General features: G+C 55.0%; 27 protein-coding genes and 1 non-coding gene across 28 annotated transcripts; 11 read left to right on the top strand and 17 right to left on the bottom strand.

The window, feature by feature from the left end:
• Positions 1-33,887: 33,887 nt before the first annotated feature.
• BZA05DRAFT_142626 (ankyrin repeat-containing domain protein) lies at positions 33,888-34,736 on the bottom strand. The gene has a single exon (XM_051478916.1). The coding sequence runs from the start codon at positions 34,503-34,505 to the stop codon at positions 34,005-34,007; it is 501 nt and encodes a 166-aa protein (XP_051336572.1). The 5' UTR covers positions 34,506-34,736; the 3' UTR covers positions 33,888-34,004.
• A 2,021-nt stretch (positions 34,737-36,757) lies between these two features.
• BZA05DRAFT_142611 (uncharacterized protein) lies at positions 36,758-37,351 on the bottom strand. Its single transcript, XM_051478915.1, has one exon. The coding sequence runs from the start codon at positions 37,193-37,195 to the stop codon at positions 36,866-36,868; it is 330 nt and encodes a 109-aa protein (XP_051336571.1). The 5' UTR covers positions 37,196-37,351; the 3' UTR covers positions 36,758-36,865.
• Positions 37,352-38,834: 1,483 nt separating this feature from the next.
• On the bottom strand, positions 38,835-41,859 carry BZA05DRAFT_407364 (uncharacterized protein). Its single transcript, XM_051484628.1, has 7 exons — positions 41,665-41,859; positions 41,522-41,548; positions 41,259-41,443; positions 40,838-41,180; positions 40,703-40,783; positions 40,223-40,648; positions 38,835-40,169 (listed from the first exon to the last, which is right to left on the bottom strand). Exons 1-7 carry the CDS (start codon positions 41,704-41,706, stop codon positions 39,063-39,065), a joined length of 2,211 nt encoding a protein of 736 aa, XP_051336570.1. The 5' UTR covers positions 41,707-41,859; the 3' UTR covers positions 38,835-39,062.
• A 155-nt stretch (positions 41,860-42,014) lies between these two features.
• BZA05DRAFT_407362 (uncharacterized protein) lies at positions 42,015-43,351 on the bottom strand. Its single transcript, XM_051484627.1, has 2 exons — positions 43,211-43,351; positions 42,015-43,130 (listed from the first exon to the last, which is right to left on the bottom strand). Exons 1-2 carry the CDS (start codon positions 43,229-43,231, stop codon positions 42,393-42,395), a joined length of 759 nt encoding a protein of 252 aa, XP_051336569.1. The 5' UTR covers positions 43,232-43,351; the 3' UTR covers positions 42,015-42,392.
• Positions 43,352-48,866: 5,515 nt separating this feature from the next.
• Positions 48,867-48,939, top strand: BZA05DRAFT_t254. Its single transcript has one exon. It is a non-coding gene; the product is annotated as a tRNA-Cys (tRNA).
• Positions 48,940-49,529: 590 nt separating this feature from the next.
• BZA05DRAFT_447668 (heat shock protein 70 family) lies at positions 49,530-52,034 on the bottom strand (the record flags this gene model as incomplete). Its single annotated transcript, XM_051487175.1, has 8 exons — positions 49,530-49,564; positions 49,625-49,710; positions 49,785-49,894; positions 49,962-50,257; positions 50,337-51,050; positions 51,116-51,531; positions 51,588-51,786; positions 51,842-52,034. 8 exons carry the CDS (start codon positions 52,032-52,034, stop codon positions 49,530-49,532), a joined length of 2,049 nt encoding a protein of 682 aa, XP_051336568.1.
• Positions 52,035-54,801: 2,767 nt separating this feature from the next.
• On the bottom strand, positions 54,802-55,554 carry BZA05DRAFT_142493 (uncharacterized protein). Its single transcript, XM_051478914.1, has 2 exons — positions 55,328-55,554; positions 54,802-55,234 (listed from the first exon to the last, which is right to left on the bottom strand). Exons 1-2 carry the CDS (start codon positions 55,454-55,456, stop codon positions 55,013-55,015), a joined length of 351 nt encoding a protein of 116 aa, XP_051336567.1. The 5' UTR covers positions 55,457-55,554; the 3' UTR covers positions 54,802-55,012.
• Positions 55,555-63,371: 7,817 nt separating this feature from the next.
• On the top strand, positions 63,372-64,901 carry BZA05DRAFT_142466 (uncharacterized protein). The gene is made up of 2 exons (XM_051478913.1): positions 63,372-63,566; positions 63,631-64,901. The coding sequence occupies exon 2, from the start codon at positions 63,657-63,659 to the stop codon at positions 64,650-64,652; it is 996 nt and encodes a 331-aa protein (XP_051336566.1). The 5' UTR covers positions 63,372-63,566; positions 63,631-63,656; the 3' UTR covers positions 64,653-64,901.
• A 7,241-nt stretch (positions 64,902-72,142) lies between these two features.
• Positions 72,143-72,586, bottom strand: BZA05DRAFT_407346 (uncharacterized protein). The gene has a single exon (XM_051484626.1). It carries the CDS (start codon positions 72,516-72,518, stop codon positions 72,180-72,182), a length of 339 nt encoding a protein of 112 aa, XP_051336565.1. The 5' UTR covers positions 72,519-72,586; the 3' UTR covers positions 72,143-72,179.
• Positions 72,587-73,933: 1,347 nt separating this feature from the next.
• BZA05DRAFT_142419 (uncharacterized protein) lies at positions 73,934-76,656 on the bottom strand. The gene is made up of 2 exons (XM_051478912.1): positions 76,036-76,656; positions 73,934-75,955 (listed from the first exon to the last, which is right to left on the bottom strand). The coding sequence occupies exons 1-2, from the start codon at positions 76,591-76,593 to the stop codon at positions 74,255-74,257; spliced, it is 2,259 nt and encodes a 752-aa protein (XP_051336564.1). The 5' UTR covers positions 76,594-76,656; the 3' UTR covers positions 73,934-74,254.
• A 310-nt stretch (positions 76,657-76,966) lies between these two features.
• Positions 76,967-78,995, bottom strand: BZA05DRAFT_407343 (putative coatomer subunit delta). Its single transcript, XM_051484625.1, has 3 exons — positions 78,856-78,995; positions 77,261-78,748; positions 76,967-77,210 (listed from the first exon to the last, which is right to left on the bottom strand). Exons 1-3 carry the CDS (start codon positions 78,856-78,858, stop codon positions 77,121-77,123), a joined length of 1,581 nt encoding a protein of 526 aa, XP_051336563.1. The 5' UTR covers positions 78,859-78,995; the 3' UTR covers positions 76,967-77,120.
• Positions 78,996-79,357: 362 nt separating this feature from the next.
• Positions 79,358-81,284, bottom strand: BZA05DRAFT_342095 (Hsp70 protein-domain-containing protein; the record flags this gene model as incomplete). Its single annotated transcript, XM_051481019.1, has 4 exons — positions 79,358-80,035; positions 80,105-80,876; positions 80,953-81,116; positions 81,195-81,284. The coding sequence occupies 4 exons, from the start codon at positions 81,282-81,284 to the stop codon at positions 79,358-79,360; spliced, it is 1,704 nt and encodes a 567-aa protein (XP_051336562.1).
• A 2,023-nt stretch (positions 81,285-83,307) lies between these two features.
• Positions 83,308-88,650, bottom strand: BZA05DRAFT_357759 (uncharacterized protein). Its single transcript, XM_051481438.1, has 5 exons — positions 88,126-88,650; positions 87,682-88,003; positions 87,553-87,621; positions 87,209-87,476; positions 83,308-87,137 (listed from the first exon to the last, which is right to left on the bottom strand). The coding sequence occupies exons 1-5, from the start codon at positions 88,414-88,416 to the stop codon at positions 83,486-83,488; spliced, it is 4,602 nt and encodes a 1,533-aa protein (XP_051336561.1). The 5' UTR covers positions 88,417-88,650; the 3' UTR covers positions 83,308-83,485.
• A 4,609-nt stretch (positions 88,651-93,259) lies between these two features.
• Positions 93,260-97,856, top strand: BZA05DRAFT_421178 (raptor N-terminal caspase like domain-containing protein; the record flags this gene model as incomplete). The annotated part of the gene is made up of 4 exons (XM_051485683.1): positions 93,260-93,739; positions 93,821-97,174; positions 97,229-97,566; positions 97,637-97,856. 4 exons carry the CDS (start codon positions 93,260-93,262, stop codon positions 97,854-97,856), a joined length of 4,392 nt encoding a protein of 1,463 aa, XP_051336560.1.
• Positions 97,857-98,293: 437 nt separating this feature from the next.
• On the top strand, positions 98,294-99,675 carry BZA05DRAFT_377799 (uncharacterized protein; the record flags this gene model as incomplete). Its single annotated transcript, XM_051481843.1, has 1 exon — positions 98,294-99,675. The coding sequence occupies exon 1, from the start codon at positions 98,479-98,481 to the stop codon at positions 99,673-99,675; it is 1,197 nt and encodes a 398-aa protein (XP_051336559.1). The 5' UTR covers positions 98,294-98,478.
• An 82-nt stretch (positions 99,676-99,757) lies between these two features.
• BZA05DRAFT_407329 (ketopantoate reductase PanE/ApbA C terminal-domain-containing protein) lies at positions 99,758-101,010 on the bottom strand. Its single transcript, XM_051484624.1, has one exon. It carries the CDS (start codon positions 100,936-100,938, stop codon positions 99,793-99,795), a length of 1,146 nt encoding a protein of 381 aa, XP_051336558.1. The 5' UTR covers positions 100,939-101,010; the 3' UTR covers positions 99,758-99,792.
• Positions 101,011-101,123: 113 nt separating this feature from the next.
• Positions 101,124-101,933, top strand: BZA05DRAFT_426930 (uncharacterized protein; the record flags this gene model as incomplete). Its single annotated transcript, XM_051486033.1, has 2 exons — positions 101,124-101,801; positions 101,832-101,933. 2 exons carry the CDS (start codon positions 101,124-101,126, stop codon positions 101,931-101,933), a joined length of 780 nt encoding a protein of 259 aa, XP_051336557.1.
• Positions 101,934-102,030: 97 nt separating this feature from the next.
• On the top strand, positions 102,031-102,787 carry BZA05DRAFT_142285 (uncharacterized protein). Its single transcript, XM_051478911.1, has one exon. The coding sequence runs from the start codon at positions 102,128-102,130 to the stop codon at positions 102,581-102,583; it is 456 nt and encodes a 151-aa protein (XP_051336556.1). The 5' UTR covers positions 102,031-102,127; the 3' UTR covers positions 102,584-102,787.
• A 57-nt stretch (positions 102,788-102,844) lies between these two features.
• BZA05DRAFT_458658 (uncharacterized protein) lies at positions 102,845-106,111 on the top strand (the record flags this gene model as incomplete). Its single annotated transcript, XM_051487615.1, has 3 exons — positions 102,845-102,853; positions 103,004-105,488; positions 105,543-106,111. The coding sequence occupies 3 exons, from the start codon at positions 102,845-102,847 to the stop codon at positions 105,683-105,685; spliced, it is 2,637 nt and encodes an 878-aa protein (XP_051336555.1). The 3' UTR covers positions 105,686-106,111.
• BZA05DRAFT_407322 (uncharacterized protein) lies at positions 105,656-106,220 on the top strand. The gene has a single exon (XM_051484623.1). The coding sequence runs from the start codon at positions 105,746-105,748 to the stop codon at positions 106,097-106,099; it is 354 nt and encodes a 117-aa protein (XP_051336554.1). The 5' UTR covers positions 105,656-105,745; the 3' UTR covers positions 106,100-106,220.
• A 76-nt stretch (positions 106,221-106,296) lies between these two features.
• BZA05DRAFT_142163 (NMD3 family-domain-containing protein) lies at positions 106,297-108,339 on the top strand. Its single transcript, XM_051478909.1, has 2 exons — positions 106,297-106,846; positions 106,910-108,339. The coding sequence occupies exons 1-2, from the start codon at positions 106,472-106,474 to the stop codon at positions 108,113-108,115; spliced, it is 1,581 nt and encodes a 526-aa protein (XP_051336553.1). The 5' UTR covers positions 106,297-106,471; the 3' UTR covers positions 108,116-108,339.
• Position 108,340: 1 nt separating this feature from the next.
• BZA05DRAFT_142164 (HotDog domain-containing protein) lies at positions 108,341-109,522 on the top strand. The gene has a single exon (XM_051478910.1). The coding sequence runs from the start codon at positions 108,821-108,823 to the stop codon at positions 109,361-109,363; it is 543 nt and encodes a 180-aa protein (XP_051336552.1). The 5' UTR covers positions 108,341-108,820; the 3' UTR covers positions 109,364-109,522.
• A 137-nt stretch (positions 109,523-109,659) lies between these two features.
• BZA05DRAFT_421172 (uncharacterized protein) lies at positions 109,660-110,882 on the bottom strand (the record flags this gene model as incomplete). Its single annotated transcript, XM_051485682.1, has 2 exons — positions 109,660-110,498; positions 110,552-110,882. The coding sequence occupies 2 exons, from the start codon at positions 110,880-110,882 to the stop codon at positions 109,660-109,662; spliced, it is 1,170 nt and encodes a 389-aa protein (XP_051336551.1).
• A 3,389-nt stretch (positions 110,883-114,271) lies between these two features.
• BZA05DRAFT_476328 (putative DEAD/DEAH box helicase) lies at positions 114,272-118,939 on the bottom strand. The gene is made up of 5 exons (XM_051488244.1): positions 118,688-118,939; positions 118,571-118,619; positions 116,232-118,518; positions 114,908-116,182; positions 114,272-114,851 (listed from the first exon to the last, which is right to left on the bottom strand). Exons 1-5 carry the CDS (start codon positions 118,837-118,839, stop codon positions 114,601-114,603), a joined length of 4,014 nt encoding a protein of 1,337 aa, XP_051336550.1. The 5' UTR covers positions 118,840-118,939; the 3' UTR covers positions 114,272-114,600.
• A 1,411-nt stretch (positions 118,940-120,350) lies between these two features.
• BZA05DRAFT_421170 (uncharacterized protein) lies at positions 120,351-122,187 on the bottom strand (the record flags this gene model as incomplete). The annotated part of the gene is made up of 6 exons (XM_051485681.1): positions 120,351-121,339; positions 121,401-121,691; positions 121,747-121,848; positions 121,911-121,916; positions 121,988-122,041; positions 122,157-122,187. The coding sequence occupies 6 exons, from the start codon at positions 122,185-122,187 to the stop codon at positions 120,351-120,353; spliced, it is 1,473 nt and encodes a 490-aa protein (XP_051336549.1).
• A 964-nt stretch (positions 122,188-123,151) lies between these two features.
• On the top strand, positions 123,152-124,532 carry BZA05DRAFT_407309 (uncharacterized protein). The gene is made up of 4 exons (XM_051484622.1): positions 123,152-123,455; positions 123,545-123,661; positions 123,739-123,879; positions 123,947-124,532. The coding sequence occupies exons 1-4, from the start codon at positions 123,332-123,334 to the stop codon at positions 124,270-124,272; spliced, it is 708 nt and encodes a 235-aa protein (XP_051336548.1). The 5' UTR covers positions 123,152-123,331; the 3' UTR covers positions 124,273-124,532.
• Positions 124,533-125,935: 1,403 nt separating this feature from the next.
• Positions 125,936-129,160, bottom strand: BZA05DRAFT_142061 (uncharacterized protein). Its single transcript, XM_051478907.1, has 3 exons — positions 128,023-129,160; positions 126,956-127,962; positions 125,936-126,894 (listed from the first exon to the last, which is right to left on the bottom strand). The coding sequence occupies exons 1-3, from the start codon at positions 128,969-128,971 to the stop codon at positions 126,340-126,342; spliced, it is 2,511 nt and encodes an 836-aa protein (XP_051336547.1). The 5' UTR covers positions 128,972-129,160; the 3' UTR covers positions 125,936-126,339.
• Positions 129,161-129,731: 571 nt separating this feature from the next.
• Positions 129,732-130,708, bottom strand: BZA05DRAFT_142055 (uncharacterized protein). Its single transcript, XM_051478906.1, has 2 exons — positions 130,263-130,708; positions 129,732-130,207 (listed from the first exon to the last, which is right to left on the bottom strand). Exons 1-2 carry the CDS (start codon positions 130,562-130,564, stop codon positions 130,021-130,023), a joined length of 489 nt encoding a protein of 162 aa, XP_051336546.1. The 5' UTR covers positions 130,565-130,708; the 3' UTR covers positions 129,732-130,020.
• Between the last annotated feature and the right edge of the window lie 3,745 nt (positions 130,709-134,453).

Raw genomic sequence — 134,453 nt, 5'->3', positions numbered from 1 at the left:
CGGCGACATCACACACGTCGCCACCACTACCCTGTCAATCCAAGAGCACCACGAAGAACTCCCCATGTTCGTCACCAAGCTGGGGCACTACCCAATCGTACTCGGAATTCCCTGGATGGACCTACACGACGTGGCCATCCGATTCAGCTCCCGCACCCTCACCGTTGGTTCCAAATATTGCACTCCACACTGCAACACGGTACCTACAGTAGCCCACGGTATCACCACGGACCCACCAGAACTACCCTACGCTGTCGCACCAAACGTAGCTCTGGAAGAGCCAGCAGAAAGCGCGGGGGCCGGCGACATTGTGGCCCGATGCATTACGTCTCCCCAGATCAAAGAGCACCAGCAGGACGCTAACCAGAGAAAACCCACGGTCAGAATCTCGGCCCTCCGAATAAAGCCTTTCCAGCAGATGGCGGAAAAGGAGAACCTCACCATCTTCGCCACGACCCTGACGGAGATTGATGAAGCTCTATCCGAAGAGAAACTAAGCTCAACCGCCCACATTCCCCCCGAATACCACAAATTTCTCCACCTCTTCTCTGAGAGGTTGGCGCAGAAGCTACCACCCCACCGGCAATACGACCACAAGATCCCACTAAAAGAAGGATTTGTGCCCCCTTACGGACCCCTCTATTCGCTCTTGAAAACCTAGTTGATCGCACTCAAGGAATGGCTTGACGACAATCTGAGCAAGGGATTCATCCGTGCCTCCTCATCACCAGCGGCATCACCGATCCTGTTTGTCAAAAAATCGGACGGCTCTCTGCCACTGTGTGTGGACTATCGAGGCCTGAACGAAGGAACCATCAAGAACCGCTACCCACTTCCCCTTTTCAGGAAACCCTGATGCGACTATCCGGTGCAAAGTATTTCACAACACTGGACATCCGCGGTGCTTACAAACTGGTACGAATGCCAGAAGGGGAGGAATGGAAAACGGCCTTCCGGACCCGCTACGGACTTTTCGAATCGTTGGTAATGCCCTTCGGGCTAACAAATGCGCCAGCCGACTTCCAAGCCCTGATCAACGACGTTTTACAACCGTTCCTGGACGACTTCTGTACCGCCTTCCTAGACGACGTCTTCATCTACAGCGAGTCACTGGAAGAACACTGAAAACAGGTCACCAAGGTGTTACGCGCCTTTTCATCGGCAGGACTGCACTTGTACCCGCAACAATGCCACTTCCACCAGACGGAGGTCAAATACCTGGGCCTGATCATAACCACGGAGGGGATTAAGATGGATCCTGCCAAAGTCTCTTGCGTACTCGAATGGGAGAAACCGACGACAGTAACGGATGTGCAGTGTTTCTTGGGCTTTGCGAACTTCTACCGACACTTTATTCAGGACTACTCCAAGGTGGTATTTCCCCTGACGGCGATGACAAAAAAGGAAAATGGGAGTTACGTCCCCTTCGAATGAAGTATTGACCAACAGCAAGCCTTCGACACTCTCAAAACTACCTTCACTACCGCCCCGATACTCCGACATTTCGACTACGACCGGGAAATAGTGGTGGAAACTGATGCCTCGGATTAGGTATCGGCCGGTATCCTCTCCCAGTACGACGACGATGGAATCTTGCACCCGGTTGCCGTTTATTCAAAGAAAAACTCCCCGGCAGAATGCAATTACGAAATCTACGACGAGGAATTGTTGGCAATCGTTCGGGCCTTTTAGGAATGGAGACCGCACCTTGAAGGGGCCGCGCATCCGATCCAAGTCCTGAGCGACCACAAGAACTTGGAATACTTCATGTCAACCAAGTTGTTCAACTGCCGGCAAGCACAATGGTCGGAATTCCTGTCCCGTTTCAACTTCAAAATTGTCTACCGACCAGGGAAAGCAGGAGGAAAACCGGATGCCTTGACCAGGAGGTCAGGAGACCTCCCTAAGGAGGGGGATGAAAGACTGCTGGCGAACCAACAAGCAGTCCTCAAACCCCAGAACCTGCAGGAAGAACTGAGATTGTCAGCGACCAACCCATCGGAAGTACCCCGTCCGGCACTCTCTACCCTGATAACCGTAGCATACCAGGTAGACCCAGCGCCGAACAAGATCCTCCAACTACTAAGAAACGGGACACGCCACTCGAAAGACATCTCGCTTGCCGACTGCAACGAAGCCAACGGACAACTGCGTTATCGCGATTGCCTCTACGTCCCCGAACACGACTGTGACACCCTGGTCGCAGTCGGCCCGGCTTCAGAGTCCGGCTGCTTACCAACGGGAGTTCAGGAAAGATAGTTAGATAGATCGGGGAACAGGAGGGGATTTTTTAGATTAGTCGTAGCTAGTCAGAGACGAGATAGGAAGGAAGGAAGCAAACGGAACCAGAGTCTAGGTGGGATCAGAGGCGCAGCGATACGCACGAAAAGTCCGATACAGTCATCCTTGACTTGAGGCAGGCGAATCGCGGAACAAGCGCAGAGGAAACTCTGATCGGAGAAAAACCACTATGACGAGTGTTGCCCCTCTTCTCGCGTCTTAAGCAAATAAGAGCCGTGCCGAAAGGCGCAGCCGTTGCCCAGCGGGGAGATAGCTGAAACCGGACTATGCTCGGGTAAGGATTGGTGCGCCATACCTGCCTAGTTTGTATAAACTATCCTGAAGGCTTACGACGACTCTGATGACATGGCGGAGAAAGTCTCCGCACCAAGTGCAGAGATTTCATGCCAGGGGTTCCATCCGGCAACAAACTACGGCAACGGCTGGCACGTGACTCGATCACATCACCCAACTATATAGACTTCCGACGACACGACGAAAGATTCATCATCAGAATCAGCGACCAGAAAACCATCGACACTACCCCTTGAGATTATTCCGCTTGTGAAAGAAAGAATACTAACTATCTTCATTCTTATCCTATTCTATCAATCGACTCCGACGACCAAAATCGTTCCAGTCTCACAACGACCCACTCCGGCTGCGCCTTATCCAGGACCACCACGGCTCACCGGCTATGGGTCACCCTGGAAGAGCAAAGACCTTGGAACCCCTGGTCCGGAACTACTACTGGCCCCAGATGCGGAAGGATGTTGACCGGTCCGTCAGGAACTGCGACACTTGCAGACGGACCAAGTCAACCCAACATGCACCCTATGGCGTCCTCCGCCCGCTCCCTGTACCTGAGAAACCCTAGCAACACATCTCCGTCGATTTCGTAACCGGACTGCCGCCCTCGAAAGGATTCGACGCCATATGTGTCTTCGTGGACCGGCTCACCAAGCAAGGACACCTACTCCCTTGCAACACGACCATCACCTCGGAGGGACTGGCGGAACTGTTCTGCGACCGGATCTTCAGATACCACGGGCTACCCGACACCATTGTCTCGGACCGAGGCCCCCAGTTCGCGTCACGATTCTGGAAACACCTGTGCGCCTGCCTGAAGATCGACGCACGGCTCTCCACCGCGTTCCACCATCAGACCGACGACCAAACAGAAAGGATGAACGCAATCATGGAACAACAACTCCGAGCATACGTGAGCTACCTGCAGGACGACTGGGTTGACTACCTATTCTTGGCAGAGTTCGCTGGCAACAACCAGGCATCCGACACCACCACCCTGTCCCCGTTCTTTGCTAACCTAGGGTACCACCCCCGTTGTGACTTCGAGCTTGACATCCGAACCGACACGAACGAAGAACGAGAGGCACAGACAGCGGCAGAGCGACTCCAGCAGATCCACGACGTTTCCCGCAGCAAGATGCGCTATGCCCAGGCACGGCAGCAGGACAACACGGACCAGCACCGAACCCCCGCACCGGCCTTCCATCCTGGGGACTTGGTATGGGTGGACGGCCAAAACTGGAGGACCGAGCGACCGAGCCGGAAACTGGAAAACAAGCACCACGGACCCTATCGGATTACCAGAGCCATCGGAACCCACGCATACGAACTAGACATCCCCAAAACCATCCAGGAGCACCGCACCTTCCCAGTGTCCCTCCTCCACGCATCCGCCGACGACCCCCTCCCTGGCCAGATCCTGCCGCCACCATTGCCGGTAATCATGAACGACCAGGAAGAATGGGAGGTGGAGGAAGTGCTGGACAGCCAAACGCTGAGGGGGAGACTCCAGTACCTGGTCAAGTGTAGGGGTTTCGCAGCACCGACGTGGGAACCCGAGGAGAACCTGGCAGACGTACAAGCGGTGGACGACTTCCACCAACGGTACCCGATGAAGCCTGGACCAGTCCAACTTGCTCTCGTGGGAACTCGAGCCTTAGGAGGGGCTACTGTCACGGCTCACAACGGAACGTTCGAGGAAGAGTCGAAAAAGGGGTTGGAAGGTAGCGCAGGGCTGCGCAGGCGGCTGCGCAGGCGGCAATGCAGGAATGAGGCCTCAAGTCAAGCATGACTGGATCGGACTTTTCGTGCGTATCGCAGCGCCTCTGATCCCACCTAGACTCTGGTTCCATTTCCTTCCTTCCTTCCTATCTCGTCTCTGACTAGCTACGACTAATCTAAAGGTTCCCTCCTGTTCCCCGATCTATCTAACTCTTTTTCCCGAACTTCCGTTGGTAAGAAGCTGGACCTTGAAGTCGGGCCGACTGCGACCAGGGTGTGACACCATCTCCCCTCTCCGACGCTTTCGTCCCGAAGTGTGCGGAGTTCTATCTAGTCTTTGTACGGTGAATGCAGTCCTCCAACCCCTGCATCCTACTATCGCTCGACTCAAGAGAAAAACCCAGTGGGAAAAAACTCTCAGTCTTCTGTGAGCCGATAGTCCCTCGGTGCGTCCGGATTCTTGCGGTGGAATTCCCGCAGTTTCTCCCGACCACCTACTGAAAAGTTGTCGAAATGCTCATGAATCCAATCCCGTTTGGTGGTATAGTTGAGCCATTTCACGGGGGTAGCGTACGCGCTGTCCTTTCTTGGTGCTACCCATAACCTCCTCGACATCGTATTCCTCATTGCTCTCGACGTCATCCGCTTCCTTGAGTATTTTCGACGGGTCGAGGGGATCTCGGTTGCCTGCTCGGTAGGGTTCGACCAGCGAGACATGGAAGACATTGTGTATCTTCCATTTCCGCGGTAACGTGAGCTTGACGGCAAGGGGGGAAACGATCTTGTAGATTTGGAACGGGCCATGATTTTTGTGGTCCAGTTTCCTCGAGGGGCGGCGGGTTTGTATATTCCGTCCGCTGAGCATTACCAGGTCTCCTACCTGATAAGCGGGGGCCTCTTGGTGACGTCGGTCGGCGTAGCGGCGCATGCGTTCCTGTGTTTGCTCAAGGGACTTGATGGTCTCCTCGTGCACAGTCTGCATACAGTGCGCATAGACCGTGCTGGCGGGTTTGATGGGGTCCGTCGCAGTAAGTCCGCTAGCTGTTGGGTGCAATCCGTAGTTCGCGTAGAACGGTGAGAATCCAGTAGCCGTGGTGACCGAGTTGTTGTAGGCAAACTCAGCCATGGTGAGGAGGCTGACCCAGTGGTCTTGGTCTTTGTTGACGAACGAGCGGAGGTATGCTTCGATCGCCTGGTTGTGTGATACCCCGATAGGTATCGGAGGTCACCACGGTCGCAAGAGATGTGATTAGATAGTTCGGGTGATTAGAATAGAGTTGCGAGCCGAAAGGATAGTTAGAAGCGATCAAAGACAAGACAGGAAGGAGGGAGCAAACGGATTCCACAGTCTAGACAGTGATCGAAGTTGCGGGAGATCGGGATAACAGTCCAGAGGACTTTGAGATCTCCGTTCATAGGGCCCCGCAGTAGGAACTCCGATCCAGGGAAAAGCTGTTATGACGAGAGAATCGAACATGGACCGATGGGGGCAGACAACTTCGAGCGAAGAACTCTGCCGGCGCATGAGGGAGATAATTGCTCGGAAGCTCCGATCTATCTTGGGCGCGTGGTGTTTACCACCTGCCTAGTTGAGAAGACTATCCGAAAAGAGCTGACAACGACTCAAGGCTAGGCCGCGGAACTCCGATGCAAAGGAAGCAACGGAGTTACGTTAGGCCGCACTCTAGAGGAATCACGTGCTGACGATCGGAACAACTATAAGTCGAACCGAGCGGGCAACCGAACCAAAAAACCACAATCATCGCACCGAACAAACCATCGAAGAAACACCCTTAAGATTATTCCGTTGTGAATTATCGAAATCCCTGACTTTTATTCTATACTCGATATTACCATAGACTCCGATGATGCAAACTCGTTCCAGTCTCACAGGATGAGGCGTTCTGTTTGCCCGTCTGTTTGGGGGTGAAACGCTGTAGACATCCTTGCCTTGATGCGTAAAAGCTTCATAAATTCCTTCCACGTATCCGACGTGAAGCGGGAATCTCTGTCCGATACAATATCCGAGGGTAGGCCGTGGAAGCGCCAGATTTCGCGGGCAAAGATTTTCGCGAGGTCGCTGGCTGTCTTGCCGTCCTTTCGTAGGGGAATGAAATGAGCCATCTTGGTGAATCGGTCGATGACTACCCAGAGTTGGTCGCATTCCTCAGACACGGGTAGATCGGTTATGAAGTCCATAGCGATGGATTGCCATGGAGCGTAAGGCAGTTCGAGGGGGTTTAGGAGTCCATAGGGTTGGTGTCGCGCTGTCTTGTTTTTTTGACATTCAGGACAGCCACGCACGAAGTCGATGATGGCTTCGTCCATTTTTGGCCACCAAAAGTTGCGTCGAATCAACTCGATCGTCTTGTCCTTGCCCATATGGCCGGCGACTTTGGTATCGTGCTCTGACTCCAGGATCTGCTGGATCAGGCCTTTGTTGTTCGGTATCCACAAGTTCTCCTTCCGGTACACACATCCATCTTCCACCCTCAGTATCCCGGCCTTTTGGCTCATCCGTTCAGAGTCTCTGCTCCGAACGGCATCCTCCTTGACCTTGCGGTCGTTCGGCATGGAATTCCCACGTGCCGCTACCTCCTTACCCTTTCCGGTATTCGGCTCCTGTTCCTCAGAAGCCGCTTCACCAACGCTTTTGAGAGCTTTCTCCCACTCAGCGTCACATCCTCCCTTCTCGCGCACCAACTCCAAAAACTCCAAAGACCATTTCCGTGTTGGGGTAGAGGTTAGCCGTACCGACGAGATCAGAAACGAGGGTACCGTGTCCAGCCGTGCTGATCGAAGAGACATTGTTCTTTCCTGCAAAGTGTTTTCCGTGCAGGATCGTCGTGATTGGTTGATCCTCACCCCCCCCTTTTTCAGGGCGGTATTCCGGGCGCCGGGAAAGAGCATCAGGTTTTCCATTCTGGTTTCCGGGTCGGTAGTAGATCTTGAAATCGATGCCGGCGAGCTCCTGTGCCCATCGTGCCTGGCGTCGATTGAGTACTTCTGTGGTTGTGAAGTACTCGAGGTTCTGGTGGTCGCTAAAGACTTGCACTTGGTGCTGTGCGCCTTCGAGGTATCGTCTCCAGTGGTTGAAAGCGTCGACAATGGCGAGTAGCTCTTTGTCGTGTATTGCGTAGTTGATTTCCGCGGGAGAGAATTTCCTCGAATGGTAGGCGACAGGGTGCAGTCTTCCTTCTTCATCCTTCTGGGATAGGACGGCACCGAGGGCAAAACCCGATGCGTCTGTTTCAACGATAACTGGTTCGTTGGGTTGGAAGTGGGCCAGTGTGAGACTGGAACCAGTTCGGGCCGTCGGAGTCTATTGTATTATCGAGTGTAGAATAAAAGTCAGGGATTTCGATAATTCACAACGGAATAATCTTAAGGGTGTTTCTCTGATGGTTTGTTCGGTGCGATGATTGTAGTTTGGTTTGGTTGCCCGCTCGGTTCGACTTGTAGTCGTTCCGATCCGCAGCACGTGATTTCTCTAAATTGCTGCCTAACGTAGCTCCGTTGCTTCCTTTGCATCGGAGTTCCGCGGCCTAGCCTCGAGTCGTAGTCAGCTCTCTTCAGATAGTCTTCTCGACTAGGCAGGTGGTAAACACCACGCGCCCAAGATAGATCAGAGTTTCCGAGCAATTATCTCCCTCATGCGCCGGCAGAGTTCTTCGCTCGAAGTTGTCTGCCCCCATCGGTCGATGTTCGATTCTCTCGTCATAACAGTTTTCCCTGGATCCAAGTTCCTATTGCGGGGCCCTATGAACGGAGATCTGAAAGTCCTCTGGACTGTTATCGCGATTTCCCGCATCTCCGATCACTGTCTAGACTCTGAACTCCGTTTGCTCCCTCCTTCCTATCTTGTCCTCGATCGCTTCTAACTATCCTTTTGGCTCGCAACTCTATTCTAATCACCCAGACTATCTAATCACATCTTTCGCGACCGTCGTGACCTCCGATACCTATCGGGGTGTCACAGCCAGTATCGGAGCGGTAGTGAAGCGTTTCTTCAGATCGTCAAAGGCTTTCTGCATCTTGGGCGTCCATTGCCAATCTTTCTTATCACCTTTCGTAGACTCCGTCAACGGGCGTGCGACCCTCGAGTAGTCCTTGATAAAGCGGCGATAGAAGTTAGCGAAGCCCAGAAAGGATTGAACGTCTCGCAGGGACCGGGGTACTTCCCACTCAAGCACACTTTCCACTTTGTCCCCTGCAATCTTGATTCCTTCTCGGCCGACTATGTAGCCTAGGAATTCCACCTCATGCTTCCTCCACTCGCATTTTTCCGCTGATACGGCCAGTTTGTTAGCCGTCAGACGTCGCAGGACTTCTTTGACTATTTCATCATGCTCCGCCCTGGTAGAGGCGTAGATGAGAAGGTCGTCAATATAGGCAACGAGGCCGACATCAATCATATCCCGGGAGATATGATTAATCATGTCCTGGAAGGTAGCAGGTGCGTTGGACAGCCCAAACGGCATAATGAGAAATTCGTAGAGGCCATAACGTGTTCGGAATGCTGTCTTCCACTCGTCCCCTTCTTTGATGTGTCCCAGGTGATACCCATTCTTCAGGTCAATCTTGGTGAAGAACTGTGCTCCACGTGTAACGGCACGGTCGGGCAAGGCTCCAGGTAGCGAAGTCGGGCTGGGGACCGGGTTCTAAGTTCGGTAGAGGCAACACGGGTTCAGGGGACAAGGTGAGGCAGGGCTCAGTGCAGACGGCAACTGAGAACAGAGGCAGGGACAAAGACTACGGCGCAGACGGCAGCCGAGGCAAGGACAGAGGTAACAATGGTTGAATTAACAAGTTGTTGCGTGAAGAACTAAATACAGAGGGGCAACGGCCCGTTTATATAGAAAATCTTTCACTTCTTCCCGCAACCTGACAATGACCGTGGGCGTGTGCCAGACCTTGAAAAATCCACCTTGCCGGTACCCCACTTCCGTGACTCATACCGTGCGCAGCCGCGCTACGCCTGCTTCCTGCACACAGCCCCAATCTCCTGCGACTCATTACTGCGCTATCCTTGCTCCCTGCACACAGCCCCCAATCCTCTGCGACTCATCCTTGCACTGCCAGTGCACTGTGTGAGACTGGGACGGGTTTGTGTCGTCGGAGTCTATGGTAATATCGAGGATAGAATAAAAGTCAGGGATTTCGATAATTCACAACGGAATAATCTTGAGGCTGTTTGTTCGATGATTTGTTCGGTGCGATGATTGTAGTTTGGTTCGGTTGCTTGCTCGGTTCGACTTATAGTCGTCCCGATCCTCAGCACGTGATTCCTTTATAGTGCGGCCTAACGTAGCTCCGTTGCTCCCTTTGCATCGGAGTTCCGCGGCCTAGCCTTGAGTCGTCGTCAGCTCTCTTCAGATAGTCTTCTCGACTAGGCAGGTGGTAAGCACCACGCGCCCAAGATAGATTGGAGTTCCCGAGCAATTATCTCCCTCATGCGCCGGCAGAGTTCTTCGCTCGAAGTTCTCTGCCCCCATCGGTCGATGTTCGATTCTCTCGTCATAACAGTTTTTCCCTGGATTGGTGTTCCTACTGCGGGGCCCTATGAACGGAGATCTCAAAGTCCTCTGGACTGTTATCCCGATCACCCGCATCTCCGATCACTGTCTAGACTCTGGAATCCGTTTGCTCCCTCCTTCCTATCTTGTCCTTGATGGCTTCTAACTATCCTTTCGGCTCGCAACTCTATTCTAATTACCCGAACTATCTAATCACATCTCTTGCGACCGTCGTGTCCTCCGATAGCTACGGGGTGTCACACACTGCCTCTGAACTGCCCCCCAACTCTCCCGATCCTTGTGCCGACCCTCCCTTCGTTATTCCATCGCGAGCCGTGACACTATGTCTTGTAGCGGTTCGCCGGTGGCGCGAGCGATCATGTTGAGCGATCGGAAGGAGGTCATGTAAGCCTGGATGTCTCCTTTGTATTCGAGGGCCCACATCCTTCTTAATGCGTTCGCTCCTTCCTGCGTTTCGCGGTACGCCTCCTTGAGTGCCTCTTGATACGTCTGCCACCTATCTTCCAAGTGTAGCTGCCTCAGGCTTTCACGACGGGCCTGATGCCATTCTGCCGCTGTTCCTTCCAGTCGGGATCCCACCCACGCTATCTTCTGCTGCTCATTTGTCTCTGGGTGGAACTCAAGATATTCTTCGACTGAGTCCCACCATGGACGGAAGGTTGTCCTTTGCTTGCCATCGAACGGCTTGGGCTCTTTCATTTGAAGTTTGATGGCCCTCATGTTTGATGCGGAGACGGCAGCAGCGATGATCCGAGCGAAGCGACTCTCTTTGTCTTCATTGTCTTCTCTTGGTAGCGGAGCGTTTCGGTGACGGGGCGGCGAACGACGCGGCAAGGGGATGGAATCGTCATCATCCGATGGTTCCTCATCCGAGGGATCACCTCCAAGGTTAGTCACCGGACGTCTTGGGGGGGGAGGAGGAGGGGACATTCCTGCACCTGCCAGAGTTTCCCTTGTTGCTGATCTTTCTGCCCGCGATCCTCCTCTTGGGGTGGTGTTTACCCACTCTGGGGCCTTTTCCTTCGCCTTCCCTGTCCTTACCTCTACAGCCTTCAATTTTTTCTCCGCTCGAGCGATTTTTTCCTTTATTCGCTGTTGCTGTTTGTAGAGGTATTCAACCTTCTCTTCCTATTTCCCTGCCCATATTTCCACGTTGCGGTTATACACCGCTTGCTCCCTTCGTTGTTCGACTTGCGCCGTTTCGAGGGTCACGATGGCGTCTTGTAGCCGAGCATTTGCAACGCTTTGCAGCTTGCGGTTGTCTTCGTCTTTCTAGTTATGTTCTCGAATGTGACACCCTGGTCGCAGTCGGCCCGACTTCAGGGATCGGCTTCTTACCAACGGAAGTCCGGGAAAAATAGTTGGATAGATCGGGGAGCAGGAGGAAACCTTTAGATTAGTCGTAGCTAGTCAGAGACGAGATAGGAAGCAAGGAAGCAAACAGAACCAGAGTCTAGGTGGGATCAGAGGCGCAGCGATAGGCACGAAAAGTCCGATACAGTCATGCTCGACTTGAGGCAGGCGAATCGCGAACAAGCGCAGAGAAAACTCTGATCGGAGAAAAACCACTATGACGAGTGTTGCCCCTCTTCTCGCGTCTTAAGCAAATAAGAGCCGTGCCGAAAGGCGCAGCCGTTGCCCAGCGAAAAGATAGCTGAAACCGGACTATGCTCGTGTAAGGATTGGTGCGCCATACCTGCCTAGTTTGTATAAACTATCCTGAAGGCTTACGACAACTCTGATGACATGGCGGGGAAAGTCTCCGCACCAAGTGCAGAGATTTCACGCCAGGGTTTCCATCCGGCAACAAGCTACGGCAATGGCTGGCACGTGACTCGGCCACATCACCCGGCTATATAGACTTCCGACGACACGGCGAAAGATTCATCATCAGAATCAGCAACCAGAAAACCATCGACACTAACCCTTAAGATTATTCCGCTTGTGAAAGAATACTATCTATTTTCATTCTAAAACTGTTCTATCAATCGACTCCGACGACCGAAATCGTTCCAGTCTCACATCGAATGACTGCCCGTACGTCGCTGCTCAGGGAGTGCGCCGCGTTCGCTACCGTTGACAGCTCGGTTCGAAGCCATTCTGTATTCATTTCGGCATTGTGAGCGTAGAGGTTGTACACATACTTGACCCCATCGCAGAGTTGTTCGTAGTTACTTCTGATTTCCTGAATTCGGGAGTCCTCTTCTTGGAACTTCTGATCGCATGCTTGGTAAAGTTGGCGCAGGTCTCTTTGTGCCGTTTGGTATTGGTGGTTCATCAGCCTGAGCCAGGCTGCCGGGTTTCGTACTTCGACGGTTTCGGATGCTTGCGGGATGCTAACGAGCGCATTGCTCAGGGTCTGAGGAAGTTCGAGGCGGAGCATGTCGAGGTTTGAGGAGGACATTTCGATAGAAATCGGTGACTGTAACCTTAAGATTATAGTGTGAGACTGGAACGAGTTTGTGTCGTCGGAGTCTATGGTATTATCGACTTTAGAATAAAAGTCAGGGATTTCGATAATTCACAACGGAATAATCTCAAGGGTGTTTCTTCGATGGTTTGTTCGGTGCGATGATTGTGGTTTGGTTCGGTTGCCTGCTCGGTTTGACTTATAGTCGTCCCGATCCTCAGCACGTGATTCCTCTAGAGTGCGGCCTAACGTAGCTCCGTTGCTTCCTTTGCATCGGAGTTCCGCGGCCTAGCCTTGAGTCGTCGTCAGCTCTCTTCGGATAGTCTTCTCGACTAGGCAGGTGGTAAACACCACGCGCCCAAGATAGATCGGAGTTTCCGAGCAATTATCTCCCTCATGCGCCGGCAGAGTTCTTAGCTTGAAGTTCTCTGCCCCCATAGGTCAATGTTCGATTTCTCTCGTCATAACAGTTTTTCCCTGGATCGGAGTTCCTACAGCGGGGCCCTATGAACGGAGATCTCAAAGTCCTCTGGACTGTTATCCCGATCACCTGCATCTCCGATCACTGTCTAGACTCTGGAATCCGGTTGCTCACTCCTTCCTATCTTGTCCTTGATCGCTTCCAACTATCCTTTCGGCTCGCAACTCTATTCTAATCACCCGAACTATCTAATCACATCTGGTGCGACCGTCGTGACCTCCGGTACCTATCGGGGTGTCACAGAACCCGCCTTGCCTCTGCCGAAGCTAGAACCCGATCCCCAGCCCGACTTCGCTACCTGGAGCCTTGCCCGACCGTGCCGTTACAGTGTGTGGATTACAGGGGCCTGAACGAAGGAACAATCAAGAACAGGTACCCACTCCCACTCCTCCAAGAAACTCTGATGCGGCTATCCGGGGCAAAATACTTCACCACCCTGGATATCCGCGGTGCCTACAACCTTGTGCGGATGGCGGAAGGAGAAGAGTAGAAAACTGCCTTCCGGACACGCTATGGGCTCTTCAAATCCCTCGTCCTGCCCTTCGGCCTCACCAACGCCCCTGCCGACTTCCAAGCTCTGATCAACGATGTGCTACGCCCGATCCTCGACGACTTCTGTACCGCATTCATCGATGACGTCTTCATTTACAGCGGATCCTTAGATGAACACCGGAAACATGTCAGGAAAGTACTTCAGGCCTTATCTGCAGCCGGTCTACATCTCAAACCCGAAAAATGTCATTTCCACCAGACGGAAGTCAAGTATTTGGCACTGATCATTACAACAAACGGGATCAAGATGGACCCAGGGAAAGTCTCCTGCATACTGGAATGGGAGGAGCCGAGTACCGTCACCGATGTGCAATGCTTTCTGGGATTTGCGAACTTCTACCGGCGATTCATCCAAGACTATTCCAAGGTGGTATCCCCATTGACAGCATTGACCAAGAAGGAGGATGGAAAGTATGTTCCCTTCGTGCGGGGACTGGAACAGCAGAAAGCATTCGACGAACTAAAAACAGCATTCACCTCGGCCCCGATCGTCCGGCACTTCGACTACGATCGGCAGATAGTAGTGGAAACTGACGCCTCCGACTACGTCTCTGCCGGAGTCCTATCTCAGTACGACGACGAGGGAATCCTGCACCCAGTGGCATTCTATTCCAAGAAACACTCCCCGGCAGAATGCAACTACGAGATCTACGACAAAGAGCTCCTTGCAATCATCCGCGCCTTTGAGGAGTGGAGACCACATCTGGAGGGCGCTCCTCACCCCATCCAAGTCCTAAGCAACCACAAGAATCTGGAGTATTTCATGACAACGAAACTACTCAACCGACGACAAGCGCGATGGTCAAAGTTCCTTTCCCGTTTCCATTTCAAGATTGTCTACCGACCAGGCAAAGCGGGAAGAAAACCGGATGCACTGACCAGGAGGTCAGGAGACCTCCCTAAAGAAGGGGATGAAAGACTGCTCGCCAACCAGCAGGCAGTCCTGAAACCTGACAACCTACCGGAAGAGCTCCGGTTGGCAGCAACCAACACACCCGAACAAGATCGTCTCCTCCTCACGTCACTGATAACAGAAGGCTACGACATAGACCCCGTCCCGGCTCGAATCCTCGAGCTACTCCGAAATGGTACACGCCACTCGAAGGAGATCTCCTTGGCCGAATGCCGCGAAGTCAACGGGCAACTGATCTACCGAGACTGCCTCTATGTTCCAGAGTAAGACCGACTTCGACTACGACTGATCCAGGACCACCACGGCCCACCAACCATGGGGCACCCAGGGCGCGCGAAAACCCTGGAACTACTTCCTCGGAGGTACTACTGGCCACAGATGCGAAAGGACGTTGACCAGTTTGTCTGAAACTGTCACACCTGCCGACGAACCAAGGCCACCCGGCACGCACCCTATGGTGTCCTGCGCCCCCTCCCAGTACCCGAGAAGCCATGGCAACACATCTCAGTCGACTTTGTCACTGGCGTACCGGCCTCAAAGGGGTTTGACGACATCTGTGTTTTTGTTGACTGACTGACCAAGCAACGTCATCTCCTACCATGTACCACGACCATCACCTCGGAAGGACTGGCCGAGCTGTTCTGCGACCCGATCTTCAGGTACCACGGGTTGCCAGAAACCATCGTCCCGGATAGGGGTCCCCAATTTGCCTCGAGATTCTGGAAGCACCTATGCTCATGCCTCAAGATCGAGCCACGCCTGTCGACTGCCTGCCACCCCCAGACTGACGGCCAAACCGAACGGATGAACGCCGTCATGGAACAGCACCTCCGCGTGTACGTCAGCTACCTCCAGGATGACTGGGTCAACTACCTGTTCTTGGCCGAATTCGCTGGCAACAACCAGGTCTCCGACACGACTACCCTGTCCCCATTCTTTGCAAACCTAGGATACCACCCACGGTGTGACTTTGAGCTGGATATCCGTGTCAACTTCAAGGAGAAACATCAAGCTCGGAGTGCAGCGGAACGGTTGCATCAAATCCGCGACAGCGTCCGCAGCCAAATGCGGTATACTCAGGCACGGCAACAGGACGACTCCGACTGACACCGAACCCCTGCACCAGCCTTCCTACCGGGCGACATTGTATGGGTGGATGGTCGGAACTGGCGCACCGAGAAACCCAGTCGCAAGCTGTAAAACAAATACCATGGTCCCTACCGTATGATTCGGACAATTGGAACCCACGCCTACGAATTGGACATTCCAGACAACGTTCAGAAGCAGCGAACATTTCCTGTATCCCTCCTTTATGCCTCCGCTGACAATCACTTCCCTGGACAAATTCCACCGCCACCACTTCCGGTAATCGTGGACGACCAAGAAGAATGGGAGGTTGAAGAGGTTCTCGACAGCGGGAACCTCAGGGGCAAGCAAACTCCAGTACCCGGTGAAATGGAGAGGCTACGCGGCACCAACATGGGAACCAGAGGAGAAGCTTACCGAAATACAAGCTGTGGACGAGTTCCATGGACGACACCCCATGCAGCCTGGACCAGTCGAACTTGCTCTCGTGGGAACTCGAGCCTTAGGAGGGACTACTGTCACGGCTTGCGACGGAATGATGAAGGTAGGGTCGGTGCTTGAATAGGGAGAGTTGGGAGGCAGTGCACAGGCAATGCACCGGCAGTGCAAGGATAAGTGGCAGAGGATTGGGGGCTGTGTGCAGGGAGCAGGGATAGCGTAGTAATGAGTCGCAGGGGATTAGGGCTGTGTGCAGGAAGCAGGGGTGTTGCGGCTGCGCAGGGTATGAGTCATGGAAGCGGGGGTACTGGCAAGGTGGATTTCTCAGGGTCTGGCACACGCCCACGGACCTTGTCAGGTTGCAGGAAGAAGTGGAGGATCTTCTATATGAACGGACGGTTGCCCCTCTGTATTTGGTTCTTCACGCAACAACTTGTTGATTCAATCACTGTTACCTCTGTCCTTGCCTCGGCTGCCGTCTGCGCCGTAGTCCTTGTCCCTGCCCCCGTTGTGACACCCTGGTCGCAGTCGGCCCGACTTCAGGGTCCGGCTTCTTACCAACGGGAGTTCGGGAAAAATAGTTAGATAGATCGGGGAACAGGAGGGAACCTTTAGATTAGTCGTAGCTAGTCAGAGACGAGATAGGAAGGAAGGAAGCAAACGGGACCAGAGTCTAGGTGGGATCGGAGGCGCAGCGATACGCACGAAAAGTCCGATACAGTCATGCTTGACTTGAAGCAGGCGAATCGCGGAACACGCGCAGAGAAAACTCTGATCGGAGAAAAACCACTATGACGAGTGTTGCCCCTCTTCTCGCGTCTCAAGCAAATAAGAGCCGTGCCGAAAGGCGCAGCTGTTGCCCAGCGAAGAGATAGCTGAAACCGGACTATGCTCGGGTAAGGATTGGTGCGCCATACCTGCCTAGTTTGTATAAACTATCTTGAAGGCTTACGACGACTCTGATGACATGGCAGAGAAAGTCTCCGCACCAAGTGCAGAGATTTCACGCCAGGGTTCCATCCGGCAACAAGCTACGGCAACGGCTGGCACGTGACTCGACCAAATCACCTAACTATATTGACTTCCGACGACACGGCGACAGATTCATCATCAGAATCAGCAACCAGAAAACCATCGACACTACCCCTTAAGATTATTCCGCTTGTGAAAGAAAGAATACTATCTATCTTCATTCTTATCCTATTCTATCAATCGACTCCGACGACCGAAATCGTTCCAGTCTCACACTGTAATCTTAAGAAAAATCGATCCTTTTCTAAAGAATTACCACCTACGAAATGGCATCCCCCTCCAGGCCGATTGCCGCACCCTCCTCCAACGTGGATATGCTCCGGCTGGAGTGCCCACGATCCCTACAAGAGGTCATCAATGATACCTCTATTGATGACTCAACCGTAGAAGTTCGCAGCCCCGCAGACTGGGTCCGGATGATGATCAACCTCCATCGCACGGCGCAAAGGGACCTCCGATCCCTCTACGTCGCCTGTGACAAAACATTCGACCACGGGAACCGCCGAATGCGAGAAATCGAACAAAACTACAAGGCACTCTATCGCGGTTGCCAGTACCTGTTCGACCTCCAGAACTCAGACGCAACGGTCCAACAAGAATGGTTGCGCAGGGAGCTATCCGCAATAGCGAACGCGGCGCAGGCCTTCTTAGCGATGTGTAATAAAGTACACTGGGAAAGTACTATACCACTCGACCAAAAGGTATTTTGATGGCTGAAGGCCATCATCCCAGTAGCTACTTAAGGCCAGGATTTCTGAACTGTGACACGATGTCTGGGACATGATCACTGAAAAAACGAACGATGCCACACGGCGAATCTTCATCCAGGAAGAAGCGAATGCACGCACGAAAGACGCGATGGTATTCCTCCAGACGGCAGATCTCGAACGCCAACGGGAGCAGGCCCAGTACCAACAAAACCTGGAAAGATGGGCAGCACAGGAGCAAGCGGAGACGGCTTGGCTCGCGTCAGAACAGAAGAAACTCGCAGACGCATTAGCCAAAACAAAAAGGGCAACCCGAGAAGTCTCCCTTCGCAGCCGGGCACCCCGCGACGCTACACCCCCGTGGGCCCACAGGAGCCCGCGAAGATCTGAGTCAACGGACTCTTATCCACCACCTCAGAGTAGTGGCACCGGACGTGGAGGAGCACCCCCAATCCCCCCGAGACCTCCAGTACTTCCCCCAGGTGGGCCGCCATCGGACGACGACCCGATGGACGAAGACAGCAGGCATTCATCAAGCGCACCTCCGCGCCGACCGAGGGAGACTCGCGCATCTCGCGAACCCAACGAGACCGACGAACGCCGCTTCGCTAGAGTTCTCTCGGAAGCATTCAGAGCTTCCCAAGAAGGAGTGCAAAAGCTCCGTCTCAGCAATTCAAAGAGCTTTTACGGGAAGCCTACCACCCCCTTCCGCACTTGGTGGGACGCGGTGGAAGAATACCTTGACTTCTATCCGCGGACCGAGGACCGCCAGCGCATCGTGTGGATAGGCACATTGCTTATTTGACACCCCGATAGGTATCGGAGGTCACGACGGTCGCAAAGAGATGTGATTATATAGTTCGGGTGATTGGAATAGAGGTGCGAGCTGAAAGGATAGTTAGAAGCGATCGAGGACAAGATAGGAAGGAGGGAGCAAACGGATTCCAGAGTCTGGACAGTGATCGGAGATGCGGGAGATCGGGATAACAGTCCAGAGGACTTTGAGATCTCCGTTCATAGGGCCCCGCAGTAGGAACTCCAATCCAGGGAAAAACTGTTATGACGAGAGAATCGATCATCGACCGATGGGGGCAGACAACTTCGAGCGAAGAACTCTGCCGGCGCATGAGGGAGATAATTGCTCGGGAACTCCAATCTATCTTGGGCGCGTGGTGCTTACCACCTGCCTAGTCGAGAAGACTATCCGAAGAGAGCTGACGACGACTCAAGGCTAGGCCGCGGAACTCCGATGCAAAGGGAGCAACGGAGCTACGTTAGGCCGCACTCTAGAGGAATCACGTGCTGAGGATCGGGACGACTATAAGTCGAACCGATCGGGCAACCGAAGCAAACAACAATCATCGCACCGACCAAACCATCGAACAAACACCCTTAAGATTATTCCGTTGTGAATTATCGAAATCCCTGACTTTTATTCTACACTCGATATTACCCTAGACTCCGACGACACAAACTCATTCCAGTCTCACACTATAATCTTAAAGGTTACAGTCACCGATTTCTATCGAAATGTCCTCCTCAAACCTCGACATGCTCCGCCTCGAACTTCCTCAGACCCTGAGCAACGCGCTCGTTAGCATTCCTCAAGCATCCGAAACTGTCGAAGTGCAAAACTCGGCAGCCTGGCTCAGGTTGATGAACCACCAATACCAAACGGCACAAAGAGACCTGCGCCAACTTTACCAAGCATGCGATCAGAAGTTCCAAGAAGAGGACTCCCGAATTCAGGAAATCAGAAGTAACTACGAACAACTCTGCGATGGGGTCAAGTATGTGTACAACCTCCACGCTCACAATGCCGAAATGAATACAGAATGGCTTCGAACCGAGCTGTCAACGTTAGCGAACGCGGCGCACGCCCTGAGCAGCGGCGTATGGGCACTCATTCGAGAACATAACCAGAAAGACGAAGACAACCGCGAGCTGCAAAGCGTTGCAAACGCTCGGCTACAAGACACCATTGTGTTCCTCGAAACCGCGCAAGTCGAACAACGCAGGGAGCAAGCGGTGTACAACCGCAACGTGGAAATATGGGCGGGGAAACAGGAAGAGAAGGCAGAATACCTCTACAATGAGCAACAGCGAATCAAGGAAAAAATCGCTCGAGCGGAGAAAAAATTGAAGGCTGTGGAGGTAAGGACAGGAAAGGCGAAGGAAAAGGCGCCAGAGTGGGTAAACTCCACCCCAAGAGGAGGATCGCGGGCAGAAAGATCAGCAACAAGGGAAACTCTGGCAGGTGCAGGAATGTCCCCTCCTCCTCCCCCCCCAAGACGTCCAGTGACTAACCTTGGAGGTGATCCCTCGGATGAGGAACCATCAGATGATGACGATTCCATCCCCTTGCCGCGTCGTTCGCCGCCCCGTCACCGAAACGCTCCGCTACCAAGAGATGACGGCGAAGACGAAGAGAGTTGCTTCGCTCGGATCATCGCCGCTGCCGTCTCCGCATCGAACCCAAGGGCCATCAAGCTAAAGATGAAAGAGCCCAAGCCGTTCGATGGCAAGCAAAGGACAGCCTTCCGTCCATGGTGGGACTCAGTTGAAGAACATCTTGAGTTCCACCCAGAGACAAACGAGCAGCAGAAGATAGCGTGGGTAAGATCGCGACTGGAAGGAACAGCGGCAGAATGGCATCAGGCCCGTCGAAAAAGCCTGAGGCAGCTACACTTGGAGGATACGTGGCAGGCGTACCAAGAGGCACTCAAGGAGGCGTACCGCGACACGCAGGAAGGAGCGAACGCATTAAGAAGGATGTGGGCCCTCGAATACAAAGGAGACATCCAGGCTTACATGACCTCCTTCCGATCGCTCAACATGATCGCTCGCGCCACCGGCGAACCGTTACAAGACATAGTCAACCAGGCCATGACCACCGACATCGTCGACATGTGCTTCAACCAGCACACCGAACCCTACGAAGACGATGAAGACTTCCTGGAAACGGTGCTCAGGGCTGGCAACTATGTGGAACGGCGGGATGCGCTGAAGAAGGCAAGGGCAATGAGGAAAGGGGGATCGGGTAGCCAAGGTTCCGGCGGCGACCGGAAGGGACCTGGCAACGGCCGGCAGGGCCAAGGAAAGGGCAGAGACCCCGGGGGCCGCAAGGAAAGTGGGGACTCCCCGGAGGGCCGAAAGGCCAAGGAAGCAACAGGGGTCAGGAAGGGAAGGACAAGGGAAGGGGACATCTACGCAGGAGCAAAGGAGGCTCTGGTAGGGGTTCCCCAGAAGGAGATCGATGCCCACAAAGCATCCAAGTGCGACTGTTGGCGTTGCGGACGAGACGGCCACCGGACCTTCCAATGCTACGCCAGAAAAACAGTCGCGGGTACCGAACTCCCCGAGAGTCTAAAGGTGTCATCCGTGACAAAGAGAAAGCGGGACACCCAGGATGCCGAACCCACTCGACCGAGGTCCAAGCAACACAAGGCTGCGGCGGTTGTGGTGGAGGATGAAGCAATGACGGAGGCCCCTCCATTCTGGGAAAGGAATGAGAGTGAGCCGGAGGATTTTTGAGCAGCCCCAGCACTCCGCAGACTGGACGGCCAAGTGTATATGTTTGCGGAACGAAGAGACCACGGCCTCAGGATATCGACAGCGAATCCAGAGATAAGCGAAGACGAAGAGACCAACCTATTCCTACGAGTCCAACCGCGCCGAGCGCTTCAGGGTGTGAGCCCCCAAAACCTGTCAGCGGACCACGACCAATCATAGAAATGATGCTCCTCTGGTCTGAACACAAGCGACGACGGATCCGAGTACTCCTTGACACAGGATGTGCCATTCCGATCATCAAACGAAGCCTTGCACGAGAACTTGGGTTGCCACTCATTCAACGACCCAAGCCGGTGGAAATCAAGGACTTCCACGGAACCATAGTGGAAGGAGCCGGGGAATATTATACAATGCCGATGCTCCTTCAACACCGGAGGCACTACACCAACGAAACCTTCGAAGTGGCTCCCTTGGACGACTGCGATGCCTACCTCCCGTATTGGTGGATGGCTAAGCATGAACCGACAGGGTTGTGGGAGAATGAAGCACAGAAAATTCGCTTCACCAGTGCCCGTTGCAAGGAACAATGTACCTTGCATCAAGCAACCAGCTTTCCGATGGAACTTGACACGTCTGTCATTCACAATTCGGAGGCTCGCATTATTGGATACGTCTCAGCTGGCCCGGAATCAGATCCACCCATGAATCTGCTTCCGGAGAAGTTCAGACGATATGCCAACATCATGAGCAAGGAAGCAGCCGATAAGCTTCCCGACCACAAGTCCTACGACCACGCAATCGATCTCAAGGAAGGAGAGACTCCTCCATGGGGTCCTATCTATGCGCTGTCAGAGAAAGAACTTGAGGCCCTCAGGGAGTGGCTCAAGGAGATGCTCCAGACAGGCAAGATTCGAAGATCCAAATCACCAGCCGGGGCGCCGATATTATTTGTACCAAAGGCGCACGGCAGGGGTCTCAGATTGTGTGTCGACTATCGCGGTATCAACAAGATTACCGTAGCCAATCGCTACCCACTCCCGATCATGGCAGAGTTGCAAGACCGAGTCAGGGGTGCGAAAGTCTTCACCAAGATTGATCTGAAGAATGGCTATCACCTTATCCGCATCAAGGAAGGTGACGAGTGGAAGACGGCTTTCCGCTGTCGATACGGACTGTTTGAGTTTTTGGTCATGCCGTTTGGGCTGACCAACGCTCCAGCGACGTTTCAGGACATGATTAACCACATATTTCGGGATATGTTGGACCTGGGACTGGTCGCGTACATCGATGACCTCCTCATCTATGCGAAGACGCACGAGGAGCACGACAAGATAGTCATCGAGGTACTAAGGAGGTTGGAAGAAAATGAGTTGGCAATCTCACCAGAGAAGTGTGTCTGGTCGACAGGGAGAGTCGAGTTCCTAGGATACGTGATATCCCAAGATGGAATTGAGATGGCTAAGGACAAGGTGGAATCTGTGCTCTCGTGAGAGGCGCCGCGGTCCCTCAAGGAAGTACAAGCCTTTCTTGGGTTCGCCAATTTTTACAGGCGCTTCATCAAGGATTTCTCAAAGATCACGAGACCCTTGACCGAGAGCACAAAAGAAAAAGGGAAAGATTGGAGATGGACAGAGGAGGTGGAACTGGCCTTCGAGGAGCTGAAGTCCAGATTCACCACGGCACCGATTCCCGGGCACTTCAACCCAGAATTACCTGTCGTGGTGGAATCCGACGCTTCGGACTTCGCGTTGGGCGCGGTCCTGTCTCAAAGGGCAGAAGATGGGAAGTTACACCCGGTTGCGTTCCACTCAAGAAAGTTTACCCCAGCCGAAATCAACTTCGAGATTCACGATAAGGAACTACTCGCGATAGTAGACTCTTTCAAACGCTGGCGGCAATACCTCGAGGGAGCAAAACACCAGATTCAGGTGTACAGCGACCACCAGAACCTGGAGTACTTCACAACCACGAAAGTACTCAATCGACGGCAGGCGAGATGGGCACAAGAACTCGCTGGCATCGACTTCAAAGTCTACTACCGGCCCAGCAGCCAGAACGCCAAGCCTGACGCATTATCCAGGCGCCCGGAGTACCGCCCTGAAAAAGGGGGGGGTGAAGATCAGCCGATTACGACGATCCTGCATAAATCACACTTTGCAGGCGACGATTCGAGAGTTTCATCAATCAGCACCGGAGGCGAAAGCACCGTGTTCCTGGCTTCGTCAACTCGGCTACAATCAATCCGCGTACCAAAGTGGAATGAAGAATTTCTGGGTTGGGTCAGGAAGGCAGGAAAGGAAGATGCTGGGTATCAGGAGGCTCTGAGTAGCATCAAGGACACGAACGAGGACGCGGCTCAGAAGGACACTGAGTCGGAGGGCCGAAAGGCCTGGGAACTGGCCGCCGAGAGTAGGGACTCCGGAAGGATGGATCGAAAGGCCAGGATTTTGAGGATGGAAGAGGGGTGCCTGTATAGGAAAGAAAGGCTATGGGTACCAGACGACAAGGAACTCGTCAGACACATCCTCGAGTCGGAACACGATACGAAAGTCGCGGAGCATATGGGCCAGGAGAAGACTATCGAACTTATCCGACGCAATTTCTGGTGGCCAAAGATGGACGAGCAGATTATAGACTTCGTCCGGAGTTGCGCGCAGTGTGTGACACCCTGGTCGCAGTCGGCCCGGCTTCAGGGTCTGGCTGCTTACCAACGGGAGTTCAGGAAAAATAGTTAGATAGATCGGGGAACAGGAGGGAACCTTTTAGATTAGTCGTAGCTAGTCAGAGACGAGATAGGAAGGAAGGAAACAAACGGAACCAGAGTCTAGGTGGCATCGGAGGCGCAGCGATACGCACGAAAAGTCCGATACAGTCATGCTTGACTTGAGGCAGGCGAATCGCGAAACAAGCGCAGAGAAAACTCTGATCGGAGAAAAACCACCATGACGAGTGTTGCCCCTCTTCTCGCGTCTTAAGCAAATAAGAGCCGTGCCGAAAGGCGCAGCCGTTGCCCAGCGAAAAGATAGCTGAAACCGGACTATGCCCGGGTAAGGATTGGTGCGCCATACCTGCCTAGTTTGTATAAACTATCTTGAAGGCTTACGACGACTCTGATGACATGGCGGAGAAAGTCTCCGCACCAAGTGCAGAGATTTCACGCCAGGGGTTCCATCCGGCAACAAACTACGGCAACGGCTGGCACGTGACTCGATCACATCACCCAACTATATAGACTTCCGACGACACGACGAAAGATTCATCATCAGAATCAGCGACCAGAAAACCATCGCCACTACCTCTTAAGATTATTCCGTTGTGAAAGAAAGAATACTATCTATTTTCATTCTTATCCTATTCTATCAATCGACTCCGACGACCGAAATCGTTCCAGTCTCACAGTATAATCTTAAGAAAAATCGATCCTTTTCTAAAGAATTACCACCTACGAAATGGCATCCCCCTCCAGACCGATTGCCGCACCCTCTTCCAACGTGGATATGCTCCGACTAGAGCGCCCACGATCCCTACAAGAGGTCATCAATGATACCTCTATCGATGACTCAACCGTCGAAGTTCGTAGCCCCGCAGACTGGGTCCGGATGATGATCAACCTCCATCGCACGGCGCAAAGAGACCTCCGATCGCTCTACGTCGCCTGTGACAAAACCTTCGACCACGGGAACCGCCGAATGCGAGAAATCGAACAAAACTACGAGGCACTCTATCGCGGTTGCCAGTACCTGTTTGACCTCCAGAACTCAGATGCAACGGTCCAACAAGAATGGTTGCGCACGGAGCTATCCGCAATCGCGAACGCGGCGCAGACCTTCAGTAGCGATGTCTGGGACATGATCACCGAAAAAACGAACGACGCCACACGGCGAATTTTCATCCAGGAAGAAGCGAATGCACGCATGAAAGACGCGATGGTATTCCTCCAGACGGCAGATCTCGAACGCCAACGGGAGCAGGCCCAGTACCAACAAAACCTGGAAAGATGGGCAGCACAGCAGGAAGCGGAGACGGCTCGGCTCGCGTCAGAACAGAAAAAACTCGCAGACGCATTAGCCAAAACAAAAAGGGCAACCCGAGAAGTCTCCCTTCGGGGCCAGGCACCCCGCGACGCTACACCCCCGTGGGCCCAAAGGAGCCCGCGAAGATCTGAGTCAACGGACTCTTATCCACCACCTCAGAGTAGTGGCACCGGAAGTGGAGGAGCACCCCCAATCCCCCCGAGACCTCCAGTACTTCCCCCAGGTGGGCCGCCATCGGACGACGACCCGATGGACGAAGACAACAGGCATTCGTCAAGCCCTCCTCCGCGCCGACCGAGGGAGACTCGCGCATCTCCCGAACCTAACGAGACCGACGAACGCCGCTTCGCTAGAGTTCTCTCGGAAGCGTTCAGAACTTCCCAAGAAGGAGTGCAAAAGCTACGTCTCAGCAATCCAAAGAGCTTTGACGGGAAGCCTACCACCCCCTTCCGCCCTTGGTGGGACGCGGTGGAAGAATACCTCGCCTTCTATCCGCAGACCGAGGACCGCCAGCGCATCTTGTGAATAGGCACATTGCTTACCCATGAGGCACTGGAATGGCACCAGGCACGGCGAAGGACCTTGCGACGTCGGGACACCTGGCAAGCGTACGCAGACGCTATTCAGGAAGAATACCTGGACCCCCGTGAGGCAGGAGAGGCATTGGACAAGATGTGGGCCCTTCGTTACAAGGGAGATATCAAATCATACCTCACCTCATTCAGAGCGTTGAATCTCCACGCTCAAGTCACCGGAGAGGCCTTGCAGGACATGATCGATAAAGCCACGCCTGCTGATATCATCGATATGCGCTTTGCCCAGAATGCGGGAATCTTCCGGGAAGACGAGCCGTTCCTACACGCGACCTACGAAGCAGGACGGCACGTGGAGCGCAAGAAGGCGCTGCTGAAATCAAAGGAGAGGGGTGGATCGGGTGGCCAGAGTTCGAGTGGTAGCTCGAAGGAATCTGGCAAGGGGCTGAAAAGCCAGGGAAAGAAAAAGGAGGACCACCGGCCGAAGGGAGATTCGAGCCGAGGTGGTCAGTCCGGTTCACGGACGGGTAAAGAGGAGGGGATCTAGCATGGGATGAAGGCAGCATTGGATGGGGTCCCTCAGCAGGAGATAGACGCCCACAAGAAGTCCGGTGGCTGCATGAGATGTGGAAGAGAAGGACACCGAGCCCTTGCCTGCTATGCAGCGAAGACGGTCGGTAACACCCAACTTCCACCAGCCCCACGAAAGGTCGCAGGCGCAAACAAGCGAAAGCGCAGCGCAATTGACTAGTCGGAACCACCAAAATCCAAGGCGCCCAAAACCGCTGCAGTGGATATCAGGGACGAGGCCATGAGAGATGCCCCTCCCGTCTGGGCGTAAGGTTGGAACGAGGAGCAGGATTTTTGTTAGGTCAAGGCAGGCCGCAGCCTAAGACCACGGTGTATATATGCGGCACATCCAGAAACCGGCCGGGTCCCGAACCCTCAAAAAACGAACGGGATAAGCGAAGACGGACAACCCCTACGTCCGCGCCCAAGCCAAGAAACGGAAACCGTCCGATAGTGGAGATGATGTTACACTGGGGCAACAAACAACAAAGCCAAATCCGAGTGTTACTAGACACCGGCTGTTCTACCCCCCTCCTGGACTCCTCCCTATCGTCGCGGTTAAAGATTCCCCGGCAGAAGCACGAACAAGCCGTCAGCTTGCGTGGCTTTACCGGCGAACCCATCAAAGAAGGCGGCCAATATTATACAATGCCCCTTCTCCTCCATCACCGGAACCACTACTCCCAAGAAGTCTTCGAGATGACCTCCCTCGAACCGGGAGTGGACGCGTGTGACACCCTGGTCGCAGTCGGCCCCCACTTCAGGGTTCGGCTTCTTACCAACGGGAGTTCGGGTAAAATAGTTAGATAAGGCCGGGAACAGGAGGGAACCTTCAGATTAGTCGTAGCTAGTCAGAAACGAGATAGGAAGGAAGGAAGCAAACTGGACCAGAGTCTAGGTGGGATCAGAGGCGCAGCGATACGCACGAAAAGTCCGATACAGTCATGCTTGACTTGAGGCAGGCGAATCACGAAACAAGCGCAGAGAAAACTCTGATCGGAGAAAAACCACTATGACGAGTGTTGCCCCTCTTCTCGCGTCTTAAGCAAATAAGAGCCGTGCCGAAAGGCGCAGCCGTTGCCCAGCGAAAAGATAGCTGAAACCGGACTATGCCCGGGTAAGGATTGGTGCGCCATACCTGCCTAGTTTGTATAAACTATCTTGAAGGCTTACGACGACTCTGATGACATGGCGGAGAAAGTCTCTGCACCAAGTGCAGAGATTTCACGCCAGGGGTTCCATCCGGCAACAAACTACGGCAACGGCTGGCACGTGACTCGATCACATCATCCAACTATATAGACTTCCGACGATACGACGAAAGATTCATCATCAGAATCAGCGACCAGAAAACCATCGCCACTACCCCTTAAGATTATTCCGTTGTGAAAGAAAGAATACTATCTATTTTCATTCTTATCCTATTCTATCAATCGACTCCGACGACCGAAATCGTTCCAGTCTCACAGTATAATCTTAAGAAAAATCGATCCTTTTCTAAAGAATTACCACCTACGAAATGGCATCCCCCTCCAGACCGATTGCCGCACCCTCTTCCAACGTGGATATGCTCCGACTAGAGCGCCCACGATCCCTACAAGAGGTCATCAATGATACCTCTATCGATGACTCAACCGTCGAAGTTCGTAGCCCCGCAGACTGGGTCCGGATGATGATCAACCTCCATCGCACGGCGCAAAGAGACCTCCGATCGCTCTACGTCGCCTGTGACAAAACCTTCGACCACGGGAACCGCCGAATGCGAGAAATCGAACAAAACTACGAGGCACTCTATCGCGGTTGCCAGTACCTGTTCGACCTCCAGAACTCAGACGCAACGGTCCAACAAGAATGGTTGCGCACGGAGCTATCCGCAATCGCAAACGCGACACAGGCCTTCAGTAGCGATGTCTGGGACATGATCACCGAAAAAACGAACGATACCACACGGCGAATCTTCATCCAGGAAGAAGCGAATGCACGCATGAAAGACGCGATGGTATTCCTTCAGACGGCAGATCTGGAACGCCAACGGGAGCAGGCCCAGTACCGACAAAACCTGGAAAGATGGGCAGCACAGCAGGAAGCGGAGACGGCTCGCCTCGCGTCAGAACAAAAGAAACTCGCAGACGCATTAGCCAAAACAAAAAGGGCAACCCGAGAAGTCTCCCTTCGCGGCCGGGCACCCCGCGACGCTACACCCCCGTGGGCCCACAGGAGCCCGCGAAGATCTGAGTCAACGGACTCTTATCCACCACCTCAGAGTAGTGGCACCGGACGTGGAGGAGCACCCCCAATCCCCCCGAGACCTCCAGTACTTCCCCCAGGTGGGCCGCCATCGGACGACGACCCGATGGACGAAGACAACAGGCATTCGTCAAGCCCTCCTCCGTGCCGACCGAGGGAGACTCGTGCATCTCCCGAGCCTAACGAGACCGACGAACGTCGCTTCGCTAGAGTTGTCTCGGAAGCTTTCAGAGCTTCCCAAGAAGGAGTGCAAAAGCTACGTCTCAGCAATCCAAAGAGCTTTGACGGGATGCCTACCACCCCGTTCCGCCCTTGGTGGGACGCGGTGGAAGAATACCTCGACTTCTATCCGCGGACCGAGGACCGCCAGCGCATCTTGTGAATAAACGAACGGGATAAGCGAAGACGGATAACCCCTACGTCCGCGCCCAAGCCAAAAAACGGAAACCGACCGATAGTGGAGATGATGTTACACTGGGGCAACAAACAACAAAGCCGAATCCGAGTGTTACTAGACACCGGCTGTTCTACCCCCCTCCTGGACTCCTCCCTATCGTCGCGGTTAAAGATTCCCCGGCAGAAGCACGAACAAGCCGTCAGCTTGCGTGGCTTTACCAGCGAACCCATCAAAGAAGGCGGCCAATATTATACAATGCCCCTTCTCCTCCATCACCGGAACCACTACTCCCAAGAAGTCTTCGAGATGACCTCCCTCGAATCGGGAGTCGACGCGTTCCTCCCCTACTGGTGGATAGCCAAGCACACCCCACAAGGTGCTTGGGACACCCCCGAACTCCGCTTCAACAGCCCCTCCTGTTTGAAGAACTGCACCAAGCACGCAGCAACGGAGTTTCCCCTAAGCTATGACCCGGAGATTGCAATGATCCGGACGCTAGGGTAATAGGATACGTCGCGGCCGTTGAGCTGGCGACGGACCCCTTGGAACCGATACCAGAAGAATTCCGCGGCTTTCTTGATATCATGGGAAAAGAAGCCGCAGATGCACTTCCGGAACACCGCTCCTACGACCACGAGATCCGGCTCAAGGAAGATACCACAACTCCTTGGGGTCCAATCTATGCCCTCTCGGAAGCAGAGCTCTAAGCCCTCCGAGAATGGTTGAAGGACATGCTACGGACCGGGAAGATACGTCGGTCCACCTCCAGCGCGGGAGCCCCCATTCTCTTCGTCCCGAAGGCCCATGGACGTGGTCTTCGCCTTTGCGTCGACTATCGAGGACTCAACCGCGTCACTATCGCCAATCGATACCCACTCCCACTCATGTCTGAACTACAAGACAGGATCCGTGGAGCACAGTTCTTCACCAAGATTGACCTGAAGAATGAGTATCACCTGGTACGCATCAAAGAAGGGGACGAGTGGAAGACAGCATTCCAAACACGTTATGGCCTCTACGAATTTCTCGTTAGGCCGTTTGGACTGTCCAACGCACCTGCTACCTTCCAGGACATGATTAATCATATCTTCCGGGATATGATTGATCTCGGCCTCGTTGCCTATATTGACGACCTTCTCATCTACGCCTCTACCACGGCGGAGCATGATGAAATAGTCAAAGACGTCCTGCGACGTCTGATGGCTAACAAACTGGCCGTATCAGCGGAAAAATGCGAGTGGAGGAAGCATGAGGTGGAATTCCTCGGCTACATAGTCAGCCGAGAAGGAATCAAGATGGCAGGGGACAAAGTGGAAAGTGTGCTTGAGTGGGAAGTACCCCGGTCCCTGCGAGACGTTCAATCCTTTCTGGGCTTCGCTAACTTCTATCGCCGCTTTATCAAGGACTACTCGAGGGTCGCGCGCCCGTTGACGGAGTCTACGAAAGGTGATAAGAAGGATTGGCAATGGACGCCCGAGATGCAGAAATGCTTTGACGATCTGAAGAAACGCTTCACTACCGCTCCGATACTGGCCCACTTTTAACCCAATGAACCAGTTATCGTTGAAACAGACGCATCGGATTTTGCCCTTGGTGCCGTCCTATCCCAGAAGTATGAAGAAGGAAGACTGCACCCTGTCGCCTACCATTCAAGGAAATTCTCTCCCGCGGAAATCAACTACGAAATCCACGACAAAGAGCTACTCGCCATTGTCGACGCTTTCAAGCACTGGAGACGATACCTCGAAGGGGCACAGCACCAAGTGCAACTCTTTAGCGACCACCAGAACCTCGAGTACTTCACAACCACAAAAGTACTCAATCGACGCCAGGCACGATGGGCACAGGAGATCGCCGGCATCGATTTCAAGATCTACTACCGACCCGGAAACCAGAATGGAAAACCTGATGCTCTTTCCCGGCGCCCGGAATACCGCCCTGAAAAAGGGGGGGGTGAGGATCAACCAATCACGACGATCCTGCACGGAAAACACTTTGCAGGAAAGAACAATGTCTCTTCGATCAGCACGGCTGGACACGGTACCTCGTTTCTGATCTCGTCGGTACGGCTAACCTCTACCCCAACACGGAAATGGTCTTTGGAGTTTTTGGAGTTGGTGCGCGAGAAGGGAGGATGTGACGCTGAGTGGGAGAAAGCTCTCAAAAGCGTTGGTGAAGCGGCTTCTGAGGAACAGGAGCCGAATACCGGAAAGGGTAAGGAGGTAGCGGCACGTGGGAATTCCATGCCGAACGACCGCAAGGTCAAGGAGGATGCCGTTCGGAGCAGAGACTCTGAACGGATGAGCCGAAAGGCCGGGATACTGAGGGTGGAAGATGGATGTGTGTACCGGAAGGAGAACTTGTGGATACCGAACAACAAAGGCCTGATCCAGCAGATCCTGGAGTCAGAGCACGATACCAAAGTCGCCGGCCATATGGGCCAGGACAAGACGATCGAGTTGATTCGACGCAACTTTTGGTGGCCAAAAATGGACGAAGCCATCATCGACTTCGTGCGTGGCTGTCCTGAATGTCAAAAAAACAAGACAGCGCGACACCAACCCTATGGACTCCTAAACCCCCTCGAACTGCCTTACGCTCCATGGCAATCCATCGCTATGGACTTCATAACCGATCTACCCGAGTCCGAGGAGTGCGACCAACTCTGGGTAGTCATCGACCGATTCACCAAGATGGCTCATTTCATTCCCCTACGAAAGGACGGCAAGACAGCCAGCGACCTCGCGAAAATCTTTGCCCGCGAAATCTGGCGCTTCCACGGCCTACCCTCGGATATTGTATCGGACAGAGATTCCCGCTTCACGTCGGATACGTGGAAGGAATTTATGAAGCTTTTAGGCATCAAGGCAAGGATGTCTACGGCGTTTCACCCCCAAACAGACGGGCAAACAGAACGCCTCAACCAGACGATTGAAGCATACCTCCGCTCCTTCGTCAACAAAGACCAAGACGACTGGGTTAGCCTCCTCCCCATGGCTGAGTTTGCCTACAACAACTCGGTCACCACGGCTACTGGATTCTCGCCGTTCTACGCGAACTACGGATTCCACCCAACAGCTAGCGGACCTGCTGCGACGAACCCCCTCAACCCCGCCAGCACGGTCTATGCGCACTGGATGCAGACTGTGCACGAGGAGACCATCAAGTCGCTTGAACAAGCACAGGAACGCATGCGCCGCTACGCCGACCAACGTCGCCAAGAGGCCCCCGCTTATCAGGTAGGAGACCTGGTAATGCTCAGCGGACGGAATATACAAACCCGCCGCCCTTCGAGGAAACTGGACCACAAAAATCATGGCCCGTTCCAAATCGAGAAGATCGTTTCCCCCCTCGCCGTCAAGCTCACGCTACCGCGAAAATGGAAGATACACAATGTCTTCCATGTCTCGCTTGTCGAACCCTACCGAGCAGGCAACCGAGATCCCTCCGACCCGTCGAAAATACTCCGGGAAGCGGATGACGTCGAGAGCAATGAGGAATACGATGTCGAGGAAGTTATGGGTAGCACCCAGAAAGGACGGCACGTACTCTACCCCGTGAGATGGCTCAACTATCCCAGCAAACGGGATTGGACTCATGAGCCTTTTGACAACTTTTCAGTAGGTGGTCCGGAGAAACTGCGGGGATTCCACCGCAAGAATCCGGACGCCCCGAGGGACTATCGGCTCACAGTAGACTGAGAGTTTTTTTTCCCACTGGGTTTTTCTCCTGAGTCGAGCGATAGTGGGATGCAGGGGTTGGAAGACTGCATTCACCGTACAAAGACTAGATAGAACTCCGCACGCTTCGGGACGAAAGCGTCGGAGAGGGGAGATGGTGTGATACCCTGGTCGCAGTCGGCCCGGCTTCAGGGTCCGGCTTCTTACCAACGGGAGTTCGGGAAAAATAGTTAGATAGATCGGGGAACAGGAGGGAACCTTTTAGATTAGTCGTAGCTAGTCAGAGACGAGATAGGAAGGAAGGAAGCAAACGGGACCAGAGTCTAGGTGGGATCAGAGGCGCAGCGATACGCACGAAAAGTCCGATACAGTCATGCTTGACTTGAGGCAGGCAAATTGCGAAACAAGCGCAGAGAAAACTCTGATTGGAGACAAACCACTATGACGAGTGTTGCCCCTCTTCTCGCGTCTTAAGCAAATAAGAGCCGTGCCGAAAGGCGCAGCCGTTGCCCAGCGAAGAGATAGCTGAAACTGGACTATGCTCGGGTAAGGATTGGTGCGCCATACCTGCCTAGTTTGTATAAACCATCCTGAAGGCTTACGACGACTCGGATGACATGGCGGAGAAAGTCTCCGCACCAAGTGCGGAGATTTCACGCCAGGGTTTTCAATCCGGCAGCAAGCTACGGCAACGGCTGGCACGTGACTCGACCAAATCACCCAACTATATAGACTTCCGACGACACGGCGAAAGATTCATCATCAGAATCAGCAACCAGAAAACCATCGACACTACCCCTTAAGATTATTCCGTTTGTGAAAGAAAGAATACTATCTATTTTCATTCTTATCCTATTCTATCAATCGACTCCTACGACCGAAATCGTTCCAGTCTCACACATACCCTGCGCAGCCGCAACACCCCTGCTTCCTGCACACAGCCCCAATCCCCTGCCACTCATTACTGCGCTATCCCTGCTCCCTGCACACAGCCCCCAATCCTCTGCGACTCATCCTTGCACTGCCGGTGCAATGCCTGTGCACTGCCTCCCAACTCTCCCGATCCTTGCGCCGACCCTCCCTTCGTCATTCCGTCGCGAGCCGTGACACAGTCGGAGTTGAAGCTTCGCAGACACACGAGCGTCAACAGGAAGGTCTGAGCTTAACTCTTCAGCATATGTCTCGTTTACGATTGCGTTTTCACATTCGTTATCGTTGCTGGACTCCGAGTTGTGATCAGTGGGAGATATGACGTGGTAAGGCTAGTTGCTTGAAAGACAGACGTGCCCGCTGGTCGAATTCCCAACCTCCACCAGGAGAATGGGTGATATGGACGGGGCACCGGTGTGCCGCCACGGCGGCGAAGGAAATCCACCGAGTGCTGATACATGGTCGTGGGGAACTTTACTGACATACTGATATATATGCATCATTTTTTATACAAAGATTGGAATTTCTCTCGTGTTTTTCTTTCTCTTCTCTTCAGTCAGTCAGTCAATACAAGAAGACTCCAGTTGCAACTCTCACTCATGCCTTCTCACTCACACACTCTCTCTTCTATCGTCACAATTCAAGACTTCCGCCCACTCCCCAGACAACAACAAGTCCAAGAGATCTGTCGCTCCTCCTCGCCCGCTCAACATCGCTAATTCCTTTCCCGCCGTCGCTCCTCCGTACTAGTGACAGTCGGAGCAGTGACGACTGTAGTAGTGGCGACGGGTACCTCACATTGGCTGACCTCACTCCACCACGGAGATGTACTAGCGGCGCAAGCTCGTGCCGGTTGAATTTGGCGAATTGCCGCGCCGTCTGGCCGTCCTTATATGTGGCACGCACATCCGCACCGCGATCCAGCATCAACGACATTACCCTATCCCACCCACATTGGGCAGCCATGTGAAGCGGCGGTGAACCGGTCGCGTCCTCGGCCTGGATGTCAGCGCCATGGTCGAGTAATATCAGCGCCATCTGATACCATCCGCACTGGGCCGCACTATGCAGCGCAGTCCGGCCTCTGGTATCCTGGGCCTGTATGTCCGCACCGTGGTCAAACAGCAGCAACATCACTCCATCCTGCTGATTCCGGACGACGAGGTGAAGCTGCGGCGAACCGTCGTCATCCTTGGCGTCAATGATGGCACCACGACTAAGTAATACCACGATCGTCTCTTATTAGTCTTCCTCAGTCGTGACATGGAGCGCAGTGCGACCTCTCTTATCCTTGGCGTTGATGTACGCTCCGCGGTCAAGCAGCATAGAAATGATTCCATCCGATCCTTTACGAGCAGCGAGGTGAAGCGGCGTGGAACCGTTGGCATCCCTTGCCCCGATATGGAAGCCGTGTTCGAGTAGCATCTGCGCCCTAAGTCGCCATCCGCACTGGATTGCGATATGCAGCACAGTCTGACCGTCCTTGTCTTTGGCCTGGACATCTGCTCCACATTCAAGCAGCAGCGGCAACATTAGCTCTCACCCAGTATTGGCAGCGAGATGCAGCAGCGGCGAGCCGGTATCTTCCTTGGCCTCGATGTTGGCACCTTGGGCGAGTAGCATCCGTACCCCGGTTCCCCATCCGCACTGGATCGCGATATGCAGCACAGTTCGCCCGTCGTTATCTCTGGCTTCGACATCAGCGCCCTGCTCAAGTAGCAACGGTGGCGTTTCCTCGCACCGACTCCGGACAGCAAGGTGGAGCAGCGGCGAACCGCTCTCGTCCGTGCCCCCGATATTGGCGCCATGGTCGAGTAGCGTCTTCACCCCGTTGTTCCATCCGGACTGGACCGCGATTTGCAACGCGGTACGGCCATCCTCCGTCTTTGCCTGCGTGGTTGCTCCAAAAGCTAGCAGCTTATTCGCAATTCCATGCGAGTTCGTGTTTGTCACGACGATATGCAGGGCCGTCAGACCGTCGTTATCCTTGGCATCAACTTCACCACCACGAGTGAGCAGCAGCTGTGTTGTATCGCTGTACGAATATAGGGCCGCATAGTGCGGCGCCGTGCCGCCATCGTTGGCCCTAGCATTGATGTTGGCACCATGATCAAGCAACAACTGCACTGTAGGTGTATGCCCGTGCCAGGCGGCGGTGTGCAGCGCTGTCTGATCCCGATTGTCCTTGGCTTCGATGTCGGCGCCGCGGTCAAGCAGCAGCAGCATAGTGTCGTTGTAAGAATACAGGACCGCGTGATGCAGCGCAGTCAAACCGTTGTTGGCCCCGGCATTGATGTCAGCACCGCGATCAAGCAGCAGCTGCACTATTTCATTCCCGTCGTGGGTCAAGGAGTGCCGCGCCATACGACCGTGCTTGGTCCTTTCTTCGACATCGACACAGCGATAGAATTGCGAGGGCGCCATTTCCCATGAGCGGTCAACCACGTAATGCAGCACGGTCCGATCACCCTTGGTCTTCGCCTCGATTTGGGCCCCGCAACTCGGCAGTAGCTGCACTGTAGCACCATGCCCTCCATGTGCCGCGCAGTGCAGATGTGTGAAGTCGTTTTCATTCTTGGCTGCCATGGTGGCGCCGCGGTCGAGCAGTAGCTGCACTGTATCATTGTGTCCACCCAGGGCGGCACAGTGCAAGGCCGTATAACCCCCTACGCCCCGCAATTCCTTGTCGACGCCTTTGGTGTTTACAAGTCATTGGACAGCGATGGTGTGGCCCTTCGCAGCTGCGGCAAGTAACAGCGAGCCTCTTTCGCTCGTTGGTGTCAATCGATGCCGAACTGTGGTACTGATTCTGATGCCTCCCTGACGCAGCCGTTGGAGTTGTGCCACAGAGAGCCACCCGCTGGTGGCACTACCACCAGGCTTCCGCTTATCCTGCTGGTACATATACCCGTTACTTAGCTCGAAAATATATACGGGAAGGCGGATGATTGATACGTTCGAAATCTGCGCCATGCTCAGCTCCGTGAGCTAAGACCAATTAGAATCCGCCGTTTGGATGCTCTTAAAGGAGCCAGTTGATGAATTTCTGGACGCCTTTTTATACACACGGGTTTCAACTAGAGCCTTCTCGTAGGCGATTGCGAATCCCCGGAAGCATCTTTCGGTTTCTGTTGAGAGGATCGACGTTTTCGAGCGGATTGAGGACCCATCGTCAATACGCCCCGGTGAAGTGACCATGGCCAGACGATGAGCAAGTTCTGGATCCGTGCGCAACTCCAATGTCAAGAGCTGCTTCAGTTCCACCATTTCGTGTTGTATCTGCTGTATCGACGCACTGAACTCCAGCATCAGTGACTGCTCAGTACGGATACCTCTGGCGGTGGAGCATGGTACATATAAAGAAGAGTCAAGACAAAATGTGGGACCGACCTTGTATAAAAAGACAGTATCAGAGTCAGAGATGACTTGTGCATTTGCAGATTCCGTAGTATCTTTGCGATATCCTGCTCTTTCGCGGCCCACTTCACCCTATCCTAGGCCCCCAGCCCAGACTTTGGGCCGGTGACCTCGTCGGTCTTGAGGTTTTCGAGCTCCGCGTCGAGTTCAGAGAAGGTACATACGCAGCCAGTCAAAGTGATTACTAGATGTTCGACCGAGATCTTAGATTTCTGAGCCATGCTTTGTTCGTCGAAATGATTAATGAAGTCCGACAGTTGATGAAAGATCCCATTCAGCGCTTGGACTTCAGTGAGCACGTTACGTACCGTGCTGGGAGCGTCGGCCGCGCTGGAAAGAAACCCGATGACCTTGGCCGCGGCCTGCAGCAACCCGGCAACCGACGCTGTAACTGAGAGAGGATCCATCAAGTACAAACTAAGCCAATCGTGGCTGCTGGGTTGTTGGTCGGTGAAGGTTTGGGTAATGGCCGATGACGTTCGTCAGGCCTGCGACCGGTAGTGGAGCTCGAGATGACGCCTCACGATAGCCCCCGCAGCTACAAGCCATGCAGAAAACCATCGTGGCGGTGACAACTTCAAGGAGCCAATCGGCAATAGCACCATCCCCACCATGTGCGTTTTCAGCCGCAGTTGAGCTGCAGTTCAGCTGCAGTTCAGCCGCAACGATCCGGATTGTGAATTTCTTAATCACTGATTGAGGGGCAATAGAATTGATACTAGATGATTGTACTAAATAGTAGAGGGACAATCACGTAGTACGACCAAACGAACGGTGAATTGAAGAATGATGAAAAAGTTAAAGTTGTATTCAACTTCGAAGAGCCATATTATGTATGGCTCTCCCCTGCTGCTACAGACTGCTCTCCACCGTTCGAGACCACCCGATCCGGCTAGCCACTCCTTCTATCTTATCTCATCCATCGTCCATGATCTCCTCCCCCTATCTATCTACATATCGCTCCTCTCATGCCTAATGGTGGGCGGGTGGCAGACAATAGACAAGTAACAAAAGATAGATGTTGGAGTTTTCGTAGCGGAAATGGAGAAGACAGTGTTCAAGTATGGAGGTATGGGGATGGTTTTTGTAGCGAATAAAGTCCGTAGTTCATTAAGAGACTTCACGTGACGTCAACTTCTAGTGTTGTGAGCACTACTCGACTGCGAGTTCCAATTAGTAATTGTATCGCGACTGAACATTTCCAGAGGCGATGCGCCCCCTAGATTGAGGTTGATCGTCGGAAAACCTCCTAGAGGCTCAACGATGTTGTTGACTCTCTAATACCTAGTCCCGTTTGGATGGCCTCACTTTTAGCGAAAACTTTCAGTTTTTCGAAAAACTGAGGAAACAAAACTGAGACCTCGTTTGGATGGCACAAAAACTTTAAAAAAAAAACTGAAACTGTGCGGCTCCAGCGACGAAACTGGTACTGATCTCGAGAGGTCATTTCTTTGCCGCCACTCAGTATCGCATTTTAATTTCAACCATGGACTCCCTTTACGGGAAGAGAAAAAAGCAGGGCCACGATATGTCCACTATTAAAGTTTTGTGAAGCCTATTATTCAGACTTATGGCTGAGTTATCTGAGAACTGCCAAACACCCTGTTCACCTCACCTCACAGTTCTCCGGAAACTGAAACTGGACAGTATTCGGTGTCCCGGCGGGGAACTGAATTTCGCTCTAAAACTGGAACTGAAAACTGAGGCCATCCAAACGGACCCTAAAAGTCGCAGCGAGGTTGCTGCCCTCGGTAGGGTTACCGAAAGACAAAGTTCAAGCAATCATCAGAAACCTCATCAAGCATCCCATGCCTCCGAAGCTTGTAAAAAGTTGATACTTTCCTGACTTTATTACGGTAAACCTAGTCATATCACAAGTTCATTAGTTTTACGTCAGGTAAACCTGTTTTGGAACGTCGGTCTTGGAAATCTTTTTGCTTTGGACAATATCCTACGAACATGGTAATAACCAATTTCCATCTCGAAATATATTTAACCAGCGTATCCTTCTGGTCCTCATGGGGGGTATCCTCTTTTTTTTGGTTTCCAAGCAATATCCTATGAACAACCTGAGCATAACGGTACTCCAATTCTCTTTGATGTCGAAGAAGGACGCCACGATAGCTCGTGCACAGCCTGTTTTTTGCGTCTCGACGCAAAGCCTCTACTGTAATGAAGATCACGTTTCGTACCGGGTAGCCTACAAACCAAATACGCATCGCAGCAACGGAACACCCTAACAAAACCAAGCAATACAAAGAGTCCACAATCAATTTACACGTCTTCAACATACGTTCCGGGCACCAACCCCTCTCCATCAGGGCATTTAACCTTAACCCAGCCTCCGACATCCCTTTCAAGCACAATAAACTCCTCGCCCACGTGCATAGCGACCTCATCCTCTCCCCTGGGCGAGTATTCAAACAGTGCGCGGACCTTCTTTTCCTTCTTCACGCCGCGAGGTCTGACTGGTGGTGGCGGACCACGCTTTCCAACCTTTGGTGTAGGAGGGGCCACGATGATCTTCTCGACGTATGAGGTTGGAACGAGGCCTTCACTGCCGTCTGGACGACGGACTGTCATCCAGCTGCCGTCGTCTTCGAGGATGGTGACAATGACACCTTCGGATACGCGCAGCTCGTTCTCGCCGTCGGCTGCGAAGGTGTACAACATTTTCCCCGTATCGTGTGCTTCGCCGGTGTGTATGGAGCTTGTAGGTGTGACGGGAGGTGAATCATCTGCGTCGAGTTCTGCGGGAGGCGGGGCGACGTACCGGTCCGGCGGAGGAGCGAGAACTCGGCGGGCTGGGGGTGGTGCCATGATGGGCGCGGCCATACGTGGGACGGCAGGGGCGGTATCGGGGGGAGAGGAGGAGGTAGAAGCGACAGATACCATGGAGGCAGCGGAAATCGAGGGACTTCTCCCCGACTTGGTTCCCAGTCGATTTCCTGCTACCGTCAAATTCGAGCTCACGGAGGCAACCGTGTTGGATCTCGTTAGACTGCCGCTACCGGACAGATCAGTTTCGCTTCCTCCGCCGTTTTTCATGGCTGATGATGCTGCCTTCTTCTCTCCTCGCAGCGCCTTCTTGGCCGCCTTGTCCAGAACACCGGGACAGGCTGCCGGCACTTTCATTTCACACTTCGAGTGGCAAGAATAGCCACAGTCAGTACATGTCGCGCCCTTGGAGGTAAGTCCCCAGATTCGTTCGCCGCAGAGATCGCAATTGGTAGGAATCTTGAAAGTCGTGGCTTTGAACGTATGGGACTGGATGCCGCGGGCGACATCTCCGACGGTATTGACAATGATATCAATTTCAACCTGGCAAGTAAGGAGCTTAGACGCATGAGGTAAAATCTCTTCTCGCGAGTAAAGCAGTCCCTAGAAATGTCAGTCCACAGGCAAACACCAACTTCAAGAAATTATGGACATACGCGAACAACATCAACTTCCTTTTGCGCTTGACTCTCGTCCATCTTGACGGCGTCCCACTGACCGGAAAGTTTCTCAATTTCCTTGCTGCGTTTATTGACCTCCGTCTTCAGGCCCTCCATTCCCTTCCGGCTTTTTTGCAACATATTCCGGAGGTAAACCTGAGCAGCGTCGTCAACTACCATGTCGGGATTGTCATGCCAGATGGGGCTGGCCTCGAATACAAAGTCCGTTGGCTCCATCCATCCGGCGATGTTATGCTTCAAGAACATGCCAGAGTCAAGTACTGGAAGATTGCGCGCAATCTCCGAGGCTTGGGTAGTGAGGTAGGTAATCGAGTTCTGATGACAAGTCGTCTCGAGGTTGCTGCTCAGTGTCCAAAGGGAATTGAGTTTCGCAACTCGTGTCTCGTTGAGGTCTTGAAGCGACTTCCTGTAGTTAGCCGCAGTGTCACTCGTGCATCAGGTAGGTGGGTGTAGTACGTTGATGATTTCGGGCAAGTCTTCATGGTAGAAACGCTGCTTGTGTCGGTTTGCGACCTCGACCTGGAGGAGATATGTATTCTGTGCCCGTCATCAGCTCCAGTCGGGTTCCACACCTCGAATCCACGTGCTCACCTTGACGTTGCTCATCTCGACGAGCTCGGTCTGGTATGACCGTTGCGCTTTCGCCTTACTCGAGTCGTAGCTCTTGTCGACCTTCTGTCGCTTCTCCTCCACGTCCTTGCACTCCACATCGTAACCGTTCTTCGCTTTCTTCAGATCGCCGTAGACGGAATCCCGTTCGGCCAATAGCTTCTGCGACAATGACTCGTACCGCTTCCTATAGTCCTCATACCGCGTCGCGATAGCTTTCAACGTGTCTGCAACCTGCGTATTCAGCGCAGTCGAGAACGTATCATGCTCTGTCGCCAAAGCCTCGGTGGTTGTAAGGATCGTAGTCCAAGTCGTCAACGAAGCACTGCGCACAGGCCTCAAGTCAGCCCTGATCCCGCCCCACTATCGCGCACCTTTCCAGGGTGTCACCACACAAACGCACCTCTCCAGCGACCCTGGAGTCAACGCGGGCGTATCACCGACGGTCAAGGACGCGCTCTTCTTCGACTTCTTATCGTAAAAACGTTTCGATAGCGCATTGATCTTGGCGGCGTACTCCTTCTCGATGACGGCGCGCTCACGGTAGAAGGCCTGTATGTCCTCCAGCCATGCGATGCCGTTAGCGACCTATGGTGCGAAGGAACGCGCAGGTATTAGTTGTGTCGGCGACGAACTGCGGGGTGGACGGGTGAGGTGTGCGCGTACCCAGGTGTTGACGGGTTTGAAGGAGTCCTAACGATCGCAAGGGCGAAACGTCAGTTAGATGAGGATTTACGGAACCGGGGGTGTGCACAGTTGCGGGAGGGCGTTGCACGCGACAGCATCCCATCCCTTTCCCCGAAGCATACCTTAAGCTCTTCGCCAAAGTTGACGAGAGGAGGTCCGGCCATTGTCGTTTGGTTCGTGCCAGGCAGTAGTGGGGACCTGTGAAGACAGCCGAGGCGGATTGCTGGGGGGAGGTTGTGTTCTGGAGCTGCGGTATGTACTGTACCGAGCCCGGTGAGTGAGTTGTTAACGATCGCGGGGTATGATTGATATTGAAAGTACCCAAAGCATGGAGGGCTGGGCATCAGCTCCTCCCATCTGGGGAAGCGCTAAGGCAAAGGCTGACGCGTAACACAACACAAGGGGCGTTTTACACCAGTGCGGTAGGCATACGCGAAAGGCCTCTTGAATGAGAGATCATAGCCGCGTTAAGAGCGGAGATTAAGGATAGACTTCCAGACTGATGACATCTGCGATGGAAAGATTAGATGAGATTGACGACCCATTCCGGAACTGTATTTAGAAGCACACTGCCTTTTCCATCTGCTCTCTGGCCCTCCATCTCTCCTCTGGCCATCGCAGAACGCGATAATGTCGTGCGAATTACACAACAGAACCATCAAAATAAACGAATCGAAAAAGAAAAGAAAAAAAGCCGAGAACAATCAAATGAAAACAGGTATTGGGGACCCGGGCTAATTCTAACACGAAGAAGCAAGCATGTAACAGCGACCAGCAAATAAAACAACCAAGCAGATCCCTAAAACGCACACAAACATATGGCGGCCTCTCAAATGGCAACCTCCCACTCCTAGAAGTTTGGCTTGGGGGGAAGCGAGTGGTGCGCACCCGCCTCGGTTTTCTGCGCTATGATGACAGCCTCAGTGGTGGTCTCGGCCTTCTCAATCTCCTTGGTGACAGCATTCTGGGGCACCAGTTCCATCTTGGTAGCGGCGTCAACGTCCATCATGTCGACATCAACGTTGGCCTGCGGCTGATCCTCATGCGCCGGATCGGTCGACTGTTGCCCATCGACGAAAGAAACGGATTTCTTGAACCCCGGTTTGCGTCCAGGACGCTTGTTCTTCTTCTTGGGCGGAGGTGGCGCGCGTCTCCTCGGGTTAATGCTACCAACAGAGACACCGCCTCCGTCCGCGGCGCCGTTCGCAGCAGGATTTTCCTCCGCCTTCTTTCCCGACAAAACCGGTATCTTGGCGAGGTAGACAGGCTCCGGAGGCTCCATTTCCTTCGCGATGCGGACCCAGCGTTTGGTGCGAAACAGCGGCTCGGCATGATGGGGCTCACGAGCTTTCGGCGCGTCCTCGCTGCTCGACCCCGCGCGCGCAGCGGCAAGGAGTCCCTGCGACGTCGCGGAAAGGAGGTGCGCATCCTTCGGCAGGGGGAGCTCGGGCTGCGGCGCGGTGATCGTTGACGCGGGTTTACCAACCGAGACCCAATCGCGGCGCCATCTGCGGACCGGGAGTCCCTCGAACACGTCGTGGTCGTGGGTTTGGCGTGCTTGACGACGCGACTGCCCCGTGGGTCTGTACTGCACCTTGCAGTGTTAGCCGATTCCTGATCTTTCCTCAGATTGAACAAGTTTGCGCTCGCGTGGCAAGGTTGATTTACGAATGAGATGCGTGCAGGCATTTTTGTTGTCGTGAATTCTGTCTGGCCCTTAAGGTTGTCGCCGTTGGAACCGTCGGGTAACTGTTGGTCGGATAACTGGTGCTTGGGGCGGCTGCTCACTGCTCGTGTGTTGTGGCCGACGTGTTTGGCGACGGACTGGTGATGAGAAGGCGGCTCCAAATGGTGCAACCACTGACATCACGTGACAGGCTAGCCACTGGAAGATAAGATAAGATCGCGCGTTCGCAAGACTCAATAACTCACTCACAGACCCCAACAGATGTAAATGAATCAGTCCGTCCCTTCACAATAAATTCACGTGGCGAATAAAACGGCACCACCTCCTCTGGGTCATGATTTGATACTCCCGTCGCAGCGGCAACCTCCGCCCAGCTCTCGCCTTGCAAATGCATCTCGACCACCACCACTACGCACTGGGGACAGATAGACAGTGGCCACCTAGAACTAGCGTCCTACTACTAAAGCCAATCGTAAACTCGGTGGTGCTTGTGGTGGTTGCAACAACTCTAGGCTATCGGGTTGTATTATCGAAACTTCCGTAACTGGACTTGGAGATACTTTGTCATTCCGGTCATATCGAATACGATTTTTGATGCAGGTGATCAAAAAGGGGGAAGGTTTGCGAGCATTACGACGGAACCGATGAGTTATTGGACTATCCATGAAGTGGTTGGACTAGCGTGCAACAGACGAGGTTTTGAGGTTAATGCGCTGGTCCGGGCTCAGAACGTATTGATATATCTTGGTGCAAAGAGGAAAAAGGTGAAGCTTGTATACCTCAGCAACGTGTCGCGTTTCAGCTCCGGAAGTTGCATCCTCATTTATATACAGATTCGGAGCTGCCTCACGACAGCGGCGATCCAAAGCCTCAAGGCGGATACGTATTTCATGCTGGGAACGGTCTGGTTGCATGGCGAACCAAGAAACAGAAGAACATTGCCAAGGCCGGATATGCCACCTGTGCGGAGGCTACTCGGGAATCCCGATGGTTTGTCCGGCTCCACAGGGATATGACCGGTGAATCCGCGAATTCCGAACTCATCTTCACCGATTCGAATAGATCGATATTCAGTATCATACTAGCCAACATATTGATGCAACTAGAGCGGTTCGGTTCTCGTACGTATCCAATTACGAGAATCTTGCGGATATACTGACAAAGGCGCTATCTCCGGGAATTTACCAATATTCCGTCAAAGGAATTGGCCTCCATACCCAGTCTCATGGTTTTCACGAATTTCATGTGTGTCATCCTCTTACGACTCTCACGGTGTTGATGCTTTCTTCCCAACTAGATTCCACCTATTGGGCTTACTGCGTAGATTTGTAATGAGGCCAGCTGGTATGTCTTCCCGAAGAATCTTGTTTCCTACCGTCTACCGTCAGCGCGGCTCGTAACACGAGGAGACGCCATGATTTATCGCTCGTGATTTTTCTTGTTTGGATGGACATTGCAGAGTTTTCATATCTAGCGCGAGTCTCAGTCTTCCCTACTGCCCGATTCAGGCAATGCACTTTGGTCTCTTTCCCACAAGATCTATCAGCACACACATGCGCCGAGCGCTCGAGTGACACCTGGTGTTCGAGCGACCACGCTTCTGGGCTCTCAAGGCCAGCCATCTTCCATCATCATTTCAGTTTTCGCCCTCACCGACCCCCGGGATCCGGCCAGTAGAGCCTCGAGGCCTGGTACTTGGGGGTCGGGGCCGGGACTGTCCGGTTTATGACAAGATTTCCGGCTACGCCGATACCTCTTGCTAGTGACTCTTGTGCTTGCCCGTGCCTTGGAAACTTTCCACCTGGTTACTTCAGCTGTGATGTGCACTTTCGGTACGCATGAGAACGCATGAGTGGTTGACACATCATGATGTATGCATAATCCGTCACTCGCACAGTCGCGCTTATGGCTTGGCGTCTGACGTTCACCGGAAATACAACAACACAGCCCGCCTACGCCGCAAGCATTGAATATATCCGCGCCATTCTAAGACCTGTCTGACTGACTGTTAAAGCTCCGCTTTTAGCTATTAAATCCTCCCGAGAGTGTTTCCTCACCCGGCCGATTTCAACACTACGCCACAAACCTCCAGCCTCAACCCCAACCCTGCCGATGTGAGAAGCTTGCCTAATATCATTGGGCACTAGCGCAGTCAGTCAACAACGAGGAGCTAACTTCTCGTGGAGCACTGCCATCATCAGAATAGTCGGTGCCAGTTGATATCGAAAGACTACGTGCGAGTTTCTTCACTATCATAACGCAATCTTTACACCCTTCTTAGCTTACTATTTACGGTCTCCATTCATGCGTGTATTAACGGCCGCCGCTTTCAATCAGCCAGTATCCAGAAGAAACGTTCTACTCTAGGAATATGTTGGGCAGGGCGGACCACCAACTTGTTCGTTCCAACTGGGCTTAACCAGTGCCTAACCAAGCGGAGGGTGTCGCATGCTTTGAATGCCCCGCCTGCTCAGCTACTGCCCCCCCCCCCCCCCCCCCCCCCCCCCCCCCCATCCCCACATATGCAAAGGTATCTACCGAGGTGTTCGGTGCTCCCCAGATCCCAGATAGCTACCGATGGGCCCCTCATCGGCTGGTTACAAGCTCCGAGAGGGGAAGTTGCTATTTCCCGCATAGACAGGATTGTGCTCGCACGACTGGCTGTTGCAGGGTCGACCAACAGGTTTTTCGGGGCATGGAGTGATCAGGCAAGGGTATCTCTGGTCAACTCGCAGGTCACATTCGCCTGCTTGGGAGTCAGGAACCGATTGATACCTGTGGTGGCCAGCGTGAACGGTTAGTCGCTGCGGAGTCAGGTCACGCCTTAGGCAACGATAGTACCATCATTAACCTGCAAACCCGTGAGTGACCGAGTCAAAGCATGCACACCCCCCTCCCCCCTGTGGTCGAGTCGGATGATCTTGTGCAGCATCGTATGTTTTACACTTACTCCCTTGTTGGAGATAGGTACTTGGTCCTGGTTGGCAACGTTGTCAGAACCAAAACCGTATGTACGTACTGATATCTTGCTCTAGCTGGGTGCTAGGCCCCACGCACACACACCATTCGTGCAACGACGAGGGATCATCCAGGCTTCTCCCTTGGGGGCTGCCGCCAAGTTGTGTCTCTAGAATTACGTGGCCATCTGCATTCGCACGGGGCTACATACTTCTGCGTTGAAGTTTCTGCTGCTTTGGACTGTTTTGGCCATTCATCCCGCGCGGTAATCCGGATGGGTCGATTGGGTGTTTGTTGGGAAGCTGCTGGCTCCAAGTTGTCGGTATCAAGCACGACGCACATATGCATGCTCACGTTTTCCATGGTGGTTCTGTCACAGGACGTCACGTCGGCCAACCGGGTGGCCAAGCCCTGAACCCTAATCCGATGCCCGGCACCATTACAAATGCCATGCCAAGTCAACACTATATCATACAGCATATCCGTTCAAATCATTTCCGGCATCGCGTACTTATGGGTATACCGGGGTTAGTTCCTGAAGTTTCCGTGAGCGGAAATTGATTTCCTGCAAAGCCGACGTCATCGTCAGTGGGAAGCCTGGATGGTGCTGAATAAACACGGCGTACAAAGCCAGACTCACCACAAGTGCGCCACAGCAAACATTGTCCCATCCTCACAAACCCTCGCCACCAACCGCACAGTGTCAGATACCAATACGGCCGCAAAGGCGGAGCACTAAACCAAGCACACGATACATTTCCTTGAAGAGTAGAGTACACAATTCCTTTGAAAATCTTCAACCGGGGCTCGGGAAAGGCGGAGACGAACATTTCCGCTACCTTACGATGCTCAAACGGACACGAAGTTGTATGCAGCTCCACTTTCTTACTTGAACATCGTCTCAAGGGGTGTGGGGGTTATTGCAGCAAGACGGACAGTGTGCCGGCAAAGAAAGCATAGGTACATGCAGTCCTACCCCATGTCCCAGAAGGTCGCAACGGAATCCCCTACGGCCAAAATATGCGAAAGTCGACTAAAGCACCAAGTATGCACCATCAAATCCCTCTTCTGTTTGCGATCCCCATTTCCCTGCGCACAAGCTCCAGCGAGCAACCACGCAGCTGATGAAGCGGGCCGGGAAAGATCATTTACCTACCCCAAACCACAAGGTCTGGTGGTGGCCGGCAGATACTATCGGTGGGGCCCCACGACACTCCTCTCATATGTAGGTGCTATTCAACTCTAATTTCCCGAGTTTCCAGTGTGTATGTCCATGTGCTTATGCACGTGTGCGGTGCGGAGAGGGCGCACACGGTGAGCCTGATATTCAGCCTTGCGCCGGGATTTCTCTGCAGCTAATTTTCTACCGTGGCCACCATCACTAACGGCTTTGGGGGATCGACCTCCCCGCGCTTCGGGCTTGTCTGTTAGTTGGACACGGTGAACCGTTCAGCTTGTGAGTTTTTTGGTTTGACGTATGACCCGCAATCTGGATAGCAATTCGTCCACCTACCAGTGCGGCCGGTATATCGTGTTACTGATATCACTATGGAAGTTATCACCACCCAGGTGCATAACTATGGTTACGGGCTCGCCCACTGCCGTGTTGCGAAGGTGCACTAACTACCATTTAGGTATGCCGCGATCTTTCGAAGCCATATAACCCGGATTCCGAGAGTCCATACGGACCACCGGCCCTCCACCATCACGGATACGATACCCTGTGCAATTCCCGAAGGTTTCCTGACGAGGCATGAGACATTCGCAAGCCGTATGCCCAAGTGGTGCGGCCAAGGGATCTTTCGTACATGTAAGTACCCCATTCCTAAACTTTGACCCGCCTCGCGCTAGCTCGCAGATAGCGTATTCCTTCCTGCTGTCCATTTAGTCCAAGTCCGGGCATCGCTTGGAGCCCTCGGTTTATCGAGTTACGGGTGCACTCCGTGTGTGCCTGCCTACCCCGCCTTTATATAGCCGTGGATGACGATACCCCACGGCCGAGGGAAGGCGACGAAATGACCACCCCATCCGTCCGATCCCAGCTCCTACATCTGTGGAGATGATTGTAGGCCACATGCCGGCGCGGCGGGGGGGAGGGGGGTGGGAATGGGGTATGCACGTACCAATGGTATAATTAGAGTTTCCGCACACGATAGGTATCTATCGCCATCTGCGGGCCGCACCACAGCCGGCAGTACCTATAGTGAGTGATCTCTGCGGACGCAATGCAAACCACCAATTCCACGCCTTATCATACGATCGTCGACGGAGTGTAGGCGCTTGTGTGTGCGTGCCACGAGTTTCTCTACGCTCACCGGACCGCGAGAGCGTGTCTGCGTGAGAAGGTTTCGACTTTTGCCCGCAGCGGGCCGCGGGAAGAACGCTTACTGCAGATCGGGCAAGCCGCAACCCTGGGATCTTCACGCCTCGCCTCGCCTCTGCGGCCCAGCCCAACGCCTGCTGATGAATTTTGGAGTCGGAGGTTGAAGATTCCGTGCAGCTGTGCAGCTGGGCAGCGAGTGCGATGTTTGGTGGATGGTGGGTGGTGGGTCTCGGCTTACCCCTATGATGTCCGTACTCTAGCTGACTGTGGTTGTAGCTGATGTGAGCGCCGTCACCAAGGACGGCGTCTCTTATGTGTGTTTCAGAAAGTTGTCACTCGCTTAATTGACATCAGCGGCTCTCGTAGCTCAGGGGTTAGAGCGGTCGATTGCAGATCGACAGGTCCCTCGTTCAAATCGGGGTGGGAGCTTCTCATTTTTTTTGCTGTTTTTTGAACCCTGCTGAGTTCGAGCGCCGAGCGGCAGACAGCCTTAGTTAAGGCCGAGTGTGTAACAATCGGGCTGTGACGGCGTGCTGAGTGAGCTACGAAGAGGCAAAAATCACTCCGACGCGTCATCAGCCGGTGCTACCTACGGTGGTGGTGTACCGTCGCTGGATGAAGCTGCTAGAATGAAGTGGGCAGAAAGAACAGGTCCAATGAAGATCGTCCGCGTATTCGGGATCCAGCCTAGATGGTGGGATGGGCGAGTGACGGTCAATGTGGGAAAGTTCGGTCGACGAGACGAGACACAAAATTTAAAAACGTCACCACAGCTGTCAAAGTGGAGTAGGTACGCTATCAGGTTTCATTCGAACACGATCGATCGATCGATATCGACCACAGTCAGGATGACCGGAGCCTTCTCGGACAGAACTAGCACGTGACGATTGCCCTTCCGTACACAATCCCACAAATTCCAGAAGATTGGATTACATTACTTCTGTACGTACGTACGTACACCCAGACATTTAGTGATCATCCCTCCTCCCCGAACGGGTATATTAGACGTTCAAAAAATATTACAGCTCGTTGTGGACGGGGCGAGCGGACTCGTCTGTGATTCGTCGAACGTGTGTTAGTTAGGATAGCACTCAACGAGGCGTGGGGCACTTACGGAGCTTCGAGGCGATCGACGATACCGTCTCCGCCAGCTCGTTGGCTTTCGCATTGATTTCGTCGGCTGTCGGCGCATCGGTTTTCCTTTGGCTTTGTTAGAGGCATATGTACTTCCCAATTGGTCATTTCTAGAAGGAGTGGAGAGGGGGTGAGCGCACTTGAACCATTCAGTCGCATCATCGGCCGCCTTCTGTAGTGACCTCAGGTCCCTCGCAGACAGTGCTTTCTCGAGATCGCTGCCCAGTCTCCGTGCCGAATATGTTTGCGCCTGCGAGGTATTCGTGTTCAGCATCAGCCCACGTGAACTCGTACGGCCAACGTCATCGCGAGCTTACCTCGAAGTTTATTCTGGCCTCCGCCGACTGCGTAAATATCTTGTCCTGCTCGGCGTAGTTCTCGGCATCGGCGAGCATGCGCTCCATCTCCTCCGGCGAGTGCCGGTTCGCCTGGTTCGTGATCTCCGCGGATTGTGACGCTCCTGTCGCCGGGTCCCGAGCGCTCACTGTGAGCACGCCGTTGGCGTCGATCTCGAAGGTCACCTCGATCTGTGGGACCCCCCGGCGGGCTAGGGGGATTCCCGTGAGCCGGAGTGAGCCGAGGAGGTTGTTGGCGGAGACCATGGCTCGTTCGCCTGTGGGTGTCTTCCCGTCAGCTGGACTTCGCGGTGCAAGGCTAGGTATGTGCGGCGTTGGGGAGGAGTATGTGCATACCTTCGAAGACATTGATCTCGACCGTTTCCTGGTTGTCCTGAGTCGTCGAGAAGACCTGTCTCTTTACCGTCGGAATCACAGCGAACCGCTTGACGAAGGTGGTCATGACGCCGCCTTGCGTCTCGATGCCCAGGGACAGGGGATTGATATCGATCAGCCCCACAAGTTCAAGACCGCCCTCGCCTGCCAGGATCCCCGCCTGGATGGCAGCTCCCTGGGCGACCGCTTCGTCGGGGTTGATATCCTTGTGGATCTTCTCCTTGCCGAAGTGCAGCGCCAACATTTCCTGGATCATCGGAATCCGAGTCGAGCCACCGACGAGGACCACATCTGAGATCTCGCCCTTGCTGATTCCTCCGTCCTTGAGTACCGCTTCAACGGTGCTCAGCGTCTTCCGGAAGAGCTCACGGTTCAACTCTTCGAACGTAGCTCGTGTCAGGGTTTCCGAGAAGTCTTTGCTGTCGTGGAACGAGGCGATATCGAGCCTGGCAACCTTCTCGGTCGAGAGCACTCGTTTCGCTCGCTCAACTTCACTCTTCAGTTTCGACATGGCTCGCTGGTCCTTGGACACGTCGCTTCCGGGATGCTGGGTGTTCCAGAGCTCGGTGAAGTGCTCGATCACGCGGTTATCGAAGTCTTCTCCTCCGAGATGGGTATCACCATTACGATCCCCAGCCGTGTGAGCAGACGGGTAGATGGATGGCGGGGAAAGAACTGAGTCGTAGTTACATACCCCGTAGCCAAAACCTCAAAGACCCCGTCTTCGATATCCAACAGACTGACATCGAAGGTCCCACCGCCGAGATCATAGACGATGATCTTCCTCTCGGACTCAGCATCGATGCCGTAGGCGATAGCGGCCGCCGTAGGCTCATTAACTAGGCGCAGCACCTCGAGCCCCGCGAGCGCGCCAGCATCCATCGTCGCCTTCCGCTGTGCGTCATTGAAGTACGCAGGCACCGTGATCACCGCCTGCGTCACGCGCTCGCCGAGATACGCCTCGGCACTGGCTTTGAGGTCCGACAGGATGCGCGCCGAGATCTGCTCGGGCGTGAAGAACACATCCTCCGCGCCGGGGCCGCGGCCGAGGTCGAGTGAGACCACCGGCTTGCCGGAGCGGTTGCGCAGGACGAATGGGAAATGCGCCGTGTCGCGCTGGAGCGAGGGGTCGTCGAATGGCCGGCCGAGGACCCGTCTGCGCCTTCGTCAGTGCTAGTTCCACGTGTCCTGGCCCAACAAAATAAAGCTTACTTGATATCAAAGACCGTATTCCCCGGGTTCTCGGCAGCCTGGTTCTTTGCCGGCATACCGACCAGCCTTTGCCCGTCGGGCGTGAACGCCACGAACGACGGCGTAGTCCTGTCGCCGTACCGGTTCGGTATGATCTCGGCCGTGCCGTTGCGGTAGATCCCGACGCAGGAGTAGGTGGTCCCTAGGTCGATGCCGATGACTGCCCGCGGTCAGTAGTCGGCCCGATGTGCGTGCAGAGTAGAGTTGGTACATACCAGGTCCGGGGTGCACCGAGTGCTCGTCCTCCGCCCCCGCTGCCGCTCCCGCTGCCGACGCCGGGAGCGCACAGAACAGCAGCGAGAAGAGGACGCAGAAGAGCACGAGGAGCCAGGAGGTCGTCGTTCCCGGCGTGGTCAGCCAGCCAGCGTGACGTTGCTTCCGCAGGCGATATCGGTTTCCGGGAGCCATTGGGGCCTTTGAACATGTAGATATGTGTGTATGGATGTATGATGTGTTTTTTTCTTGCGATCGATCGGAGTTTGTGGTTTTGTTTGGTCTGCAGGTGTGTATTTACCGTCTACTCCGGCCTCCGGCCTCAGCATATGTACTCGGAATAGTTTTCTCGGATTTACACGGCTGTACGTACAACAGCTAGTACGAGACACTGTGTTCAATTGCGATGTGACTCCTCCACGACAGACCAGTGCGCGATAGACTGAATCGTGAAAGTTCTCGAAGTTTCTCCCGTCCGTTGAGTCACCGCGATGGAATGTGCCAGTTTCCTGTCTGATAGGCTACAGACCATCTTGAAGACACATGTAGCCGTGTTAGCTGGCTGCGGATTCCATTTCGTTTCGTTTCGTTTCGTTTCGTGCAGGGATCAGCAATCGGGTGTCCGTATACATTCCAGTACATACACAATATCTCACTCGTGCTCGCTCCCCCTGAGTCCCGTGCGATGGGCGTACTTTTGAGACGCGGGTAATAGTAGGTATTAGGTAGTGGGTGCGCCTTGTTACTAAAATAAACCACGCCCGTTGCATTGGGTACCTAACTTACTTAATGCACCTGATGGACGCCGTACCGGAGACACCGTTTCACGACCTAGTCTCGGTTGGTCCAAAAAACAAAAACAAAAAAACAAAGTCTACCTACCCTACTACTACCACCAAGTACCTAGGAGGTGTGTACCACGGGAAACTGCTTTGTTTTTTCTTCGGTTCCGCATGTCTCTGAAGCTGTAAGCTTCCCAATGGTAAACTAAGTGTGGCTGCGGCCGGTACAATGCACGATGGAGAGCCGATATCACACTCACTACGGCAGAGTACCGTAGAGTAGAGTAGGCCTTCTACCGCGCAGTTGCTGCGCCACCGTCACCGTGACCGTCACGATCTTCAATCGCCCGTCCAAACGCCGCATGGACCTATGCAGCTATTTCCAAACCCCCAGGCGGATTGGATCGTGTGGGGGTCTGGAACCCCACGTTCCGCGCAAAAACGGCGGTTCTGGACCGCGCATCCGAAAAAGCCGGAGAACTCCTTCTTCTTCTTCTTCTTCTTCTTGAGCGTACTAGTTGCCTAGTACCAGCGGTTTGAACTTTGAACTGTGCATTCCGTTCCGTGCGTACAGTGCAGTGTACATGAGTACAGTACACTTCACCGGATATGTGCGTCGCCTTCGGCGCCCGGCTATCATCGCCTTTCCCGCCCTACCCCTACATACATATTACTTACGCATCGCCGGCGGCGGACCGTATGTACGTATAGTAGGTATCATAGGTAGGAGCATTGAGCTGCATCTACACCGCTGCACTGGAATACGGTACTGCAACGCAGGAACACGTCGTGCGTTGTTCGTCACTCGTATACGGATGTCTCGGGTCCACCGTTGACTCGCTTGCTCCTCGGGATTGGCGGACGGACTGACGATGTTGATTCTGCATAGCAGGTAGTGGATCGAGAGATGTGGGTTCTGGACCACTGGGTGGGTTGTGTTCTCACCACCTTAGTTACCGTCGTAGGAGATATTCCCAAGCAATAGGAAAAGTCAGGGTCCACCGCCCCTACCCTGCCCTCGCTGAATGTGATTGCATCCACCAAGTCACCCCGAAAAAGGAGATTTGATTCTATTGCTCTTCTTCGGCACCGGCTACCTGCTAGTTAGTCTCTCCTGAAGTCTCTCCCGAAGTATCCACAGGTGCCAGGTGGTGTGGAGATCGCACTGCAGGCTGCAGCGAGACTCGAAGCCGAGATACCCAAGTAACTACGTGCATGGTTACACACACACTACGTGCGTTTACTACCTAGTCCGTAGGGCTGAAGGAAGTATCCCGAACTTCCCCACTACACACACACACACACACACACACACACACACACACACACACACACACTTCACACACCCCGGATACCAAAGTATTGGCTGGGCACTCTATACTCTATTAGTTAGTTAGTTGGGAGATAGCTAGTCCGGGTTCAATAGGCTAACTGGGGTGGATGTCCGATGAGGTGGATGTCCGATGGACTGATGGGTGATGATGATAGTAGTTAATAGTAGAGTAGAGTAGGATAGAGTACTCTACATTACGGCAGATGGGATAATTTCTCTGCTCTGGGTTGGGTTGCGTTGTAGTTAACCCATGTGACCGGCGGGCGGATATATACCACAGCAGGCAATTGAGTACCAATTAGGTACGGTACGCGTACACACTTGGGGAACGTGGCCAGCCAGCCAGCCAACCAGCCAGATATCGATCGAGAATCGTCATGTATGTAGATACTCGCCGCATCGCCCCATCCACTCACGATGGTGTTTCTGCGGGAAAAGCCTATCTCCACCGAGTCCTTCATGCACAGTAAGTAAATGCCGACATGAATGGGTGGGGGTGCGGTGGATCTGGATGAATGGATGGATGGATGGATGCAGGTACACCTCCGGTGGGGGTGGGGAGCGCGCGCCAGCCGTCACGGAGGAAGGATGGCTTTGAGCTCACGGGGGGTGGCTTAAGCGTACCCGCAAGAGTAAGCGTCACGTGCTACAGTTGCACAGCCCACTCCATTCACGGAATGTTAGCCGATTCCAGGCTTCAATTGCTCCGATTCCTCCTACATACGCACGACCGTTAACTAGGTAGTAAGTAAGTGCTATAGCTCGCTGACGATTCGTCGGGGGAGCTTGAATAGTTAGGGTCCGATGGGGGTTGCAGGTTGCAATTGCAGCACCTTGATTCATGCGTCGAGTAAGTACCGACTCCAGAGGTATGAGTGGATTAATCGGACGACGCCGGACGCTGAACACTGGATGTCTTGGGTTATCCGAGCGAGGCGCACCACTTGAACTCGGTGCGTAAGGCTGGTGCGCCGCCAGGTGGTAGCAAGTAAGTACTTGCGCATCATGATGACGGAGTATGTACTTCAGTCATCGCGAGAGAGAGAGCGATTCTCGGTTTATTTTGCATGCATTTCAGTCATCGCGTGCGTGCGTGCGGTCGAGTGCTTGCTCGACAACGAGTGACTCGTGAATGTTTGCGCGACTAGGCGCAGGGGCTGACGGAGTGACAATGACATGTCTTTCTGTCTGTCTGTCTGCAGCGCAGGTAGGTCAGCCGCCAGCGACACATTCTCGTTCTCGTTCTTGATGTGGATATGACATAGGTATGAGTATGATGGCTACTACCTATCATACCGTCGCCAAACGCAAACGTTAGTTCGCAGTACATACATCCATAGGACATCGGACTTGGTGCATCCCAGAGTACTTACCCATAGCGTAGTACAATGTATAGTACATAGTACATGACGAACCGGTGAGATGTACATACATAGCCATAGGGCTGATCCGACCCAAGCTCGAGCCGTTAGGGGTAAGGAAGCAATCAAACGACGGGACATCGTATGTACCGCGCACGGAATTTCAGTGCTTATGGTGGGGTGGGGTTAATTGCTGGGGGTGGAGGGAGTGGGAGGGGAGGCGGCGGATCCGATGCACGTCAGACTGTCAGTAAGTAGGTAAGTCAGAATGTAGGTAAGTAAGAAGAATATAGCAGTACAAATTGGTTTTTATCCGATCCATCATCCGCCTAGGTATTCAACCGGGACCACCTGGGTCCGATAGCCGCGCGGAGAGTCGGGTATGGTGAAAAGAAGAAGAAGAAAGACGAAAAAAGCCAGACCTCGTCGACGTATGTAGGCAAGTATGTACATACATACCACACATAGGTACACATCATGGTCCAATTCCAGATTTCCAGCGGGTAAAGCCGGGGAAGGGCGGGGGGGGGGGGGGGGGGGGGGGGGGGGGGGGCGAGGCTTCCTCAGGTCGGATACGCCGTAGCTACTATATACCCTACCAGCTATCACTACTCCTCGCGCTCGTGATGAAATCGAATCGAACTGCGGTTGCGCTGCGCTGTAGTTTAGCTTTCAATGCGTTCTGATCCGAGCAGCCAACCAAGTACTGATCAGACTATCCGCCGCCTACAGCGCAGTGTGCAGCGCCGTACGTCCGTCCGTACATACTCTACACTGTACAGTAATATCTCGCACACTGCGTTTCCTGCACGTCCGTGGCACAGTCGATCAACCGCGTACGTAGCGCAGCGCAGCCCCCCTTCACATGTGAAAACCTGCTACTTTCGTTTTGAACGACACTGCTGGCGGCTCGTAATGGTGGTGTTGTCAATATCTACGCCAAAAAATTAGTATATTGGTGTAAAGGTAACAAGTCATCGCGGCGGTGGTGGACAGTCGGCGATGAGGCCTTGTTGATCCAACCAACAGACACTGAAAAGAACCCATGGGCCAAGTCCCGTTCCGATGCGAGTGCTCAACGATGAGCGCCACTTGCTCCTTCTGCTCCTTCTACGCCTTCTGCTTGCATACTTACCCAGTGACCCCACTGTGATCCCACGCGATTCATGCGCAACTGTGGGGATAGCTACTTAGCTAGAAGAGTCGGGGAAGCGGGTGAACTTCCCTCCCTCCCTCCCTCCCAGAGGGAGGAAAACTGAACCCCCCCTAACAGCCTAACTTCCTGACTGCGGTCACGTGGGAGCGGGATCATTAAGGCCCCCACTCCACCCTCCCAGTTCATTTCCCGTTCGCTGATATACTACTGTATAATATTCATAGTACCGTTCACGAGGAACCCCCGCATGGAAGGGGGATTTTTCCGGCCGCCTCTGCTCTCCTCTGCTCTCAAGTCTCGACTCTCGAGTGGAGTGTGCTGTGCTGTTCCGATTCACACGCAGAATATAGAGTAACAAGTACTAAGAGCTGCCGATAAGTGGTGCCTCACCAACATTGCGAATTATAAGCACTAGTCTATATTAGAAGCGCACTAAGCCAGATACAATGAAATGAGTGAGTGGTTGTGAATAAGTTGTATGGGGGGAAAACGCTAAGCTGTATGGGGGAAAAACTATTGAGGCAGCACTTACCCTTACACCCGAGTACTAACTTGAGTCATCTTATGCGCCATAATCCTGTAGTGGACTACTTACTATTTAGTCAATCCCTGTCAGGAAATAGGCGGCCACCCAACTTCTAAGCCGCACTGCACCCGCGGCGCAGACATCCATTTCTGGAAGATTGTAGTACACGGCTAAGTACTAACTAATAGTAGAGTACGTATAGGGCTATTGTACTATAGAGTAGACGTGCAGCGCCTACAGCCCTATGGGTACTCTACTTTGCTGCAGCAGTCGCGTCTGCACTGCACAGCACCCATCCGGGTGGATAGATAGATATGATCATGGTGGGCAAAGGGGGGGGGGGGGGGGGGGGGGGGGGGGAGGGGAGCAAGGTGACGGTACCGGTAGTACTGGAAATCGAGGGTTTGCCGGGACCCAAGTCACCAGCACCGCACCGAGTCAAGGGAGCTGCTGCGGACACTGCTAGACTACTCTAGCTGCCGCCGACTCGACTCAAAAGAAAAATCGTGCGGTATTTTTCCTCCCACTCCCTCCCACCGCATCGTACATATCCACCCCCGCCGTCAATCGCGGGTACCGCTTTCGGAACTTATAGGCCTGATGACTTGCGCAAACGCTGATGGCCGAGACTCGCGAGCAAAGGCAAAGGGCTCAGACTCGGAGTCTGAGTCTAGAGGTTCCTGCAACTTGTGCATGCTACGTCTACTCCTACCGTACATAGTTACCGCACTGGCGACGAAGTCTCCTAGCTCAAGGATGGCGGGGGAAGGGAGGGTTGCAGTTACCAGGCGGCCTGGCCGGTGGACCAGCTAACGGGCAGTTTCGCGTATGTAGCTACATAGAGATGTCAATGCCTTCGGTCACCGGTGTGCCTTCCCCAGCATCGAACCCGTCCGTCCGTCCGTCCGTCGAGAATATAGGTAGACACGTGCTATCGGAGTTCTACGTAGTACGAAGGACTCGCTTCACTGAAGCCTTCACCGTCGGCCATCGCGGAGTACCTGGACAGTTTGCTGGGGAGCAAGTGAGGCAAACAAGCAAGGCAGAACTTTCGACGCGAGACACTAGTTGGATATATACCATCAATCCATCTACTACCTTGACATCTAGATTCTCGTTAGATCGTTAGATAACTAGCGGTCAAGTCAAATTGAAACTTCGACTTACTGTGCATCGGCCGTACTCTCTATGATTCAGGCAAGTACCTGGTTAGTTACATGGGATATATTGTGGGGCCCGCCGTCGTCCCGGGTATGCTACGTAGAGTGCAATAGGTAAGCGATCTTTCTTCTCGATTCGTACTCCGCTCCGATATGTATGTGCATTAATTCTGTTCGACGAGGAGAGACAACTCAGCCGATGGTAACTACTCTAGACTGGTACTGGTCAGTGGTGCTGGTGCTGGTGCTGGTGCACAAAGTGGGGCGAGGAAAGAAGGAAGCCGAAGTGAAGAGTCCGAGTTCGATGCCGTCTCGTTCATTCGGCATCCGTTCTGGCATCAGCCGAGACAGTAGTTACAACTCCACCCCACAACCTAGGTATGAACGTATCAAACTGGAGTATCGTAGGTTTCTGGCGCGCGCGTGACCACTGACGAGGAACAGCCACACATAGCCATAGAGATACAAGAGACACCGCCTCGATATCAGGAGGTACATCGCACCGGCGCCGCCGCCATCACCATCACCACCACCACCATCAGCATCGGTCCCACGGTATGAACACCTCCGACGACCGCAGGCCGCACGCGCGTTCCAACTTCCCAGAAGTGAGGACCACGGGATGGCGATTTTGCGGGTCCAATTTCAGCCAAGGTCCCTCCCCCCCACCACAAAGGTTCCCCAGGGGTAGGGTAAGCATGTCACCGCCAAACGGGATCATACCGGTGGTGGGTCGATATCCATATTTACCCAGGGTTCGATGGGCCGGCATATCAGCCGAACTAAACGTCCGTGCTTGCTTGCTAGCCAGGTGGGGAGCGTGTATGTACTTAGGATATATGTATGCGTAGCCAAAGGCGGGCGGGCAGCTTCGGCATGCCACATCGGTGTGCATTTCCCGGCTCGCACTGTTGCTCGCATAGAGATGAACGATGGTCGGCCGTGGGCGGACTGGCTGCCTCTCCGGATACGGTGGCTGGCAGTCTCGCTGGCTGTCTGGCTGGCGGGCGGGCGGGCCGTTGCACGCGGCGGGGGGGGGGAGTGGGGGTAAGAGTAGGAGCGGGTTTTCCCGCCTCTGGCGAACACACACGCATACACCACAGCCGGCCGGACAAACTTAGCCTACGAAGTAGGTAGGCAGTTACATAGATACCGACCGAACGTTGGAACATGGCGTATGTATGTAAGTACTTAGGTAATTACTTTATGTATGTATGGCCTGCTTCCCAAGCAATCCGCCGTGACCACAGCCACGGCCCTGTCACCTAATTTTAGGGATCTTTCCACCCCAGGGCCCCAACCAGTTTATAGTATTACCGGTACCTACTCCACCACCGCGGGAAATTTCTCCAGGGATCCCGTTTGACATGAAGTGCTTAACCATTCCAGACAAGCCGTGATGGAACGCAAGGTTGGAGCAATGGGCCCGGGGGAGCGCCGAACATTACCCCCCTCGCTCGCATGTTTCGTTTGCGACTGGCGAGCAGAGTGCTACCTATGTAAGTTGGGTAAGTAGAGTACCTACTCGAGTAAGCTAGCTCAATCCCGTCTCCGTGGCCGTTCCCCGTCCTCTTCCCCGTCCCCGCCGCCGTCTGCCTTCTCTCGTGCCTTGGGGATCCAGGGCTACCAGTCTACCAGTCTACCAGGGCTGTAGGCTGCAGGGCCCAGGCTGCAGGCTGCAGGCAACATTTACTAGTAGTTATGCCCCCCCGTTTCGAGTCGTACCCTACGCTTCGGTAGTACACGCGAGTCGCAGTGCCCAGCAATTCCACTCCGGGGGAGTATTGACGGGGCCATAACCTCCCCCCTGGTGGATATAGGTCGCTCATCCGACGGAGAGGTAGACAGCCGAGCGCCACAGCCATTGATATCAGCCAGCCCTGTCAGCCTGGTCATTTTATGTACAGTAAATACTCCGAATTTTCAGTTTCAATATCCATCTACTGTCTGTTCCCTCTGATCCGTTCCATCCAGTGATTATTGGCAGAGGTATGGGTTTATGGCTAGTAGGCTACTACTCCATACTACTCTACCCATATCTACTACTGGTACTGAATTCTGCACTCTACTCTACTGGTCACATCTTCGTCGGATGAGCGCGAGGTCTCCAGATAAAACAATAGAGCATAACTGAAATATATCAACCGTCACTGGCCTTGTCTGTCCGATGCCGGGGCGCTGACGCTCGGACCATTCGGGGGTTGCACGTGCGCTAAGAGAGACGCATTGATTGTCACACACATATTATTATTATTGTCCCAGTTAGTGCCAAGGTGCTGCGACACGCCCGACGCTGCGACGTGATTGACGCGGTTCCCTTCCGAGTCCCGACAGTCGACGGCCACCACCACCAAAATAGCAACCCACACTGTGGCGGTGCAAAACAGAGTAGAGTATCACTATCTGGTCAACAATACTAGTAACCAACTAGACGGTAACCAAATACCCCAGGTACATAGAGCATGATAGAGCATGATAGAGCATGATATGTCACGGGCTTCGCCCGGCTCTGCTGCTAATTCTGATCCCATCTATGGACTCTGCTGTAACGATCGAGCAGGTAGGTAGCTAGAGTCTCGGGTGAACGATGGCGGGGGGGCTGGTTTCCGTCCCATCCATCATGCGCATGCAACCGGGCCACCGTCTGGAGCTGTGCCGGCCGTTTCGATGGGGCCAGAACTGGAACCCGCAAAATAAGGAGAGTGAACCTGCCTGAAAGCCTCGACGGAATTAAACCGAGCTCGGAGCATGGCTGACATAGATTCGCTTGCGGGGGGAGAAACGTTTCCATCCGATCTCTGCCATGGGTCGGCGCCCCTACCGTACTCGGCCAGGCTGTTGTTGCTGCGACTTTGACGCTGCGCGGCTGTTTTTGCTTGTTTCTGTCTCCCCAATCCATCAGTCTCCGCCTGGACTCCAAAAAGATACGAGTGCTGAGAGCCATGATCGAGTCTAGTCCGGTCGCGGGAGAAGAACATGCCAAGCCCATGTGCTTGATTCGTCTGCCGTGAAGACGAAAGAACGGTCTCCGCTGCCTCCATGGACGACAGTGAACGTTGGAGCACGGAAAAAGAAAAAAGAAATAGAAAAAAGGAATTAAAAAAAGCGATCGGGTCACATCCTCATCGAGATTGGATGCCATCTCCAAATCCAATCGAATCGACTCAAATCGCTATGATGCACCACCGCGTTGGTACCCCGACTCCCACCCGACTCCTCTCGGCCCACAAACTACACCCCCGCCCTGGGCCACGGTTGTGGGTCACCACTGACCCAACAACATCACCAAAAATAATCCGCTCACACGAAGACTGGAACGACTACATACTACTACACTATATCGTAAGTAGGCTGGGGATCAGCGGGTCACCAGCTCCACTGCCATTTCCTGTCGTCGGCGGCCAAGGCTTACTTACTTACTTCTGTCCCAGTCACCCACAACCAAGTACATACCCTATCGATAATAATCGCCCCCAAGCCCTGTGGGTTTCACCTCTAATGACTCCCCAATTGGCGCCTCTTTCTCCTTGCAGAGTCAGTCTCCAAGGTCCCTGGGGCCATGGCCATGCCCATGCGGCTATGCAATTGGGAAGCCCTGCAGGGCCTTTAGGTCGGAGGCGGCAATCATTCCCTCGAGCTGGTAGTTAGTTATGTGAGATGATCCTGGCACTATCACAGGGACCTGCCCGTGCCACCACCACCGCCGCCCGTAAGCTCATCCTTCGAGAAGCCTTTCTTTATAGAGTACTTCTCTCTCTCTCTCCTCAACCTCGACTTCATCTTATAAGCTCGGTCGAAAGTACGAAACCCCCACCACCACCATCATTCACCACCCCAACAACAGAATGCTCCAATCACCATTACTCCCAGAGCAACACTCACCTTTCCACTTCAACCATAGCAACAGCAGCAGCAGCAACAGCAGTAACAATAACACTAGCAACAACAACAACAATAACTTCCGCGCTTTGGGACGGTCAAAAACCATGGTCAACCCAGCAGCCCCCAAGGACGGCTTCCACCGCTCATCTGCAGCGGCGGCGGCATATGTGACACCTCCTACCACGGTTCCTGACGATCCGTCGTCTTCGTCCTCATCGTCGTCGTCCGTAGTGGCACACCTGGAGTTCGAGCCAACAAATATCCCCCGCACCTATGCACACTCGCCGTCCGGCCTATCAACCACAGTAGCCGACGGGGTTTCGAGCGCTGATGCCGCAGTAATCCAGCCATGGATGTTCGCACTATTTCCCGATCCCTATGCGGACTCGCAGGTCTATCCCACCGCCGCCGCCACAGCTGATAATCAATATATGCACGCCGTGGGCGGCCTTGTTTACGGACAGGCCCCCCCACCAACGAGATCTTCTCACGGCACCCATCCTGCAGATGCCTTTGATACGCGCATTCACGGTAGTAATAGTACGTTTTCCCTTCTTTTTCTTCTTCATATTCATCTTCTGCTTCTCCCCCTCCCTCCCTCCTGCGTGAGGTCGCACATAGCGACCCCCACCCACCCCCCTCCTTGGTCATCATGCGATGCATGAAGATTACTTGAAACTGCTGAGACTAATCGCTGCCCTAATAGTGGAGTCTCACCGGTCAGACCAGGCGTTTTATCAACCATATGATGGGACTGGCACCCTTCAGGAATTCGAAAGGTATGAGGGACAGAAACTCAACTCTCCCCCCCTCCTATCTGCACCGCCCTTCCCACCCGCACTCTTCCGCCCCAACCAACCTCCCCACCCCCCGCTCAGTAAAATAGGCAGCACCCTCAAACGTGAACGATGGCTCACCACAGTTTCAACAGAGATCCCAAGCGGACACGGTTATCTCCCTTCTCCGAATACGACTCCAGCTCCTCCGAGTGCGATCCACGGGAGTGGGCCACACATTCGGACTACTCGCGGTCACCGCAGATGGGCAGCCACTCCTGTGGCGGTGGCGGCGGCAGCAGCACCGCCCACTCCAGTCCCAACATCGGCGCATACTCGCCCGATCCCAATTCGGCCGCCGCCGCCGGACACCACAACCTCCCACGGAGCACCAACTTGGCCTGTTACACCCACGGCCACCTCGTGGCTCAATTCCCCGGCCCCGTCCGCACAAAGACCCGGAAGGTCCGAAGGAAGCTCGAGCCTAGGGAGCGCGAGCAGGTTCACCAGCTCAGGAAGATTGGCGCCTGTACAAAGTGCTGGGGATTGAAGATGAAGGTTAGTCGGTTTTTGTCTCGGGTGGTGGGCGATTGGGCGGTTCGGCGGTGGAGGGAGAGACAAGGAGAAGTTCTAGACCTGACGTCAGTTTCTTAGTGTGACGATGGAAGCCCATGCAAGAGGTGCGAGAAGACTGGTGCCGGAGCGCTCTGCGTTCGTGTTCATTTTGTCGATCTGGATGTATTCTCCAAATGTAGGTTTTCACTGCCAAACTCCCCCGTGATGGGCGGAAGCTTACCAACATTTCCGACAAAAAGGGTTGGTCGATTCGTACTCGCGGACCATGATGCATCACACACTCCGCTTCACGAATGCGCCGCCGCGGACGCTCGTCGTGTCACACTCCAAGACGCTGGGCGTCACGATGCAGCTCAACGTCTACGAGTTTGCACCTTCGGCAACGGAAGAGCTCGATTACTGGTACAAGGACGCCAACGGGTGGCAGTCGACGCCGACTGCGCCGTTTGCGATGAAGCGCGGCATCAACACCGACATCATGGAAAAGTACATCCAGGACCACACCTACTACTTCGTCGAGAGCGCCTTCCGCGAGAACCCCATCATGGCCGAGATCTTCACGACGGCGTTCAAGTACTCGCGGATGGAGGAGAACTTTCTGCTGCGAGACACGCTACAGCTGTGGACGGCGACGCAGATGCTGATCAGAGGGGGTGCGCTGCACCCGACGTCCGACAACCTAGGGATAATGGCGATCCCGAGCCTGTCGTCGCCGCAGGCGGGGCAGACGCCGCTCCCCCGAGTCCTCTCGAACCAGATCGACCACCTCCTCGAGCGGCGCATCTGGCAGCTCGAGAAGCAGATACTCAGCGAGCTACAGAAGCGCATCTTTGGGCGCAAGCGCGAGGACTGGCTCAAGATCTTCTTCACCACCGTCGTGTTCATGAACGCGCTCGAGCGCGATTCGTGGCGGCTGTACTACTGGCTGTTCCACATGGACAGCGGGTACGTCTGGCGTCACCCCACCACGCCCAAGCGGTTGATCGAAAAGAACGATGCACTGGCCGTCTCGCTGGCGGCGCACTTCGCCGCCATCTCAAAGGGGCTCACCCCTTTCGCGCTGGACTGGAGTCGCGAGCAGACAATCGGGCTCATCGGCAACTGCGAGGACCCTGAGGGGGTTATGGGGGCCATGGAGCGAATTGGCCGCGGATTAAGAAATCCTGGTAAGTCAACTACGACTCCACCACCACCCACACCCCACTGCCTTAAACAAAACAGGCATCTCTGTACACACTCTAGCTATAGGGTAGATTGCTGACTCTGCTTGCACCCCCTCATAGACCACGCACGCTTCACCAGCAACATCCTCTCGCACTACCGCCAGGACGACGAAAGGAGCTTGGACTTCCTATACTCCTCCAAGGTCATGATCGTCTGATCATGCCACCTTTTTTTTTCCTTTCTTTCTTTCTTTTAATTTCTTACTGCAACTGCAAGCAACTGCAACTGTGCCTCGTCCTTCGCCCCGCGCCCCGCGCCTGCAGTAACTGCGGCACATACAGCTACAGCACAGCACTCATCACAGTCTCGGTCGTGGGTATCCAGCCGTTCGTATAGCAAGTTGACTACGCACATCGCGGGCATGGGTGGGTAGGCGGTGGTGGAGGGACACGCCGACAAGGAACGCATTGCATTCTGCTGGGTTCACAGTTCACTCCTATTTCCTGTACTGTTCCCCTCCCCTCACCCCCAACCTTGAACCCGCGCTTTAAATTGGGGGTTCGTATTCTTCTAGTGTTTTTTTTTTCGTTGCTGCATGAGATACGGCGTTACGGTTTCCCTTATTTATTTTTTCATGGATTATTGCTTCCTTTTACATATTCACATATTCTTTTCTATATTTTCCTTTACTTTACTCTACTACGGTGTAACTAGAGGCTGGTTTAGTGGGTTGGTTGGTTGCGTGGTTTGTTTTGGGTACTTATTGCCAGTCAGGCAGGGGCCGGACGTACGAATACGGCGGTATGTATGTAGGAGTGAATGAAGACGGGAGGGATGGGAAAAGGCGGGGAGTTCAATTTTTATTGTGGGAGATGGGAGAGGGGAGATGGGAGGGGGGATATGGATGGGGGAGGGAGAAGGGGGGGCTTTTGGATCTTGAATTCTTGTATCTATCTTGATTACCTACCTACTTTTCTTTTTCTACTCGTGGGTCTGGAGTTGTGCGCATCATCAGGTTCGTGGAGTTATTTACGTCCAACTTGAAGTTGTCGACGGGATTCAGAATTACTATATGTATCTACTTGGGTATGCTGTTGTTGGGAATCCATACGAATTCCATGTGAATCCATATGAATCCTCACACGAAAAGTTAAAACAGTAACAGCAGCAGCACTGTGCAACCCGAGTAGTGTTCTAAGTTCTAACTTACTCAGCTCTGTCATGAGGCCTGGATGAGCAGATACAAACAAGCAATTCGGAGGTTGGGCGATGACGGTGGTGTAGTGGAGTCACCATGCTCCGCCCCGCTCGCTCGACGTCAATCCTCCCTCGTCCCTCCCGCCTTGCAGATAGTCGAGGATAGTAGTGTACATACCTACTCTACACACCTCATACCCACTCTCCATACCTACCTTCGTACCAAAGTACAGACATAAAGCAGACGCCCAGGCTGGGTACCAACTATGACTCGCAGGCAATAGGCTATTCCAGTCCTACTGTAGGGTAGGGTGGGGGACGGTATCCAGCACCACAACAAGGCCGAGGGAGGGAAGGATTCGTCATCAGCATCACCAAGGCACCACAACCTCACGCCGTCGGGTTTGTCGGGTTTGTTATGTCCCCACTGCCCGACGAAGTTCGAAGCCCAACCCCCGGACCACAGCACAGTACAGCACAGCACAACGGAAGCAGCGCGGATATACAGGTAGATACTGTAGGTACTGTAGAGCATCGAGAGCATCGAGAGCATGGCATGGCCGCATGGGATATAGAGAGACGTGTTCTCTGCGACCCGGCCCTCCCCCAAGCAAGCACTCGTATCCCCAATCTCCGGCATTTTCGTCGGCTTTCGATAGATTAGTGTAGCCCAGGCCTCCAGTCCGTCCGACCGCGCAAAAAAGTAAACGTCGACCCAGCATTATTGTTGTCGACGTCGGCGCCGTTCCGACCGGACCAGATCCGACCCGAGGCGAGGCTTGGCGCCCGGCGAGGCCCCAAGGCCTGGGATGCGGTGCTAACAAGCCCTATGTACTATAGATGGTGGTTCGCTACTGGAGTACCTAGTAGGGCTGCCGAACGAACGACCGGTCATTCGAGTCCTGTTCCTGCTCCTCTTGCTCCTCCTCCTGCTCCTCCTCCTCCTCCTATTCGCACCCCTTCCTCCTGCTCGCACCTCCTTCCTACACCTTCCACACTCGTCTGTCAGTCTAGATGTCCGTCCGCCGACCACAGCAGTTCCCGCCGAGTGGATCTCGGAAAATCCGAACAAGTTACCGAAGTACGAACTGAACTCGGAAACCGGAATACAAAAGAAAAGGAAAGAAAGGAGACGGTATCTGTACTCTACACTACAGACTTGCATACGACCGAAGCCGGTTCATATCCCCCCACCCCGCAATCACACCCGTCGAGACAGACTGCTGTATACGGTACTATAGTAGGGTTACATATATCTCCATACCTGGCGTGTAATTCCCGTACCACTATCTAACTACTACGGTATAGTCCGTGCACTGCAGCCTATTACTGCAGCGGCCAACGGAAGAAAACCTGGGGACGCCTCCGGGACGCCTCCGGGAAGGGGAACCAGCCTTTTCTTTTTCTTGTGCTTTTGCTTTTTCCACCACCTCCTCCTCCACATCCACCAGGAGAAGGCCGAGGGAAGCTTCGATTCCTCGATGTGGCTATCGGTGGGGGCATGCCTGGCGTGTACGTCCTTCCTCATGGACAGGCGGACAGTCGGACAGGTAGGTAATCCACCGAGACAAAGCGCGGTACATAGGTAGATACTTGTGCATGCTGCTACTGCTGCTGCCATCCAATGTCGTTCTTCCGTTTGAGACATATGACAGAGCGGTCGAGAACATGTATCTACTAGTACATGTCTCTCCTCTCTCCACATCCCGTAATTCACATCACCCACCACCCCCTACGTCACGATCGGAATTATGGCCGAACGGGTATGTACCATAACTTTGTAGTCGATAGGTAGTTGGTGAGCCTGGCCAACGGTTTTTTAACCCCCGCCGCCGCAGCCGACTGACGATCGAGTGATACATCGGGCGTGGATGAGGCCACCGAAGTGCAATTTCGCCTTGACGATTAGTTGTCGGCTCCGACCCGACAGACATCTCCGATGACTTCAGCCCGTGGTTAATTACAAATGATACATAACATACTCGGTACGGACTGTGGACAGCCTCACGCTTGTATCTTGATCCCAGACATCGATCGGTCGGTCGGTCGGTCGGTCGGTGTCAGCCCATATCATCAACCCACTGCATCAACACATGGACTTTTAACTAGCGAACGTTGAAACGAAAGAAAAAAAACGGTAATCTCGCGAAACGAAACGAACGTAACCTCGCGACGACGAGGTCTACTATACAGTAGTACTCTGGCGCTCACTCGCTCGCTCACTCGCTCGTCGGAATATTACACCGATTCTCTCTAGCTCCCCCTTCCGCCTTCCCTTCCGCCTTCCCTTCCCTTGCAGGTGGACGAGTACTCTACATAGACTCCACATAGAGTGGTTACTTCGTTATGTAGGTATTTTATGTATGTACCGGTATCGTATGTATCATGTATGTGTGTATAAGTTACGTATGTTATGTATGCATACACACATAAAACCCGGGGAACCGGATCATCCACACCCACCAACCCATACACGCACCCATCCCTCATCCAGCAACCCACCCACGTACCCATCTACCCATCCAGCAACCCACCACACCCACCCATCCGGCAGCTTTCCGGGTGGTGGCTTGCATTAGAGTAACTATTCCATTATTGCATAACTAACTATCGCAGCGACTAGATACCGTGCAGTACTCTAGTAGTATATAGCGCAAAGGACAACAAGCACAGTCAGGAAGGTTCGAAGGGGGGAGCAGATCCCAGATTCTAGAACCGTCGGCGCCCGGGTACCTAGGCTGCGTACTTAGGCATGGCTATGTACTCGGGTATGTATGTAAGTCCGAAATACGGGCTTGGCGGAGCGAGCGAGCGCGACAGACGATGGACATCGGGTTCGGCAACCTCGGGACCGAGCTGGGAGCACGGGAGGTGAACGGGCTTGGCGGGTGGTTATTGGCTTGGAATGGCTGGCGCCTTGGGGTGGCTTATATTGGCTTGGCTTGAATTGGCGCGGCTTGGCGGGAGCAATGATTATTAGTGCTGACCTTACAGCTGTAGAGTTGGTAACTACAGGTGCTTGGTTACGGTACTTGGTTACTGGTTACTTGGTTACTTGGTTACTGTTGCTTGGTTGCTTATTGCTTGATTGCTTGATTGCTTGGTGGCTTGGTTACTCGTTACTTGGTTACAGAGACAAATCGCAGCATACGGGTAATTAACTACGCACAGCGTTTGCTTTGCGTGCCAGGGGCCCGCCGTACGCGTAGGTAGAGTAGGTAGTCCGTCGGTTAGGGGGGGTTACATATAACTTCTCGTCGGGCGTGGGGGTTACTGGTTACTGGTAAAGCAGACGTAAGTGTCAATAGTAAATACAGTATCCATGGACCATGCAATCGCCATTTCATCCGTAGGCTACATACTCTACTCTACTCTGCTCTAGATACTCCGCTCCCGAAAAGCCACAAACCGGCAAGGCTCTAGGATTGGCGACCGCGGGACTGGCCTGGTTGAGTGGGAAACATGGATCGCATTGGGACGGTATGTGGTTACGTATGTACGTACTCTATATACACACGGTAAAAAGCCGGAAGGAGATGATATCCAAATCCACACACGTCCGGTACCAACCCGCCAGAAGGGATGGGGATGGGGATGGGGTGAGGTCGCGGCGCAGATCGTGTTGATGGGCCATACCTAGCCATAGCTCCGAAGCCGGAGAGGGAACACGTCGACAGGACAGGACGTGAAGGGGAGGGTGTGGGGGAACTTGCAAGCTTACAGGAATATTCGGGCCGTTAGGACTATCTGCGTACATACCTTTGATATGTAGAGTACTAGTATGGTATCTCGACGCCTTCCTGTCTAACTAATATCAATGCGACGAGTAGTTACCTAGCCCCCAACTCTCGCTCGCTCCCTGGTGATCGCCAGGCTTGCTTATCTCGCTACTCTGCGGTTGGTGGGCTCATTCGGTCTCTCTCTCGCTTTCTCGCTCTCACTCACTCTCACTCACTCTCAATCTCAATCTCGCTCTCTCTGCCTCTAGCTCGTCTTGCGTACGTACCTACTTTACCGTACTCCATCATAGTTCCGCTTCAACTAGGGCTTACATAAACCATGATCCGACTCAGGGCCTACTGCTTTCCATACATATCAACGGACAGTAGAGCACTCTAGAGTACGTACATCTACTATGTAGTACCTATTATTCTCGCTTGTCGGGATTCGGGGACAGTTTTTTGCTAGCTAGCGCAGCTGGAATCTCCGAGACGGGCACCGAACCCATGGTACAAAAGTTTCGCGTGCGATCAGGTGATCGATCCTTTTAACCACGGACCCGTCAGCGCTTATGTAGGTATTTTGGTTGGGACCATCTGCCTAAAGGAGGCGCCCCACGGTATCATACGGGGGAACGGACTGTCCGCCCGGCACTTTTCGTGGTTTGCTGGTGACACTGGTGGGGCCGGGTGATGCTGCGTGCTCGAGTCGCTAAGGGAAAATGAAAAATCTAGATCTGGATCTATGTAGATCGAGACCGCACATGTCTCGGACGGCTGTCTGTATGTCTGTCGGTTACGGAGGGGGATAGAAGTAAGTACTTACCTAGTAGGTATCATCGCCGCGCCATTTGGGTTTGCTCTGCCCCCTCCACTGTCCAGCCGTCAATTCTATTCATAGGCTCTCGACTCGTTTGCGCCGTTCGTCCGGCCTTTAGGCCCTCTCCTGGGCGTTCGTCCAGAGCTGCACGATCCTCCGTCCTCTTCTCGTCGTTAGAGCGAGTCGAACTTACGGTTCAGCGAGTCTGCTTAGAGTCTAGATCCCCACCAACTTCCTGTCTTTGTTGTTGTGGAAATTCCTTCCAGACCGTCTACATACAGTGTGCAGTACAGGACAGTATGTACATACCCGGTATCCACTCTTGCCCCGACAGCCGATTACCCAAAAACCCTCGTGCAGGGCTGAGGGCGATCATCCGCGATTGCGTAGAGTAGAGTATCTACCGGCTGCGGCTGGTTCGTGACTGCTTGGGCTTGGGGTGATTCAGGCAAGTCAGCTCAGCGGCTAGGTACTAATAGTAGATACTCTAGAGCACACACATGCACAGCAGCTGCTGCTGCAGTCGGCCCGTCCGTCGGTCGGTCGGAAAAACATGTGTCCGTTCGGGTGCGGCTGTAGTTAGCGATAGTGATATCTCATGAACCGGTTCTCGAACGTACACATGTAGGTACTGGTTTTGGCCGTCACGCTGCGCCTTCTCTTGCGTTTCACTGCCAGTCGCGCGGCCAACAGGGGAAACGAGCGAAATGTATGCTTCCAGCCTGCAGCCTGCGACAGTTGTGGTGGTGGTGCTCGATTGAAAGGCATCGACGCACCCCCGCCCCGAAACAAGCGCACAATACCCAACGGCAGTGAGGCGCATGACGACAGTCCTGCCGCGGCTAGCACCCCACAGTTCCCGTTTTCCGCCGTTCACTCACAGCATCCCCACCCACACACTCCAACCACATGCTCAGCACTGCGCAGTGCGGAGAATCGGCAGATCAAACAACCCGTAGCCACCCGCAATCGCAGCGATCAATCGTGGCCGGATCGGATCGGACATTCACGATCGGCACCTGCCACCTACAGGCAATTTCGCCATTGGCTGCGCGGATACATCATACGCCGCTGCGGCTTAGGTGGCATAGGCGGCACTGGCGGCGGCGCTGGCGAAAACCAGTACTCTACCTAACCCCGCACCCGCACAGCTGCGGCACGGATCCTACTCTACTCTACTCTACTCTACTCTACTCTAGATACTCTACTCTACTCTACGTGTCCCTGAGCCGCCTCACCCCCGCGTGGGGGTGAGGCGGCTCGGCGGCACGGGGTTTCTCCTGCGTAGGTACCTATGTAGTCATGTGGAAAGAAGCTCGGCACTCGCAGTGTTCCGATCGCGATGAGGGGAGACTCGCTCGGCTCGCGGGCAGTCGTTGCACGCTCCGAGTGGTCATCCCCCCTCCCCCGCTCCGGACTTGGCGCTCCGCCTCTGCTCTCACTCGGCCACTCCCTCCCTCCGCGGCCGTCATGCTTCATCACTCTACTATTTTTCGCCGTAGTCTAGATAGGCTGCATGCGAAATAAAACAGGAAGATCTATCTCTCTCTCTCACTCTACTATTTGTTCGCCATAGTCTAGATAGGCTGCATGCGGAATAAACTGAAGATCTCTCTCTCTCACTCTACTATTTGTTTTTCCTCTGTAAAATTGGTTGGTAGGCAGCGGTGCAGCATCGAGCCGAGGCGATAGGGCTTTCTCTCTAGCCCCGTGACGCTGGCAGGAAAGGTCGGGAAGTTGGTGGTCGCCATAGTCCACTCCAAGCACACTCCTCGGGGAGCTGGTGTCAAGCTCGAAGTGACCACTGAGAGCCTGTGAATGGGCCAAGCCACCCCCAATGACGGCTACCATAGTCAATCCGTCACCCTCCAGTTCCAAGCTCGACCACCTATAAAAGCCCCCTCCCCACCCCCCACCTTGGCTTAGAAGACACATCGGAATACCCGAGCCAACCCTTTGACCTGGAAGCGGCAGCAGTAAACCCCATATGTCCTACAGCAGGACCAGAGAGGGCAGGTGGAAGAACAGTGGTGGCGGCAAGGGCGGAAGTGAAGAGAGAAGCAAGAGCCAGGAGAGAGACGAAAGCGCGAAGGAAAAGACGGGCCTGTCCCTCTTCCACCCGCCTCCTCACCCAGACATCATCAGAACCGGCAATAGACTGGGAGAGCGTGAGAACTGGGGCGAAAAAGAGGATACAGGACGAATGAGGTGACTGGTCGGAGGACATAAAGAACACGGGTGGCAGAGACGAGGAACCGGATTTCTTGGTTGAGCTTACAGGAGGTTGGACGGGACGAGAACTAGATTAACGAATACATTCATTCACACATTGCCTCTCTCTTTCCTGCTTTCATTCTTCCTTTTCTGTCTTTATGGCTGGTGTTGAGCGGGGAGGGTTAAGTAGGGATGGTTGGGCGGAGAGGGCTGGGCGGAGAGGGCTGGGCGGAGAGCAATAGGGCACCGGTATCGAGCTCGCGGCCAGCAGTCGGTGGCAGCCGGGTGGAAACAGCTATGTAAACCTACTTAATGTAAGGTCGAATGCAATGATGATTGAACAAAAAACAAAAGTGTCTGCCACAGTTGAGTGGGAGTAGCTATATATAATAAAAAAGCCTTGCTGGCTCTTACCGCCTCTTCCAAGTTCGCTCTTCCAGAAACTGGTGTCGAGCTCGAATGACGACTGACAGCCTGTGAATCAACCACACCACCTCCAATGACGGCTACCATAACCAATCCGTGACCCTCCGGTTCCAAGCTCGACCACATAATGCTATAAAACCCCCTCTCCCTCCCCCATCTTTTCGCCCCAGGTCCAGTAGTGAGTTGGAAAAGCGGAAATATCCGCCACTACCACGATCACAAGCTTCACCGGAGCCACCACCGTGATCGCCACCACCACCCGCGGGCAATCGGGCAACTTTCGATGGCTGTTTGGGTTTGGGCAGTCCAACGGGAGGGAGGGAAGGTGGGAAGGTGGGAGGTGGGCTCGCGGGGGACAGCAGCAGCAGCAACAGCTCGAGAGAAATATGCAAGATCCCAAGGATTCCGGAGTGCCGTTCTCACGTAACTGTAGAGTTCATACTCTGGTAACCGGCAGCCGTGAAGCAACAGAAACCCCTACACAAAGGCGAATAATGTTCGCAACAGCACTCGTGAGCCGTTTCGATTGTTCTCCTCTGCTCTGCTGTATGCCTCTTCTTGCTTATTCTGCTCACTAGGTCATGGTACTGTTCTTTGTCCTTTCGCATCGTCGCCGCAAGAAGTCAGCATTGTCCCAGGTATCTCCCCCAGATCCAGCCTCTTTAGCCCAGCCCAGCTCAGTGCGGCATTGTCTACCTATCGTAGCATTCTTTGTCAGAGGCCTCATCTCTTTGTTTACATACACGAGCTCGTTGTTTCTCTTTAAAAGCAATCCCTTTTCTCAAAGTCAAGTTCTCTCAATTTCAATAAATTTTGACGGATTCCGCCGAGTGATTGTATATGGTGGGCACTTTGTTCGTAGTCCACGCGGTTGACCATCTCCATTGTCGAGACTATGTGAAACATGTACATCAGAATGGCACTTTATACTGCGATTGTTTACAAGTTACACCACATCACCGCCGACTGCACGCATGCTTCTAGGCAAATGCACAGTTTCACCTCATGGCTCACGTGCTTCAACTCCTTATCCATTCGCTCGCACACTGGGTATTCCACTACGGTACCTTCCACTACCTATTCATCTCCTACGGTATCTCCAAGAACTCAACTCCCATTCCCCCCTAGGATAAACAAAACAAACACAACACAAGCAGAACGCAGAACGCAAACCGTATAATATAAAGCATACACCCTCTTTTGCACGCAAAACCCAAAGATCAATCAATCATAGTACGTAGTGGCAAAAAGAACAAAAACAGAACTACTTAGGTAGGTAGGTAGGTACGTGTTACAAACTCAACTCATCCAACTGCCAATCTTCTACATGACAAACGAATCCGCGTCTGGGTCCACATCACCATCCGCCGCCGCCGCAGCCTCTTTCTCTCTGAGTTCCTTCTGCTTCTTCATAGCGGCGACCATCTCGGCACGCTTTGCGGCGAATCCCGACTTTGCGATGCCACTGCGCGCACCGCCGGCGGCGGAGGCTGTGCCGGAGGTGGAAGTGGAAGCCGCTGGCCTGCTCTTCTCCGCAGCCGATGATGTTCTGGCAGAAGCGTCGGGAGCAATGGTGGGGCCGCTAATCCTCCTCTTCTCGACGACGACTTCAGTCTTCTGTGCTTCCTGTGCCTCCTTCCGGTCTTCCCTCTCCCTCTCCCCCCTCCCCTTTGCCCTCCCCCTCTCACTCTCACTCTCCTCCTGTTGCTGCTGAAACTGCATCTGGTGCGTCTGCTGGATAGCGAGCAGCTCCTCGACAAGGCTAACGATGCCCTCCTTCTCCTGCCTCTCATTTTGAAGATCGAGCTGCAGCTGCGCCAGCTGTCTCCGGAGATCCTCATCTGTCGACGCAGGCGCGACGGCAGTCTTGGGAGTAGACGTATCTGCAGTCGATTTCTCAAGGTTCTTTTCCTCCAGCTCCACGTTGCGGAGCTTGAGGGAGTCGACTTGGTGCTGCAGCGCGGCGACCTTCTTTTCCCAGCGGGTCTCGTAAGACTTCTTGAGGGCGGCGACCTTGGTTTCGTGTTTGGCCTTGTAGAGTGTGTGGAGTTCGCGCGCGACGCGTTCAACCTCGTCTTGCGTCGTCTTTGGAGTAGCGGGATCAGCGTAGGTGTTGGTGGCGGGAATGCCAGAAGCGGGAGCTGCGCCGCCGGACAGTGCGGACTGGGTAGCCCGATCTGCTTCAGCCTGCGCCGCCTCGGCAGCCTCCAGCGCAGAATTCGCCATCGACTGGGCATCCGTAACCTCCGTCTTCATCCGCATAACCTCCTCTCTCGTCCTATCCAGATCATCCTCCGTATCCCGAAGGCGCTTCCTCAAATTCTTAACTTCTGTATCCTTCGACTCCAATTCCGTGTGCAGTTCTTCAACAATATGCTCCTTCTCTCCCAAAAGCGACGAGATTTGCTCCCTCTCCGCCTTCTCAAGCTCGAACAACTCGCCCAGCTCCACCTTGACTTTATTCCATGACTCGCGCTCAGCATCGAAAGACTCATTCAGGTCACTGAGAGTATTCGACAGCTCTGCGCAACGCGCCTCCGTCTCCTGCACAGCAGCACGGAGCCCCTCCACTTCGACCTTCCGCCCATCAAGCTGCGCGGTGAGTAGGGAGACCTGTGCATTAAACCCGGCCTTGAGCTCCTCGACCTCTCTGGGCGTGATCGACGGGATTGAATTCGGCGTCGCGACGGGCCCGGGCGTGAAATCCAATAAATGAAAAAACCTTTTCTCCGTCGGTGTGGATGGCGGCCTGTTAATCGGCGATCCCGTGCGCGGCGTTGAGCTGATTGTCCTCCGAGGTGTGGCAGGCGTGGCGCCCCCAAAATTCGGCCGCGCGACGCCCTCGAACGGCGTGGTGAAGTCGAGCAGGTTGGTGGTCTTGTCGTTGGCCGCGGGCGTGTGCGGACTACTCGTTCCCGCCCGACGCGGAGAGGAATGGAGCTCCCCAGCTTTCGCGGTCGAAGGCGGCACCGTCCGTGGTGTCGCAAGATTCACGTTCCGTCTCGTTGTACTCGGTGTCGAGGGCTTTTTAACAGTCAGCACAGCCATTCCTTGCCTTCCGCCTTCCACCTCCCAGTCCCCCATACAAGATACCGATCACATACCTTAAGCGGCGAACCCTTCCTCACACTGCCGGGCGGCGTGCCACCCAGCGTCGCACCCATACCCATACCCACCTCATCCTGATCCCCGGCACCAGCACCAGCGCCGACGGCACTCCCACTCCCGCTGCCAAAGCCATACTCCACGTCCGAGAACGACGAGCAGACACTGCCGGCGTCGTCGTCATCATCGTCGTCACGGTCCTCAGGCATCTCCTTCCCGCTACTGGTAGTTCTAGTTCCAGTTTCCGCCTCGAGTTCAGTTTCCGACAATAGTGCGAACTCGTCAGTCTCATGGTCCTCACTCCCTCCCTCCCCGGACCCAGACCCCTCCCCGGACCCGGGCACGGGCGCAGGCGCGGGAGAGGCCCGTTTCGACGCGACTACTGGCGAAAAACTCATGAACGGTGAGGACTGCGCGAATGCCGGCGCGGTGGTCGATTGCTTGAGTGGTGTAGAAGTATTGAAGGCCTGCTTTTGCTTGACAGGTGTGGGCGTAGCGGCTGAGCGCTTATTTGCTGAGCGGGGGGTTAATGGCGATGGAGTCGTTGTCGTGGTCATCTACAATAGGGGTTCGTGGTTTTAGCAGGAGTTGTGTGACTTGCATATGTGTGTGTGTGGGGGGGGGGGGGACGTACGGTAGTTTGCGTTATGTGCAGTATTCGTGGTGGTGGCGGTGGTGTTGAGGAGGAAGGACGGGGGTTTGTTTGTTTTGGCCTGGTGTGGTGCGTTGCTTGGAGACAGTGGTGTTTGTTATGGTTTTGGCTGTGTGTGAAACGCGAAAAAGAAAAGGGATCTAACAGGCAGATGCGCTTGTTGTTTTTGTTACACGAGCACCACCCTGCCCTCGCCCGTCGTTCCGCGCCTTTACCCGGACCGAGTCCGAGATCGAGTCTACGCGCCATCCGTGACAGACAAACAGATATACATATCACTCGCTTCATGCCGATGCTGCATCGCTTTGATCATCATTTCATCCTTTGAGCTCTAGCTTTTAAACACCGATTGCACTGCAAACCGCCATCCCACACGAACCCCGCGAACCACCCATTAACTCGCACCCATATAAACCCCAGCCAGAAAGTAATCTAGACGACAAGGTAGTTTTCAGCCACGCTCTTGACCTCCTTCGAGAATTCCACGCTGTCACCTGAGTCGACCAGCGTGATATCATCAACCTATGATCATTAGTTTCGAATCCTTTGTTCCCAAGAGGTAGACAACTCACATCAACGGCAACCGCCGGCCTCTCCATTCTGAACCCAATCCTCATCGGGAAAAACTCCGCCTCCTCTTCGGCCTCGGCCTCAAACTCGAAAGCGCCGCTCCCGTTCTCCTCCGAGATGCTCGCCAGCGTCCAGTCGAGCGAGTCACCAGCGACTTCGTAGGTCTCGTCCATGCTGGTAACCGTCGGCTCCGAGCGCTGGAACGGTATCGACACAGTGACGTCGCGGAGGGTATTGGTTTCGTCCTGGAGCTCGTACTCAACAGTGACCTGGTACCGGCCACCGCCCAGCTGGTTAAGCCAGATTGTGAAGGCGATGGGTGCGGTGCCGGATTTCTGCTGCCACCGGAGAAGCGACTGGCTAGCGAGGGGGAGCTCGCGGGATGTGTCTTTCAGCTGCAGTATGCCGGTGTTGAACGCGGCACGGTCAACGTTAGGATGCGTCTTGAACTGTGCGCCGCTGCTGGTATCCGCCGTGACCGCGAGCCTGATCTTTGAGAGGGCCGGGTCGGACACGCGGACGAAGAGGTTGCCCTTGATATCGAACGACTTGATGTTTCCATCGCGAGCCAGGTCCGCCGAGATCTGTTCCGTGACCGTGATTGTAACGCCGTGGGTGTCCGCTGGGAAGGTTTGTCTGGTGGCGGCAGGACTGGCGACGTCAGGCGTAGACGAGCCCATGAGCGGGCTGCGGTCGTCCGCGTCCACCCCTCCCATCTCGTTGCGTACCTTCTCGAACATGTCGGTAGTCTTGCTCTTCTTCCCCAACTGCATTCCCTTGCCTTTCGGTGCCGACGATGCCGAGAAGTACGTCTTCTTCTTCTCCGCCTCGTAGGAATCGTAGGTAGACTCTTGCTTAGCCGGGGCATTGTAGGTATTGAACTTCGGCGTGCTGCTACCACCGCCCATGCTCCTTCCGGCGCCCATGCCACCAGCCATACCGCCGCTTCCCGCGCCGCTCCCACCGCTCCGGACCATCTCCTTCCTCTGCATTTCCAGTTGCTTCGCCTTCCTCTTCCGCTCCTCAGACGCCTCGAACTCCTTATTCCTCGAGATAATCTCCTGGATCCTCTCCTCATGGGACTCCATCTCGAGGAACGTCTTAATCTGCTGCAGGCTCAGATTCTCCCTATAGCCGAGCGCGACGACCTCATCGAACGCGCTCAGCAGCTCAAACGAGTTCCTTAGAATCTCCCTCTCATCAAGACTCTTACAAACACTCGCGACGACCTGGGCGAACAGATGCAGCGAGTCGATATCCTGCAAGATGTTACTGGCGCGGTTGGTGATGAGCACCATGTACAGCTCGTCGAGCGGCTGGTACACGTAGCGCACGTTCTCCGTCTCGACCGTCGTGTGCTGCGTCCCCGCGTCCGTCAGCTTCGGGAACCCCGCCAGGAGCCCCTCGATCCGCGACCGCGGCATCTCCCGGAACTGCCGTGATAACACCGCTTTGCCCCCGCGCGTGCAGATGGATGCTGCTAGGACGACCTGGATAAAACACACACGATGTGTCAGTCACGACCCCTCCTTACACACACACACCACCCCTCCTCCGACATCCCCCATTGCCCCTCAATGCTAGCTGGTGGGAGTACCATGTTTGATGAAGAAGCTGTAGCTTGGGTCCGCCGAGATGGTGATTGGATTCTTGATAGTGTAGGATTGGGGGTTGCGGATGGGCGGTGTCGGTGTCGGATTCGGGGTTGCGGGCGGCAGATGTTTGGAGGTGTCAAGGTTGCTTGCGGGCCCAGCCAGACTTGTGGGAGCTCGAATGTGGCCTCAAACCAGCAGGGACCGACCGACGACGAGTACGTAAGCAATTACTGTAGATCATGTGATTGAGTTTGAGTGCAATGCAATGAATGATACCTCGTGATTACACACATCCAAGTACGAATCGAATCGAATTCACAACTACAACAGAACAAAACATAAAAAAAAGCCGAAAAGGAAAACAAAAGAAACCCATGATATTGCCATACACAATCTAGGTAGTCTGCACCGGATCCCATGCATCTCGCCCCATTCCCCACCCAGTACATAACTTTTCTCTATCCCGTCCCCGTCGCCATCCCCAAGCTAGAAACAAAAAAGTATCTACGGAGCAGCAGCAGCACTGATAACGCCACGGACACCCTGCTGGGTACCGACGATTCTCACCGCCACGTTCAGCGAGGAGTCGGCACCGGCCTGGATAGTGACCTCGATCTTCTGGCCCTTCTGCACATCCTTGAGCAGGGCCTCAGCGAGGACCTTCTCGACCTTCATGTGCTTAGTCTTGATCTCTTCCTCCTCCTCCTCCTCCTCATCGTCCTCGTCCTCATCATCATCATCGCCCTCGGTAGCCTCGGCTTTGGGCTTCTTTTCCGGAGTAGTCTTGTGGATCTCGCTGGCGCCCTCGACGAACTTGATGACGACATCGCCGCCCTCGACGGGTGAAGAGAACTCGGCCAGTCTACGGGCAGGGATTGCGGTCTGCGCGGCCAGGATCGCCTGGAACTCTTCGCTGCCGTCGGCACCGACAACGATCACTCCGATGGCCTTGCTGAGGTGGGGGGCGACGGTCACGGCGGGGTGGGTGGACTGGTCAATATCTTCGACATCGAACTCGGCGACGAGCGAGGCTTGGAGAGCGGCTCCCCTGGCGGCGAGCTCGGAGGGGTTCAGGGCAGTCGCGTCGGTGGCGGGTGCGTGAACCGGTGTGGTCTCGGGGAAGAGCTGAGCGAAGCGCTGGGCGATCTTGGGGGTGTGGGAAGAACCTCCGGCGAGTATCACCTATCATCATCATCATCATCATCATCAGTAAGTCGTACACCCATCATTTGGAACGCAGGCGCTACACACCTCATCGACATCCAACAGATCAAGCTCGGCCTTCTCGACAACCTGCTCAGCCAGCTTGACAATCTGGTCGAAAACCTTTCTCGAGAGCAGCTCATATCTAGTTCTGTTGACGTTCGAGTGGAAATCGAAGCCGTCGTGCAGAGAGTCGATAGCAATGCTTGCGGTGGTCGCAATGGACAGAGTCCTTTTGACACCCTCGCACTCCAACTTCAGCTTCGCAAGCGCACGCGGGTTCTCCCTCGGGTCGCTCTTGTGCTTCTTCAAGAACTCCTTGGCAAAGTGGTCAACCAGGACCTGGTCGAGGTGGACACCACCCAGCTCGTAGTCGTGAGCCGTGGCCAGGATGGTGTACATACCGCCGCGAACAGCGATGACGGAGGCATCCGATCTGGTACCACCGACATCAACGACCAGCAGAATCTTGTCCTGAGGCTGCAGGTTCTCCTTAGCGGCGTAGGCGAGGGCCTCAGCGATGGGCTCATGAACGACCTGGAGGACCTGAAGATCCGCGCCCTTGGCAGCAGCCACCAGGGCCTCGCGCTGGGCGTCGGTGAAGTCGGTAGGAACCGTGACGACAGCGCCAGTAACGGGCTTTCCGAGGAAGTCGGCGGCGGACTGGCGCAGACGCCCCAGGTGGCGGCTGGTGATCTCGCTGATGCTCAGGTTTACCGCCTTCTTGCCGTGCTTCTCGATCACGCTGAACGAGACTGTGCCGTCGACATCGATGGGGTGCGCCGAGTTGTGGCTGTTTGTGGGGTCGATCTCAGAGTACCTAGGTTTCCCCGTTGCAATCAGCATCACAACCCCCCTCCCTCCCCTCTTCTCCCTCCCCCAAGCGGAAAACTCACTTCTTGCCCAAAAAGTCGCGGAAATATGCCACGGTATTTGTCGGGTTCCTCACGAGCTGTGCCTTTGCCTCACCACCGTGGAACTCGTCTGAATCGAGGTACGAGAGGACCGACGGGATATGTCTATCACCCTCCTCGTTGGCAATAAGTTCTGCCTTTCCATCCTGCACGCACACATTCACAAATCAGCACCCCATTTCCCCCATCCCCGCCCCCTCCCCGACCCCACATGGAGTACGCACAGCTGAAGTATACGCAATCGAGCTTGTAGTATTGCCGAAGGCAATGCCGATGACGGCGCCAGAATCCTGCTCGATGGGTGACTCGCTCATCTTGTCTACGGGGCAACGGTGGAGATGATTGATGGGGTGGGTGGGATATGTAGGTGGAACAGAGTGTTGGAGTGTGGGGTGGACGGACAGGCAAGTAAGTTCAAGGCGGGGAGTTTCCCATTGACAATTTTTTTTAGTGCGCTAATATATGCCATGGGAGATTTCAGCCTCATGTCATCGAGTGTCACTCGATTACTTTATTTTCACGCCACTGGGTTCAAGCGGCGTCCCATTTCAACCCGGGAACGAAAAGGCCGACGAATGGGCCAAACTGGCAGCCGACAACCCATCACTCGCGGAGTGTAGGGGACCCGCTATCTGAACAAGTACGGCACCAGGCCGCTACTGTTGGAAGGAGTGACGAAGCCCAGCCTTAGAACCAGCACTATTGGTACGTAGATCGTTCGTGGAGATGGAGAGTATATATAGACCGGCCGTCTCTCCGATGGATCATGGAATAGCAATATAAGAGATCTGAACCCTTCGTGCCAGCTCCGTGAAAATCAACAGCTACCTCCCCCGTCACTCGCATACCTAAGGCGAGGCACTATGGAAAGCAAGTGGAAAGAAGCCAAAGCATGGGCCAGCCGACGCCCGAGTTACCAGCAAGAAGTACCGGTTCAGCAGAAAATCTGGCCAGAGACCGGACCCGATCCCGGCCACGGCCTCCAAGTGCCTGGCCTCGAGGTTCGACCAGTTGAAGAAAGGACACTGCCTCACCGGCCAGTATCTCCAATGGACGAAGAACCGCCCCAATGCCCGCGGCAGATGGTGCCGCTAAAAGACCCAGGCCGAGACTCAGGAGCACCTTTTCAAAAGCTGCTCCGAACGGAAAAGCCAGCAGAAACCACTGTGGGCACAGGTCCGAAAGCAGATGAGGAGGGGTATGGATCGATTCAAGATCCGGGACCTCTTTGCAGACGAGCGGTGCAGCCAGGCCATTTTAGACTTCATTTCCTCCACTGATGTAGGTAGACGGATCCCAGAGGCTGATCAGGAAGATGCAGCAAGTGAGGTGTCCGAGTGGGCGCTCGGGGGCGGGAATAAAGGAAGGCAGAGTTGAGGCAAGAGGAGGAGGAAGGTGCTGAGGTCGAGGAGCCGGGGTCACTCTCGCTGCCCCCCCCCCCTCCCCACTTCCCCCCACACACATGTCTCTTCCTAGTGTCATTTCTTAGGTGCGCTCTACCTTCATAGCTGTGACAGGCCGGGACGGAGGGCAGGGAAAGCTACATCGGGCCGCTTGGTGAATGTCGGGTTGGACAGTGGGATGGAACCGGAGTGTATACAGCCATGATCTACTGAAGTCGAATGCTACGATGATGAAACAAAAACAAAAGCTGCGGCCTGTTTCCAACCGACTGTGGAGCGGAAACGGAAACGGACATGTACTCTCCATACATCTTACGCAGCGATGATCTAGAGTACCTACCGTACTCTCCTCAGGTCGAATGCCACCGGTACGATACGATGATTGACCCCAAAAAACAGCTTACATTTTCAACCTACAATCCCCAAGTTCAATGGCCATTGATCATCTCTTAACCAGAGTAAAAGGTTATCGAGTACTTGAAAGACGACTAAAACAACGACTATGACAGCCAAATCAAAACACGCAGAACGCACAAAAACACGACGAAAAACCGTGTATAAAAAAACTCAACACACAACTTTAGACAATTGAAGCCCCGATTCCCCAGTCCATTGCCAAAAAAAACGACCAAACCAGCACCAGCACCAGCACCAGCACCGAAAGCAAAGAGCAAAGAGCAAAGGTGGAGCCAATTGGAAGTGTGAAAGGGTACTTAGTATAATATATCACTAAAAAAAACTGCGAAGCCGGAAAAAAAAAGCACAATCATTAACCCCCGTCCTAAGTTACCGGTTTCACGTTCCGTTACAAGTTACAACCATCAGTCAAACACACACACACACACAAAGCAGAAGTAAAGTCGCACCGAGAGCTCCCAAACACAAAGATATCAATCATCATCACCCCCCGGCGTAGTCGATAGAAAGTACGAAAGAAAGAAAGAGAGAAAGAAAGAAAGGAATACAATAGTACATAAGGTACAGCTAGCAGACGACGGGACGACACGACACAGCACAGTATAAGCACACGGATAAAAAAAAAGAAAATGGTATAAAAACATCAAATCACAGTGAGAGAAAAGAAATACAGAAAAGAAGAAAGAAAAAAAGATCTATATTACCCCGCCACCAGCAGCGACGGTCGCCTGCGTGGGCGGTGAGCTCTTCTCTCTCGACTCTCTCGCGGCCTCTGGCGCATTCGGAGCATTCATTCCCTGGCGACTATTACTGGCGCTCCTCGCGACCTCATCTTCCTGCGCCAGCTTGTGTCTCCACTGCGTGATGTTACTCGAGAAGTCCGACTGCATCGGGGTGCTGGGCGACTTCTCAAAGTCGAACGTGGTGGTGCTGAGGCGGTACGTCTTGTTGCTCTCCCAGTGGTTGCGCAGGGCGTCGAGTTCCGACGCGAGCGAGTCGAGCGCGATGCTGGTGCGGTTGTCGGGGCCGGCATAGTAGCTGCTCCGTGTGGACTCGGGGACGACGCCGTTGGGGCCCTCGAACCGCATGCTGCGACGGTAGGCATCGACCGAGTTCTCGACCTGATCCAGGAGCATCGAGACCTTCTGTTCGGCGCTTTGGGCGCGGTTCTCGAGGAGCCCGTTTTCGTTCTCGAGACGCTCGAGGATCGACTGGGCGACGGTTTGCTGGTGAGACAGCTCCGTGACTTGCGATTGCATCTCCGAGTGCTGCTTCTTGAGATGATCTCGCTCCTCGCGCAGGTTGTCGAGTTGCGCCTTAGTCTCGCGGATCTGCTTATCCAGCGCCGTGGCCGATTCGCGGACCTTCGTGCGCAAGTCCTCAACCTCCTTATTGAGCAGCTCGCGCTCCTGCTCCCAATCCGACTCAGTGCTGTCCGACCTCTCCGGCTTCGGCAGACCCGCGCCACCGCGCCGCGCATCATCGAGCTCCTGTTGCAGCCTCGCGTTCGACGTCTTGTACTTCGTCAGCTCCTCCTTCATGCGTTTGAGCATCTTTTCGGTGCCCTTGACGTAGTGCACGGCGGCCTGGTAGTCATTCTCGAGCTGTTCCAGCTTCTCCCGGAAGTGCTTCTCGACCTCCTGCGCCTGCATCTCCGCCGTATTCTTCGTTTCCCGGTGGGCGCGTAGACTATCCTCCAGCCGTGCCTCGAGCTCGCGCAGACGGTTGAGCTGCTCCGGCGTTGCGGTGCCGGACTCAGGACTGGGGTTCTGCAGGTTGCGGGATCGCCGTTTGTCAAGGTTGGGCTGGCTACCACGTTCTTGCAGGATCTTCTTGAGGGCATTGTGCTTCGCAGAGACGGCATCGACTTCGAGCTGTTTTTGACCGAGCTGATTGACCATCTCCGCGTTCTCCTGCTTCAGTCGCCGAGCGTCATCGCTAACCTCCGCCATGCGTCTCCGGAGCGCGATGGAGTCCTTACTGGACTGTCCCTGTTGGAACTCCAATCCCGCCACACGCTGCATAGCCTCGGCCAGCTTCTCGCCGGTCTCATCCGCCTGCGATTTACTCTTCGACAGGAGCGCCTGGGTATTGACCACCTGCTCTTGCAGGACCATCACGCGCTCCTCGACAGCGCTGGTCAGCATATTCTGCGGTTCCCGCGCGGTGACCTTATCCAGTCCGGCAGCCATGACCGCATTTGCAGCCTTCGCCTCCTCGGCATACGTCTCCATCATCTCCTCGACGTCCTTCAACCGCTGGTTAACACTCTGCAGATCCGCCGACTTCTCCTCGTTTTCGCTTCGCAGCTGCGCCAGTTTCCGCTCCAGCGCCTCCTTGGTCTGCCGCTCCTCTTCGAGCTGCCGTTCAAGCGTGCTGCTCTTGGAGTTGTTGATCTGCATGGCTTTGCTGAGTTGTTCGAGGGAGCCCTGGTAGTTCCTGTTCTCGGCCAGGACCTCCGTCAGACGCTCGGTCAGTTCGGCCTGGTCGATCCGCAGGAGCTTTACGTCCGCGGCGGCCTCCTGGCCAAGCGCCGCCTCGTCGCGGTAGGCCTTTCCGGCATCCAGCAGTTCTGCACGAAGGTTTTCGATCTCCGACGCCGCGCGGTTGCGATACTCGTCCAGCTCCGCTATCCTGCGCTGAGCAGTAGAAGCCATTTCGTCGGCGAGATACCGCGCCTTCTTCTCTGCCGCAACCTCCTGCGTCAACACCTGTACTTTGGCGCTCAGGTCGGCTTGCGCTGACAATGATGCGGCAAGTTTTCGGCTCATGTCCGTCATCTTCTCCTGGTCCATTGAAGCCGCGTCGGATGATTTGTCGCCGGGAATGGGAGATACGGGACCGCCCAGCGCTGCGAGCTTCGCCTTCGCGTAGACAGCCTCCTGGAAGGCGACGTCTCGTTGCCGCTCGATATCCTGCATGCGCTTGGCCGCCTCGGTGGACTGAACGTCGAGCTGTGTTTGGACTTTGACAAGCTCACCCTTTAGCGCAAGCATAGCTTCCACGAAAGGCCGGTCGTCATCGGCGAGTAAGTCCCTTCCACGGTCTTCGAGCAGCGCACTGTGGTTGGTCTGCGGTGTGTAGCCAGCCCGTCGCGCAAGTGCGAGCTCGGACGCATACCAGTCGTTAACACTCCTCAACTTCTCGAACTCCTCAGACTCAAGGCCAGGATTCTTGTCGGCCACTAAGCCACCGAAACTCGGGAGAGGCTGTTGCGATCCGACTGGGCTAAGAGAGTCTGGGATGGTTGGCTGATCGGAAGGCGCACGAACATCAATGGAGGGTCTCTGTGGGGCTTGCTGCTGCTGTGGCTGAGGTGATATCGGTTCCGGCTCTTCAAATATTGGGCCATTCAAACTGTCAATGCTCTGTTGTTGCTGGTGCTGGTGCTGCCGGGATCCCGACCGCGGCCCTTCTCTTGTATCCCTCTTCTGCGTCGTAGGTGCACGCTTTCCATTCGCAGCTGCAGGCGAGTTGTCCTGGACAGGAGAAACATTCTCTTTGCCCCTCGCGACCGGGCCAGCATTCGTCTTATTGATCGGACCTGGACCGCCGGGTGGGGCTCCATTCGCCCGGGGAGCAGGCGCCTGTTGTATCGGTGGTGGGCCCGGGGGTTGGGTTCCTAACGACGCGCGGGGTAGCCGCGATCCCCCAGGTCCAATGGAAGCGTTATTGTTATTGTTATTGGCTTGATTGTTACCTTGATTGTTGCCTTGATTGTTGCCTTGTTGTGGGCCGATTCCACCGGAAGGCGGTGACGACCCCATCAGACTCTCCCGGGGAACCGGCTTCTGCGGCCCCGGTGGTCCCTGCGGTTGCCGTCCGGGACCATTCAACGGTCCATCAACGGAGCCATTCCTCGAGCCCAGCGCCGAAGGTCCTTGTCCCCTCTGTTGTTGCTGTGGCCCCACCACTCTGTTGCGATCCGTCGGCGAGGGCTGGGCGGGATTGTCGGTAGGATACCGAATTTTCGCGGTATCCAACACGTAGACAAGCTGCAGCTCCTCTTGTGACCGCGCCGGAACACTGGGTTCTCCTCCGAGCACAACGATCTTGGCTCCGACGGTAGACATCGTGTGACCTGATCGCGGTGAAGGTGAGGGGCCCATGTTTTGGAATGTGTACCACCTTCGTGACGATATCCGGAACGCAGCCAGATCGCCCAGATCCGTTCCTTCGGATGATCGTCCACCAAAGATGTACATCACATCACCAACCAGTGACGCCGCATGGCCTTCCCGAGGCGATGGAATGAAACCGATGCAATCCAGCTGGGTCCATTGGTTGGTCCGTGGATCGTAGGACCACACGTCGTTGAACCACTCGAGTCCGTTCGTTCCACCGAATCTAATCACCAAGTTGTCAGCCAGATTTTTCCCTTTCGCTTACGCGCACGCAACACAGAGCGCGAGACCCACAGGAAGAGCTTGTCGTTCCATGTCACCATGGTGTGGTTTGTCCTACTCGCCGGCACATCGGTGCTACCCTCCACAGCTGGTACAAGAACATCCCACTTCGAACCGACATGCTGAAGCGTGTTGAGATCAAACGCCACGAGATCGTTGAAAAAAACTGTATCGACCTGACCACCAAATATGTACAACTTGGAGCCTAGGATGTTCAGGGTATGGCCGTAGCGCCCGGACGGCCGCCCATGCGGACTAGCACGCGACCATTGTCGTGTAGCTATGACATTTCGAACCCCCCGTCAGCGGCAAAGAATCGCCAGGAGAGTTGGATAGCGATGAGCTGAGAAACTTACATGTGTTGAGAAGATATAAAGTCTCATCCAGGACGTCTCTCTCGTCCAGCTTGGTATCACCGCCAAAAACTGCGCGCTGCCGTTAGAAACAGCCCACCCAGTGAACGGCGATTGACAAAGAAAACCAACCAATGAACGCATTGCCGACCAGCAAGCTTGCGTGCCCTACTCTGGGGCCGGGACCCTCGCTGGTAGTCATCACAGGATACGACTCCAGTCGTTCGCTCTCGCCCTCAATCATCCACAGGTCCCCGCGCACGTTCTGCGACCTGATCAAACCCCCCATGATGTAGATGTCTCCATCCTTGCTCGAGACCGCATTGGCGGCATGGCCGTAGCGCGGAAAGGGCGATGGATGCGACGAGTTCAGCGTAAGGCGTCGTTGCGACCACGGGTAGAGGGACGAATTGCCTTGCGATGGCTGTGGTGGTCCCTGAGGCGATTGCTGCTTCTAAATCAGCTCAATTGTGAGTCTCCATCTGTCGCCCTCAAGACATCCAATGGGAGAGAAGAGGACGACGAACAGAATAGAAACGGGTTGTGGATGGGGGAACAATCAAGCTCGGTACATACCTGTAATATTCGCCCTTGAGCTGAACCAGGAGGTGTCCCTTCCGCACTTTGGGCGTGATGGGGCCCGTGCGGCTGCTGTGGTCGCGGTTGCTGCTGTTGCTGTTGCTGCTGCTGCGGCGGAGCCATAGGCCGCGTATTCGGTGAGCCCCCGTCGCCGCCACCGAGGCTGTTGAGGGAGGTGTTCATGGAGCTCGGAGGAGTGGTGACAGCGGCTGAGGTAGGTCCTCCTCCCCCAGTGGAGGGAGGTCCATCACGATGATTCCCCTTTTTCTTGCCAAAGAGGAAAGCCATCGTGTTTCTGTAGCTCGAGAAGCGATTGGCCTTTTTGACACGTCCACCACCTCCCGTCGTCGGTGAAGAGCTCTGGGAGAGGCGCCTGCTTGCCCGTTTACTGGTGCTGCTGCTGCTTGCTGTGGTAGCCGCGGGAGGAGACGTGATGCCGGCGGGGAGAGGAAGGGCAATAGATGGTCGAAATTACTCGTCTCCAGAAAGATCGGAAGGCGTCTTTCGGGGGGGGTGTGGGTGGGAGGGGGGTGGGGAGGGGTGGGTTTATTGGGCGGGCGGGCGGGCTGGCCGGTGGGCGGGCTTGGTTCGCTTCGTCGGGGGTGGCTGGGTCAAGGAAGATGGCGATGGTGATTATGATGAACAACGATCCTCCCAGTTATTTCTGTCCGGCACGTCGTCACTGCCTTTCCCGTCTTGCGGTCAGTTAAGCCTGCTTGCGGGCGTGTCTGTTTCTGTGTCTGTCTGTGTCCAGGAGTCCCGAACTCTAGAACTGTCTCTTTCTTCTTCTTCTTACTTCATCTGTCAAAAACGAGCGAAGAAAAGGGAAAACGCCGCGAAGCCGAAAGGAAAACGTAGGGGGGTGTGGTGGGTGGGTGATGGGGATACGGAGAGTATCTACGGAGAAGGGCGAGACGGGAAGAAGAAGAAGGACAATCGCAGCAAGCCTGGCGTGCGTGCGATGCCAATGAATTAGTAGGGGGACAGGGGGGGAAGGGGGGGAAGGGGGGGTGGAGGCGGTGTTGGTGGGTGAAGTCGAAGAAGCAGAAGACGCGACACGACAGACTGGCGGACGGGACAGACAGATTCGGTTTCGGGGGATATGATGATGATGCGGGTGGGATTAGCGGTGGAAGGAGATTGGAAACCCCAGTAAATGCGCGGAAGACCCCCTAACTAAAAGGTGCGTGCAGGCTGTTTTGGACGGGCTTCTTTTTTTTCCCGGGAAGGGGAGATGGATGGGGAGGTTCGATATCGATGGCAGATGGATGGAGAGATGGCTTGCCTGCTTGGTCGCCTGCTTTGCTTGATTTGCTTCCAGTGCTTCCAGTGCTTATACCTCCCCCCATTCTGCCTTTGGGTTCTTCTCCACCTTGACCGCCTCACTCTGACCTCCACCTCCACCTCCACCTCCATTCACCCTATTCCTCTTCCGCAAACTCTACCGATTACCGCTGCTGCTGCGGCTTGCGTTCCTGCCATGGCATGTCTGGCTTGCTTGCCTGCTTGCTTTCCGCTACTCTATTCTGCTTGATCCGTGGGTCGTCGCACAGATGCAGACCCGCCGCCTAGAGATGGACCTTGGCTACTATATGCTACCCCCTTCCCTCCTCCCTCCCACCCTCCCTCCCTTCCTCTCCGTATACGAGGACCAGAGTCAAAGTGGGCATGTAACCAACCAACCGACCAACCGAACCAACAAGCTACATACCACATACAATCGGGGGAAGGAGGAAGGGGTGGTTGTGGTGGATGGGATGGCATTTATGGGAGTGATCGGGGGATGGGGATGGGGATGCTGCGGGTGTATGCGTGCTGACTTTGACTGACAGGACAGCCACGGTGATGCTGGTGACGCTGGTGGTGCTGATGACGCTGGCTGATCTTCAATCTATTCACGGCGACAGCTGGATCATGCCCGACAGTGGACAGTGGACAGTGGACACCGAACCACCAGTAGGTACCACAACCAGACTCCCCAGGGAGCTCCAGATACTAGAGTATGGCCGCCCTACCGGCGCTCGCCTCCAGCCAGGGCGCCATCCCACACGCCCGCGAGCGCCGACATCATCGACGTCTCCGTCCCGTCCAGTCCAGCCACACCCGTTCCGCCCGGCGCCCGCTGCTGCCTACATAGCATATCTGTATCCACGGCGGAAGCGTGCGGAACATCACCACCTACCCTGGGCGGCGGCATTCCGGTTGTTCTTTTTTTTTCTTCCCTTCTTTTCTCTTTTCTATTTTTTTTCTCCTTCCATCTTCTCTTCCCTCGTTTCTTCCATTTTGGTGGACTCGCGTGTTTCAGATCTGGCCCCTGCAAATCTACGCGCGGAAAGGGGTTGGCGTCGTGCGTGCGGCGTGCGGACTGGGGAGTCGGGACTGGGGAACAATCCTTGGTACGGTACCCAGCCCGCCGTGCGCTAGCGGAAGAATGTTGGTTGCTGGAGAACGAACGAACGAGTCGCTGCATCCCGAGTCGAGTCGAGGAGGATTCCTGTTGGCTGCGATATCTGCATACAACAGGTACCTCGACACTTCGACATCGCAGCGCGAGCGTGTGAGGAGTCACTGGAGTCTGGCAGCGGCAATTGCTGCTTGGCACGAGCTCCCTCCATACCGTACCGTATGCGGACGAGGCAGCAGAGAATAAACCCAGTGACGTTTACATACGAGACCGGCCGGCGGTTCTATCTTTGTCTCTGTCTTTGTCTTCGTCTCTGTCTTTATCTTCGTCTCTGTCTTTGTCTTCGTCTCTGTCTTTGTCTTCGTCTCTGCGCGGCCAGTGGACACTTTATTCGCCGCGGTTGTGCAATGTGGAGGCTGTTTCCGCGTCCGTGTAACCCACGATCGACCCGGTCCTCGCCGCAGAACCAGGGCAGTAGGGCGGCATGCCCGCTTGAGAAACGAAACGAAACGACACTGTGGCGCGGCGCGGGTCTGCTGACGGGAGTAACTGGAGAGGAGTATGGGGAGTATGGGGAGTAGAGAATCAGACCATTAAGAGCGACTGGGCCGCTGTTGTACTTGCTCCAAGGTGACATGGTCCCTGCGAGGTTCTACCCAGGTATTCTATAAGACATGCGCAAGCACTCGAGCCCGGGGCTTATCCGGAGTCTGGACGGTCGCGGTGGGCTGGGTATTCCGTCGACAGCCGTTAGGCTCCCGAGGGACTCCGGGGCGATGTAGATATAGTACCTATGATAGTAGTACCTAGTGTACATCGGCCTTACCTGTATGTAGAGTGCACACGCTTCTGCCTAGTCCTTAGGCTGTTGCTCACACACGCGATCTGTCGACTACGGACCAAGTGGGATGGGTTCAATTCATAGTTTGGAGGGCGTGGAGGGCATAAAGCCACCGTGATGCGTCGCCGCGTTGAGTTGGCGAGGCTGGCCGCTGGCGGAGGGTTGGATTCACGGTATGTGACTCGGGCGAAGATACAGGCGCTCATGAAATAGATCCGGGGCGCGGCTCGACACCTGTGGGAGGTCGAATGGAGGTCGGATGCGATAGTGAGTGGATAAAGCGGTGCTTTTGGCATACTACTTCCTCCTCCTATGGTATGCATACCTTGGGGCCGTAGATTGGGTAGAGTAAAGAACTCTATCGGCGTTCAGAGCTTCAATTAGGGCCCGTTTGGATACCCTCAGGCTTAGCAAAAACTGCCAATTTTTCGAGATCAAGAAACCAAGCGAACAAAACTGCATCCCTATTTGTATGGCACAAAAACCGAGAAGAAGAAAAAAACCGAAACTGTGCGGCACTGCCTCTCCGGCGATGAAACGGGAACTGACCTCTGGAGTCTGGCGGTTTTTTCTTCCCCACCACTCAGTACCGGTACCGGTACCGCATTTTAACTTCAAGTCTTCAACCATGGACCCCCCTTCCGACAAGCGGAGCTATAATGTGTCTATCTACTATTAAAGTTCCGGTGAAGCCTATTTAAGTTTTTCAGACTTATGGCTGAGTATACGGTAGGTACTGAGAACTGCCAAACACCCTAGTCAAACTTCACCTCAAGGTTTTCCGGAAACTGAAACTGAAACTGGATGGTACGGTATTCGGTGACCCGGAGCGGAGGGGAGCTGGATTTAAGTTTTGGCTCTGGAACTGGGAGTGGAACTGAAAACTGAGGGCATCCAAACGGGCTCTAAGCAATGAGGATTGCCGAGCAGACCCTATTATAGGTGCAAATATATTGGTGCTCTTCTCATTTCTGCCCTTTAAACTCCGGGCATGTGGACACTGGACATCGAGCAATCATTCAATGGCTTCTTGTCACGTGAGTTGGTTGGTGACAGGTGTTGAGCGGGTCTCGTTACCGCACTCCCATTAGAGATTGAGCACAAGCCTGCTACATAACTGCCACCAATTGTTCGGGCTCGAGTCACTTTGCCGTATCCCTCTCCAGATAACTACCCCATAATACCAGTATAATATCCCACCATTGCGCACCAACGTGCAGACAATCGCCCGGTCGTCCACGTGATTTCACGCATACCCTCCAAAGTCCAGGGCCCTGCGCCTTCACCTCCGCCAAGCGAAGTGCTTACTGTCGGCTCGCCGTCCGGTCGCACCAACGCAGTTAGACAGATCGTTAGCGATTCAGGCTGCCACTTCACTTCATCATCACTTCTTCGAGGACCTACATATCATATCTACCTTTTCGAAATTTATGTAGCGACGAACTCAACTCGAACGACGATACACTCTACTCCATGTCCTGAACCATAGCTCCGTTCCGTACTGTCGACTCCGTTGCAATTGCCTGCTTGCAAGTTACCTACTACCTATACCTACGCTCCGATTTCCCACAAACCAACCCACCGTAACCACGATACTCCGCGCAGCGGGATCTTGAGAGAGAGAAAGAGAGATATTATAGACGGCAGTGGCAAACGCAATCTTCCGCCACGTTACGTTCGTCGTTTAGCTATCCCCACCGCCGACACCGTCGTCGGTGCGAACCATGGTCGCCATAAACTCGCAACCGCAACGACCACCGTCGCCACGCGCTGCTGCTGCTCCGTCAGCGTCACACGTGCAGATGTTGACCCAACCCAACCCACAGCAATACACTCGGCAACCTCCGTCCCTTCCACCACCACTCGTCGCGAGCAGCAGCAACACCATGAGCGCGCACCCGAACGGCAGCCAGAGCCAGAACCCGAGCCAGCACCCTCAGGGCGGACCGACCGTCGGGGGACAGATGGGAGGGCAGACCGGAGGCCACCCTCACCACATCCACCCACCAACGTACCCGCCCAAGCTCAACACAACGATGCTAACAGCGTCGACACCGGCCGTCGTGAAGCGCAACACGCTCGCCGTGGCGCCCGGGGAGCCAGCGGCGGAGCTGCTGCGGCAGACGCTACGGTCTGCGCCGAACTCACGTCCGGGGAGCAGGTCGAGCTCGCGGCGGAGAACGCCCACTACCCCCACTACGCCTAGGCTCGGCCAGCACACTATCTACACGCCGAATGGCAGCATCGATGGCTCCGACGGCGCGATGAGCCCCCGCGCGGAACTGGGAGGCATCGATTTTCACCGCATGAGACATGGTTTCGAGGATGAGTACAACTCGGAGGACTATTTGGCGGTGCTGGAGCAGGTCTGTGGACACGTCCCCCCGATGGTGGTGGAGAGATGTTGTGTGGTAATCAATCCCCCGCTGACTCTGGCGCGATGACAGGTGTTCTACATGTACTACACAGACAAGCGGCACGAGACGGGCGGCAATCCCAAGGCGGAGACGCAGCACTTCCCGCTGCAGGAGTGGCGGATGCGCGACCGGCTCAAGACGGTGTCTGCGGCGCTGGTGCTGTGCCTGAACATCGGCGTCGATCCGCCCGACATCGTCAAGACGAATCCGTGCGCGAAGCTCGAGTGCTGGGTCGATACCACGGCTCACCCCGCGGCGAAGGCGCTCGAAATGATCGGAAAGAACCTCCAGCAGCAGTATGAGACTTTGAGCATCCGCACAAGATACAAACAGTACCTGGACCCCTTCGTTGAAGATACGAAGAAGTTTTGCTGCTCGCTCCGTCGTAATGCGAAGGACGAGAGGATCTTGTTTCACTACAATGGCCACGGTGTGCCGAAGCCGACGTCAAGCGGTGAGATCTGGGTCTTCAATAAGAACTTTACCCAGTACATCCCGATTTCTCTGTACGACTTGCAGAGCTGGTTGGGAGCGCCCAGTCTCTTCGTGTACGACTGCAGCGATGCCGGGAACATTGTTACCAATTTCAACAGGTTTATCGAGAAGCACGAGCAGGAGGCGATGGAACAGCGGGCTAGAGATCCGTTGGCATTGAATACCTCGTCGTATGCCGACTGCATCCAGCTGGCAGCTTGCAGCAGCAAGGAGACACTACCGATGAACCCGGAGCTTCCGGCGGATCTGTTTACCTGTTGCTTGACGACACCGATCGAAATCGCAGTACGGTTTTTTGTTCTGCAAAATCCACTGCCGTCAACGCTGCCAATGGAAATGGCAATGAAGATCCCCGGACGTCTCCAGGAGCGTAGAACACCCCTGGGAGAACTGAATTGGATTTTCACTGCCATCACCGATACCATTGCGTGGAACACCCTCCCGCGTCCGCTGTTCAAGAAGCTGTTCAGGCAGGACCTTATGGTCGCCGCTCTATTCAGAAACTTTTTGCTCAGTCAGAGGATCATGCGTGTACATCACTGTCACCCAATATCATCTCCCGCACTGCCGGAAACTCACCATCATCCGCTGTGGCAGTCGTGGGACCTTGCGGTCGAGATGGTGCTCGCACAGCTTCCGGCGCTCCACGCTGCGGAGAAGGGAGGCCAGATGTACGAGTACCAGCACTCGACGTTCTTCACCGAGCAGCTTACGGCGTTCGAGGTGTACCTCTCACAAGGCGCTGTAGACCGCCACCCACCGGACCAACTCCCCATCGTCCTGCAGGTGCTGCTAAGTCAAGTCCACCGTCTGCGGGCGCTGATTCTCCTCAGTAAATTCCTCGATTTGGGTCCATGGGCGGTCAACCTAGCGCTGAGCATCGGCATCTTCCCGTACGTGCTTAAGCTGCTGCAGTCCGCAGCGCAGGAGCTCAAGCCCGTGATGGTCTTCATCTGGGCGCGGATCCTCGCCGTCGACTCGTCCTGCCAGGCAGACCTGCTGAAGGACAATGGCTACAGCTACTTTGTTCAGATCCTGAGCCCGACCTCCGGTATCCCCGTGGGCAATGCCAGCGAGCACCGGGCCATGTGCGCCTTCATCCTCGCCATGTTCTGTCGGGGCTTTCCGCAGGGCCGCGTCGTGTGTGCGCCGCCCGGCGTCATGAATGCGTGTCTGGCTCACCTCGGCGACGAGAATCCCCTGCTGCGCCAGTGGGCATGCCTCTGCATCTCACAATTGTGGGATTCCTACTCCGAGGCTAAGTGGTTGGGCATCCGCGAGGGCGCCTATCTGAGGCTGTGCGAGCTGGTCACGGATAATGTTCCCGAAGTCCGTGCCGCCATGCTCTACGCGCTCACGACGTTTCTGGGGATTCCGGACATGAGCGAGGATGTGATGAAGATCGAGCAGACCGTCGCCAGCCACGTGTTGTTCATGACTACTGATGGTAGTAGTATGGTACGGAAGGAGCTGGTCGTGTTCTTCAGCCACTTCGTCAAGCGCAACGAGGAGAAGTTCTTGGTCACTGCCTACGAGCAGTTGGTGCAGGAGCGGGAGTTCCTGTACAATGGCGGACCTCGAGCGAACGGCGGGGAAATGCTACGAACACCCGGCGCGAACGGCACAGCGCTGACGCGGACCACGTCCAACCCCGCGAGTCTGGGTGACGGATCGGCGGAGTTCAAGCAGCCCGGCAGGTACAAGGACTCGGCGCCTCGACGGTCCGATGGTACGATCTACGCGGCGGTGTGGCAGGCGCTGCTCATGATCTCGGCCGATCCGTTCCCCGAGACCGCGCAGGCGGCGAAGGTTGCGGTCGACTATATTCACCTGGCGCTGTTGGAGAGCCCCCTGGGACCTAGTACGCACACGCTCATCGACGATATCACGAGGGCGAGTCTCAAGTCGTTCAATCTCAAGCTGCCGTCGGATACCGCGATGAATGAGAAAGCGAGGCCGGAGTCGCCTGGCACCACATCGTCCCGCGAAGGGTATTTTACCAGCTCACTGCGCAGGTCGGCAAGCATCGCGGCGAGCCTGCGGAATCTGGCACTTGGCTATGGAAATAATACTGCTTCGGGCCGCGCAGACTACGCACAACCGACGAAATCTGGAAGGTTTCCGAATGGGCTGGCGGATAAAGATCCAGAGTGGAATCGCCCGCCGGATGTCAACGATTACTCTAACACGACCACCAATTACCGCTCGGCGAAGGAGCCCGTCAGCAGGAACTTCCAGCGTAGGGATTCCTCGGAGCCTCCTGTCATCCCCATCCAGAGCAAGTTCATGGACTGGTCGATCGAGTACTTCCGAGAGCCGCAGATGAAGCCGAATGAAGCCGACGAGCCGGGCAGTGTCGATTACAACCAGAGACTGTGGCGGCGAACACGGAACGACAAGATTATCATCGACACGCAGGCGCAGAAGGAAAGAGCGGTCACCTCACGATGGGACTATCCCAAGGCGCTGTTCAATAATCTTGCGCAGCCCACACGGCTGCTCTTCCACCAGTTCGAGAGCTATCTCATCGCTGTGGACGACAAGGATAGTGTCGCGGTGTGGGACTGGGAGGGCGAAAAGCTGCTGAGTCGCTTCTCGAACGGAAATCCCGTCGGCACTAGGATCACGGAGATCAAGCTGCTGAACGAGGACGATGTTGCACTGTTGATGACTGGTAGCGGTGATGGTGTTGTCCGCATCTATCGGAACTACGAGAGTGACAAAGATGTTGAGCTGGTTGCCACCTGGCGCGCGCTGACGGATCTGCTGTCGTCGCAAAGGAGCTCGGGGCTGATCGCCGACTGGCAGCAGGGACGGGGGACGATGCTTGTGGGCGGCGACATGAAGGTGATCCGCGTATGGGATGCGCCGCGGGAGATGTGCATGAGCGTAAGTTCCGCGGGCCCCAACTCCCACCCCTCATAGCGCTAACCTCCTACCCAGGACATCCCCGCGCGCTCCGGCTCCTGCATCACCAGCCTAACGTCTGAGCAAGTAGCGGGCAACATCTTCGTCGCCGGCTTCGGCGACGGCGCCGTGCGCCTCTACGACCGCCGCCTGCCCCCGCGCGACTCCATGGTCAAGGTCTGGAAGGAACACAAGTCGTGGATCGTCAAGGTGCACATGCAGCGCGGCGGCATGCGCGAGCTCGTCTCCGGCAGCGCTGCCGGCGAGGTAAAGCTGTGGGATATACGCATGGACTCGCCGGTGAAACAGTTCCTGGCCCACACCAAGGGCATGCGCAACCTCAGCGTGCACGAGCATGCGCCTGTCATCGCGACGTATGTCGCCCCCCCTACCCTCCCCATTCCCCCATCCCCCACATAACACTTGCTAACAGCAACGCACCAGCGGCTCAACCTACCACGACGTAAAACTGTGGAACATGAACGCGAACGACTTCGGCGAGCCACTGACGACCGTAAAGCCGCACACTAGCTTCCTGCAGCAGAATAGGTCCAGCCCCGTCACGGGCCTCGCATTTCATCCGCACAGAATGATGCTCGCCTGCTCTGGTGCTGGCGATAACCATATCAGCCTGTTTTGTTGCGATGCTAAGGGGGGGATTTAATTGGGGATGGGGGGTTTAATGGTTTGAAGGACGAGGTGGGGTAGGGGGAGAGGGGGAGGGGAGGGAGAGGGGAGGGACATGGAGGGGAAGGGGTGATGGATGTTATGATGGTTATGATTGTGATTACATACGCACTTGCTTATGATGGATGGATGGATGGATGGGTGGAGAGAGGGGCGCTTCTAATCTACTGGTAATGTGTGTGTTGTTGGCCATGTGTTAGTGGGTTCCAATGGGTTGCGAATTGATGATGAAGCTGGGTATTCAGTTGGTTGGTCTGATCTATAGATGCACTCAGGTCTTGAGTGTGAATTAGACTGTTGTGGGTGGTGGTTAAGACACAATTACCTTTCCCGTGGTCGTGAATCGCGGTCGAGTGATAGATGTAGTACTCTACTAGTACCCAGCTAAGTTAGCTCACCCGAATCACCATACCACACCTCTACACGTCTCCCCCTCCACTTCCACGTTCACCACCGCCATCACCACCACCACCACTCACCACCCACCTCACCCACCTCACCCACCCCACCCACCTCACCCACCCCACCCACCTCACCCACCCCACCCACCTCAACCCTCCACCTCTCAATCACACAAGCACCCACCCCACACCACAACAATGGCGCGCAAACGCAAGAACGCATCCAGCAACCCCACCTCGTCGTCCAAGCACCCCAAGCACCCCACCCACAAGCGACCGCGCACATCTCTGGACAAAGACGAGGGCTCAGATGAAAACGGCAGCAGCATTAAATTCCCCCAAGCAGGCGGTTACATCGACGCCACCACCGGGCAGCGGGGTGCCTTCCCCGGCCTCGACACGTTCGCGGGCGGCGACGACGACTTCTACGGGCCGCCCTCCGACGGGCTCGAGTACCTACGCATGGTCCGCAGTGAGGCGCGCGGCGTGCCAGAGCTGCTGCTCGCGCCGCACGTGAGCAGTTCGCACCGGCCGCCGGCAGCGAAGCCACAGCGGGAGGCGGAGGATGTGGTGCTGAATTACGACGAGCCCACGGCCGCTTCCGGGGAGGGGGAGGGGGAGGGGGGGGAGCACTGTTACTTTGCGGAAAGTACCTATGTGTCGCTGCACCCATCGCCCGCGCGCTCCGCGGCACCGGCGTTCCACGCGCCGATCCTGCGCCTATTCGTTTCGCTGCGGGGGCGGCTATCTTCCACGCCGCCGCGGGGGGCCGCTTCGCGGCCGTTCCCGCGCTGGAGCGATGCGAAAGCCTGGCGCGCGCTGGTGTCGACGCAGCCGCCGAGGCTGGGCTGGGTCTGGAGTATGCAGCAGTGGGAGGTTGTGAGGTTGCTGGGAGATGTGGCCGGCTGGATCGGCTGGAGGATGAGGGTTAGGAATGCGCGCGGTAGGGGGATGCCGAAAAATTGGGGCGCGTGGTGTTGGGCGCTACTGCTGAGGTGTCAGGATGTTATGGTTGCTGAGGAGGTGGCGGTTGTGAGGGAGCTGGGCAAGGTTGCGGTGGGGATGAGGAGGGGGATGATGGTTGGGGAGCGGGAGGGGGAGGGGGAGGGGGATGAAGGGAAGGAGGCGAAGGAGGCTGAGGAAGGAGATGGCGCGGAGACAGAAGAGACAAAGGTGGAGGTGAGCAGCAAGGCCGAAGAAGCAAAGGAGTCTGAGCAGGAAGTCGAAGAGGGAGTCGAAGAGGAAGGCGAAGTCGTCGAGCCTAAAAAGCCCGAAATCGAGTTCTACAGCGTTGAGGACTCGATCGGCATGCTGGATATGATCATTTCTGTCGTGGGTGATTTCTTCGGACAGAGAGACCTGTTGGAGGAGAGGGCTGCGATGGGCAGTCGATGATACTATGGGGTTTGTACTTGAGAAATTTGTGTGTGCTTAATGGTAGGTTTCATTTGTACACGGTAGGTACTGCGAGTGAGTGATGGTATCAAACGCACACCCATTAATGTCTGGTATCTACACTGGTACTCTCCTTGCAAGACCGGGCACCGTCGGTGGACGATCCATCGGGGAGTTATTGAAGACCTTCCTCGTTACCCTCCTCCTGTCACGCGGATGCTGCTCCTCGATAACCAGCTTCGTCACGGGCTCCACCTCGAGAATCCCCTTCTCTCTCTCCAGCGCCTTCACCTTCTCCACTAGCTCCTTGTTGACCTTGCAGTCGAGCCCCAGCTCCGTAGCCTTCTCGACTACCCACCCGTTAATCTCCTGTATCTCCGTCTTCTTTCCCGCTCGTAGATCCTGCAGCATGCTGCACGTATTCTCTCCCGTCAATTCCACGACGTCTCGCACACTCTTCCACAGCGCCTCCTCTCCCCCCTCCACCAGGTCTTCTCCCAACATACCCTTGACCAGGTCACCCACCTCCCTGACCGCGGCCCTCATCGTCTCCAGCGCCTCCGGCATCGCCAACAACTCTCCGTTCTTCACATCGTGCACCGCCGCTAGCGCATTGATCGCCGCATTCGCCGCCAACTTCCTCAACTGGCACCTTAGCAGCTCTCCAGCAGTGTCGACAGTCCTGCCGCCCTCCATACGCGCCAACGCCTCAACCAGCAGCGGTTTCCTCCTCAGCCTCGCGTCATCGCCCGCGACGCCCTCCCCCAGCGGGCCCAGCACGATTTCCCCGCGCGCCGCGAGCTTCAGACTAAACTTCCACTCGCTATTGATGCCGTGCGTAACCACGCCGGCCCACAGCTCGCGCGGCCGCATGTACGGGTCCGGAAACAGCTGCGACGGCGACGGCGTAATCCCGTTCTGCAGGAAGACGACGGTGGACTCGCGCGTGAGCCGTGGGATCAGCGGCGCGAGCGCCGCGCCCAGCTGGTGCGTCTTGGTCGCGATCACGAGGTTCTGGATCCGCGTCGGTAGAAAGGTTGATGCACTCGGCAGCGCAGTAGTGATCCGCCGTACGCTGTGCGTCGGTGGTACGGTCGTTACGTCTTCGACATAGACAGAGTAGCGGGAGAGGAAGGTTTGGTAGGTGGTCCCGCGTAGGAGGAGCGTCACTTCGGGCTTCGGAGAGGGTAAAGAGCGGAGCCCGTGCGCGACGAAACTGCCGATGTTGCCGCCGCCGAGGATGTGGATTCGTGGGACCGACATGGTGGATGGTAATGTGTGGTGCTGGGGTGGTGGTGGCGAGGGATGGCAGGTGGCAGGTGGCAGATGTCGAGTCTCTAGTTATGATACTGCCCCGCCGGAAAACGCCATTACACAAGTCACGCCGCCCCACCAGGGGCTAACTAAGTGACATCACACCGCCTTCACTCCGGCCATCCTATGTACACATGCCTCCGCCGCTCCACCACGTCCCGCTGGGGCGCATCCCCTTCTCCGCCGCCGCGGCGCTACAATCGCACCTCGTATCGCTCTTCCTCGCCTCCAAGTCCCCCTCCGCCTCGCACTCCCCACCACCACCAACCCTCCTGACCGCCGAATTCCCACCAACCTACACCCTCGGCCGGCGCGAGCGCACGCTGACCTCGTCGCAAGCCTCGCACCTCAGCACGTCCGGGCGTGCATCCGTCGTGCCCACACTCCGCGGGGGGCAGACAACCTTCCACGGCCCGGGGCAGCTAACTGGCTACCTCATCCTCGACCTGAAGACGCACGCGCTCTCACCGCGCTGCTACATCCGCCTCCTCGAGGACAGCGTGATCGGCACGCTGGCGCACTACGGGATCCGCGGGTTCACGACGGCCGATCCAGGCGTGTGGACGAGCGCCGAAAGGAAGATCTGCGCCGTCGGAGTCCACATGCGCAGGAACGTCACGAGCTATGGAGTGGGACTTAACGTCAACACAAACCTCTGGTGGTTCGATAGGATTGTGGCTTGTGGCCTTGAGGGGAAGCAGGCTACTAGTCTGCTTAGGGAGGGGGTCGAGGGGGAGACCGTCGCTGGTGTCGCTGGTGTGTGGGCCGGCGTGCTGGCGGATAGGTTGGGGATCGAGGTGAGGGAGGCTAAGGTGGAGGAGGTGGTGGGCGGTGTGGAAAAGGCAACAGATGTCATGGCGGCAATGGCGGCAGTGGCGGCGGAGAGTGGGACGGCCAGCCAGCCGGTCAGCCAGCCGGCGGAGAAGGCGGGGAGTGTAGAGTAGAGGGGAGCGGGCAGCCGCGATTTACTCTACGATTATACCGGTAGTATAGGTATGATATGTAGAGTAGATAGTAGTAGTGCATGCAATTCCCCCATCCCCCCACTCGCACGCTGGGAACATGCTGCTTCTGCTGCTGCTGCTGCGGGAAAGTAAGATGAGCTTTAATATCGAAATAAGGAAGACCCGGGTCGCAAATGGGGGGTTGCGGGTGGGTGACATGCGCGAAATCGACGCGTCCCATCGCCTTCGCCGATTCCCCAGTAGCAGACATCTCCATCACATCACATCGTATGCAAAGGCTTGTTATCCTCCTCCTCCACCTCGATCCACACGTTCTGGTTCGTCCGTCTACGGTCCATTCGTTTCCTACACCACGACCACACACACAATTCGCACATACAGACCGCAGCAGCACATCCCCCACATCCCAGCCTCCGGGGTGTTTACCTTTCTGCCCGGCTATATTTGGTTTCGCGGTGCGGTGCGGTGTGGACACTGGACACTGGACAACGCATCATTACGACAGACAGACAGACAGACCGGCGAGGAAAGCGAGAAACGGAGCTGGAACCGCACGAGTAGTCGTGGTGGTGGTGGCTGTGGTGGTGGTCTACATATATATCGAGAAGGGGTACCATTTACCGGTATAACTATCTAGTAGCAGGGGGAGGGACGGAGAACGGGGTCAATTGAATGACCACTCGTGCGGACCATTGATGAGGATCGAGAGAGACTGCAATTGCTATTGGAACCGCCATCCGAGTCTGGTGTGTTTGGAGTGTTTGGCATTCTTCCCGTCGAATCCCCCGAATCCCCAGCCTCCCCGATTGCGCAGGTAGGTACCACATCTACTATCCATACATTTCTCCGCCTCACCAGCCACCCTTGTTTACATCTCACCTCACCGCCCGATGGCTGCTGTCAGTCAATGAGGACGAAAGCTGACACGCTGGGATAACAAGATACACTACTGACTAGTACACAGGATAGACGCAGAAGGATCGCTTACACCTGCAATTGCTGCCGGCGAATACGCATTGCTGCAGCAGCGGATTGGCCTGTAGAAGTAGGAGACGAAAGAAGGCCGCAGCAGCAGAAGAAGACCGCAGAAGAAGACGCAGAAGAAGAAGAAGAACAAGAAGAAGAGGAGGAGGAGGAGGACGCCCTCTGCCATTCCATTCCCGCCATCTCTTTTCGTCGCCTCTTTGGCGCCCACCCGCTACGAACCGCTGGCTCGCTCGCTTCCCCCCGTCGTCCCCGTCCCTTCCGTTGCTGGTGTTACGAAAAGGTGTTGTTGTTACGCTCCCGCCGCCCACGCTGCACCACACGCTTGCGACTGCTCCGGTTTCGCAGCCTCTCCATTTTTCCCTCCCGCCCTGCGCCGAGACTCCCACACCACCGCCACCATCTTGTCCAGTTCCTCCACCACGTCTCCAACCTCGTCGTCGTCACCCACACCGACGAGGGGAGAGTATCTACGAAGATCACAGGCCCCCATTCCAAACACCCTCCCAACCCTCCAAGATACCCTCTTCGAACAGCACCCGAGATTCGTCGACCAGCGCACCCTCTCCGCAATCCTGTACGTCCTCGAAGAAGCCCTTCGCGGTCCCCACCAGCTCACCCCTGATCTGGAAGAGGAAAACGCGTCCATGTCCGCGATGATGGCAGCCAGCGCACCCGGCCCCATTCCTGTCCAGCAACAGCAGCAACAGCAACAGAACTACGTCCCAGGCAATGTCACTGTGCAGCGCGGGCATACGCGACAGCAATCCGCCGCTACCGGTGGAGGTGGAGGCGGGGGTGGTGGGAGACCGGTAGCAGCCACTGCCGCCGCCCAGGAACCGTCGCCGAGAAGGCACACGCAGAACACTCAGACCAGAGGCGCACCAGTCGCTGCGGTAGGCGCGGGGGATGGAGCAGGTGGAGCAGGAAGTGCTGAGGACAAAGCCAGGCCGATCGGACCCGCAAGTGGGCCCCAGGGCAGAGCCATGCCACCAAGAGTAGCGAACGCGCAGAGGCCCACCACGTCGCATCAACAGCAGTCGCCGCGCGGGGGAACATCACAACAACATCAACATCAACATCAACAACAACAACAACAACAACAACAACAACAACAACAACAACAACAACAACCGCAACAACAAGCCTCGTTTCGTCCCACCGCCGCGGCGAATCCCCGTCAGCCCGAGCCGGTGCTCCAATCACAGGGTCAGTCTCATGCGCCTCGCCCGTCCACCTCCAATCCGCCTACTGGCGCTGCTGCTGCGGGCACCTCGTCGGCGCGAGGCACCGGCACCACCAGCAGTCAGAATCAGCAGACCTACCAGCAGCAGCAATCGGCGAACAGCAGTTCGTTCCCGCACGCGTTCGAGCGCTGGGAGATGCTTTCGTCACGCTGGGAAGGGCTGACCGGGTACTGGGTATCGCGCCTCGAGCAGAACCGACAGGAGCTTTCGCACCTGCCGCTCGAGCAGGAGATGTCGCGGCAGATCACGGACTTGGCTGCCGCTGGCGCCAACTTATTTCAGGCGCTGATCGAACTGCAGAGATTGCGCGCGTCTTCCGAGAGGAAGTTCCAGCGATGGTTCTTTGAGACGCGCGCGGATCAGGAACGGGCGCGCGAGATGAGCAGTGAGCTGGAGCGCTCGCTCCGCATCGAGAGGCAACAGCGCGCAGACGCGGTCACGCAGATACGCCAATTGGATAAGGACAAGACTACGGCCGAGAAGATGGTCGAGGAGACGCGTCGCGAATTGCAGATCTCGAGGGAAGAGTGCAGGCGTGCGTGGGAGGAACTCGGGCGACGGGAGCAAGACGAGCGCGAAGTCACCACTAGTCTTAGAGACGGCCATCCCGCTCTGGTGGGCGGTGTCCAGGTCACTCCGATGCCGATGCCCGGAGTCCCATCGAGAAGCAACAGCCAATCCAACAGACCGCGGACAGCGACCGGCCCGCCTAATCCAGGCGCTGCTACTGGTCCTCAATCGGAAGGCCACAATGACCGCCCGCAGACGGGCACGGCCGCTCCTACGACACGTCAGCCACACCCGCTCGCCCAGGAGCAGACTTATCGCCAGTCGCACCCGCCGTCGCAGCCGCAATCGCCGTCGCCGCTTCACCACGAGTCAGATCTCATCGATCTCCAGCCGCAACAGCCACAGCCCACTTCGACGGCGGCTGCTACCGCCCGGACCACGACTGCGACCGGAACGCCGTCGCCTGCGTACCCGCCAGTCCAGTCGCCACAGCAGCAGCAGCAGTCGTCGGTGTCGGACCGAGGGTTCTACCAGCAAACACCTAGTTCCCTCCACGACATGGAAGGCTCGCAAGTCGGCCCGCCATCGACCAACCCATCGCCGGTTTCATACGCCACCAATCCGATGGTTGGCTCGCCGGCGCCAACTATCAGCACAACATCGATCGCCTTCGAGACGGACGAGCATGGTAACATCGTGATCGGGTCCGACGGCGAGCCCCTGCGGGTCCGGCAACCGGGAGACCTCTCCAGCGAAGAAGACGAAGACAATTACCCGGAAGACAGAGAATGGGGTACGTACCCCAGTTATGATGGAACCGGATACGATGGTAATGGTGGTAGTGTAGGATATGGGGGTAGCGGCGGCGTCGGTATCGTAAACACCTGGGAGCCAATCTCGAGACATCACCACCCGACGCGCTTGAGCGATGTGCTCGAGGAGGACGAGAGAGCCACCGTTAGCGATGGGAGGAGATCGGCTCTCGGGTAATTGAGATTTACGACGACAGATGGTTATGATTTGGGAAGGGGCGGGTGGCTGGATGGATGGATGGATGGATGGGACGGGGGGCTGGGTGGCGTCGGTGGCATTAAAATTCGGCATTCTTCTTCCGATGCTGCGTTTCGTTGTTTTATCGTTTGCGATTTTTTCTCTTTCTCTTCGTTTCGTTTCATTTTCTTTGCATCTCTGTACGGGGGGACGGGTTTTCCTTTGATATCTTCTGCCTACTTTTCCGTGTTCGAAGTCTGCTTGCTTACTTACTTACTTACCTACCTGCGTTCTGTCTGCTTCTATTGCCATATACCTAGTCTATGTCGCCCTCTTTTGGATGCGCTTTTTTGTCTGCCTGTCTGTCTGTCTGTCTGTCTCGCTTGGTCTTGCTTGGTCTTGCTTGGTCTTTAGATATGATGGCGTTGAAAGTTGAGCTCACGATGTCGATTTTTCTTTCGTGACGGGCTGGGACGAGTGGACGAGCTGGGGAAGGTTAATGATAATGGGTAACGGAGACGAGATTCTGGGTGGCGAGTACACACGGTATCATCCATTGCCACGATGAGTGATGGTGATGATGATGGCCAATTCCCACGTGATATTAATAATGCGCTTGCTTAGCCCCTGCTCGAAGGTTTTCGTTAGATAGAAATACTTTATTGCGGGGCAAAAGACCCCTCCAAAAAGCAGTGTTGAACCCTCCTTCCCTCGACAACTCCCACAACTCCCTCACACAACACCCCCCACAACACAACACCACAAACCACCACTACTACAGCAGCCATGGATATCGACGCCCCGATCGCATACACGCCGTACACGGCGACGGCGGCGGGTGCCGCCAACATCCTGTGCGCGACATGCGGAGCGCCGATGAGCGGGACGACGGGCATGGCGATGTGCGAGTCGTGCATCCGGCTGAACGTTGACATATCGGAGGGGATTCAGCGGGAGGCGTCGGTACACTTCTGCAACGGGTGTGAGCGGTGGCTGCAGCCGCCGCAGCACTGGGTTGGCGCGCAGCTCGAGTCGAAGGAGTTGATGGCGCTGTGTTTAAGACGCCTCAGGGGACTCGCAAAGGTCAGGCTGGTCGATGCGAGCTTTATCTGGACGGAGCCTCACAGTAAGAGGATTAAATTGAAGATTAAGGTGCAGGATGTGAGTATTACCAGGGGGGAGGGGGAACGGTGATGTGGGAAGGCGCTGATGGGGCAATGACAGGCGTATCAAACTACTTTCTTGGTGCAGACGTTCGAGGTCGAGTTCGTGGTGGTCTACACTCAGTGTCCCGACTGCGCGAAATCGTACACACCCAACACGTGGCGGGCGTGCGTGCAGGTGCGACAGAAGGTTTCGCACAAGCGGACGTTCTTGTACCTGGAGCAGCTGATCCTCAAGCACAATGCGCACAAGGACACGATTTCGATCCGGGAGACGAAGGACGGGCTGGACTTTTTCTACGCGCAGCGCAACCACGCCGTCAAGATGGTGGACTTCCTGAGCGCCGTCACGCCCGTGCGCAGCCAAAAGTCGTCCGAGCTCATCTCGCAGGATATCCACACCTCGACCAAGTCGTACAAGTTCACGTACTCGATAGAGATCGTGCCGGTGTGCAAGGACGACCTGGTGTGCCTTCCCTCGAAGCTGGCGAAGCAGCTCGGCAACATCCCGCAGCTCCTGCTGTGCACGAAGATCGGCAACTCGATCCACCTGATGGACCCGAATACGCTGCAGGTGGCCGAGATCTCGAACCAAGTGTACTGGCGGGACCCGTTCCCGTCGCTCGCGAACGTGACGGAGCTGACGGAGTACTTCATCTTGAACGTGGAGCCGGTGGGCCCCACACGGGGGAAATTCATCCTGGCCGACGTCGAGGTGATGCGCAGCTCCGACAACCACCAGTTCACGATCCGCACGCACCTGGGCGGGATACTGCACCCGGGCGACGACGCAATGGGCTACCACCTCACCGGCAGCAACTTCAACAACTCGCACTTTGAGGGCATCCCCGACTCCCACGTCCCGCCCGTCCTGCTCGTCAAGAAACACTACCCGCGCCGCCGCAAGAACAAGACCCGCGCGTGGAAGCTCCGCCACATCTCCCGCGAGGAGAGCGAGATGCTGCCCCGCAAACAGGATCAGGACCGTGCTGAACGCGACTACGAGCTGTTTCTGCGCGAGATCGAGGAGGATACCGAGCTCAGACAGACCCTGCAGCTGTTCAAGAGCACCAGGAAGAACCCGCCCAAGACGCAGAAGATGGATGGCGTCGAGATGGAGACGGACGATGCCGCTGCCGCTGCGCCGGCGCACACGGACGATGAGATGGATGGCGATGAGGACGAGGACGAGGACGGTGGTCTGCCGGAGATCGGCATGGATGAGCTGCTGGATGAGTTCGATGAGCTGAATATGAACGATGAGTAGGGGCGGTGAATGAAGAAAAGTTTTGTTATGTTGTAAAGTTCTGGGTTCTGGTATTGCTGGGGGTTCGGTGTACTAGGATACTTTTTGCTTCTCCATTTTTGCTTTTGCTTTTGCATGTCTGGTAGGTATCCGCTGGGTTTTTCTTATGTATCAGGATTTTTTTTCTCGAGAGGGAGATCAGAGGGAGATAGAAATACCGAGTTTCTTTCGGCTGAGTGACGTGAAAGGAAGCGGGTGATGTCGATGTCCCGTCTCGAGCTGGTGAATTCAAGCAACAGCCTTACTTTCCCATTACCTCTGAAGCCTGTCTGTCACAAGCCATCCACAGACTGTGCCTGAAGTACTTTATTTACCTCCGACCAAACCGATCCGCACCACTCCCGAGCCGAACCGGGGTTTGGGGGAGCACTATCAAGCATCGTGCTGCGTCAACCGAGCCTCGGCCCACGCTCCCAGCGCGCACACGAACACCAGCACCAGATATGTATCGCGTCCCCCGCCCACAGGGTGGACGACCACATTTCTCCCGCCCGTACCTGCAACGCCCACACCTTTGACGAACTCCCCCACCGCGTCCCACGCCGCCACGCCGCCACTTCCCACGCCGCCACTTCTCCCAAGCTCACCTCTCCCAAGCTCACCTCTCCCGCACCACCCACCAAGCCCACCAAGCCCACCACCCCTCCCCCACCCACTCTTCCATCGATGCCACCCACCGCCCCAAACCCCCTCAAATCCCGCACCCTCGCCGACTACCCTCACAAATCCACACACAGCACGCGCTGGTCCGACAACGACCAGTACGGCCACCTGAACAACAGCGTGTACGCCTTCCTGATCGACAGCGCCGTGAACAGCTACCTGATCTCGCACTGCGGGCTTGTTCCCACCCCCACCCCCACCCCTTCCCCTTCCAGCGCCCCCTCTTCCACGCCCACCACCCAGCAGCAGCCGCAGCCTCAGCAGCAGATAGGCCTCGTAATCTCAAGCCACTGCACGTACTTCTTGTCTTTATCATTCCCGGAGGCGGTAGAGCTCGGCCTGTGCGTGCGACGGCTGGGGACCAGCAGTGTGCAGTACGAGGTGGGGTTCTTCCGGGTGGGGGGCGGGGACAAGGTGTGTGCCGTGGGCGGGTTCACGCATGTTTTTGTTGATGCGCGGAGTAGGAGGCCGGTTAAGGCGCTGGAGGCAAAGATGAGATGTGGGTTGGAGAGGATTTTGGTGGGGGAGGGGGGGGCGAGGTTGTAGTTACTCTTGCTGCTGGTGAGGGTGGGCGGGGATGGGGAAGGGGGTTTATGGTACAGGAATAAGGCAATGCGATTGCAGTTATGGATGTTTTTTCCCGTTGACACTTGTACATACATAACATAACTCCCCCAACCCAACCCAACCACCGTCCCCAGACTCCCCAGACTCCCCACCCACCGATCCTATTAAACACCAGAAGGAAAGGAAAACAATACGAGAAATACCATGTACATACACCCGCTATAAAGTAACCAAAAGCAACCAAACAAACCAAAACCATAATACATCCTTCTCGATCACGACCTAGCATCCAGCCTCATGTCGAGCACACGGCTCTCGATCCTCCTTCCGCCGCTACCAAACACAACTTCAGCGCCCGGATGCGCTCTAAACTCCACGGGCGTCGGCGGAACCTGGGCAGTAGTGGCATCATTCTTCAACATGGTACGATTCGCCTGCTGGCTGACCCACGAGTTGACAGTTCTATGCTTAACTGGCTGACTCTCCATTGACACGGAGGAGCGGACGCTCTTTGCGGCGGTGATCCAGCTGAACCTACTGATCTCTCGCGCAGCCTCAGGGGAGTCCGGGATTGCGGGGGCAGGCGGGAACGCGGTGGCCGCAGCGGGCGCAATGTTCAGGCTTAGCGACTCGCGCTTGGTCTTGCGCGTGGGGATAGATTTGCGCGCTGCGGTGGTGCCGGCCGCAAGCTCGTTCTCGAGGTAGAACGTGTGCGTGTGTCCGTCCGACGTGGGCGATGCGATCCGCTGCCGGTCTGACTCGTCAAGGAGCGAGCGCCGCACGAGGCGCCGCAGGGACCCCTGTCGCCCCATCTGTGCGGTTGAGGGCGCGAGCGCGGGCGCCGGTGGGTACGGCATGGCGAAGATGCCGTCTTCGGTGGTGCCGGATTCGGTGGTGGGTGCGCCGAAGAGCGGGATGTGGTACAGCGACGCGGGGGCGTCGGAGCCTACGGATTGCCAGCCGTCGGTCGGGCCGGTGATGATCGGCCGGGATTTCTCGGCGGTCGAAGAGAAGGAATTGCGGTTGTTGCCCCGGTTCGGGAAGATCTTCTTTGCGATTACTGCTCGCCATTTCCAGAGCAAGAAGCAGACGGCGCAGATTACCACGAATGACACTGGCGGTTGGTCAGTGGACGGCCTTGTGCAGAGAAGAGGGGAGGGAACATACCGACAGATCCCATGGCAATCATCCAATGCTCCTTCGTCTCCTCTTCGGGTGATTGCACCCTCATCGCTGCGGCCTCAGCCTCCGGAATGCCCGTCTGCAATGGGATACCCGCAGAGATGCTGGCAGACGCAACCACGTCGTCGTCATCACTCTCGTCATCATCATCGCTATCGTGATCGTTCTTTGGTGGTGGCGGTGGTGGTGGCGGAGGGAATGGCGAAGTTCCGTTGCGCGATTCGCCGGCCGGATATCGTATCTCGATATTCCTGACCCGCATTCCCCCATGCGCCGTCTCTGCTGTCGGTAGTGCTATTATCATCGTCGGAGCCATTGCAAGTCCGAGATACGTCCATGCGGTGCGAGTGTTGGATCGTGAACGAGGAGACATATGTGCTTGTTATATCGAGTAAAGGATTGGAGTCAAGTGGAAGCGCCGATGGGAACCTGGAATTGAAACTCCGTGTGTCTGTGCGTGTGCGGCCCCTCGTTTCGGTTTCGGGCTCGTACTGAGGCTCGATGTACGAGTTGTCTGAAGACTGAGACTGGTCGGAAGGGGGGTGATTATGTGATGGAGGGGGATCTGGACGAGAGAGCAATGAAGCAGTCGCCGTGTTTGGATATTCGGTCCTGCCGGATGGTGATTGTCGGGATATCGACGGATAGCCGAAGAAGATGATTTGTCTGCGATGAATCCTTCTTGCTTCGTTCCTCTTCTGCTTCTTCTTCTCCTTGCCTTCTGCTGTTACGGACAGTGAAATAATGAAAGGTACAGATGTCAACTCTGAACTGTGGGTGGGCCTGCCGTCGTGGAATGTGAGCTGAATGAAAATAAAACAAAGAAACGAGGCTGGCTCGTATGTGCGGTAGCAATCGACGTTGACGTTGACGCAAACCGAAGAATGGAAATAAACGCAAGGAACAAAAAAAGAAGAAGGATGAGAAGAGGATGTGAAATGATGGAATGGAGAGGAATACCGGCGGCGGACGAAAGATCCCTCCTACATATGGGGTGGTGGGGTATAACTATCTCGTACATGGCCGTTGTTGTGGTGGTGGTTGTTGTTGCACTGGCAGTTTCAGCTGTGTTTTGGATGTCGCTGCGCGACACCTTCCATAGGCTGGTGGGGGTCGCGCGGAGAGGAAGGTACCTGGCTTAGCCGCCCTGCCTGAGTACTTGCCGATTGTAACCTGCTAGATAGTATGTGTAGTAGTAGCACTCACTGCTCGCTGCTCATTGCTCAGGATTCAGCCCTCAGCCCTCAGGAGTCGGTAGATCGGGCATAAATAGATCAGAGCGAATGGGCGCTAGAGAGATCGCGGCAGCGCAGGGCATCGCTTGAAGATTGGGACTCGGGAGTCGATAATTATTAGAGCAGAGTAAGATGCAGTTACGATACGGCCATTACCGTTGAACTCTGCTGGTGCAGCATCTCCGAAAAGCTTGGAATCTCGGCGGCGACAATCTCCTTCGCAGACCCCATTGCAACTTTCAATCGCCGCCCTCGGAACCGCCGTCACCGCTCAGCACTCGGGCACAGCACATCTGCCGTCTTGCCGAACCAGGCACTGGTTTCCCCATCGTATGCAATCACCGATTAAACAAAACAAGCAAAAGCTGTCGATTTCCCCACCAATAACAACGCCTCCTGGATCGCCAGTGCATTCCGAGCCAGGGTGTGTAATATGTATCGCGTCTTCCCCCCTGGCGAGACCCTTATGCGACTACCCCCATACATATCATAACTTCCTCACGCGTCTTGTCTGTTTGATGTACCTACCATGTACCTACATACCGAAGTACCGAAATTGCGGATTTCGGAGCAGATGGGTGACTACATATAAAGTACTGTAGCACCTACCTACCGCTCCAGATCTAGAATTCCCCTTTGTTTGGTTGTTTTGACCAGGGGCCTGGCTCAGTGCTCAATGCTTACTCCTCCGGCCGACTCGTTAAGCGCGGAAGCATCGCGACTGAGATGTGCATTTCCTGGCTCGGATTCTGGGCACGTTACAGACTACCCAGAGGCTAGCAGACCTCCCCCCGGGACGCGTGGTGTGCATGAACTCGAAGCCGCTTTTGCCTCCGTCGTTATCGACGAATGCCGCCGGTCTCTTGAGGCTTGGACTCCTGGGTGGTGATCCAGTTGACTTCGGAAATGGACGCATCGGAGCTAAAAGCTACGCCTCAGTCCTGAGGAGTGAGCACACGATCGAGAAGGCCATCCAATGATACCTACGATAGAGTACCTGGAGTATCCCCTCCCCAGCACCTCCGAAGCGAACCCCCGCCGCCCCGCTACCGTTACAGCAGATGTATCTAGATATCGCCAATTCCTTCCTTCCCCCCACCCCGTCTCCCACCCCGTCCCCCTTCTCGTTGCGCGTCCGCACGGGATGCCGCATAGGCGTATGTAGTACCGTACTACATCAGTATCCATCGTCAGCCGCCCACTCCCGCCAAGGGCGGATCTAGATTCCAGCCTACCCACTGAATCCTGATCTGATATAGATACTGCCTAGTAATCTGGCCCTTCGTTTCGTCCTACACTGTTCCGTTGTTTCACGGGTCGGACTGGGTGCCGATTTCGGAGGAGGGAGGGAGAGAGGGAGGGAGGGAGGGAGGGAGGGAGGGCGCTTTCGATGCTGCTTGCGGCTTGGAAGTTGGCCTGTCCAAGCTTCAGAATTCATCCCCTCAACTGCCTAGACTCTGGATAGTGGATATCCGAGTTGCTTGTTCTTAAATCTGCCTTATGGGTTGACTGGGATGGCCTGGGATGGCCTGAAGACTCGAGAGGGTGGCTAGGGAATAGAGTAGAGTACCGGTATAGTATTTACCCCCGATCTGAATGGATGTGTCCTTTTTTTCGCGATGAGAGTTCTAGGTATCATACATACCGGTACCTTGTAGATGAAGTCATAGCTATCATAGTAGTGGAGAGTATAGTACTGCCTACTCAAGAAACAAGTAGGAAGTAGTGAAAAGTTCTCCGTCATGTTCACTGTTCAGTTCATAGATACCTATCTCTCGAGTTCTAGCCCCGATTTGGTGAGCCTACTATGGACTTCCCTTATCCAGTGGCAAATAGGTATCATAGGTACCACAGGAATAGGTATCCCTTCCCTTCCCTGGTAGATAACTATCAATAACCGAAGCAATCACCAAACCTCAAGGATACCGGTCCATACATACAAATAACGGCACAAGAAGTCGAACGGTAGATAATCCCCCCATACAGCCATCCGCCGTCCCAATGGACCGGCTCAGATTACTTCCTCGGTCCAGCCTTCACCGAGTGACGGCGAAGCACACACCAAATATCATCCATCCTGTGCGATCCCTCCCCTCCAATCGAGCGGAATATCCGCAGTCCGCACGAGGAGACTATTCCCGGCGACGACCGGAAAAAGACCCTCTGGCCGGATGCATTCTCCCTTGTGGGGATGCTGGCTTCCATGGGGTTTCGGTAGTGTTATCTGTGACGAAACGCCCCGACTCGATGGCTTGGAAGTTGGAACAAGGCTTTGTTCTGTTATTTCTTTGCCGATTCCACAATTTCGCACGGAAGAGCCGGGTTCCAATTTTCATCTGCTGCTTCCAAATTCTTGGAACGACTTCCAAGTTCCAACATCGGTTGAGCCGTTTGCAGTGGGTAACGTCTGCTGGTACGGTGCCTGCCCTCAACTCAACTTTCCTTATTACGGAGCTACATTCAGCGTAATGGCGGCGTGAATGGGATACAGTGAAGATATTATTACATTCGACCTTAGTAGACCATAGCAGATACACATCCGGTTCGGCTCCGTGATGCCTCACACGACACTTCCAAGTCCCTCGTATCGATATCTCACGAGTGAACATGCATGTATGCTCCAAATCCATTCAGAGACCCATAACACCAATCCATCTAGTCATCTAGTCATTCAGTCATACTACTATACGTGTATCCCATGTGTATCCCATCATCTAGAGTACATCGACCCACCCAATCTATGCCAGCCATAACAAGAAACCCCACGTCCGTCCGCCCGTCCAAACCAAACACAGCGGATCACGTACCATCACCCTCAATGAGTCCGATAACACATTTGACCACCTCATCATGCCCATGTTTCAGCGCCGTATCCGGCGAATCAATCATGCCGTCGAGCGCGGTATCCAGCATCGCCCTCAGCCGTCGAACCAGAACGCCTATTCTTCCCCATCCACGGAGTCGCAGCCAGCTGTCGATAGTGATACCGCGCCCCATAGTGTCGACTTCGACCTTGCCGCCGAGGAGGAGGAGGGAGTAGGTATTCACCGCTACGAGATGTTAGCCAAGGGAAAGCACGGGGAGGCGAGAGGAAGAGGGAGCTTACGAGTGCAATCGCGCAGAAACACCTTGCTGGTAGCCATCTTTCCAAAGAAAGTCATGAACCCAGCGTTGCCAGGAAACGATTTTGCCTCGAATACGGTGCTGGACGGGTGCACAAAGACGCGGCCACTGTCGTTGGAAAAGTACTTTATCGTCCTCGCCTCTGGATCCACGGCCAGGGCACCCGACGAGCTTGACGCGAACTTCTGCTCCGGCATCTGGATGCGTGCGATCTGCGGAGTGAAGGCACCGGCGATGAGAGCGCGGAGCAGGATGTCGTTGCCTTCGTTCCTGTCGAGCTCCGTTGGAAGGAGCGGTTGGCTCCGACTGCCGAATGGGAGGAAGCCGGTGTCGCGGAGAGAGTCGATATATTGGGAGCGGTTGGACCCGATGTCGAACATGACTTGAGAATCGAGGAAGTTGTCCTGGCACCACTGGCGGAGCTCTCCGCGAGAAAGATTTTTACGCTTTTCCGACCATTGCTCCCATGCCCGGCAGTCCGCCAGGAGGTCGCCTTGGGACTTGGCGAATTGAACACGAGACTTCTTGGATTCTTCCCGTGTATCCATCCGGGAAGAAAATGGAGATCGCGCTGTGAGGATGGCTGCGATGGTGAGCGCTGAGCTGAGACAGCCAAAGAGGACGCCGTACACCATGAGCTTGGAACACCGGAGATCCGCGGGTATCATGGACATATGCCTTCCCAGCGCCGAAAGCTCATCGTCGACGACAGCGCCCATCTTCTCCAATAAGGCCAGAGCACCCTCAACGGCAACAATATTGGGCGGACTGATGGCCGCAGCCAAGAACGCTCGCACGTCCTTGATACCCATCGCCTTAGCACTGAGACACGTCTGTTCCAGCGGCACACGCTTCAGCTCTGGCTCGGGGCGCTCTGGCATCTTTCGTGTTTCGGTGCCCTTAGTGTAGAGTTTATAGCACTGGCCAGCGCGAACACGACCAGCACGTCCGCGGCGCTGTTTTGCTGCTGCGCGAGACGCCCACACTTCCTGGAGTTTAACCACGTTATTCGCCACGTCAAAGGAAGTTTCCTTGACCCTTCCGGTATCGATGACGCAGACAACGTCCTCGATGGTGATGGAAGTCTCAGCAACATTGGTAGCCGCTACGATCTTTCGTAGGCCCTTCGGCGCCGGGGGGAAGACGCGACGTTGTTCCAATGGCGTAAGTGATGCATGGAGTGGAAGGGCATGGAACCGAGACGAGCCACCGGGCAAGAACCGGATGGCTTCGAGACAGCGTGAGATCTCCATTGTACCTACTTCGTTCAGTATCTTCTGATTTACAACGAAGAAAAGGGATATTACCAGGTAGAAAGATGAGGATTGCACCCTCCGTGTCTGTCAACCGCTTATCAATTTCCGTCACAGTCGCAGCAATCAGATTGTAATTGATTCTGTCGCCCAGATTCCGAATGATCAGGCTTGTCGACGGATCCGTATCGTCCCATTCCGCGTCGTCGAGTCTCTTATCTTTCCCACCTCCTGAATACTGGTTTCCGCCAGTAAAACCGGTGGTCTTGATTATAGTATCCAGATAGATATCTTCGACTGGGAAAGTTCTGCCTTCAATGTTGATTCTGCGAACCACCTTGTTGCCTCCGAAGTAATTCGAGAAAACATCGGCATCCAGGGTAGCGCTCATCAGTATGATCTTCAGATCCTTCCGCTTAGTGATGATCCTCTTGACCAGGATGAGGAGGAAATCAGTGTCCAAACTCCGTTCGTGAACCTCATCGACAACGATATGCGATATATCCTCAAGCGTATCACCCATCTGCAGCCGTCGAAGCAGCACACCAGTCGTCACGAACGTAACCCTAGTGACTCCCTGCGTCTGCTTCGCTTCGCCACGGATAGCGTATCCGACCTCCTGGCCAACAGCCTGACACCTTTCATCACTGACACGGTCCGCGAGACCGAGTGCAGAGATACGTCGAGGCTGCGTACAGACGATGTTTGCCGTAGCACCCAGTTTGCGCTGGATAAGGTCGTCGAGAACAAACTGTACCGCCTGCGTACTCTTTCCGCTACCAGTTTCTCCACTGATGATGATCACCTGCGCCTCATTGACCGCCTTGACGATATCGTGCCGTGCCTCCCAAGCCGGAAGCCGCATCCGTGCCTCGACCATTTTCCTCTGTGCGGGAGTATTGAGTCGGGCCTCAGTAGCGCGCATGATATCTAAACTTTGCTTCGTACCCGGCGTCCAGTCGATCGGGCTCCTCTTGCGGAAATTTCGTCGCCGCTTCTGCTGCACGGATGATGGCTCATCTTTTCTCTCGTCACTGCCAGTGATAGCTGTAGCCACGTCCCGTAATCGACCCGGATTCGCTATGATACGGAGAATTTCGTTCTCTAGCCAGTCGACTACGGTGAAGATCATCTGCTCGCCTTTGAGCGTTTCGGCGTACTCCGCGGTCTGTCGAATGATGCTCAAACGGACATGTGCTGGAAGTTTGCGCTCGCCCTCCGTGATGACCGCAAAGGTAGGAATCGTCTCAGGATAATACACCGATCCAGAGTACTCTGCTGGCTTTCGGACCTCAAGGATGATAGTAGGAAGATTTTTGGGACCCCGATCTTGCATGTCGAGCGTTATTCTGACCACATTTGGAGAGACACACTTAAATCGTTCGGCTCCGTAGATAGCCTCAAGTGATGCTAGTTCCTCCTCCCAGTCGTGGTGCTGCTCGATGGTTAGAAGATCCACTTCCACCACTCCAACTGGCGATATTTGCTTTCCGTGCACTAGCATCTCCATCAACGCTTCGGCAGCGCGGTGCTCATCCAGCGCATTCCGTTCCAACACCTCCCGGCACAAGTCCAATGAGTACCCTATAGTTGCCAGTCGCTTTATGGCATACTCAACCCCAAGGCTCCCGCCAGTCGACATGGTGATCCCCGCCGAATAGTTCTCTGGCAAAAACCTTGGCGGCACATCGTCCTCAGGTACATGCGTCAATAGCCACTCCAGCGCCTCTTCGCGATCCTTCACCCATTCACACGCCTCCTCAGCATGCAGCTTCCTGAAGCCTAGCCCTACCAATTCATCCACGATCCGCCGCTGCGCATCTTTCGAGAGAGTGATACCCAACGGATTCCACACATGATACCGCCGGATCAAATCTTCGGCCTCCACCCTTCGTTCCCGTCCCATGTCCACCACCGGCACGGCCTGCCACCCCTTCCCACCGCCCAATGTAAGCTTCGAGTCTTTAAACTTCTTCGGCTCCTTCTGCTGCGCCTCCCGTTTCTGCTCCTGCTTAATCCTGGCGAGCTCATGTTCCCTCTTGACCGCAAACGGATCGGCCTCGTAGCGCCACCCTTTCCCCGCCGCCTTCTCCTCCACCCGTATATCCTCCCACGCGCCCCAGAGGCGCTTATGCGTTGGCGGCAGCATGTGCTGGATGTTCTTCATGGAGCAGACACGGTGGAGAGCGTAGGTTGCGCAGAAGTGGCGGGACTCGAGTGCGGTCGGTTGCGGAACCCACGGCAGGTCCGGTGGTTGGAAGGAAATGCGCTCGATCTCGGCGCTGCGCGGGTTCTTGACGCCGATGTGGACCGTCGAGACGAAGCCGCCTTTGTCGCGCTTCTGGATCGAGGTCAGCACACACCCCCGGATGGGGCACACGGGAGCGACGTACATTATCGTACTGTGGCTTCTCCCAGCCGTTCTTGACGCAGTGCTCGTAGCTGCAATTCCAATTCAGCACTCCGCACTCAAACTAGCTACCAACCTACATACGGAGGAGAGAACTCACAACAGCGTCTGCGGCAATTTCCCCGTCCATGACTTTCCTCCAATAATTTCCTGTACGGTAGGGGCCTTCTTCTCTTCGGATGATGCTGTCGTAGTGGCAGCCGGCGCTTGCTTCTTCGCGGGCGCAGAAGTTTTATTCTGCGGTGGTGACATGCTGGTTCTTGGACTCGGAGGTACCTATCGCGGTGATTTCTTGTGTGAAGCTGGAAGACGTGTAGTGTTTAGAGTCACTAGCGATGCCATCACTGCCAAGAAACACGGCTGATTGCTGCAAGGGACTAAACAAGCAGCCAATAAACGGACGAGATAAACAGCACCCATTCGGATTAAAGTATCGCACGGCGCACACAGACGCCCCGTTGCAACCCAGATCACCGCTCAGCCATGAATAAGTCACGAACGATAAAGCATTCAAAGTCCTCCCCTCAAGGAAGCAAAGGTATTGTTTACCTGTCCTCTTAACTATCCTCCCGTCGCTCTACCGTCGCACCTTCCTTCTTCAATGAACATGATATGTAGTAGAGTAACTTTGGTCCGCCATCATTCAGATAATTCATTATCCCTCACTCGTTATCTCCATTTAGTCTAACCCACCCCATTCAGACCCGCCCCATTCAGACCGGTGAGGACATACTCTCACACATCTGTGGAGGTTGAAATCACCATGGGGGATCCCTCCTGTCTCTTCGTGCTTACCTCATAGGGAAGCCAGCGTACCAGTTACTCCATCATCAAAGATCGTTCGGCCAACTACCTAGAACCGACAACTCCGTTTCGAGCCGAATGCAGACGCGAGCCCCGAACCCCATACCCCATACCCCGAGCCCTGAATCCCAAACCTCGTGTACCCAAGAAGTACATATGCAACATCAAGTTCAACAGGGCATCAATACGTGAGCCCCAGCCCCGAGCCCTGGACCCCCAAACCCCAAATCTCGTACCCAAACCCCAAACCTCGTACCTCAGAAGTACAGTATGCATTGTCGAGTTCACCAGGACATCAATACGAACCCGAGCAGTTCATCATAAAAGGCGTCATGAAATAAAGCCTAACAACCAACCTACAAACATACAAACATGGAAGCCGTGGTTGCACATCCTCAAACTCTTACCCCCCGACTTCAACCAGCAACAGCAGCAGCAGAAGCAGCCATAACCCCCACCCCACCTTTGCCGTAAGAAAAAGCAGAATGAATACATGATACGGCTTAATAGAAAAAAAACCACAGAGAGAGACGCTCTACACTTTTGAATCCGAAAGATGAAAAATCCATGACCGAAATAGGTAAGCCACACGATGCAATACGTAAACGTGAGAACGAGCCCCCCTCATCCACTCGGAGAAAATAACGGCTTAAGGAGAGGTCGTGCATTGGAAGTATATCAAGATACCACGCTGTGCACACATAACACAGAAGAGGAGATGGATCATAGAGACGAAAAATAGAACAAAAGCTTTTGAACAAGACGAAACAACCTTTTTTGCGATTGCCCACGCATTAATGGACGGCCATCGGAAAGAGCAAACATGAAAACAGGCCAAGACCGAAAACTAAACCCCGATCTCACAAAAGCACAACACCCACAAACATACTTTGCGCCTTCCCACCTTGATCCCACCATACTCTTTTTTTCTCCGATGTGCCGGCGGCTGGTAGTGTCGATTACGGCCTGTTAGATCCGTGACCTCCGCGCTTTGTTCCAGAGGCGACCTTCCAACCATCCTCGCCCTCCTGCTTGGGAGCTTCCGCCTTAGAAGTTCGCCAGCTTCCCGGGCTCTTAGGGGCAGGCTTGGTGTCCGTCCGTCTCTTTTCCGGTTGAGGTTTTTCGGTGGTGGCCGGCTTATCCTTGGCCTCCTCCTCGGTGGCTTCGGGAGTCGCAACAGATCCGGATCCCCGTCGGAGATTGTCGAAGCTCTTGTTGGCAACTGGCGTTCCAGCCTCCGACGCCTTTTCCTGGGCCTCGCGGGCAGCCTTCTTCTCTTCACGTTCCTTCTCTTCACGGGCTTTGCGGACAGCGATGGCGGCGACTCTCTTCTCTTCGATCTCCTTCTCGCGTTGAGTAGTGTCGATGGGCCTAGCACCACCGAACGGGCTCGCCTTGCTGTCGATAGCAGACGCAGGGGCATCTGTCGCGAGGGGCAACTCGGAGCGCTTCTTGAGCTCAAGCTTAGGACGGCTCTGGGCCAGAACGGGGGAAGTCGGTGTGCTGCGCTGGGGAGGGTCAGGGCGGGCTCCCTTGCGCCACTCGTTGTCCTTATCGGCGGCGGTTGGCTGTCTCTCGACCTGGGGACGTTCTCGGGGTGCGCGTTCCGAACGATCACCATCGGCGCTAGGAGCGGGCGAACGGCGGCGGAACTCGCGATCACCACCAGCACGGGGACGGTCGCTGGCTGTAGGGGAGGTGGGGGGGAGGGGCGACAAGGGCTTGCGCTCCCAGTTGTTAAAGTCACGGACCTTGCCGTCACTCTCGCGGAAGGAATTTTGACGACGTCCACCCTCCTCGCGGTCACCGCGGTCGCTGCGATCACTGCGGTCATTTCCGTAACGCTCGTAGCTGCTGCCACCACCACGACGCTGAGCAGGCTCAGTCGAAGGAGGTGGGCCGCTGCGACGCCATTCGCCAGTGGTGCGGTCGTCTCCACGGTCCTTGGCTGTTTTTCACCATCAGTCATCGCCATACGAAACTTCAATCAATGATTGATGGCAACTTACGTGGTTCGGCAACGTTGATCCTGACAGGTCTACCGGCAAGTTGAGAACCATTCAGGTCCAGAGCCGCCAAGAGACCGTCCTTAGTACCGAACTCGACGTATCCGAACCCCTTGGGACGGTCACCCTGCTCCCTGTCGCGGATAAGTCTAACGTTGGTAACATTGCAGTTCGCGAAGAAATCCGAGATCTCGTTCTCCGTGGCTTCAAAAGAAAGGTTGCCGACGTGGGCGTTGTAGGGCGGTCTGTCGGGGACCGGGACAACCGCACGTGCAGGGCGGTCCGAGTCGTCGGCTGAACGCATTAAATGTCAAAAATGCGCCAGTAAAGTCCACTTTCATATACATACCCCTCGAGTAACCAGCGTAGCGGTCACTGCTACCACCGGCACCACTGGATGCACCACCGTAGTCGCGACGAGTACTACCGTAGGAACCGCCGGTGCGTCCGTCTAGGTGAAGTTTTAGCGGTCTGTGCGCATGCAAGAACAGCTGGACAAGCGACGCAACATACCGGAAGCTAATGCATAGATGTCAGCCAACTGTCAAGCGAGGATCAGTGGATTGCATGTTGGAGGTTGGGATACATACAGCTTGGAGTGGAAGCGTCCATCTCGTCGGCCCAACTGGTGGTGGGACCCATGGCTGAGGGCACAGATTAGCATGTTTCTACGTTGTGTTCGGCCAGCAAGAAATGTCCGAAGATTGAGCGGTAGTGACATCTGCCAGGCGACGGCGATTGAGTGAAGCAGTGACCTACATTCGTCCTTGATGAAATCCGCAAGATTCATCTTGATTGCTTTCTTGGGCGCTATACGGGAGAAAGACAGTCAGCACCATATACTACGGCGGGAAATTGCTCGGCGGCAAAGGAGGGACAGCGGAAGACGACTGTAGACTCGGCGGCAGAGGAAAGGGAAAACGAACCCATGATTGCGAAAGTTGGAGAACGCGCTTCAACTGCAGAGCGCGTTTGTTGGAGTAGTGTGAAGCTGAAGAAGACTTCTTCAGGCGGGAGGGGTGGGAAATAAGGTAGTAGTTTTGGTAGTAAGGTAGTGTGTAGTAGAGGGTTGGGTGGGGGGAGGAGAGGAAGCGATGGGGCCGGTGTGTGTAAGGGTTGGTGGTAAGTGGGTTGTGCGATGAGGACCGGTCTGTTGCCTGTCGTCTGTCAGTTAACAGCGGGGTGGTGGAGGTTGGTGCGGAAAAGTAGGTGCTAAATTACTTTTAGCGTGTGCAACGTTCAAAAAAATTGCAGCCAGACCGTGGAAGGGTTTGGCGCACGCAAGTTAAGTAAGCAGAAGAGAAGAGGCGGATGAATTGAAATGTGTGTAATAACCGCTCGCTGACTCACCAGACCACCTCCTGTCAGCCACGGGAGAAATCTTCTATCTTGGTCCCCGAGTAAATTCAAGAAAATTGGAGCAGTCCAGCAATTAAATGCGTACTTTGCTGTGATGCTTTGAGCATCTCGTCTGAACATGGCGTTGTAAAATTCACTCGAGGGAAAGCGCTGTGTGTGGAAAAGTGCCATGTAAATGGCCAGTCTTGGCCTATTTTCCCAAACGACTGTTTTATTATTATGTATTTCCCGTTCAAGTAATCGTGTATGCGATAAGCGCCGAGTACCTCCTACTCCGTCACACATGCAGGCTAGAAGGTGCCCAGAACAGCTACACGCGGTAATAAACGTTGGGCCAATCCACGATAGGGAATTTTTAATCGTCGTCTTCGGCTATCGATATTGCACATTTTGAGCCTCTCTGGACTTGCGGGAGTAACGTCTCGACGCTTTTCTGCTTTCGGCATTTTCCTCACGAAGCATAACGCATGTGCACGAGGCCCTCGCATTCGCATCGTGACTCCAACACACACAGCTGAACACCATCGCCGCTGCTGCTATCCTTCACCACCCGCACCCCGCCTCCACCAATCACCATGCAGCTCCCCGGCCCATCCCCACCCTCCTCATCTATACCACCAGTACCACCGCCGCCGCCAGCAGCCGCATACAATCCCGAACCGATTCTTCTTCCCGCACTGAAGGTGGGTGCCGTGACTGGTCCGTGCGTCCGTCCTCCTCCGCTGTCTCTCTCGCAGCCGCCGCCTTCGGCGCATCCCATCTCGCGCTCACCTCCGTGCGTCGCACAGGATGTACCGGCGTTGTTTTCGGCGGCATAGCTGCCGTTCTCCGCTCCACGCCCACCATAGGCCTCTTCGCCGCCGGAACGGGATTGAACTGCTTCGCACTCGGGTCAACGTATTATGGTATGCCACCCCACTACCCCGCCGCGAAGGGAAGGGAGATGAGATTGCGCGAGGGTTGACAAGAAATGTGTATGCAGCTGTACGCTTGACGTTATTCCGCGCCCTACATGATCCCCGCGTCGACGGTGCGGCGGGCGCCCACCTGACACCGAAGGAAAAAGTCTATGTCAGCGGTGCGGCCGGGGCCGTGACTGGGCTGACGCTCGGGCTTGTGCTACGTGCGTTCTCTCCCCCTCCGCCAACCCCTCCTCCCCTCCTCACCACACATCTAACCGTATCCAACAGGAGGTCGCTCCAACGCGCTCCCCGGGGCATTAGTATGGGGGCTCGTCGGTCTCGGCGGCCAGTACGGCTACAATATCGCGGACGCGCGCCACACGGAGGAGGCGTTTGCGCCGCCGAAGGTCAAGGTCAAAACGATCAGTCTGCTGGACCGCACGTTTAACTCACGCTGGAATCCGATCAAGAAGTTGAGTGATCAGGAGTATGCTGCCATGCTCGATGGGAAGCTACTGGCCGTGGAGGCGGAGCTCGCCATTACGAATGAGGAGATCGTGGCGGTTGAGGAGAAGATACGACTGCAGCAGCAGCAGGAGCCGAGGAAGACGTAGTAATGCTGGTTGATTCGGACAGGCTTGGGGCAGGTGAATGGGCTCGCTGGATGCTGGATGGCTAGATCACGGGTTGCAGGCAGGTGTACATAATAGAGTGCCCATGTCCGCCATTTTATCTACATGAACATTGAACATTGGACACATTCATGGCCACCTGTGAGGCTGTGATACATGGCACGGCACACATAGTACCCATGACCTGCACCTGTTTGCCTGTTTGCCTGTTTGCCTGTTTGCCTGTTTGCCTGTTTGCCTGTGGTGGCCTTGTTCTGCTACATTGCCACAAGGCTCCTTACGTAGTATCCTACGGTATCTAGGGGAGCGCACCTCCGTGAAGCCGTAACAACCTGTATGGATAACCACCTCCCGTTCACGGCCGAGCACTCGCACATGATTTTTTTGGATATTCGGATACTGCGATCTACAGTGGGCAGGAAAGAACTGCGACGGTTCGCCATAGTCTAGACAGGCTGAATGCGAAATAAACCGAAGATCACCCTCTCTCGTCCATTACCTCACCAGTGATCCGGACCCGGCATATAGTTCACCGGTACGCACGTCGCAGGCAACACCGACCACGCCAGTCGATGTAGTAGTATCGCACCAAACCCTCACAGCCTCGCATGTGCACTCCAAGAGTCCACACTAGCGGTCACCGCGGCGCGAGTGATACAACGTGGAGCCTAGAGGAGGAGGAACTCCACACTAGATATCCCAGGTTCTAGCGGGCCTCCCGCTCCACTGCTGGGATCGGGAGCACCAGGGAGATATGTAGCAGCAAGCAGCACTGCACGCCCACTGGCATCTCATAGGCTTCAGGCTACAGGTTGCAGCCAGTGCTGTGCTGTGGCCGGTCGCAGACTACACGCTCGCCCAGAGTGCTCCCAGCCGTCACTTCTCTTTCCTCAACCGACTCTTCCAGCTCTTGTGTCCCAGATCCCAGCAGGAGCAGGAGCAGGAGCAGCCAGCGTCGAGGGAAGCAGCCAGCCAGCGTCGAGGGGAGCAGCCAGCGTCGAGCTCAGCGGGCAGCGTCGAGGGAAGCAGGACCGCGAGCTCACCGCAGGACCGCGAGCTCACCGCAGGACCGCGAGCTCACCGCAGGACCACGAGGCCAGCAAGACCGCGAGGCAAGCTTAAACTTTAAAGGCATCGCCCGTACCGTACCGTGAACTGGACTACATAGACTCTGGAGATCCTCCTGGACTGTAGATCCTCCTGGACTACTACTCTAGTAGTTACATGTGTGCCGTGGCTGGGGCGCTGGTACTCCAGAGTAAGTGCTTGCTGGCTACCGACTAGGTACGAAAGTGGTAGGGCTGAAACGTGTCATTGCGGCGTTGCTATGTACTCACTCATTCGCACCGACACCACCGAGACGATGGCTTGCGTAGTTCACACAAAGTCACTCACGACCTCGCCACGGCGGCGCATTCTGGCCAGGAACGGCCAGGTAATTGCGCAAACCAAAGAGAAGAAAAAGTAAATCGAGGCTGTGAGGCCGTAGGGGGTTTGTTGGGAACATGCGGCTGGGATCAATCCTCCTTACAGCTCTGCAGCTCTGCAGCTCTGCACTGGACAGTGGAGTCTGGATGTCTACCCTCACGAGCACGATCGTATCTCTCAGGTATCGGGAGTAGAGCACAGTGCATCAAACCGAATGGGCCCACGGTTCCGTTTGATCCCGTATTCCCACCTCTGTTTCCCACCTCTGTAGACAGTTGACTACTGTTCACAGTTGACCACGAGTGTGACCACCACAACGGAAACGCGCGGATCCATCAACCATCATCCATCATCCAATCCAGTCTAATTTCCCAACCCATCCCCATCCCGTTCCATCCTATGTATGTTATTCAACAGAAAATGCAAAAACAACGCCCCCAAACGCCCACTTCTCCATCAACAAGCCAAATGACAAACCGAAAAGAAAACAAAGAAGAAAAAAGAAAAAAGAAAAAGATGGTATACCCCCACACTACACTACAGACAGCATCCGAAAGAATTTATATACACCCCAACGGCATAACAAGAAACCCACAACAAATCGTAAATCATAATCATACACTACCACGTCCGCCTCTCGTCCATGCTCCTAGCAACTCTTCCGCCAGGCGTGAGCGGCAGCAGCGGGGGTCTTCCGCGGGCAGAGCCGTTGGTACTGTCGTCGTCGGTATCGTCATCCTCCGTTGCCTCCGCCAGCCGGGAAAAGTATCCCGCCAGTCCCTCGTTGCTGTCTATGACGGAATCGTAGCGCGGCGGCGGGGTGACGAGCGGTAATGGGTCCGGCTCGGCGCTGAATGGTGGTGGGTTCATGGTTGGATATCGAACTGCGGGTGGCCGCACACTCGGTGTAAACGGAGGAGGTGGAGCCGTGGTGGGATTTCGTTGTAGCGCCGGGGTCTGCTGAGCCGTGCGCGAGGAGTCCCGTCGGAATGGCGGGCACCTGCAGGAGCCCGTCGATGATGGCCCGCCGGATTGGGGATCGTCGTACGCCGGGAGAGTGGTGTTGGCGTGTGTCGCCTGGCAGGCGAGTAAATGGAAGGGCGAGTCGATCGAGATCTCAAAGTGGCGACGCTTGGTCGGATCGGTGGGATCCTGCTTGCTGAGTCGCATCACAATCTACTCCTGTCAATTTTTCTTTCTTCTTTTTTCTGTGGGAATTCCACACGAGAGCGCGTACCTTGATCCAGTGATGCACCTGGATGTTTCCGTAGGTGGTATCGAAATGGATACGATCCCGCTCCTTCGCGTTACACCCAGGCAACTGCACATTGAACTCCATCTCTGTCGGTCCGATGTTTGGCGTGCCGTGAAGATCCCCAAGGAGGTTGTCCGTTCCGTTGACCACATCCTCCGTACCACCGCTGCTGTGTGTGGTGACACCTCCACCAGAAGTGGTTCGAACCGAAGAGCCCGCAAACGCCGACGTGGCCGGTGCTTCCGCGCGCTTCTCGAACAACTGAACCTTCTTGACCGGGTCGATGCGATGGACCTTCTTGTTCTTGCACGAGTACTCGATGTTCTCAGTGATGAAGATCTTGATGCGATGGCAGCGAACCTTGGCCAGAGGAGTCAGCTTGAAGGCGATCGGTATCGATGCTCCGAGCGGGAACGCTTTGCCCGAGATGACGATGTCGTAATGGAGCTGATCTTCCCAGGTCCTATTGATCGCGATTGGCTCCGTTTGCTCCAGATTCGCGTCCGAAGGCACCCGAACCAACAAGACCTCCTTCTTTCCCGTCAGGTTGGAGCGGAACGCACCCGGCCTCTCTATCGAACCTTCCAGTTCGTACTTTACAGACCCCAGCTCGACGTTTACCGTCTCTGGCAAACAACTGTCGAGCGGCAACTCAAAGTTGTAGGCGTAATCACCGGGCGGGAATATGCGGTATCCGCGTTGCGCGATCGAGAGCTGTCGATGTGGCGATTCTCCTCTCGATAGGCTCCGCGACTTTGTCATGCGCAAGGTGTTTTTGTGCTCGGCGGGTGTCGCCGTCCACATGAAGTTGCTCTTTGGGAGGCCACCAACGCCGCTTTCCGTCGAGGAGCCGGACGTGGGTTTCCGCGGGGTAAACGAATCCGCGCAATGGCCCAGCTCCGCCGTCACGAACTGAGCGTTGAAAAAGGGCCACGTGTGCTGCATGATTTCCTTTTCTTCAAAATATTCCGACTTGCGAGGTGGGATTCCTAAAAACGTCAGGTCAGTCAACAGATATCACTCATCAGAAAAAGTCTTTGTTTGTGTACCTTCCGGCCATTCCGTTCGAGCGCGTCCCTTGAACGTCAACGTCACCGCCTTGATCTTTGTCGGCTTCGTGACCCGCAGGATCATGCTACCCCGCAGCATGGCAGCCCTCCGGATGCTCTCGCTCCCGTCCAGTCCCTGCAGAAACAGGATCGGCTCCGCAAGCTGTATGGTCATGGTCACGGCGCCGCCGCTCGACGAAGCTTGCGGCTTCTCATACATGGGAACCGGGCCAGGGTCGTGGATGCGAGAGGCGCTCGTCGGTCGCTGTCTCGGGGTCGGTCCGGGCCTACTGGTACTGCTGACCGTACTGACGGAAGTTGTGGACGAAGCTCCCGAGGAGCACTGGCTCGGCACCGGTCTGGGAGCCGTCGTAGTGACATGATGTGAGGGAATACCGGAGTTCCCGCCGCCCATTACGCGCAGCATCGGGGTGGTGGAGGCGGTGGAGGTGGAGGAGGAGGTGGTGGTGGTGGTGGTGGTGTCTGTATTTACGGGGAAACAGATGGTCCGTCTTCTCCGCGACGATCGGCTGGACGAAGACGAGATGGCCTGCTCGAAGAGTCGCTTGGCGACGTCTTTCGGGGTTCGGCTCTTCCGTGGGGTGGGTTCCGTCAGAGTCGACAGCGGTCTCCCCGTCTGGTCGGGCTGGGTGGACGCCGTGGCTGTAGGGGTCGAGATCAGTCCCGGCAGAAGAGGTGGCAAAGCCGATGGTGAGGAGGTGCTGGTGGTGATGGAGGTGGTGGAGGAAGTCGTTTCAGAGGAGTTTGGCACGACGATGGAGTGGCGTCTCGAGGGTGAATCAGTGGTAGTAGAGGGAGAGAATCGAAACGGAGGATGAAGAGCAGAAGCAGCAGCGACAGCAATAGCAGCAGCAGCAGTGGTAATAGTCGTGGTAGCGGCAGCGGCATCGACGGCAGGCTGGGATCGCTGAGCAGGAGATGTCATCATCGTGCTTTAAACCACACTAACGCAGCCAGGAGGCCGGCCAATTCTTTTTTCTGATTTTCTTTCTTTCTCGGCTGTCCCCGCACCCAGTCGAGGTTGTGCGATCCTAAACTCCGATCGGCACGAGCGAGCGAACGAGCGACGAGAGAAAAGGAAAGAAGAAGGAAGGAATAGTTATAAGTAGAGCAAGTAGAGTATGTAGGATGTATGTGTGATGTGTGTAAGTACGAGGCGACTTGCGTGCTTATCGAGTCTCGACTTGGTTGCTTTTGTGGGGCGCAGCTGAAACCGACAACTGAAGACCGACGAAGCGCAAGTTGCAACGGACCGCGGCGGCGGCGGACGGATAGATGCAGTACCGTACCGCAATAAGAGTCTATTCTATGGGTGGGCAACGCAAGCACAGCAGGTAGGTAGATATCGGGTAACCACTCCTCCGCTCCACGGGGGGAATATGTATGATATGTCGTACGCTGGGTAATGGTGTTGTGGAGCAAGCAAGTATGTGTGTAAGTATTTACCGAGCGATCGCAGTGGATTGGTGAGCGAGCAGAGCTGCAGAGGGTGTGTGGACGGGTCTGGCCAACCAACCAACCAAGCAACGTCGTTGTCGAAGGTTTGTCTGTAGGTGAGTAGGTGAAGGAGGAAAGAGATGAACAATGAGCGAGCGAGTTTGGGCGGGTGGGTGCGCGTTCGACGATTATTGATATGTAAGAAGGGGGGAGGGGGCGGAACGGAACTGGAACTGCATCGGACAGGAGACAGCTTCTTGGTTTTATTGGCACTGCCGTATATCCATCCATTCGTAAGTAACTCATCCAGTCTCTGTCCGTTTTTCTCACCATCCCCCCCAAAGTCCACAGTACAACATCCCATAGGTAGGGTAGTGTCACCCCCATATTTTACATAAGGGACTAGAGAGAGCCTAACTGGAGTCTAGAGTATTTCGCCCCGTCCGGACTCCGGAGAAGGCGCTCGCATGGGGGGGGCGGGGGAACTTTCGGCTGCCAAAAGACCAACCACAACGCGTAACTACGGTGGAAACTACTCGCTCAACTGTGGCCTACCATGGTACTAGTAGTAGCGTCGCGATGATGGCCGCGCACGGCAAACATCGGCGCCGACACGACCAGAACTCCGCTTCCCCAACCCCAACCCCAACCCCAACCCCAACCCAACCCCATCGACGCTGACATTGGCATTGACATTTGCGTGTCGCATGTTGGCATGGTGCTGCTCCTCCTGTCGTCAGTGTATAGAGTACTGTCGTAGAGTGGAGTAGAGTAATCCTCACCCTATGATACTCCACTGTCCAGTACTTGGGCATGTACAAGGTACATATAAGCAGGCAAAGACATAGTTACCAGGTAGTCCTTTCCATCGTAAGAAGTAGATGCGGAAGAGCACGGCGTTACATCTCCATCCGATGATTACCATGGGCCATGGCCGAATGTCTCTCTGGACCTCTGGCCCATCGGAAAGAGCGCGTCGATGGATATGTAGGCACTCTATCACCATGCCTGGTGCCAGCCTGCTGCCAGGGTTGCGTCTCACGTCACGGCTGTCCCATAGATAGATAGATAGATTGGCCGTCATCGATACGGAAGGAAGGAAGGTCGAGCAGCCTGCAGGACGTCCGTCTTGGTTTTTTTTCGGTCTGCGGAGTTAACATGGAATACCGTAGGAGGTACATACCGTATCGGCAGGCATAGGTACTGCATCTATCTGCAGACGAGCCATACCCACGGCTATTTATCGCATCGGCTGGGGGATGGTTCTTGTGGTTCTTATGGCGGTGGTGGTGGTGGTGGTGGAGGCGGTGCACGTGACTGGACTCATAATGTGTACCTCAGTAAACCACCTGGCCCGGCCCCGTTTTCCCTCCTTCCTTCGTATATGAAACCAACCAGTACCATGGCCATCTACCATGGCCATCTACCCACTCTACTCTACTCTAGGTACTCTACTCATCGCCGTCGCATACGAACGAATACCGACCAAGTACCTACATCTAGACCGATGTGCTCCAGGTACCATTAGTCTATTATACTGGACGCCCAAAATACATCTCCGCGCCGCCCCGCCTTCCGCCGTGCGGAATGTCTCAGCCGATCATCTCCCACCTCGGCACGTACCGACTGCGAGGACACGATACTTACTTCCCTACTTATCTCGCTATAACTACGGACGGTATAGAGTATGGGTACTTGGACTACCATATCGTCATGATCGGTTTCCGCTGTCATCATCGTGCGCCGACATCGACATCGAGATTCGACACCTGCGTTCTAACTGGCATCTGGCATTTGGCATCTAGAACGGAAGCTACATACGACATCCACACACCCACACACACGCCGAGTCTTGTCTCGGCTCGGCATGGCATTGCGTGCGTCCGGTCGTCGGTTCCCCCACATGCTGTATGTACTGTACTGTATGTACTGTACTGTATGTACTGTACTGTATGTACTGTACATATGGCACTATATCTCTCCGTCAGACATTCATCTAACTCGTTACTCGACGTGCTCGACGTGCTCGACGTGCCCGCCTCGGCTCCGTCGGAATTGCCTGTACACTGTGCTTAAGGTACTCTATCCACCTGCGAGCCTTGCGTCAAGTCTCCAACCTATCCAACCCAGCACATTTCTACGCATTCTAGGTACCTATGTTTTCTAGGTACTTCCTATCTACCTGTTATATAGTACCCCACCCAACCAATCACCTACTTCGTGCGACCTCCAGCTTCTTGCTCTTACTCTTGCTCTTGCTCTTGCTTCCTGTTCCCTGGTTTTTCGCTCTCCTTCCATCTCCATCACCGTTTCCCGACCGACCCTGTCGAAGTAGGTCACCAACCCCGACCCCGACCAACCAACCACCTGCACCAACCAACCGGCCAACCACCCGGCCAAGCATCGCGTCCGATGCGCATGACGTCGGGAATCTGTGCACAACATACATGTGGAGTACACACTTTGAGCTGTTGAAAGCGAAAGAAAAGCAAAGAAAAGAAAGAAGAAAAACTTGGCAGGTGGAAGAAACTTGGAGTATGAGGTAGGTACTGGCCGCAGGTATTGGCGGGATACGGTACCGGTGCCGGTATTTCAGAAGAAGAGGAAGAGGAAGAAGAAAAGGACGAAGAGGACGAAGAAGATTCCCAGGTTCGACATCCCGACGGTCGACTCACGGATGGATTAGAGGTCCTCAAACCTTGCTGGGTGACCTGGCCGGCTAGGTGATTAGGTGTTTCTATTGGTTTGGCGATCTTTCAGGTTTCCCGGCACCGCTACTTCCTCCAGCTCAGAAAAAGTCGTCTGGGTGACTTCAGAAACTCTACCTCGCCTTTAGTTCGCCTTTAGTTCGCCGTAATGGATAGGTGGGTTGTGAGTAGTTTCCGGGATCAAGAACTAGACTGTATCTACAAGAAAATTTGTGCTCGAGTTGCTCGACTCCAACATCCGCGCTTAAACTCCATTTTCGAACCCGATGATGGCGAAGAGGATGTGCAACTCAGCAAGCGACGGAGTGTTGCACCCAGCAAGCTGGCGACATACCTCATACACATGGGAATACACTAGTATCGGTACGGATATCATTGGCCTTAGACTATTGGCAGTTACTCAGGAAGCATTGCAAGAGTCAATCAACTCGACAGTTGGAGTCATTAAAGTAATGACTTCAATCACCGAGCAGGATTGACTCCAGTTACCCAGGAAGCATTGCAAGAGTCAATCAACTCGACAGTTGGAGTCATTAAAGTAATGACTTCAATCACCGAGCAGGATTGACTCCAGTCAGCGGGCAGGAGGACTAGGTGGTGTAGAAAGGGCTCAGAAGTCCGGGATGTACCCTGGATATACTCGGAGCTACTCACCTGGCCAGCCAGCCCCGCAGGGCAAGGTCCCCAAACCCGAATTTCATGGCAGGAAATCGTTATTGGTCAATCTGTCTTGATGAGTTTCCGGCCGGCCAGATCACCCGGCAAGGTTTGAGGACCTCTATTATATCAGTGCTTGGCTGCCACAGCCATGTACTGCAGTTAGGCTCCATCAGCCTACTATACCGTGGTACATGCCGTGGTAAATACCGTGGTACAAACATATTCGGAGAAGAGCCCGCCACCGTCCACTGCCCACTGTCCACTATCCGCTGTCCACTGTCCACATTTACATATGGTTTGCCCTTGGCGAATATATTGGCGAATGGATTGGCGAATGGATGGATTGGCGAATGGAAAACGATCCTCAAACGCTAGTTGAAGTATGTAGACTTTCGTCGTCAGCGCTAGAGCAATTACCTTGGAGAAAAACTCGAGAACCTCAAGAACTTCAAAGGCCTCTGTCCGACTATCACACAAAAGATGATGTACTGCCGCGCGGCAGGCAGTGCTCAAGCTTCGAGAAGTCTGCCATATAGATGTCTGGTGATCGCTTCCGATCACCACCGGGAAGTATACTCTATATCTGAGCAGGGTGGGTGGGTTCGTGGAATGTCAGACGTCATGCATGTTTGGCACTGGACACTGGGCACTGGGCACTGGGCGGAGTTTGAAAAGTAGGCAGTTGACTCTTACAGCCTCAATCTCAGTGCTCACTTGACTGTAGAGTGCCGTATGCATATGGTTTGCCATCGAACATGACCGCAGGTCCGCATGTCCACAGGTCTGCAGGACGAAGTTTGATGCGGACGGTGAGTGGTGGAAAGATGTATAACCACGCCACAGTTATAGCCAAGCATACAGCGCATGCATAGGCGGCGCAGTCGCCGTCCAAAGGGACGCGTAAACATAAATACTGTACCGTACCGGCCATTCCGGCCAATGATCAATCCCACGGAAGGTGGTGGGTGGCGGACGGATATCTCGCCGGAGTCCGCATGCTGGAATCGTCAGTTACTGTTGGTGTTGGTGTTGCTGTTACCAGTTGCTATGGTCGTTGCCATTGACAGTTGCGATTGTTAGTTGCTATTGACAGTTGCTGTTGCCGTTACTGTTGTCAGCTGCCGTTGCCATTGACCGTTGCCATTGACCGTTGACATTTGCTGTTGCCATTGACGGTCGCTATTGATAGTTGCTGTTGCCATTGCCATTGATTCTCGAAGAATTGTCTATCGCTCACTGCAGCTTGGAACCAGCTCCTTCCTTCCTTCCTTCCTGATAACGATGCGGATAAGGATGGGAACACCAGATTCGACGCCGATACGAGCTGACTACGAAACCGCGAATCTTACGTGCGTCGATCGATATACCTTCCTATGCACACCTACTGGAGACGGCAAACCAAAACGCGGGATCGGGCTGCGTGGATGTTGCGTATTGCGGAGGCGGCGCAGCAGCTTAACAGCTCAGACGGACATCGGACGGCAGGCCGAGCGGGTGAGCATCACATGGGCGAAGGTACCGTGGTTACCGCCGAGCAGCCGGATCCTCATCCGGAGCTGCGAGACGTCCATCCCGAGGGCTCGCATACCGAGTTCGTTTCTTCGA

Source organism: Tricharina praecox, assembly GCF_024521635.1.
Source record: "Tricharina praecox strain CBS 144465 chromosome Unknown BZA05scaffold_25, whole genome shotgun sequence".
NCBI classification, from domain to species: Eukaryota; Fungi; Ascomycota; class Pezizomycetes; order Pezizales; family Pyronemataceae; genus Tricharina; species Tricharina praecox.
Note: the sequence above shows the minus strand (reverse complement) of the source record. Positions and strands in the feature narration are given on the sequence as shown.

What these genes read in the sequence shown, in the direction of transcription:
- BZA05DRAFT_142626 (XM_051478916.1), bottom strand. Translation starts at nt 34,505, where the DNA reads ATGTTGCTGCTGTTTGACCACGGTGCGGACATACAGGCCCAGGATACC.
- BZA05DRAFT_142611 (XM_051478915.1), bottom strand. Translation starts at nt 37,195, where the DNA reads ATGGATCCTCTCTCAGTTACAGCGTCGGTTGCCGGGTTGCTGCAGGCC.
- BZA05DRAFT_407364 (XM_051484628.1), bottom strand. Translation starts at nt 41,706, where the DNA reads ATGGCCGGACCTCCTCTCGTCAACTTTGGCGAAGAGCTTAAG. An exon ending in ACTTTGGCGAAGAGCTTAAG is followed by an intron (nt 41,549 to 41,664) that starts GTATGCTTCGGG and finishes TGCGATCGTTAG; the next exon opens with GACTCCTTCAAACCCGTCAA. An exon ending in ACTTGCCCGAAATCATCAAC is followed by an intron (nt 40,649 to 40,702) that starts GTACTACACCCA and finishes AACTACAGGAAG; the next exon opens with TCGCTTCAAGACCTCAACGA.
- BZA05DRAFT_407362 (XM_051484627.1), bottom strand. Translation starts at nt 43,231, where the DNA reads ATGCCTGCACGCATCTCATTC. An exon ending in TGCCTGCACGCATCTCATTC is followed by an intron (nt 43,131 to 43,210) that starts GTAAATCAACCT and finishes TGCAAGGTGCAG; the next exon opens with TACAGACCCACGGGGCAGTC.
- BZA05DRAFT_142493 (XM_051478914.1), bottom strand. Translation starts at nt 55,456, where the DNA reads ATGTCCCGTCGTTTGATTGCTTCCTTACCCCTAACGGCTCGAGCTTGG. An exon ending in TACATTGTACTACGCTATGG is followed by an intron (nt 55,235 to 55,327) that starts GTAAGTACTCTG and finishes GATAGGTAGTAG; the next exon opens with CCATCATACTCATACCTATG.
- BZA05DRAFT_142466 (XM_051478913.1), top strand. Translation starts at nt 63,657, where the DNA reads ATGATGCATCACACACTCCGCTTCACGAATGCGCCGCCGCGGACGCTC.
- BZA05DRAFT_407346 (XM_051484626.1), bottom strand. Translation starts at nt 72,518, where the DNA reads ATGTCCTCCGACCAGTCACCTCATTCGTCCTGTATCCTCTTTTTCGCC.
- BZA05DRAFT_142419 (XM_051478912.1), bottom strand. Translation starts at nt 76,593, where the DNA reads ATGACCACGACAACGACTCCATCGCCATTAACCCCCCGCTCAGCAAAT. An exon ending in GGAAGGGTTCGCCGCTTAAG is followed by an intron (nt 75,956 to 76,035) that starts GTATGTGATCGG and finishes ACTGTTAAAAAG; the next exon opens with CCCTCGACACCGAGTACAAC.
- BZA05DRAFT_407343 (XM_051484625.1), bottom strand. An exon ending in GGCCGGCGGTTGCCGTTGAT is followed by an intron (nt 77,211 to 77,260) that starts GTGAGTTGTCTA and finishes TAATGATCATAG; the next exon opens with GTTGATGATATCACGCTGGT.
- BZA05DRAFT_357759 (XM_051481438.1), bottom strand. Translation starts at nt 88,416, where the DNA reads ATGGCTTTCCTCTTTGGCAAGAAAAAGGGGAATCATCGTGATGGACCT. An exon ending in GGTCGGCAATGCGTTCATTG is followed by an intron (nt 87,622 to 87,681) that starts GTTGGTTTTCTT and finishes GGCAGCGCGCAG; the next exon opens with TTTTTGGCGGTGATACCAAG. An exon ending in TTTATATCTTCTCAACACAT is followed by an intron (nt 87,477 to 87,552) that starts GTAAGTTTCTCA and finishes GAAATGTCATAG; the next exon opens with CTACACGACAATGGTCGCGT.
- BZA05DRAFT_407329 (XM_051484624.1), bottom strand. Translation starts at nt 100,938, where the DNA reads ATGTCGGTCCCACGAATCCACATCCTCGGCGGCGGCAACATCGGCAGT.
- BZA05DRAFT_142285 (XM_051478911.1), top strand. Translation starts at nt 102,128, where the DNA reads ATGGGGGGTTGCGGGTGGGTGACATGCGCGAAATCGACGCGTCCCATC.
- BZA05DRAFT_407322 (XM_051484623.1), top strand. Translation starts at nt 105,746, where the DNA reads ATGGATGGATGGGACGGGGGGCTGGGTGGCGTCGGTGGCATTAAAATT.
- BZA05DRAFT_142163 (XM_051478909.1), top strand. Translation starts at nt 106,472, where the DNA reads ATGGATATCGACGCCCCGATCGCATACACGCCGTACACGGCGACGGCG. An exon ending in TGAAGATTAAGGTGCAGGAT is followed by an intron (nt 106,847 to 106,909) that starts GTGAGTATTACC and finishes GGGCAATGACAG; the next exon opens with GCGTATCAAACTACTTTCTT.
- BZA05DRAFT_142164 (XM_051478910.1), top strand. Translation starts at nt 108,821, where the DNA reads ATGCCACCCACCGCCCCAAACCCCCTCAAATCCCGCACCCTCGCCGAC.
- BZA05DRAFT_476328 (XM_051488244.1), bottom strand. Translation starts at nt 118,839, where the DNA reads ATGTCACCACCGCAGAATAAAACTTCTGCGCCCGCGAAGAAGCAAGCG. An exon ending in AAATTGCCGCAGACGCTGTT is followed by an intron (nt 118,620 to 118,687) that starts GTGAGTTCTCTC and finishes TTGGAATTGCAG; the next exon opens with CTACGAGCACTGCGTCAAGA. An exon ending in AGAAGCCACAGTACGATAAT is followed by an intron (nt 118,519 to 118,570) that starts GTACGTCGCTCC and finishes ACCTCGATCCAG; the next exon opens with AAGCGCGACAAAGGCGGCTT.
- BZA05DRAFT_407309 (XM_051484622.1), top strand. Translation starts at nt 123,332, where the DNA reads ATGCAGCTCCCCGGCCCATCCCCACCCTCCTCATCTATACCACCAGTA. An exon ending in GAAGGTGGGTGCCGTGACTG is followed by an intron (nt 123,456 to 123,544) that starts GTCCGTGCGTCC and finishes TGCGTCGCACAG; the next exon opens with GATGTACCGGCGTTGTTTTC. An exon ending in GACGCTCGGGCTTGTGCTAC is followed by an intron (nt 123,880 to 123,946) that starts GTGCGTTCTCTC and finishes CGTATCCAACAG; the next exon opens with GAGGTCGCTCCAACGCGCTC.
- BZA05DRAFT_142061 (XM_051478907.1), bottom strand. Translation starts at nt 128,971, where the DNA reads ATGATGACATCTCCTGCTCAGCGATCCCAGCCTGCCGTCGATGCCGCT. An exon ending in TCGAACGGAATGGCCGGAAG is followed by an intron (nt 127,963 to 128,022) that starts GTACACAAACAA and finishes TGACGTTTTTAG; the next exon opens with GAATCCCACCTCGCAAGTCG. An exon ending in AGGTGCATCACTGGATCAAG is followed by an intron (nt 126,895 to 126,955) that starts GTACGCGCTCTC and finishes TGACAGGAGTAG; the next exon opens with ATTGTGATGCGACTCAGCAA.
- BZA05DRAFT_142055 (XM_051478906.1), bottom strand. Translation starts at nt 130,564, where the DNA reads ATGACGGCCAATCTATCTATCTATCTATGGGACAGCCGTGACGTGAGA. An exon ending in GGACAGTGGAGTATCATAGG is followed by an intron (nt 130,208 to 130,262) that starts GTGAGGATTACT and finishes TGACGACAGGAG; the next exon opens with GAGCAGCACCATGCCAACAT.